The 144,179-nt window shown below is 45.0% G+C and overlaps 1 protein-coding gene across 4 annotated transcripts; it reads right to left on the reverse strand.

Annotated features, from left to right (window-relative positions):
* Positions 1-57,982: 57,982 nt before the first annotated feature.
* OGFRL1 (opioid growth factor receptor like 1) lies at positions 57,983-110,126 on the reverse strand. 4 transcript variants are annotated; one of them, XM_029595642.1, is made up of 8 exons: positions 109,621-110,126; positions 89,762-89,848; positions 89,441-89,522; positions 81,636-81,714; positions 81,466-81,532; positions 74,535-74,680; positions 60,320-60,550; positions 59,241-59,372 (listed from the first exon to the last, which is right to left on the reverse strand). In XM_029595642.1, exons 1-7 carry the CDS (start codon positions 109,993-109,995, stop codon positions 60,325-60,327), a joined length of 1,062 nt encoding a protein of 353 aa, XP_029451502.1. In that variant the 5' UTR covers positions 109,996-110,126; the 3' UTR covers positions 59,241-59,372; positions 60,320-60,324. The 4 variants fall into 4 exon arrangements, with proteins under 4 accessions (XP_029451500.1, XP_029451499.1, XP_029451503.1 ...); XM_029595640.1 differs by lacking the exon at positions 60,320-60,550 and having other exon boundaries at positions 57,983-59,372; positions 89,441-89,519; positions 109,621-110,116; XM_029595639.1 differs by lacking the exon at positions 60,320-60,550 and having other exon boundaries at positions 57,983-59,372; positions 109,621-110,116.
* Between the last annotated feature and the right edge of the window lie 34,053 nt (positions 110,127-144,179).

Below are 144,179 nucleotides of genomic sequence, written 5' to 3' on the forward strand. Positions count from 1 at the left end.
GCACACCGGAACACCTATGTTGCAGAGGCCGCCGGCGCGCGCAAAGCCCCGGGACGCGCGTAAGTCCCGGGGCTTTGCTTGGGGGGCGTGTCGGGGGCGTTCCAGGGGCGTGGGCGAGGCCTCCGAACCAGCCCCTGGGCCGGGGAATTGCGCGCCAGCAGCCCGCCGGCGCGCGCAGGTTACGCCTGCCTTGGGTAGGCGTAACTTTCTTAACAAAGGTGGAGGGGGGGTTTAGTTAGGGCTGGGGGGTGGGTTAGGTAGGGGAAGGGAGGGGAAGGTGAGGGGGGGCCGGAAAAAAAGTTCCCTCCGAGGCCGCTCTGATTTCAAAGCGGCCTCGGAGGGAATGGAGGCAGGCTGCTCGGCTCGGCGCGCGCAGGTTGCACAATTGTGCATCCCTCCTGCGCGCGCCGACCTTGGATTTTATAACATGCGCGCGGCAGCATGCGCATGTTATAAAATCGGGCGTAGATTTGTTCGTGCCGAGTTGCGCGAACAAATCTACGCCCACGCAAAACTTTAAAAACCTACCCCTCTATGTTTAAATATGTTTACTAATTTCAGAACAGAAGTACATGGGACAAGTGAATATATACAGCCATAGTACAACAGATGACGGGTACAAGGATTGACTCTTCCACTGTACCCAGAAATGTCCATGCACTACATCATCAATCTCCCTAGTCAGCTGACCGCCCCCCCCCCCCCTTTACCCTATATCACAATAAAACAACTATACAACAAAAACAACTCGAAGCTTAGCAATCATTCACAATCAGGCTTCTTGCCCGAGGGGATAGAGGTTGTAGGTATACATTCCAAATAAGTAGAAAAGTATTTCTTTTCCCATTCAAATCAATTTGTTCAAAACATATTTCTCATTAATACACATTAAATGGATTTGATTTTTCCAGTACATCAAATTCGGTGAATCTTTCCCCACCCAATACTGCAGGATAGATTTTTTTTTTTCAAGCAGCAATACCTTCCATAACCAAAGTCGGGTATATCTCTGCCTCCCGGGCTATCCCTTGCACATCATCAAAAAACAATACCCGCGCATCGAGCAGCAACTGTATGCCTGTAATCTGACCAATATGGAGGACTACAGATTTCTAAAAAGAAACAATTACTGGATACTCCCAAAACTGGTGTCCCAAAGTGCCAGGCATTTGGTTACATTTTTCACAAACTGCAGATGTAGCAATGTTCATATGGAAGGCTCGTGTTTGAGAATAAAATTTGTACTGAACCTCCCTCAGAGCAACATTACAGGTTACAGATTTTAAGCATTTGAAACAAAGAGCATATTGGGGCTCATTAAAATCTAAAACCATCTCATTCTTCCAATTAGACAGAATTAGTAAAATATTGATTATTTTCTAGCTCAAATTCATCAACAAGGGTCCGAAATGATTTAATGCCCCCTTTTTCATCTAAGAACTGTGCAATCGCGCACAGTCCTTTAGTGGCCCAAATCTTGAAGGTCACATTATAGACACCCGGTAGGAACTTCGTATTGCCAAGCAACAGTATTATTTATTTATATTTTGTTTATTTTTATATAACTATTTTCAAAAGGCCTGGCGATGCGCATAAAGCCCCGGGATGCATGTAAGACCCGGGGCTTTACAAAAGGGGTGGTCTGGGGGCGGGGCCAGAGGCCTCCGCACAGTTTTGAAATAAAAAATACAAACATCAAAGGTAAGGGGGAAAGGGCGGGGGAGGTAGGGGAAGGGAAGGGAAGGTGGGGTGGGGGGTAAGGAAGTTCCTTCCGAGGCCGCTCCGATTTCGTTAGTACTCATGCAGCTGCATTTTGGAGGAGTTGGAGGGGTCAGATGGTAGATACCAGAAGGCCTAATAACAGAGCATGGCAATAATATGTTTTCACAAAAATCAGTGCTTGTAGGATGGTTCTAAAATCCTGTGTGTGTAAAAAAGGTTTCAGTTTCTTCAAAACTTGAAGTTTAAAAAATCCATCGCTGATCAGCATATTAATAAATTTCTTTAGATTCAGCTCGCTATCTATAATCACTCCTAAGTTTCTAACTTCACTGACTATGGTATACTTAGGCTGAACATATTTTATGTCCAATATTCTCCTATCGTCAGTTTTACTGCTTATTAGAAATTGGGAAATATTACTTTTGAGCTTTAAGGAGGTGCAGAAATAGCTTCAAGATAGAATCAAAGAACTGGCCGAAAAGCCCTGTTGCAAATGCTTCGGAATCGCCACCAAAGAGTCGTATAAAAGGTAACCCAAGTTCAGGGATGAAAAAAGCTCCTGCTCAAACTCGAGGGGAGTATAAAAATTAGTCCCCAGTAACCAGTCTGCCACATGGCGTAGATTGCATGCCACCGCCAAACCAAGTCTCCCTTGATCCCACTTATGCATCAATTTGCCCCACGCTACCTAGGGCTTTTTATTTTTCTATGATAGTGTTGCACTATAGTGTTCCAACTAAGACACCTCCTGTATGGACATATAACAGGGAATAGTTTGGAACAAGTACAGCCACTTTGGGAGAAGAATCATTTAGAATAAATTAATCCTACCTGTCAGGGAAAGAAGAAAATCCCTCCAGGTCTGTAATAAAGTACTAGTATTTTCTGCTTTTCTGTACACTTTAACGCCTGCCCAAGCAACCTGGTAATTTCTGAGCGTAAAATGTGTGGCTTGGCTGCACATTTTACTTTCAGTATCCCGGGGATTAACTAATAGCCTCATCAACATGCATTTGCATGTGATGAGCACTATAAGTTTTCAGGGGGGTTGGTCATGTGTTTTCAACGTACTAAACCCAATTGCAGGTTAAACAGTGCGCTCCACTATGACACCTACATCTGTTTCCTGAGTAGTAACTCCTAACATGAAACCCCAAATCGTGTAATTACGAGTGATTTTTCCCTTATATGCATTACCTTGCACTGGTCCACATTCAATTTATCTGCCATTTGGATGTCCAGTCACCCAGTCTTGCATGGTCCTCCTACAATTTATCACAATCCGCTTGTGATTTAACTACTCTGAATAATTTTGTGTCATCTGCAAATTTGATCAAGTTACTCATTGTTCCCCTTTCTAGATCATTTATAAATATTTGGATCCCTACATAGAAAGTACACGCCAGCAGAATACTTCACCTCAGTCACACATGCAGAATATAGAGAGATCCTCACTAAATACAGAATAGGGAGGTCAAAACTATAAATAGAAACATGCAGACAAAGCTGAATTGGAAACCGCAACAAAGCCAGACAAGCAGTACACTAATGGAAAAAGAAAAATATCACCATTCTTCATAAAACATAGAATAAAAAACACAAAATATAAATTATAATACTAAAACCATACTAATAAAAAGAATATTTCAATACAGCTGATGAATAGAGAGCATCCAACTATCAAAAATTGAAAAAGTTTTAAAAATTTCCATAATACCTATAAAATATTTTAAAACAGCAGACACATGAAATACCATCCAATAATTCAAAAGAATAAAGGATTTAAAAAAAAATGTATCCTGCTCTCCATACCAGTCACACTGAGATTGTTGTGAATTAGTCAGAGCTGGTGACCTGCACAAACTTTCTTCTCTCTTTCATATACAGACACTCTAACACACATGTTCATTCTTATACACACATATGCTCACTCACAAACGGTCCCTGACACACATGCTGACTCACTGACTTGTTCACACACATACTCACTGCTTGCATACATGCTCTCATGCCCATATGCATACATGCTCACCGATTTTCACATATGCTCTCTCTCTCATTCTCACACACACACTCACTTGTTCACTGACTTGTTCACCTGCTGTCATGCTCACATATATGCTCACAGTTGTACATGCTCACTGACACACACACACACACACACACACACACACACTCTCTCACTCTTAGTCAAAACACACATTCACTGACTCAGGAGTTTTCTCTCTTTTCCCCTCTGAATAAATTTAAAAAGAAATTAGTTTTTATTTACATTGGTGGTCAGGGGGACCCAGACAGGGCCCCAAGATTAGGATTTGGATGGGCTGCCTGTTGCTGCTTCGTTTCCCTCCTTGGTTTGGGAAGGGGTGGGTTGGAAAACACTGATGAAAATATTTCTTTTTTGTTTTTCAATTACTTTTATGTTATGGGCCAGCGGCTGAGAGCTGCTACAACCAACACCAAAAAGTTTAGCACAGAGCAGGAGTCTCCCTGGAGGCTCTTCACTCACTCGGCTGTCTTTTTTTTTTTTTTACCGGCATGGCAGTGATGGCAGCAGTAACAGCAGCCTCACCCTACCTCATTATAGAACCACCCCTGAGACAGAGTACAACTTCAGAGACAGGTTGTCCTGGTCTGGCTACCCTCTCTTGCCATATTGCACTTCCACCCACTGGTTCTTCCCCTTGGACCACATCCTGGTTCTGTAGAATAAGGGGCCATTACAATAAAGCTTAGCGTGTACATTAAGACCGTTTTAGCATGGACTAAAAATAGAATGTGATGCAGTCATGGCATGTCATGCAGGCTAAACTGGTATAAAAAGCTACTAGTTTGTGCATGCTAAAATTAGTGAGTACTTGCACGTAAATGAATGGAAGTCATATGCAAATACGGCTTCAGTGCATGCATGGTAAATAGCATGGTATGCTCTCCTGCACCCTCCATTTCTTCTTGAATAACTCACCCAGTGCTTCCACATTAGCTAAATTACATAGGTTGTTAGTATTTAAATACATGTAATGAAAGAGAGGGTCGAAGGAAAGGTCATTTCAGAAGGCACAAATTTTCAGATTTGCTTTTAATAGCTAAATACAAATCATGATGGCATTGCGTTTAGGGATTAATTCATTTTTGGAAATGAACATATTTCATGTCTCCATATTTGAAAATATTTACATATTTTGGAAACCAAAATAATACAATCTGTTTTTTAGCCAGATACTCAATAAATATTCGCACAGCTCCGAATTGTTTCTGTGACATCTTTTTAGATTGCATGTTCTGTTTCTGTTCTTTTTTTTATACTAATAATATCATCATCCATTTTACATAAAACTCCTGAGAAAGAGTAATTCAGTAGCAGAGAGAAAAGAACTTGCTTAACGAGTATGAATGCTGAAGGCCTTGACCAAGATAAGTAATAGCGAAGGGAAACAAAGATGAAAATAAAAACATGGGAATGGAGTAGGAAAACAAAAAAGAACACAAACATCCTAAACACAATGCAGAAGCAGGGAATGAGAACTTAGTAGGAGAAAGAAACCTGTATTAGGAGACAGTAAGCAGATTAGGACCTTGTACCCTGTGTCCGCCACAGCAGTGCTGACCTCTGGGGCGGACAGAAGGACTTGGGCAATTTCCATTCTGGTTTTGGTGGGTTTCTAGATTTATAAAGCTATATGGAGGGGGACCTGGGTGCTGGATTAGGGGTGGATTTTAAAAGGAGCGCGTACATGAATGCGCCGATTTTATAACATGTGTGTGCGCATGTTATAAAATCGGATGGCCGCACGCACATGCACGCCAGATTTTAAAATCCACATGCGCATGAGCGGGTGGTGTGCGCCAGGGCGGCGAATGTTTGATAACTACACGTGGCGATGCAATTGAGCCTTCCCCAGTTCCCTATCCCCCTATCTAAACTCCCTCCCTCTTCCCCTCTCCTCCCCATCCCCTAAACCTTTCCCAGCAGCTTACTTTTTTTATTTTTTTTTATTTTACTACTTACTGCTCCACTGGAGCAGAAGTAGTTTGCCGGCACGCGGTTCCTCGGGACAGTGGATAATAGCTGCTGTCCCGGCTGGCCTCCAGATCACGCCCCCAGCCCTCCCCTTTTCAAGAGCTCGGCACTTGTGCACGTATCAGCACTTATGCGCATGGCCGGGCCCTTCTGAATATGCACGCGGCATGTGCAGGACCCTGCCACGCACGTGGGCATTTTTAAATTCTGCCTTTTGTGTTGATCTTGCAAGAATTAAATGAGGAAGAGAACAAGGCCTGAAATGGTCTACCAGTGGTGGTGATGGAGGACAGTAATTTAACAGATTTTGGGCATGTTTGGGACCAATATTATGGAGGGAAGTGGTAAGAAATGGGTTGAAGGTTCAGGAAAGATACATGGGAGATATGAACATAAGAAATTGCCATACTGGGTCAGACCAAAGGTCCATCAAGCCCAGAGGCCAAACCAGGCCACAAGAACCTGGCAATTATCCAAACACTAAGAAGATCCCAGGCTACTGATGCAATTAATAGCAGTGGCTATTCCCTAAGTAAACTTGATTAATAGCAGTTAATGGTCCTCTCCTCCAAGAACTTACCAAATCCTTGGTACTCAGCACTGATGACACTGTCTCCACATCCAACTTCTTTACTAATAGTTGATTAGATGACTTCAATTCATTTGTTAGCTCCATATCAATAAATAATAAGACAGAAGAAAGATATAATAAACTTGTGACTCCACTTCTTTAGCAAAGTCTCCATTTCTAATGGAAGCACTTTATTTACAATGATTTCTGGCAACAAACACAAGGAGTTGAATCGGTATAAAAATGGACTTTATTGAATCTTGCCCGACTCTGGCTGAGTTTCGCTCATCCGAGCTGCCTCAGGGGCTTGAGAGCCACTTGAATTGGCTCAGAGTAGCATGGATCTCTCATCATACTTTCGAGAAGCATCAGCAAAAACTAACTATACAAACTGTTGAATCTGTTTTTACCAATGGAATCTCCTTTTTAACCAGCCACTTTTAACACCACCGCTGTAAGCGCAATAGCGATTCAGTGCTGCTGCTGCTCCGAAATCTTCTGCTTCAGCTTCTTGAACATCCTGTGAGGGGTTTGTACTGCGCTCCTCTGCCTCGCTCACGGAAGGCGCACGCCGGTGACACTTCTCACAGAGGGCTCCGCTGCGGCCACTTCCGCCTACCCAGCAGCCCCCAACCCACCAGGCACCCGAGCATTCGATTTGCACAATGCGCAGGCACAGCTTAAAGGCTGGATAGACGAGTCAACGGGAGGCTAACCTCTAAATAGGAAAAACTTCCTTACTCCTTTCCCATAACTTAGGAGAAAAATAGCAAGCAGAAATTAGAGGGTACCTGTCAGCTTGAAGCTGAAACTATAAATCCACGAGGATAGGTGGTGTTTCGGGCTGATAAACAGCTAAACGACACCATCTGCCACTCACACATGGGGGAGCAAAACCCAAACCATTCTCAGTAGTTTCTATACTGAACTTCCCCAGTAATTTGGCACACTCCTATTAGTTAGGGAAACCAAAGGTTCCTACACATTGTTATCTGTTTATTTAATCTTCACTAGAAAGGGAATGGTGAATAAAATGGAAAATGTCATAATGCCTCTGTATCACTCCATGGTGAGACCGCACCTTGAATACTGTGTACAATTCTGGTCGCCGCATCTCAAAAAAGATATAGTTGCGATGGAGAAGGTACAGAGAAGGGAACCAAAATGATAAACGGAATGGAACAGCTCCCCTATGAGGAAAGACTAAAGAGGTTAGGACTTTTCAGCTTGGAGAAGAGCCGACTGAGGGGGGATATGATAGAGGTGTTTAAAATGAGAGTTCTAGAACGGGTAGATGTGAATCGTTTTTTTTACTCTTTCGGATAATAGAAAGACTAGGGGGCACTCCATTAAGTTAGCATGTGGCACATTTAAAACTAATCAGAGAAAGTTCTTTTTCACTCAACACACAATTAAACTCTGGAATTTGTTGCCAGAGAATGTGGTTAGTGTAGTTAGTATAGCTGTGTTTGAAAAAGGATTGGATAAGTTCTTGGACGAGAAGTCCATTACCTGCTATTAATTAAGTTGACTTAGATAATAACCACCACTATTACTAGCAACGGTAACATGGAATAGACTGTTTTTGGGTACTTGCCAGGTTCTTATGGCCTGGATTGGCCACTGTTGGAAACAGGATGCTGGGCTTGATGGACCCTTGGTCTGACCCAGTATGGCATGTTCTTATGTTCTTACTATACTACATCAATAATTAAACTCTCATTCAACTATATGCCCAAACTCTATAAACATTTATTCATGATCAACTAGAAATATAACACATTCTGAAAGATGAAAAGGAGGCAGGAACTGGAATAAATGCTCTTAAGGGTATCATAGATGTAACATGATGCTCTTAGAATACTTAGCTGAATCAATGTAAAAAATAATGCTTTCTTTGGGGTCTCAGAGACTGGAGCTGCAGGCTCCAGTGACCATGAGATGTTGCGATTTTGTGTCAGAATGAAGGCATTGATAGGTCACACAACAGAAATGCTCCTGGGTTTTATGAGCACCAACTTTAAGACGGGAAAGAATTAAGTTTGGGTTGTAGGTACAATCAATCTAAGCTAGATTTGTCCAATATGTGGCCTATGAATCAGGAACTACCTCACTTATGGTTCTAATGCTCCACTGAAAAAGAAATGTCATGGAAGACCAATTTGCCATGCACAGCCAACTGGTTCTAGCACCAACGGCTCTCAAAATGTATGAGCTATGCAGTGCCCAAACTCCAGAATTGTTCTTAGTCTTCTGGTGTCACAAGAACATAGGAGTTGAAGCACCACGCAGCTCATGCTCCAGGAGTCCCACAATGCCAGAAGCAGTCAGTTGTTACAGCTCTCACCAATCGGACATTTTGTTGTAGTGACTCTCCCGCTTCAGTGGCTGAGTGAAAAATTTCAATTAATAGAGTTTCAAATGTTCATAAGAGAGTCACTATCAGATGTTATCAAAGGACTGATTGAGAGAGGAAAAATGTGACTGCTCTTCTTCCTGCTGGGTCTTCTTTCAAAGAAATATGGGACAGATCCCACCCAGGCAGTCTCCCAGGGTTAGAGAGGGAAGACAGAGTCTTGACAGCAATAATTTAGATGAAAATCACAATATATTTATTTATTTATTTATTTTGTTTTATATACCGGCAACCGTTTGCACATCGTGCCGGTTTACAGATAACTTACAACCGAAGATATATAGGCAAAGCCTTTACAAGGAACAGTGTGTAACAAACAAGGTAACATAGTAAGTAACTAGAAAGGTAAAATAAATAACTAAGGGGAGGGAGGGGAGGGGGTAGACGAGACTAAGGAAGGGGAAGGGGGATGGAGTGGATACATAAGGAGAAGCTATGTACAGAGGTACAAGGGACAATTGATGTGTACACAGGTTATATACAAGATTGTGTAGGCGCAGAACAACAATAATTGAGGTAAGAAAGTGTATGCGGTTGTGCTGAGTAACATTTTTAGGTTTGTAGTTCCTTAGAGGGGGTGGGTGTTGGGTGTAGGTCCTGTGGGGGGGTGTAGGTGAGAGAAGGATTTCGGGTTAGGGTGTTAGTAGGAGATGATGATGATTGGGGGTATGCTTGGAGGAAGAGCCAGGTTTTGAGTTTCTTTTTGAAAGTGGGTGTGGAGGTTTCTGTGCATAGGTCAAGGGGCATGGAGTTCCAAAGGGAAGGGCCTGCGAGGGAGAGGGCCCTATTAGTGGTGGAGATGAGTCTTGTGGATTTTATGGAGGGGGGAATAAGGGTTCCACGGAGAGAGGAGCGGGTGGGTCTTGTGGAGGTACGAGGGAGGAAAGGTGGGTTTAGCCAGTTGTAATGTTCGTTAGTAATACTTTTGTGGATGAGGGTAAGGGTTTTGTAAATAATTCGTGAGTGGATAGGAAGCCAGTGGAGGTTGATGAGGGTGGGAGTGATGTGGTCTTTTTTATTGGCATTAGTAAGGATGCGTGCAGTAGCGTTTTGAAGGAGTTGTAGAGGTTTGATGTGGGTAGCAGGGAGACCAAGTAGGAGTGCATTACAGTAATCAATCTTTGAGAAAATTATAGATTGAAGTACTGTGCGGAAATCAGAGAAGTAGAGAAGGGGTTTGAGTTTTTTGAGGGTTTGTAGTTTGAAGTAGCAGCTGCTAAGGATAGATTTGATATATGGTTTGAGGGTTAGTTGGTTATCTAGAATAACCCCCAGGTTTCTTTTGTCAGAGAGAAAGTTAGGGGGGTGGAGGGTGGAGGGAAAGGGTATGGATTCATGTTTGGAGGCGATGAGGAGGAGTTCAGTTTTTTGCGGGTTAAGGGCAAGGTGCATGTCAGTGAGGAGTTGGTTTATGGAGGCGAGGGTGGTGTTCCATTTTTGGAGAGCAGTGAGTAGAGAGTTAGTGAAGGGTATGAGGATTTGCACGTCATCTGCGTAGATGAAGTGTGTAATACCAAGGTTGGAGAGGAGGTTTGTGAGGGGGAGCATATAAATGTTAAATAGGGTGGATGAAAGGGAGGATCCTTGGGGGACGCCACAGTCGAGATGAACAGGGGGGGATGTGAAGTTGTTGGTGAGAACTGTGTAAGTACGGTTTTGGAGAAAGGACTTTATCCAAGAAAGGGCGGTACCTGTGATCCCTATGCTGATGAGAGTGTTGATGAGGATGTTATGATTTACTGTATCGAATGCGGCGGAGATATCAAGCATGGCGATGAGGTAGGAGTTACCGGCATCCATGCCTTTGATGATAGTGTCTGTAAGGGAGAGGAGTAGGGATTCCGTACTGAGGTGTTTTCGGAAACCGTAGTGTGTTGGTAGGAGTATGTTGGATTGTTCTAGGTGGTCAGAGAGGCGGGAGTTAACTAGTTTTTCAATGATTTTGGAGAGGAAAGGGAGATTGGAAATGGGGCGGAGGTTAGATAGGTTGGAGGGATCGAGGGAGGGTTTTTTTAGGATGGGTTTAACCACGGCTTGTTTCAGGGAGATAGGAACCAGGCCGTGTTCTAGGGAACAATTCACGATTTTGGAGAGTGAGGTGGCTATTGTTTTTGGAATAGCGAGTAGGAGTTTAGTAGGGATAGTTTGAGGGGTGGGACGAGGGTCTCATCTTTTTTAATATGTTTTCTATTTCTAGGGTAGAAGAGGGATCAAAAGAAGAGAGAAAGGTGGGAATGTGTGGGGTGGGAGAGGTTATACTATTGGAGTTGGGGGTATTATTAGAGTTAGAGTGAAACTTGGCAGTGATGTTGGATATTTTGTTCTTGAAGAAGAGGGCAATTTCATTGCATCGTGTTTGTGAGGAGGGGATTTGGAGTGAGGGTACGTTGGGTTTGGTGAGATTAGAGACTAGGGTAAATAATGCCTTTGGATTGAATTGGAGGTGGTGAATTTTTTTGGCATAGTATTCTTTTTTAGTTTTTTGAATGGCGTTTCTATATGCATGCATGAGTTGGTAATAGATGGTTTTTGAGGCAGGAGTGGGATGTTTGCGCCAGTGTCTTTCTGCAGCTCTGAGCTGGGTTTTTTGGGTTTTCAGTGTATATAATATAATCACAGCTTATAGTCAGAGACAAAAAAAATCTTTATTTAAAACCACTATGATGTTTCACTGGCTGGCAAAAGAATAACTTAAATGCTATTTACTTAAACTGATAAACATAATCTTTTTTGTCATCTCCTATAGAGTCTCCCCAAATTATACTCAGAACCGGTTCTGTACAAGACACCTACCCAATCAAATAAGTAACTTAAAATTAAATAACTTACAATACAATATGCTATTTTTTTTTAAGTTTACTAAGTTTGAGCAATAAAATGTAATATTAAAGAATTTCATTTTTTTTTTTTGTTATATTTTTTTTCCAACATTCCCAGGATACTTGAAGAAAATTCCAAAGGTGTATAACCTTTCTTTTGTTTGTTTAAATGTCTTGGCTTTATAACTCTTTCTCTTGCTTTCCTTACTCTTTCTACTTCTGTTCTCTGTATTTGCAGTGTCCTATTAAGGACGTCCCTTATATGTGTGTACAATATCTCTGTGCTCTCTCTTTATCTCTGAGCTTCTCAGTTGCTATATATTTGTGTAGTTACTGCTGAAAGTGTCTAACACTTCATTGTAGCTGTTAGTATTGGTGCATGCACTTATCTGTTTTCAGTGGCTCTTCATCCCTATGCCATATCTGGTGTACATAGCTAGAGTCCTCATAGCTGGCAATCACAACTTGAGTGGCCATAGGGTATTCTCAGACGATGCAACATCTGAATGAAGCCACATTCTCTGGAATAGATGCTGTTAGAAGCCAAAAGTGTGTCTGGACTTTAAATAAAACAATGTATACACTGACTACACTGGCCCCGGTGATCTTCCAACAGGTGTGCTAAGTGTGGGCTGTGCAGTCTAGTTTAACTTGAATATGCTTTGTCGAAAAATAAAATGATCATTTATATTTCCCTATCTTTATTGTTACAGAGGCAATATATCTTCTTTCTTCCTCCGGAGGTATTTGTCACACACTCACGCTCCCAGAATTTTGCTTAATTTACACTCGCACACGCTGCAAGATGTCTTTAGAGGGATAATTATTCTTTCTCCTCCTTATTTGAGTGTGGAGATATTGTTTAGAAGCTGTGTTCCATTTTTAATTCAATTACAGCATGTTACCCTGTTCACTTGAGATTCTCTTTTCGCAATTATCCTGTGTTCTTTCATGAAACACAAGAGTTATTTTCCTATCACTCTCCCTTTTACTTTGGCTCTGAATGTCAAAGGGGAGAAAGCACCTCCAGCTTAACAGGGAAATAATTAATGCGAGTTAAAAAAACCCCAAGCATAATTCCCAGATAAATAGGCTCAGCCTGACAACAGTGTCTGTTAGGATTTTATCTCAAATCCTAGCCTTAATTTGTTCATACAGAAAAAAAAAAAAACTGTACAGAAATTAATTTCTTCTTAGTGGACATTTTCTGTCAAGGTATAAAATTATGGGTTTTTTTTCCCTCACAAACTTTTATCTCTCATTCATCTCAGCTAACTGGCTGAGAATCTAAATCCAAGGCCCAGCAAATATTCCCTCTGGGCCGGATTTTTGCGCGCACGGGTGTACATTTGTGCGCGCAACCTGGCGCACACAAATGTACGCCCGATTTTATAACGCGTGCGCAGTCACGCGCACACGTTATAAAATCAATGGTCGGTGCGCACAAGGGGGTGCACACTTGTGCACGCCGAGCCCTAGGGGAGCCCCGATGGCTTTCCCTGTTCCGTCCGAGGCCGCTCCGAAATCGGAGGGCCTCCGAGGGAACTTTCCTTCCACCCCTCCCCCCCAACTTCCCCTACCTAACCCGTCCCCCAGCCCTAACTAAACCCCCCCCAACCCTTTATTGCATAAGTTGCGCTTGCCTCTGGGCAGGTGTAGTTTGGGCGCGCTGGCTGAGTGACGGCGCACAATCCCCCGGCAAGGCCGCTGTGCCGGAGGCCTCGGTCCCACCCCCGATTCGGCCTGCCCAGCCCCCGCCCCCGCCCTTTCACAAAGCCCCGTGACATACGCGTGTCGCCGGGCCTATGCAAAATAGGCTTGGCGTGCGTAGGGCTTTTAAAATCTGCCCCTCTGTGTTTTGGTTTTGTTTTTTATTATTATTACTGAATACAGACACTTCAGGCAGTCTCTGAAGAGAAATGGGTGATGAAAGCACTTCTGCCTTCACTGTGTCCACTCTCACTGCCTGGATCCTGACTGACCCAACTGTCCTGTCAGCTTAGCAGGAAGCACTTGGGTTACCATGGATTCGGTACTCTGTCAGTTTCGGTTACCATGGATTCGGTACTCTGTCAGTTTCCAGCAGCTCCAAGGTTCCAGCAGGAGCTCGGACAACCCCAATCAGCTGACAACTTTTACTGAGAGCTGGGGATGGGAATCCTGAAACCCTATACTGTGTTAGCCAATTTTACCATAAATTTCAGTTTCAAAGCATTTTCTCAGCTGTTATTTTTGACAAAAAAAAAAGTGTTACCCTCCCCCCTTTATTTTAATCACTGGGTTACATAGCAATGGCAGTAAGGTCAAGGAAGGAGGGCAGTGACTGACAGACATTTTGCTGTGTGTGGAGTGAGAGGGGGTGGATAGCTGGCAGATTGAAGGCAGAGGGGGTAGACTAATGGTTGGGAGAGGGGCAGGCTAGCTGGCTGGGTGAAAGGTAGCTACAGGAGATGAGATAGGGGAATGGCCGGGAACATGTGTGTGTGTGTGTGAGAGAGGGCATGCAGGATTGGTGGGTGGAGGAGGTGAGAAAAAGAGAGGCTAAAAGGTGGTAGGAATGTGAGGGGGAGAAGGACCAGACTAGCAGCTAGTCAGGTTTTCAGGATATCCACAGAGAGTGTGCATGAGATAAATTTGCATATATTCATGTTCATTGGGGATATCCTGAAAGCTGGACAGGTTTGGGAAGCCCTATTTTACATCACCTGAACTCTCCCCCCCTTCCCAAAACAATATATTATACAGACACAAGCTAGGTTGGAAAAATATTTTTATAATACAATATAAAATTAATTGTATTTAATATTAAAACAATAACAAATGTATTTTTTGCATATCTTTCTGAAAATTGCTCACTGGTTGCATGAGTGAATAAAAATTTCAGAGTGGCCCTTCCCACAAAAAGTTGGAAAATGCTGGTCAAAGCCATCCAGAGAAGCAGAAGTCTGACCAAAGAAGCAGCTAAGAACCAAAATTGATTTTTTAAAAATTTTATTTAAACTTGCCAGACAATTTATTTAAACTTGCCAGATATAACATACAGCCATAAACTTAAAACAACACATGTGAGAACAAACTCGTGGGTATACTAAGTCCCTACAGTGGCAAATCCCCTCATGCATTATACAGCTTCCAATGTGACCTCCATATTTTATCATACAATTCCATCTGATCTTTCAATGTGTGTCAACTTTTCAATTAAAGTAATATCATGCACCTGTGCCCACCAATGTTCAGCAGTAGGAACTGACTTTCATTTAGTTGCTATTACAAATTTAGCTGCATGTAACATATGATGGATCAAGTTTTTCTTACATTTTTTAATCCCTTTATCATCCCACCAACCCAACATTCCTAACTCAGGAGTTAGATTAAATAGCATCTCCGCCACTTGCCCTGTCAATCGCTGTACGCATCTCTAAAAGGACTGTACCATTGGGCACTCGCACCCTACGTGCATGTACTGTCCCACTTGCCCACAGCCTCTCCAACAGAGAGAAGATGATGTAGAACAGAATTTGTGAAAGAAAAGCAGTTAACGATATAAACATAAAACTAGTTTAACCATAAGCTCAGCCCTATGGATGCACAGGGAAGACCTATTCACATTACGCCAAATCTTTCTCTATTCTGCAACCTCGAAATGGTGCTGTAAGTCTGTTTTCCACTGACTCTCAACCATCATTGAGGGCTTCCACTGGAAAAGCCCTATATAACACCAAGCTAGCTTTATGATACATTGGGCCCAGTAGCCGTTCAATTGGATTAGGGTCCACCCAGATCCACCCCTCAATCTTGCACTTCTCCAACTCCCTCACAATCTTGTTATAATATGATCATGTCTGCTCTAATACCGTCTGAAGATTGGCAAAGGATTTTAATTGCCCTTCCCTATATAGATGACTCAAATATCTCAGGTCTGTCTCCCACCATAGCTTAGCATCTGCACTAAAAGTATGGACCAAAAGCGCAGGATTAAACAAGGGGAAAATGGCGGTTGGGCTATTCCTTCCCATTCCCAGTCCAAGACCTTTGCACACAGACACCCACACCGTACAGACAATAAGAGGGCTTCTCCGAGTCGCCCTTCTCCCCCCCAGGAACAGCGGATACTGTAGTATAAGTCACCTGACATATGTCTCCCCAGTCAATTCAACCTCTAATGAGTACCAGGGAATTGTTCCATCTTTATGTAACCATGTAAACAAACTCATCAACCTGGCAGTCCAGCCTGCAGATTTGGAAAAACCATACCCCCTGTGCCGCCATAAAGTTTGTATCTTCACCCTTGGAGGTTTCCCTTTCAGAGAAACCATGAGAGTACCCCATTTACTGGACAGAAAAAAAACAAAAAACTATCTGGCAAGAAACAAGACATGTTGAAACAAATAAAGCAACCTCAGTATCCCATTCATTTTTATAATATTCACCCTCCCCGCCCAGGAAATATAGTGCCCCTTCCAATCCTACAGATCACTCTGAATCTTAGTAAACAGTAAAAACACTGGTGCATACCGGTGGTTTAACTTGTATAAATCACTTACTAAATTAGGGACACATATCTAGTTACTTAATGTACCGAGTTGCCTTTTGAAAGGGGTCCAGACATGCAGGAATATCTCTCAGGGTGCAGGTACCAATGGGAATTCTCTCTGAATTGTTGTAGTTAACACGATAACCCACCACCCATCCAAAAGCTGATAATATCTACAATAATCAAGGTCCTGACCTTTTGGGATTAGATAAAAATAGAAGGACATTGTCCACATATGGAGAAATATGCTTCCTGCCCCCCTCCCCTGCCCAGAACCCTGCAAAAAGAAATCTGTTTGTATCTGACTTGTTAGCTTCTTGATAGCAAGACCAAAAAGTAATGGCAACGGTGGACACCCTTGCCGCGTGCCCTTCTGAATAGGGAAAAACTCTGACAAGAATCCATTGGTGAGTACCCGAACACTAGGCCTCGCATAAATGCTCTCACCCATTGACAAAACTGGTCCAATATACCAGACTTCCCCAGCTCTGCAAATAAATATGACCACCCCAGTCTGTCAAAAGCTTTTTCAGTGTCCAGGATGATAATGAGTCCCAGAATTCTCTATTTTGGTGCCAACAAGATGACATCTAAAAGACGCCTGGTATTATTTATGGCAGAATGCCCTTTAACAAATCCTGTCTGATTCATCCCCACCAGATCCACTATATAGCTCTCCATTCGCAACTGCAGCACCTTAGCAAGGATCTTGATATCCACATTTAGGAGGGAAATGGGCCGGGACACTTCAGCCTCTAACTCATCCTGTCTCTGCTTAGGGTTCAATACTGCCAGTCTGTTCCAGAAAATGTTGATGAGATTCAAACATATTTCAGCGGGCCAACAACTTCCTGTGTGAAGAATTTATAAAACTATAGGATATCTGTCAGGGCCTGGACTTTTCCCACTGGGTAGTCCCTGCATTTGTATTTCTAATGTAGTTATAGGTGCCACCAGTCTATCCCTTTGCCTGTCAGTCAATTTAGGCAATTGCACCCAACCAAGGAACTTCCCAGTTTTCTCTTCCCCTGCTAGACCAGCCACCAAATACAACTGGACAAAGGAGGACTCAAATCTCTCAATCTCCTTAAGGGAGTGAGTAATAGTCCTATTTTCTTTTCTGATCTTTATCAGAGCCTTTTGAGCTCTTCACCTCAACCTATGTGCCTACATTGCCCCCACTTTATTATCATGCTCGTATATCGCAATGACCTCTCAACATCCTCTCGCAGTAGGCCCTTAAGGTCAGCCTGCTTCGGTGCAGCTCCCACTTCACTTCCATATATTCCATCCGCTTCAGTTGAACTCCTGCTGAGAAGTCCTGAAAAATATAAACTCTCTGCCCCATATATCTCTCAGTTCTTTTTGCTGCCTGCATGCCTCTACTGCACGGCACTTGTCTCCAAAAGTTTGTCTCCAAAAGTTTGCACCTGGATAATAAGCACCCGTGGTTTCCCATTCTCTTTTGGAGGTGGCACTAAAGCCACTAAGATCCAGTTTAATTCTGCCATTCCTAAAGGACGGGTTTAAGAGCGTCGGCAACAAAGTTCATAGAAATTTTACTGCGTCCGTAGCTTTAGCTCTTTTAAGGTAAACCACGACTCTCAGATTATTTCTCCTGCGTCTGTTCTCCAGATCATCTTGCTTTTCCTGCGTGTGTTTGTGCGCTCGTTCTAACACCTGCGAGCGCTGCTTCGTGGCAGTTGGGATGAGCTCTAATTCCTCCACGTGCTCGGTTACATTATCCAGAGGGGGGGGGGGAGGGGAGTTGTTTTGACCACAGTGGAGACCAGTTGGGTCACTTGATCAATGACCGATGCCAGTTTGGCGTTAATGCTAGCGTGAATTTTATTCCCAACTGGCTCATCGCTGTTTTCACTGCATCAGCAATAGCAGTAGGGAGAGTCGCATCCACCACATTCTCAGCGGATGCTTGCTTCTCACTGCAGGCTGCTTTCTGGCAGGTGCTCTTCACCCAGAGGTTCTGTTCCCTCCATATCATGGGCAGTGATTTCTTGGCAGCTTTTTCTGCCATACGAGGCGCCTACAAATATTCTAGGAACGGAGATAAGGCTAAGCAAAAAAAAAATACAGGGTTGGCAGCGGAGATTAATGTCTGCTCAGCTCAAACTTTTACAAAGAGTATGGGGGATAGAGTGGGGGAACATGCTGTAAATTCCAATAACCAGGACTAAGAGAGTAAGAAATGTGTTAGGACAGCAGGAAAAATGCTAGTGGCGACAGCAGAAATACTGATGGAACAATCAATATGCTAACAGCAAGGAACCCCTGGCTTATGGTGCAGAAGCCGAACCATTTTGGTAGCTCTTTCCTGAACTGCCTCTACAGCTAGGGGAGAGAAAGAGAGAGAGAAATACTGACAGAGGGCAGGGAGGAGAGAAAAAAAATTGATGGGAGGAAATAATAAATTGGTGGGGCATGGTCGGGACAGGGCAGAGGGCAAGGGGGAGGAGCTGCCATGGGCATCAAGCCCAAGGGAGCGTTATCAACAGAGCTAATTTTACATATAGGCATAAGGACACAAGGCCCTGCTCCAATGACTAGTGGCCAGTGACCCATGACCCAAATCACAGGCAGCAGAGAAAAGTCCTCTGCTTCTTGCACTAACCCCTACCCTCACAGGCAGCATACAAGGAATAGGTTGGAGGGGATAAGCCTGAAGCAAACAGAGCACAATGCACAGCAAAGAACCCTCTGCTTCTTAATCCATCCCTCCTCTCCTCTTCACGCCCCCTTTCCCCCCTCCTGTCTGCAGGTTAGAGAAATGGCAGGTGAGGCTAAAGGGTATAGTTTGGAATGCATATTTCTAATTTGTGATCATTTCATTCTGTATTTGGTGAGGGTCTATATTCTGTACATGTGACCTATGTGAAATATTCTGCTAGGTTCTATAGGGATCTGTAGTAGTTCAGTTTGTTCTGCTTTCTCACTAGAAGGTATAATTTGTGTTAGGACCAGGTAGAATATTTGCAGTGCTGCCTATTCATACAAGGTTTTTTGCTGTTTGAATTCTGGGAGTTGATCTTTTTGAGTGTGGCAGGTTTGCTATATATGTTCTAAGTGACTTTTTGCAGGATTTTGTGTTACTTCAAAGTGCCTGGAAATAAAAGGACTTTGTGTCACTGTTACTGAAGTGACAATATAATTTGAATGTTTTTCCTATGGTGGGTAGTAAGGGGAAACGTTCCAATTCAGCCCAGCCTGCCATTTCAGAGATTACTTTCAACTAGGGGGGTGTAGCCAAAACATCTTGTATGTTTTTTTTTTGTTTCATTTTGTTTTTAGTGCACACTAAAAATGAAACACAAAAAAAACCCCCCAATTCTGTACATCCCCACCTTCAACCAGTGTAGTTGAATTTTTTTTTTAAATTAATCAACTTATATTTTGGGGGATTTTTTTTTGCAGTCTGTCTCCAAAAATCATGGATGACACATTCATTTGAATCCGACATGATTTCTCTCTCATACACAAAAACAATGTTTAATATTTAAAAGTACAACGTCCGATGATATAATTTTACAGAATTGTTCTGGAAAGGGGTTGTGGTGGGAACATAATGATTGCTGAGTTTGAGTTTAATTTCCAATATCTCAGGGGGTGGGGGAGAGAGACACAGGGCAGAAGGCCATAGGGAAGAGGTCCCAAACCTGTCCTGGAGGGCCACAGTCAGTCGGGTTTTCTGGATACTACTGCGAATAAGCTTGTGTAGGTGGGGAAGGGATGGGGGCTGCCTCAGGGCCCTGTGCGAGCATGATGGTTCACAGGCCCTGGGCTGATTTAGTTTTATATTTTTGCAGCCATTGCTGCTGCCACTGCACGAAGATATACAGCACTGCAGCCCTACCTAGGAGAGAGGAGAGAAAGAAAGGGAGAACGAGGAGGGAGTTGCCACTGGGCCGGGGTGAAGTGGGAGCCAAAGAAGGGACCTCCTGGTAGGAAGAAGTTTGGGGAGGAACAGAGAGCTGGGGGGGGGGGGGGGGCTGCTGTTTCTAGGTAGATGAGTGATGGGGGAGAGAGAGAGCTGTTGCTGGGCAGGGGTTGAGGAGGCGAGAATGGGAAGGGTAAGAAAGGAGAGATACTGATGGAGAAGGAATGAAGGTGGATGGAAGGAGTGGGTGGGGAGAGAAAAGGGAATTAAAGTTATGGAGTGGGTGGGGGTGAAAGAGGAATGAAGGGTAAGTAGTTAGGGAGAAAGAGAGAGGGGAATACAGGACAAGGAGTGGAGGAGAGAAAAGGGATGCAAGGCACGGAGCGCAATGAGAGGGAGCGCGAGAGGATTGCAGGGGGAGGAGAACGCGAGAGGATTGCAGGGGGAGGAGAAGGGGAGAGAAAGGGGATACAGGGCACAATGGACTGGGGGAGAGAGATGCAGGGTAAGGAGTAGAGGGGAAGAGAAAGGGGAATGCTAGGAAAGGGGAAGAGGAAAAGAGATGCTGGGTGGTAGGGGAGAGAGAGGGAGTGCTTTACTGGAGCCGCCACCACCAGAGGGACACAACTGTGCACCTTTGCTGCTAAAGGAGAAAGCACTGTGTCAGAATAACAACTGTAAGTCCAGCGCAGGCTGGGGCATAATTCTGAATATCTGCCCCAGGTGCAGAAAAAGCTGGTCCTGGAAAAGTGGAGGGGGATGTGGATATTTGACAACAAAGAGACAAATTTATCGGCAAATCTTTTGTGGGTTTCAGCTAGTAAGCAAATAGTATTGGGCAGCTGCAAACTATTATTTATTTTTCCTAACTTGGAAAACAAAGTTAAAAATAAATTCATGGGTGCGTCAAGCCTCATTGCATGTACCCGATAAGAAGACAAATTTTGGATTAAATTAGGGGTAGGGAGGCCCAACCAATGCAATGACAGTGGGTGTAGTCAGAAGAGTGGAGAAGTAGCCTAGTGGTTAGAGCAGCAGCGCTATGAACCAGGAGACCAGAGTTCAAGTCCCACTGTTGGTCCTTGTGACCTTGGACAAGTCACTTTACCCTCTCTTGCCTCAGGTACAAACCTAGGCCTGGATTCATCATTCCTGCAAAAACAGGGGTGCGCCTGTGAAAGCTCACAGCCTGTGCACCGGCTGCCAGCTTTTGCACCAAATAGCGCCACCCTGAAAGGTGGTGCTATTGGGCATGCTACTGCCGACGATAATGTTAGTAATAATTTGCATTTTATCACGTGCGATAAGCCTTTGATAAATGACCCCTTAGACTGTAAGCCCTTTAGGGATAGGGAAATACCTACAGTACCTGAATGTAATCTGCTTTGAAGTGCTGAAAAAAGTGAGAAAAGCAGGAAAGTCAAGTCATGAAGAGCAGTTCTTTTATTCATGAACACTTGATATTCTACCTTTTCCCCAAAGTTGATCTCTAGGCGAGTTACAATAAATTTAAATGGACAGAGGCATTAGAACAGCTTACAGTCAAATCAGCAGTGGGATCCAACACAGGAAAATCCATTTGTGAATAGTTTCAAGATCAAATTACAGATAGCACAGTGCCTTGTCAGGAGTTTAGGAAATTGGGCTGAAGATGTGGGGTTTAGGGGAAGTCCCAGCTGAAAAGTGATGCCTTAGCTTTTTTTCTGAACTTAAGGTAGCATGGCTCCACTTTGCAGGCTTAGTGGTACTTTGTTCCAAATATCTGGTACCTAACAGATGAAACTAAGGAGCTTTGTGCAGGATAATCTGGCAGCAGTCAGGGAGGAGAGGAAAGAAGAACCATTTCAACTGACCAGAATTACCTTGAGGGCATGTAAGGGGAGAGAAGTTGAGAGTGGTATTCAGAGGCCTGTTTATTCAAGCATTTGAAGACAAAGCAATGATAAATGTTATCCTGCTTTCTATTGAGAGCCAGTGAAGATGATGTAGAATAAGCTTGTTTGTGCGCCCACCAAAATTTTCATTGGCAGTACTTAGAGCTAGACACACTTCAAACTGTTTGTGAAATGCCATTGCACAGGGAATTGCAGTAATTGATTCAGCTGGTGATTAATGCATGGATTACAGTAGCAAGATCATGTTAATCAAGGAAATTATGTAGTTGGTGGATCTGATACGTGGAGGAATTAACTACTTTCAAGTTGTGGGGTTCCACTGTGAGGTTTTGGTTGAGTTGAAACCCTAGCCCTTAGGATATAAGGTGGTTTACTAGATGCATGATTGGATGAAGGCTCCAAGAAACCATGAAGAAGTCAACACTGTGATGGATTTTGGGCTTGTTTGGGACAGATATGAAACAAAGGACGAGAGATTGGGAAGACCCAAGGAGGGAGTTGGTGTTGGGTTGCATTTGGAAATTGTATATGTCTATCTACCAAAAGAGGATGAATCTCAACTGGGCAGACTGGTGGGCCATGTTGGTTTTTTTCTCTCTATCATTTACTGTGTTCCTGCTGCTAGTGATCTAAAAATACTAACCTCTACTGGCAGTCTTTCAGGCAAATGACTCCATTATGGAATTCTTTCCCCCAGGAGGCTGCCAGCCAATGATTACATTTCTTTTAATTATGTTTTAATGATGCAATTAATGCACAATTATACAGAATACTAATAGACAACGTGAGCTAACAGCCCATGAAAAGCTTCCTCTTTTATAATGCTTGTAAGCAGAGGCTCCCATGCCGAGTTCTACAACTGCTCAGTTGGCTCTATATGAACCTTCATCACAACAATAAACTGATGAAAAAAATGCAGAGTACACTATATACTTAAATAGTACAAAAAATGAGAAAAGACAAAGGAAACTGATTAACTTAAAATGCTACATGTTTACCATCAGCTAGCCACTGTATTAAAGTAGCCGTATACCACAAAGTATGGATTTTGATACCTAGCTGGATTTTTACAAGCTGTGATGCATGTTTAAGACCAACAGAAGCATAATCCAAAGAATGATGTATTTGACGGGTTTTCAAAAATATATTTTTCCTTTCATATTGGTCTGTGATTCTGATGTATATGCATATTCAAGACTACATAGGTCTATTCTTCAGGTGTAACCAGAGAAGAAGCATAAATGGCCTCAGTACCTTGCCTAACATGCCAATTGCGCTCCTCTCAAAGGGACCTCTTGGATGTACCTCGAACTCCTTTCCAGAGGCTCTATGCCTGACTAAAGGGTTGAAAACTTTTAAAACCTTGTTGAAAACATAGCTGTTTAAACAGATATTATTAAACATTGGACCTCTGAATGAACCACTTCCTTATTGATACTTCTGATGGCTATGGATTTATTTTTGTGTATTGGTGACAGTTTGTAATTTATTTTTTATGCTTGTTTTATTTGTACATCGCCTAGTGTATCGTTTTCGGTGATTCCTAAATCTGAATAAAGATAAAGATGTGTATCATTTTTTAATAGATTTGCATAGATTAGTTCAATAATAGGTCTTACCACATGCAAAGAATCCTGGCCAGAGTATTGAAATCCATTCTTAGTCTTAGAAGAATAAGAAACAAATCAGTCATGCAGGACTCCTGGGGTCTGATTTACTAAGATTATTTTCCTATAGATACAGAATGGAAGAAAAAGTCTATGAATGAGGCCCTTGCTGCTGTTACTGTCATTCTTAGGAAGTCTACAAAGAATCTAAATTTCCTAAGGACCAATGCTAGAACCTTGCATTACAGCAGACTCTTCTCTGTGACTTTAGAATTTAAAGTTAATTTGTTCTTGTATTATTGATTCTTTCCAATTGTAGATAGAGTTTTAAAGCTCCCTTCCAAAATTTAGTGGATAGGGTTCTAAAATCCAATTCAGGTGTAATACGTTAAAGTCTCAAGTTTCATACATTTATCTTGATGTACTAGAATCACTTCTTATTTCTTATCCATTCTCCTCAAAGTCCATGAATGGAGATTTATTCCTTCAGGGTCTTCCACATGCCAATGGAGCTCTTGAGGTAAGAGACTCCCAAATTACTTTTAGATGTTAAACACCGAGTCACTGGATCCTTGGGAAGTCAGGCAAATTGTAAAAATTAAAACAGCTCCAAAATACAACCAAAATGGAGAAAGAAGGGTGGATAAGGCTTCCTTTACCCAAGATCAAAAGGGCAAAACCTGGAATCATTAAAGTTGGCACAAGACACCCTTTCTTCCTTTCCCGTTTCAGACCTCCTCCGATGACGCCTTTCCCCAACAGAAAATTCAACAAAACCAAGATTAAGAATAGACAATCTGGCCCCCTGTAAGGGGTGATCAAAAATCCACATTGCAAAATGGTGGCATGGGATGTTATATTCTATGGACTCCACCATTTCAGCCTCTCACATGAGGGAGCTAAAACCCAACCAACATACTACTTCTATCCCCCCAGCAAAAACGGTATAACCCTCTGTCTACACTAGTTAAGGAAAATAATGAAATCTTGTGTAGGCCCCTGCTTTAGTGTTGTAACAGAAATGGTGCAGGGAACATACTCAGCCCCATGGCTAAGTCATCACACAGTCTCACAACAGCTTCAGGATGTGGATTCTTTGAACTGGGATGGGAGAGTGGGAAGGCTATACCTCCAGGACCCAAAGCATAGGGGTGTAAACCTCTTTATAGGGTTTACTCTTGATACTCGTGAATGATTGCAGAAATTGACAGGCAGGACATTCTGGCTGGGTGTTCAAATAAAAATTATACTAAACTAAAGTAGTTTAGTATAATCAATTTCCACCAACAAAAGTTGTTTCCAATCACATCCAAGTCCCAGTTTGATGTTTTTTCTCACAACTCTCCTCTGTCTATGCATGTATCAGGGCTTGAATGCTGGTAAAGGGATAACCCTCAGGACAGGTGCGGTAGGTAGGCTGGATTCAGGAATAGGACAGGCTGGAGCAGGGACAGGACAGGAAGAAGTCTTCACCTGTACTGGCCACCTCCCCTTTGGATTGAGCCCTGGGGTTCTGGTGGCCAGCAGGACTTGGATGGTCTAACAGCAAGGACTTAAGGGCACCCAAAAATGCAAGGCTAACTACAGGAACACACACAGAACAAGGTACCCACAAGAGGCAGACAAACAATACAAACAAGCCAAGACAGGGACACACAGGACAGAGACAAAAAAGAAACGAGGCGGCCACAACTAAGGCCACAAACAAACAGAGACAATGGCTGTGAGCATGAGGGAGGCTTTTAAGAGTGTTGTCAACCTGCTTTATAAAGCCTACAAGACATAAGCCTGTGCAGCTCAGACTGCGGGCCACTGAGGGCTCCTGCTGGAAGGAGGGCTGCACAGCAGTCAGGATTCTCACAGAATGTGTCCCTCCGCACTGGCTCCTGGGATGTTCTTAATTTCAGGTTTGGAATACATGTCCCAGGTGGGTGGGGGTATCCTACGTGAAGAGGGATTCCTTCCCTAACAGTACTTGAGATCCAAGTGTAATTCCAGATCTCCAAAAACCACTCCTTGTCTTGTGTCCCAAGGTGAAGATGAAGACTCCAGTGGGGGTCTCTAGATGTCACAACTTCTTAAAACTGTATAGATTGATCTTTCTGATGGAAAGGTGCTGTGGCTAGGAAAAATCAGCACTTCTCCTTTCCCCTGGGCAGGTAGGGAGGCAGCAAAAATTTCCAACTCAAAAGAAAAAAATCTTCTCAAATTATAGCAACCAAAACTCCCTTGTGGCAAATCACTGCCTCTCCACAGAGGCGAGATTGGAACAGCAGCAAGGTCAGATTTAAGATTTTGGCAACCACAGTTTGAAGCTGTGCCAGAACATGGCCCTAAAACAAGGAAAAGCAGACTCTTTGGACTGTATATTTGGCACCATCAAAATTTAGCACCCTAGGTAGCTGCCCACATTACTCATGCCTAGATCCATGCCTGCACAGCAAGTCTTATCTATTCCTGTCCTCCCCAAAGCAGAACCTTTTCCCTCCATGAGCCAGGATCAGGGATTAATAAAGACAAAAATCTCAGGAAAATAAAATTCACATACTCAAAAACCTAAGGCAACCCTAGAAAGGGATGTGCTTCTCTTGGTCTCAAATGTCTCCGATTGTGGGGCCTAAAACTAGACAGAGGACACCCAAAAGAAACAGTTCCTGCCCCTTCAAAAGCTAAAACAAAAATGCCACAGCACTCTCTAGACCAGTGGTATTCACTTCCAGCACTTGAGGGCTAATGTGTCAGATTTTCAGGATCTCCCAAAAGAATATGCATGAGATAGATTTGTATGCACTTGCTTTCATTGCATGCAAATCTATCTCAGGCAGAGAACCGGAAACCCTGACCTGTTAGCAGCCCTCGAGAGCTAGGAGTTAATACCACTGCTCTAGACCAATGTTTCCAAGCCTTCTTCTGAAGGTACATCTAACCAGTCAGGTTTTCAGGATATCCATAATGAATACATGATCAATACAGATGAAACGTTTGGGCCAATGAGAACAAAAATAATTTTAGATTGATCCCCACAGTTGGTAAAACTAACAAATCTGAAATATCCTCTTCAAGATTCAAGCTGCCAGAAAGCAGAGCCTGAGCTTGATACCAGATCAATAGGAGGCAAGGCTATCAACTCAGCATTAGAAACTTCTGGGAAGCAGGAAGGTTCCATTGGGAGGGTGGAAAGGGGAATCCATTTCCAAACTGGGCAAATGGGGGGTGGGGGGGGGGGGGGGAGAAGCAGAGGATGGAGGTGGGTTCCATATTTTGGTGATCAGGAGGGGGGTCACAACTTTAGCTTAACCATGCAAGGTCCAGCTACTAAGTGTGGCACACAAGAACTATTGTGCTCTACATATTAATTTACTACATCACACTGGAGTGCATCCTTACAAGAAATCACTGACACCCTCGTCCTCATGGAGGGTAGGACTTCCCTAACCTGCCCAGGCCCAAACCCAGGGTTTCCTGTTCCCTGGGCCCAGGAGCTGAACAGGCTCCAGTAAGGTTCCTACCACTTAAAAGATTAAATTAAAAAATAAATGTGTCCAGAGGGATAAATCCAGACCAGCCAGAATGTGGCTGGAAAGGAAAATCCCTCCCAACTCTGGTCAGGACCACCAAACAGGGCTTGCTTGGCTCCTCTGACTGGGCCTGTAAAACAACAAAAGCTAAGCTCCTATCTACCTCTTAGTCCCTTTTGGTTTGCCCAAGTTTTTCTCCCAAGCTGTAGCAAGGGAGTGGTTATATATCCTACCTAGAGGGAGAGCCATTCCAGAGCCCGCAGAAGGAGGGACTGTATTTGAATGGATCCTCCCCTCTAAACCATTCTACACTAACTAGCTGAACGTAACACCCAGGGCTCACTGGCAGCGTGACCATAGGGTCTGCTACACAATATTTAATGAAGCAGGTTTCTCAGTCACATCTGTTTCTCCTTCTTCTCCCTCCTCTTTAATTTCAAGAGATGATCAGTCCAAGTGGCAATGAGTTGAGAAAGGGGGAAGGACATTCTGGAAGCTCTGCCTCATTGAAAGTAACAGTTCCATGAGATTACCTCACAGTTTATGGCGGGCCTGCATTATCGGTAATGGGAAAAGACAACAGCTGGATTTATAACTGTCTTTTCTTAAGTTTGTTAGTTGATTCAGTTCACATAGGACGCATAATTCCAGAGGGTTTACGCGCACCGGGCCTATTTTAAAAAGGCCCGGCGACGCGCATAAAGCCCCGGGACGCGTGTAAGTCCTGGAGCTTGCAAAAAGGGGCAGGGCAGTGTCAGGCTCCCGGCACAGCGGCCAAATTTGCCGCGCACAACTTTCTTCAGCCCCAGGGCTGAAGTAGGTTTTGTGATAAAAAAAAAAAAGAAAACGACAAAGGTAGGGGGGAACGGGGGAAGACAGCGCGGCTCAGTGCGGGCTCGGCACGCGCAAGGAGCACAATTGTGCACCCCCTTGCGCGCGCCGACTCCCGATTTTATAACTTGCGCTCGCAAGTTATAAAACCAGGCGTACATGTGCGCGCGCCAGGTAGCACATGCACATGTACGCGGTGTGCGCATGTTATAAAATCTACCTCATAGCTTTTATCATCTTTCTAGGTCTTGGTTGATGGCCTAATGTCTAGGCTTTCTAGGAAGGCAGGGGTTCATGGGGGCTGGTAGTCAAACCTCTGAATAGGGTAAAGGATCTGCAGATCCATTAAAGGGTAATGGGTGGGGGGAAGCAAGAGGGGCATTGGTGTATAAGGGAATGGGTGAGATATGGGGGGGGTGATGATATTTGGGAATTGTGTTGCTGGGCAGGATTGAGAATGGAATGTGATCTGGATGTCAGATATGGTTGTGGTACTCAAGGCTGTTGGGTAAGATTCCGAATATTTAAGAATATTATCGCTTAGAGATGCTACTCGTTATTTGATTAAAGATGGCTAAATTTCGGATAAATTCAATTAACATAAAGGGTTTGAATACTTACAAAAAAAGCGACTGATGCTTGCAGATTTGTTGGTGATGCATGTTTCTGTTGCATTTCTTCAAGAAACACATTTGAAAAAGTGGTTTAAATGTGATGTCTTCTACATGTCTCCCATATAGATATTTTGCGGCAGCCTCTAAAAAAGAAAAATACTCAAGGGGTAGGAATAATACATTTTCTTCAGAATTTGTTTGCCAATTTAAAAGAAGCTATGGAGAACCAGTAGGTTGCTTTATCATTGTACAAGTTGATGTGGGGGGAGATCTTTATACATTGGATAATTTATATGCAGTTAATTCGGATCAAGGTAATTTTTTGATCGGTTGACAAAATCTTTAGAGAGGTGGGTGGAAAGAAATTTGATTTTGGTGGGGGGGGAGGGGAAGGAGACTTTAATATTGCCAAACCCCCAGAATTAAATTATTCCACAGGAGGGAGCCAGGTTTCAAGAATGAACAGTTAAACTTAAATATCTTATTACTATGTGGAGCCTTATAGACATCTGGGCGTCAGCTGATATTACATTGAAATCATCGGCTCAGTGTGCTGTGGCGGTCAAAAAAGCAAACAACGATTAGGAATTATTAGGAAAGGAATGGCAAATAAAATGGAGGATGTCATAATGCCTCTGTACCGCTCAATGGTGAGACCATGCCTTGAATACTGAGTGCAGTTCTGGTCACCGCATCTCAAAAAAGATAGTTGCACTGGAGAAAGTACAGATAAAGGGCATGGAACGTCTCCCTACGATGAAAGGCTAAAGAGGTTAGGGCTGTTCAGATTGGAGAAGAGAGGGCTGAGGGAGTATATGATAGAGGTCTACAAAATCATGAAAGGACTGGAATGGGTAAATGTGAAATGGTTATTTATTCTTTTGGATAATACAAGGACTAGGGGATACTCCATTAACGGGCCGATACAGTAAACCACGCGGGAGAGCAGGCGAGCGCCCACTCTCCCGGCGTGCGTACAGGCCACTCAATTTATTTAATTTAAATTAGGGCCCGCGGTAAAAAGAGGCGCTAGGGACACTAATGCGTCCCTAGTGCCTCTTTTTTGACGGAAGCGCGGCTGTCAGCGAGTTTGACATCCAAAGCTCAATTTTGCCAGTGTCGGTTCTCAAACCCGCTGACAGCCACGAGTTCGGAAACCGGACGCTGGCAAAACTGAGCATCCTGTTTTCAACCCGCAAGCTGCTGGCCCATTTTAAGGGTTTTTTTTTTTATTTTAAACTTTTTTTTTAACTTTTGGGGCCTCCAACTTAATATTGCCATATTAAGTTGGAGCACAGAAAAGCAGTTTTTTTTTTTTTACTGCTTTTCTGTACACTTCCCCAGCGCCGGCAGAAATTAATGCCTACCTTTGGGTAGGCGCTAATTTCTTAAAGTACAATATGCGGCTTGGCTGCACATTTTACTTACTGTATCGTGCGGGAATGATTAATAGCCCCATCAACATGCATTTGCATGTTGTGGGCGCTATTAGTCTCGGGGGGGGGGGGGGGTTGGACGCGCGTTTTTGACGCGCTATTACCCCTTACTGAATAAGGGGTAAAGCTAGCGTTTTGAAAACGCGCGTCCAAATGCGGGTTAACAGTGCACTCCACCGGAGCGCACTGTACTGTATTGGCCTGTAAGTTAGCAAGTAGCACATTTAAATCAAAGTGGAGAAAATTCTCTCTCACTCACCACACATTTAAGCTCTGGAATTTGTTGCCAGAGGATGTGGTTAAGGCAGCTAGTGTAGCAGGTTGAAAAAAGGTTTGGATAATTTCCTGGAGAAATCCATATTCTGCTATTAATCAATAGGAAATAGCCACTGCTTGGTGCGGTATTAGTAGCATGGGATCTGTTTAATGTTGGGGTACTTCTTGGAATGGCCACTGTTGGAGACAGGATACTGGGCTTCATGGACTCTTGGTCTAACCCAGTATGGCATATCTTATGTTCATCCATGTTAAAGTGTCATAATTTTTAGTATGCTTTTAGTACTTCAACCTCTGTAAGTATATAATGTACTTGTTGGTTAGAGCTAGCACTTATTCTGTGTACTTTCAAAAAGAGTTTATTTTCATTCACTTTTTGCCATATAAACTCTTGGAAAGAGTCCAGTGCTATCAAACTTACATAATCAGAGTCCCAAGTACAGCTATTTATAGCACATAATGTAGCGTAGCCAACTCCAGTCCTAAAGAGACACAAACAGTCCTAATTTTCAACACATCCACATTGAATATGCATGAGATAGATTTGCAAGCACTGCCTCCACTGTATGCAAATCTATCTCATACATATTCAATGCAGATATCCTGCAAACCAGGCATTTGTGGCTCTTGGACTGGAGGTGGCCATCCCTGATATAATATATTTCACTAGAATGAGTTAGAGACTAGTATACCAGGGGTGGCCAACTCCAGTCCTTGAGCCACAAACAGGCCTGCTTTTCAGAATATCCATAATTAATATGCATGAAATAGATTTACATAAATCTAGGCAGCTCATGCAACTCTATTCAATGTATATTCATCGTGGATAGCCTGAAAACTAGGCCTGACTGTGGCTCTTGAGAACCAGAGTTGGTACTATACTATGAAAATATTTTATCTGAAAGAGATGACTAATTTTTATTTAATGTAAAGGTATATTTATTAAAAAAAAAAAAAAGTAGGACCAATAGATAAACTCTCTCTCTCTCGCAAAGACAGATATCTGCATAATTAGAATGAAAATTATACATTTATATGGATGATCTAAGGCAGTGATTCCACACCCTGTGCTGTGGGATCCCCAGCCAGTACAATTTTACAAATATCAACAAAGAATATGCATATGTTGATATGTATCTAGATTTTCAGAAAACTTTTGATAAAGTACCTCATGAGAGACTGTTGAGGAAATTAAAAAGCCATGGGATAGGAGGCAATTTTCTGTTATGGATTGAGAAGTGGTTAAAAGATAAAAACAACAGAGAAGAGTGCTAAATGGTTAATATTCTTAATGGAGAAATGTGAATAGTGGAGTGCCACAGGGATCTGTGGGAGGACTACTGCTTTTTAACATTTTCATACAGGACCTAGAGATGGGAACAATGAGTGAGTTGATCAAGTTTTCTGATGATTCGAAATTATTCAAAGTTGTTAAACCACAAGAGGAGATTGAGAAATTGCAAGAGGACCTTGCAAGACTGGGAAACTGGGCATCCAAATAGCAGATGATATTTAATTTGGACAAGTGCATGGAGGAACAGCAACCCAAATTATAGCCACCCAAAGCAAATGTTGCTTACTTGTAACAGGTGTTCTCACAGGACAGCAGAATGTTAGTCCTCACATATGAGTGACATCATCAGGATAGAGTCCAATCACGGAAAACTTCTGTCAAAGTTTCCAGAACTTTGACTGGCGCCTACTGGGCTTGCCCAGCATAGCACTAACCCTGCAGCCAGCAGGGGTCCCCCTTCAGTCTCATTTAAAAGCTACAGGCAGTGCCGAAAAATAAAATAATAAAATGTTATGAACCCAACACTGCGGGGCGGCGGGCGGGTTTCGTGAGGACTAACATCCTGCTGTTTTGTGAGAACACCTGTTAACAGGTAAGCAATATTTGCTTTCTCACAGGACAAGCAGGATGGTAGTCCTCACATAAGGGTGAGTACCGAGCTGAGGATGTCCGAACATGCACCAAATGTACCCAAAGGCATGCAACAGGCACAACAACTGGGGTGGAATTTGGTAGAGGGCATCCTGAACCCCACCGGGCAGGCGGAAGGGTGTTGGTACGTCACGTTGTAAAGAGTTTACGAAGGACAGACTGGCCGAAGATGGAATCTTGTCTTCCGGCTTTGTCCAAGCAATAGTGGGCTGCAAAGGTGTGGAGAGTGCAAAGGTGTGGAGAGAACTCCAGGTAGCAGCCCTGCAAATGTCAGGAAGCGGCACCGATTGCTGGTATACTACTGAAGTCAAACCACAAGCAACCGAGCTATGGCCAGCATTCAAACTAGTTATGTAGAAGTCCAACACAAATGCTGGTAATGAGTAATACAGTCCCAACACTTCACTCAGGTGTATAAATATATAGTTTCATTTATTCAAGAATTGGCAACTCCATTGTTATAATGCATAGTCTTTCATGCACACGGGGTCCCCCGACACGGTCCCGTGTTTCGCCAGCGGCTGCGTCGGGAGGGATGCCCATAAACTTAAACAGGAAATTCTAAAAATTAAATTACAAAGGACTGTATGAGAAATGGTAATGGTACAGAAACAATATAAATTAGTGCACGCATACATTTTACCTTTAGACGGAATTCTTAAGTTCCTGGCATGGAGTGCATTCAAGCAAGATTCCGAACCAACTTTAAAGCTGTCAAAACTCGCGCCAACCAGATTTTGCAAACCAATCAGAGGAGAGGAAAGGCCAACCAATCACAGATGGAGATGTGTCAGCTGCAACCTATCAAAATCATGTAAAATGAAACCATTCGATTTCTTTGTTAAGGCCCTTCGGTGTCACACAATCTAACCGATGTATCCACCTTTGTTCACAACGTGTCAATAAAATGTCAAAATCACCACCACGCAATGAGGGTATAACAGTTTCTAAAACAAAGAAAAATAAGTCAGATACTGTGTGAGAGTGTGCTAGCCAATGATCAACTAGAGGGGCCAAGTTTCGGGAATGTTTTATATTTGATCTATGTTCAATCACTCGGGTCCGAATCTGTCTTTTGGTTTTACCTACGTATAACATGTCACAGGGACAACGGATAATATATACTACGCCTACAGAGGCACAGTCCGAATCTTGACGCAGGGTATAACACCTTGTAGTAAGAGGTTCAGTAAATTGGGAGAGAGTGGTTGTGTGTTTACATACCGAACAGGTTCCACAGGGTCTGTGAGTGCCCATCTGTATGCCACTAGAGCGTGTCGATAGAAAATCTGAGTTAGTCAGAATGTCTCGGAGGTTTTTCCCTCTACGGAACGTGAACCTTAAAGAACTTTGAAACATATTGGAAAGTGCTAGGGAAGACCAATGTTTTTTAAGAATAATAGATATCGCATGGCTAGATGGTGAAAAAGGCAAAATACAGTTTAGGGAAGAATTATCATCTCTTCGTGATGGAAGAAATAACCAATCCCGGTTAACATATAGGGCTCTCTTATAGGCAGATCTTAAAACTTTATAAGGGTACCCTCTCAGCCTAAACCGGGAGAGCATCTCCTTAGCTTTTTCTACATAATCAGTCGTGGAGGAGCATAGTCTACGCAACCTCAGAAATTGTCCGGTGGGGATATTCTTTTTAAGATGTTTGGGGTGGCAACTGTCGAACTTTAATATTGTGTTACGATCAGTATCCTTGCGAAAAATAGAGGTAGAGAAACTGGAACCTGTATTAGATATTAGTACATCCAAAAAGGGTATCTCCGAATAGTGTAAACAGAAGCTGAACTGCATGTGAGACCCAGAAACTGAGGAATTGCCTATCGTATCGTGGACGGACGCCATTAACTCACAGAAACGTTTGACCCGAGCAGAACTCCACGCCTCCACTCTGATAGAGTATTGTCGGGTTAGGAGAATACCTCGAGGACTACGGGTACAAAAAGCCCCTAGATTACATATGGACAATCCGGCTTTCATCACACGCTGGAATCAGATTCTAAACAAGTGCTCTCTCGATCTCATGCTCTTGATCATCGAGACGACTAAAGAGGTTATCATTCCACTTAAAAGTGAAGTAGATACGAACATACAAGCCATCCGATCGAGTGCAGCATCGTTAGAGGAATTTGAGCAACAACATTCTGAATTTATTGAGAACTTAACTAAGTTTAAGAAAGAGCTCAAAGTTCAGAAATATAAAAAATTCCAACGCGATACTACTGATTACAAGTAGGGCTACGTTTATCAATGGATGAACCCCACAAAACCTCCAAAGAAGACTGTGGCTTTTGCCCAATCATCAGACGACTCATCTGGCGAAGAGTCCGCCCTTCCGCCACAACAAACTATTCAACCCATATCTGGATCCTCATCATCCTCATCTATTGCTGCTGCTTTTTTAGATCCAGCACCAGTTCCTCGCAACAATCGGGGTTCGAGAACACGAGGCCGTCCACCAATGAACTCGCGATCCACCCGCACCACACGACAGCAACAGGATCCTTGGCAGTAAACTCGGATATAGTCTTTAACCTTTCTTCCAGGACGTTATCACAAGATGAGTTAAATTTGCTTGCAAAAGGACTTTCTTTTGTGCCTACTGCTAAGGTTGATATCTTTGATGTTCAGGTTCATTTATATCGTTTCTTTAGATCTCTGAAATTGAAACTGTTCTTTTCAGATGTCCCTCCTGTGCAAGACGACTCTCTAGTTTCAGTAAAATCCAGATGGGTTCCCCCAGGTCCAGTAGACCCTATGATACTAGCTTTTGAGAAACTGGTTCAGAATGATATTAAATTATTGACTCAAGATCATCAATATATGCACTTCAACTTATCTAAACATGAAAGATCTCTGTTATGTTCTTTATCTGAAGACCCGTCTATTATCATTAAATCGGCAGATAAGGGTGGGGGTGTGGTAGTTTTGAATAGAGCGGATTATAAGACTGAGGTTCTTCGCCAGCTGCAGGATACGTCTTTCTATCTGCCCTTACCCTCAGACCCGACAGAAATATTGAAGTTAGAAATTGCTTCGATTGTACAGGATGCTGTCTCCCATCATTATATTACCAATCGGGAAGCCAATTTCCTCACCATTCAAAGCCCTGTTGTACCAGTGTTTTATATACTCCCGAAGATTCACAAGTCCCTTGTGAATCCACCAGGGCGCCCAATAGTATCAGGGATAGGCTCGGTTTTGGAGCCCCTCTCACAATTCGTGGACATTTTTTTAAGACCGTTTGTCCCAACGATTAAATCATATGTACGTGACTCCTCCCACCTTATCACTTTATTAGATAATGTTAATTTTCCCTCAACACCTTTTCTACTCATCACTTTGGATATTGTATCCCTTTATTCTAACATCCCTCAAACTGAAGCCCTTACAGTAATTGAGAACACTTTAAACTCCCGCACAGAACCATTTAGGGTCCCCACCTCGTTTCTAATGCAACTCACTACCGTGGCGTTGACGAAAAATTACTTCCGGTTTGATTCTTCCTTTTACCAACAGATCAAAGGGACTGCAATGGGTGCCACAATGGCACCCAGTTTAGCATGTTTGTTTGTAGCTCAATTCGAAGAGACGTTTATATACCCTTCAAACTGGTGGAATTTTGTACATTCATGGTACCGCTACATTGACGATATTTTGTTAATTTGGTTAGGGACTGAAATACAATTCTATTTATTTTTTGACTGGTTAAATCAATGTAACCCTCACATGCAGTTCAGCTTCTGTTTACACTATTCGGAGATACCCTTTTTGGATGTACTAATATCTAATACAGGTTCCAGTTTCTCTACCTCTATTTTTCGCAAGGATACTGATCGTAACACAATATTAAAGTTCGACAGTTGCCACCCCAAACATCTTAAAAAGAATATCCCCACCGGACAATTTCTGAGGTTGCGTAGACTATGCTCCTCCACGACTGATTATGTAGAAAAAGCTAAGGAGATGCTCTCCCGGTTTAGGCTGAGAGGGTACCCTTATAAAGTTTTAAGATCTGCCTATAAGAGAGCCCTATATGTTAACCGGGATTGGTTATTTCTTCCATCACGAAGAGATGATAATTCTTCCCTAAACTGTATTTTGCCTTTTTCACCATCTAGCCATGCGATATCTATTATTCTTAAAAAACATTGGTCTTCCCTAGCACTTTCCAATATGTTTCAAAGTTCTTTAAGGTTCACGTTCCGTAGAGGGAAAAACCTCCGAGACATTCTGACTAACTCAGATTTTCTATCGACACGCTCTAGTGGCATACAGATGGGCACTCACAGACCCTGTGGAACCTGTTCGGTATGTAAACACACAACCACTCTCTCCCAATTTACTGAACCTCTTACTACAAGGTGTTATACCCTGCGTCAAGATTCGGACTGTGCCTCTGTAGGCGTAGTATATATTATCCGTTGTCCCTGTGACATGTTATACGTAGGTAAAACCAAAAGACAGATTCGGACCCGAGTGATTGAACATAGATCAAATATAAAACATTCCCGAAACTTGGCCCCTCTAGTTGATCATTGGCTAGCACACTCTCACACAGTATCTGACTTATTTTTCTTTGTTTTAGAAACTGTTATACCCTCATTGCGTGGTGGTGATTTTGACATTTTATTGACACGTTGTGAACAAAGGTGGATACATCGGTTAGATTGTGTGACACCGAAGGGCCTTAACAAAGAAATCGAATGGTTTCATTTTACATGATTTTGATAGGTTGCAGCTGACACATCTCCATCTGTGATTGGTTGGCCTTTCCTCTCCTCTGATTGGTTTGCAAAATCTGGTTGGCGCGAGTTTTGACAGCTTTAAAGTTGGTTCGGAATCTTGCTTGAATGCACTCCATGCCAGGAACTTAAGAATTCCGTCTAAAGGTAAAATGTATGCGTGCACTAATTTATATTGTTTCTGTACCATTACCATTTCTCATACAGTCCTTTGTAATTTAATTTTTAGAATTTCCTGTTTAAGTTTATGGGCATCCCTCCCGACGCAGCCGCTGGCGAAACACGGGACCGTGTCGGGGGACCCCGTGTGCATGAAAGACTATGCATTATAACAATGGAGTTGCCAATTCTTGAATAAATGAAACTATATATTTATACACCTGAGTGAAGTGTTGGGACTGTATTACTCATTACCAGCATTTGTGTTGGACTTCTACATACTACTGAAGTCGCCATGGCCCTCACAGAGTGTGCTTTAACACGGTCTTGAAATGGAATGCCTGCTTGCTGATAGCAGAAGGATATGCAGTCCGCCAACCAGGAGGAGAGAGTCTGCTTACCCACAGGCTTCCCCAACTTGTTAGGGTGGAAAGAGGCAAACAATTGAGTCTTTTCCCTGTGGGCAGCTGTACGGTTTAGGTAGAATGCTAGAGCCCGTTTACAGTCAAGGGTATGCAGAGCCTGTTCTCCTGGATTGGCATGGGGCCTGGGAAAAAAGGTAGGTAGAATGATGGATTGAATGAGATGAAAATCCGAGAGTCCCTTAGGTAAGAGTTTAGGGTGAGTGCGGCGTACCGCCCGGTCCTACAGAAGTTTAGTGTAAGGCGGATAGGTAACTAGGGCCTCACTTTCCATGTGAGATATCAAAGTTCACAAGTGAAGAGGCTTGAATGGTGGTTTCATGAGCCGACCCAAAACCAGATTAAGGTCCCAAGAAGGGGCCGGAGGACGTAGTGGAGGCTTGATGTGGAGCAAGCCCTTCAAAAAATGTTACAAGGGGTTGTACTGATATAGGGATATCCCCGACACCTTTATGGAAGGCGGCTACTGCACTGACATGCATTCTGATGGAAGAAGACTTAAGACCTGTCTCTGATAGATGCCAGAGATAGTCCAGAAACTTCGGGATTGGACTGGAAAAGGGGTCAAGGAACTGAGAAGAGCACCATAACGTGAACCTTTTCCATTTGTAAGAGTAAGATTTTCTTGTGGAAGGCTTCCGTGAAGCAATCAAGACACAGGAAACTGGTTCAGAAAGGTTAAGTGGCTGAAGGATTAACCTTTCAACATCCATGCTGTCAGGGACAAGGCTTGAACATTGGGATGGCGTAGGCACCCATCGTTTTGAGTGATCAGAAGCGGGTCCTTTCCCAAGGGAATATGCCTGCGGATGGAGAGATCCTGAAGTATTGGAAACCACACTTGGCGTGGCCAGTGAGGTGCTATCAGGATCATGATTCCCTTGTCCTGACGTAACTTCACGAGAGTCTTTGAGAGAAGAGGAAGTGGAGGGAATGCATAGAGCAGACCGGTTGCCCATGAGAGAGAGAATGCATCTCTGGGTTGAGAGTGTTTGCTGTGAATGAGAGAGTAGTTCTCCACTTTGCGGTTTTGTGGGGTCGCAAAGGAGGTCTATCCGAGGATATCCCCATTCTTGAAAGATGGAGTTCGCTACCAAGGGGTTGAGAGACTACTTGTGCGGTTGAAAGACGCGACTCAGCTTGTCTGTCAGCACATTGTCCACTCCCGGCAAGTAGGTGGCCCTGAGATACATCGAATAGGAGAGAGCTTTCGCCCAAATCTGTGCAGCTTCCTGACAGAAAGAAGGAGCCTGTGCCTCCCTGCTTGTTGATGTACCACATGGCCACCTGGTTGTTTGTCTGAATCAGGATGACTTGATTTGAGAGGCGATCCTGAAATGCCCTGAGAGCATATCTGATTGCTTGAAGTTCCAGGAAATTTATTTGGTGTTTGGCTTCCGCTGGAGACCAAGATCTTTGTGTCTGCAGATTGGCCACGTGGGCTCCCCATCAGAGGTTGGAAGCATCAGTGGTGAGAGTGATTTGAGGGTCTGGAGCCTGGAAGGGCAAGCCCTGGAGAAGATTGATCTGATTTTTCCACCAGGTGAGAGACAGACTGAGTGAGTTGGTGACGTGGACAACGGTCGACAGGGGCTGAATGGATTGAGTCCATTGAGACCTTAGAGTCCAGTGCATGAGTCTCATGGCAAAGCGGGCCATTGGTGTGACATGGACTGAGGACGCCATATGTCCCAGGACGACGAGAAATTGGCATGCAGTCGCAGAGTGCTGAGACTGCAACTGGTGAGCAAGAGACACGAGAGTTAGTGCTTGTTATCGAGGCAGGAAAGCCTTTGCCTGGAAGGTGTCCAAGTCTGCCCCAATGAACGACAAGGTTTGAGATGGGACTTAGTAGGATTTGTCGTAGTTGACAAGAAATTCTAATGAAATTAGAGTGCGTAAGGTTAGATTGAGGGACGACAGAGAAGCTTGCTGAGTGGGAGCCCTGATTAACCAATCGTCCAGGTAGGGGTAGACGTGAACACCTTGGGTTCTGAGGAAGGCTGCGACGATTACGAGGCATTTTGTAAAGACTCGTGGCGCAGATGCTAGACTGAATGGAAGCACTCGATATTGATAATGTTTGGGGCCTACTAGAAACCTCAGGTATTTGCGATGAGATGGGAGTTATCGCAATATGAGTGTATGCATCCTGGAGGTCCAGAGAGCAGAGCCAGTCTCTTCTTTGTAGAAGAGGAAGAAGCGAGCCCAAGGTGACCATCTTGAACCTTTCTCGCTGGAGGTACTTGTTGAAGGCCCGTAGGTCTAGAATAGGATGAACGCCTCCCGATTTTTGGGGGATTAGAAAGTACTGGGAATAGAACCCTAGGTCGTGCTGAGAGTATGGTACAGGTTCTATTGCTTTTGACTGGAGAAGGAGGGAGACCTCTTGATCCAGAAGAATGGAGTGATCGGATGTTCTCCACATTGGTAGAGGTGGGGAGTCCGGAGGCACGGAGAGAAAGTTCAGATGGTAACCCTGAGCAATTATTGCCAGTACCCATTGGTCTGAGGTGATTGAGTGCCATATGTTGTGGAAGTGGCACAATCGACCTCCCACTGGTATGTGAGGCAGTGGAATCTGGCTGCTGCTCTCTAGGTGGAATTCAAAAACCTGAAGCAGGCCTGGTTGAGGAGCTGCTTGTGGCTTTTGTTTACGTGTTTGACGAGACTGCGGTTTTTGATAAGGTCTCGTGGCACGGGATCTGGTTGGTGGCGGATAGGACTTCTTCGGGTGGAAGAAGGACTTCTTAGAGTCCTTCCTGAAGGGCTGTTTTGAAGAGAAGTCGGAAGGCATCAGAGAGAGCTGTATTAGGGTCTCATGACGGTCCTTTAGTTCCACCACTGTCCGTTGAATCTGTTCGCCAAACAGATTATCTCAGACACAAGGCAGGTCAGATAACCTGTCTTGTACTTCCAGGCGAAGGTAAGAAGACTTGAGCCAGGCCCCCTTCTCACCGAAATAGCAGCTGCAGATACTCTAGCAGAAGTAACAAAGATGTCATAAGATGTTCTGATCTCATGTTTTCCTGCCTCAAAACCCTTGTTTACTAGGATTTGTAATTGTTCTTGAAATTGCTGAGGCAGGGAGTCTGAGAAGTCCTGTATCTGCTTAAAAATGACCCTATTATATTGGGTCATAAAAAGCTGATAGGCGGCAATCCGGGAGATGAGCATGGACCCTTGGAAGACTCGGCGACTGATGGCATCTAGGAACTTCTGTTCCTTGCCAGGTGGAACAGAAGAGTGAGGCTTTGACCTTTTTGCTCTCTTCTGTGCAGACTCCACCACTACAGAGTGGTGATCTAACTGTGATTTCTGAAAGCCTGGAGCTGACTGCACCAAATAGGTAGTGTCAGCTTTCCTGTGGACTGGAGGAATGGAGCCAGGATGTTCCCAGTTCTTCTTCAGGAGATCCAGAAGAACCTGGTGGATAGGGATAGAGGTAATTACTTTAGGGGCATCCAGGAATTGGAGCAACTCCATTATCTGGTGCCTACCATCTTGTTCAGTCTGTAATTGGAAGGGAACCAATTCAGACATTTCCTTCACAAAATTTATAAAGGAGAGGTCCTCTGGAGGAGAATGCTTCCTACTTTCAGTGGTTGAAGGTGGTGAAGGTAAATCATCAGTGTCTGGAGAGGAATCAGTCCAGGTATCATAAGGATCAGCACCTGTCCCTCTAGGAACTAGAGGAGGACGGGATGGTTGGATACCTGAAGGTCCTGGTCTAGGCTCCGAAGGAATTAAAGGAATTATCGGAGGCACCGATGAAGGCATCGAAGGCACCAGCACAGCCTTCGAGGGCATCGATGGATGGCTCGGTGGCACCGATGGACGTATCGGCACTGATGGTCGGATCGGTGGAGAGGGACATGTCGGCATCGATGGCTGTGGCAGAACTCCAGATGGAGGGATGCGGAACAGTGTTTCTCCTCCCGATGACACTGTAAGTGGAGGGGGCACTGGAGCCATCGGAGACCCGGGATCCATCGGTGGAAAAGCGGCCATGAGTGCTTACATCCTGGAGAGCAGCGGTGCCAGCGCTGCCAGAATTGGGTCGATGATCGGTTCCGCAATCAGTACCGGTGTCAGTGCCAGAGGAACCTGAAGTCGTTGCATCGCCTTGTCGATGGCCTCCTGAACCATCCAGTCCAGTTCTTCACAGAGACCTGGAGCAAGCAGCCTCGGCTCCAGAACTGAAGAGGAAGGTAGAGGCATAGCCGGAGGGACCATCATTAAAGGTAGAGTCGCGGCTCCCGATCCCCTGTTGCAGAAACGGTCGGTGCCTTTTCTGGACAGGGTTTCTTCGACAGTGGCTCAGACGATGGCGAGGTTGATGATTTCGCTCCCTCAATGGTCCGAGACTTACGGTGTCGATGGCGATGTTTGTCCCTGCGATCCTCTCAGTCCTGAGGGGGAGTAGAGGGTGTCGATGGCCAAGAAGTCATCGATGCCGGGCGATCACCGGCCGGTGGTCGATGCTGGCGTGAAGTTGATGGTGCCGACTCTGGCGACGTCGATGCAATGGATGGAGTCGGGGTTTGAGCATGGAAGAGAAGTTCCATCTTTTCCATTCTGGCCTTGCGACCTTTTGGTGTCATTGGGGCACATTTGGTGCAGGTCAAGATATCGTGCTCACGTCCTAGACACATTACACAGACTTTATGGGGGTCTGTGATAGACATGGTGCGGGTACAGTCCGGGCACAGACGGAACTCCGACGCTATGGAAAAAATCGAGCCACGGTACGGTCGACGGCCAATAGGCCACAAGAGCCAAACTAGATGGTAATAGACGGAAAACGGGTAAAAAATTACCGGCAAATTAACTTTTAGTAATTCTGTGAGGAAAATTCCTGTCAGGAATCTCTGCAGAGCTCTTTTACCGCAAGGCTACTGCTGCACAGAAAAAGGAAGACTGAAGGGGGACCCCTGCTGGCTGCAGGGTTAGTGCCATGCTGGGCATGCCCAGTAGGGACCAGTCAAAGTTCTGGAAACTTTGACAGAAGTTTTCCGTGATTGGGCTCCATCCTGATGATGTCACCCATATGTGAGGACTACCATCCTGCTTGTCCTGTGAGAATGCATGGTTCCACTTTGGAAGTCACCATCCAGGAAAAGGATCTAGGCATCATCGTGGATAATATGCTGAAATCCTCTGTTCAATGTTCAGCAGTAGCTAAGAAAGCAAATAGAATGCTAGGAATTATTAGCTGTTGAGAGCGGCCTTGAAAGGCCTTGCATTCTGTTATACATCGGTGGTTTAGTGTGCCCATTGGCCTCAGCCCGACCCAGACCTTCCGGACCGAGCCAAGGGTTGACGGTGGCTCCGCATGACTGACGGTCTACCCTCCGCCAGGCCGGCAAGCTCCCATGGCCAAACATCCGAGGATGTTGGAAGGTGAATGGTCCTCCGACCATTCCGGGCACTTTCGGACCTGTTGCGAGCAGCATGGAGCAGCAGGCCTGGCCTTGACATGAAGACATAACTGTGGATTGATGCGACGGCATCCAGACGAGACTCTTGACATCCACAAAGGCAACACGAGACATGGACATTGGTACTGTCTCTCAGGGCGCCCTACTCAGGCCACCCGTGGGACTGAGTCGCGGACCACCCTGTCCGTTACGTGCCCTACACAGCCCTTGCAGACTGGTCACGGACCACGACGGGAGCGGGACAGCACAGGAACACAGACATCAGGACTAGACAACTCAGGAGCACAGGACAACCGTCCACTGGCAGGCAGTCCACCAAGGAATACTGCATCTGAGGGACCCCCGGCCTACCGGTACCAGAAGGCTCGAGAGCGAAAACGAGGCAAGGCGTAGGAAGGAACATCAAGGAAGGCAGGAACACCAGGACGTAGAGGATGAAGATACCTGGACGAGGGCCTCAGGCACAAAGACATGACATGGAAGAACAAGACGACATCATGATGAGGAGCTCCACGAGAAGAAGACTTTACACGGACTCTGGCAGGCAGGAGCCTCCAGAGTGAAGAGACGACGATGCAAGGCCTGGAGAACTGACGGAGCAGCTCTTTATAGGGCTGATACAGGAAATAGTCCCAAGGTGGGGCCCAGACACTTCCTGTGTCTGGCCCTTTAAATGCAGAGAGAAGACGTGGCCACGCACCTAGGGAAAGAGCAGGAGCTGTGCAGGACCGCGGACAGCGGCCTACACCGACGTAGTCGCGTAGGAGCGTGAATAGAGGCAGGACTGAGCCTGAGCGCAGGTTCCAACATCAGCAGCAGCTCCAGCCACTGCAGGAGGCCCCGGGGGCGGCTCCTGCCACTACTCGAGCCCGGGGCTGCGGCCTGAACGCCGCGAAGAGGCAAATGACGTCAGGGGCACTCCCAGCCCCGAAGAAGGCCGCGGCTCCAACCACAGAGCGGAGGAGAGATGCAGGCGGCCTCCAGGCCACGTGGGCAGGCCGACGGCGGCGTCCTGCCGCGTCGGCGAAGACAGGCAGCGAGGGTAAGTGGCCTGCTCGCGGGGGAACCCGCGGGCAGCGCTGATTCATAACAGTAGCAAAGAAATGGAGAATAAAACAGAGCATATCATACACTGTGCCAACTAGGAATTTATCCTGAGTGAGCAGTCTATAAGGATGAATAAATAATGCTTCTGTATTGCTCCATGGTGCAACCACACCTTGAGTATTGTTTCCAGTTCTGATCACTTATCTTAAAAAAAAATAAAATAAAATAAAAAAATTAATAATTAAAAAAAAAAAAAAAATTAAAAAAATAAATAAATAAATAAATATATATATATATATATATATATATATATATATATATATATATATATACACATATACATATATGAGTTAGAAATGGTATAGAAAAGGGCAACCAAAATGATAAAAGGAGATGGAATGATTCCACTGTAAGGAAAGGCTAAAGAGGTTAGGGCTCTTCAGTTTGGAGATGAGAAAATTTAGGGGAGATATGATAGAAGTCTATAAAATAAGCAGAGTGGAAATGAGTAAATGTTAATCATTTGTTTACTCTTTCAAAAAGTATAAAGACTAGAGGGCATTCAATTAAGTTACTAGGTGATATATTTAAGACAAATAGAAAATATTGTTTTACTCAACGCATAATTAAACTCTGGAATTCATTGTTAGACTGATGTTGTGAAAGCTGTTAGTGTAGCTGGATTTAAACAGGGTTTAGACATGTTTCTGGAATAAAAGTCCATAAACCATTAAGGTGGACTTGGGAAAATCCACTGCTTATCCCTGGGATAGGTAGCATCAAATCTATAGACCTTTGGGGATCTTGCCAGATATTTGTGACCTGGATTGGCCACTGTTGGAAACAATATTTGCCACACTGGGTCAGACGAAAGGTCCATCAAGATGCCAGGTATCTTCACTTGCCACCTTCTATGTTCTTATGAAATTTGCATGTAAATTTCTCTCATATATATATATTCATTAAAGATATCCTGAAAACCCACAAGATAAATTAGTATCTAATAGAACCAGGGCATCCAAATCTCTCATATGCATATTATTTATGGATATCCTGAAAACCCAACCTGTTTGTGGCACTTAAGGACTAGAATTACCCATCCTTAGAGTAAGGTAACCTTAAAGAGGTTCCTTATCTCAGTGGTTCCCAGCCAGCCAGGTTTTCACGATAACAACAATGAATATGTATGAGATAAATTTTCATGCAGTAGAGGCAGTGCATACAAATCTCTCTCATGCATATTCATTGTGGATATTCTGAAAATCCAAACTATTTGTGGCACTTGTGGACAAGAGTTGCCTACCCCTGCCTTTACTCTTAGCAATTTCACAAAGGGATGGCTTAGGCCAGGATATAGCTATATCTTACTCATGAGATCATGCAACCAAAAAAAAGACATATTGCCTTCTAACCCTGTCATTAGTTCACACAGCAAACAATCTCTAATGTGATTACAAACTTTTCTTTTCCTCTATTTTGTCTGAATGTTGTCAAGATGCAAAAATATACTTAATCATAATCACTCAGTGATACTGGCCCTCTTGGAAGAGAATCTAAGACTTCGAAAGACAAGATGACCTTCAACTTTGGGCAGTATGATACACAATCAGTCATTATTTCTTCCCTCTGGGTGTGTATTTTCTAGTGCAGAGTACACAAAGAAAGATTTTTAGTTACAGTTGATTTTTTTTTTTTTTGAATACTATAATGCTATTAAAAAAATTTTTGTATCTTAAAGAAACTTCATACTATAATATGAAGAACCCGATATTTCAAAGCACAGCAATTGCTTGTACATAGTTAGGCATAATACTGCCATACAGATACAGTAGTATAAAATATTATAGTAACTTACAATCCAGAAACTGGTTACAAATTCTACCACATACATGGTATTGTTACTGCCATGCAGAGTGCTCTGACAAACTTTACAGTGTAGAAGTCTATACGTGTATGCACAGAGACAGCAGAACAGGGTCATCTGCACATTTTACATAACTGATATGAAAAGAATCACAATTTTTGTTTACTTTCATCATTACAATATGGCAATAAAAACACACAGACTGTGCCAAGTCTCATCAGTTCTCCTGCCTATGAGGCTTATACCTGCTTGCAAGATGCCAGGTATCTTCACTTGCCACCTTCAAATCCCACCTCACAACAAACAATGTTCCAGAGGAACATTGCAATAAATACTGTATTCTTTATCACCACAAAAAACCCCCTACAAAACAAAAGCATACCTTCCCCATTACCTCAACTGTCCCATCCTCCTGCACATTTCTCTTCTCTATTAGTAATATAAACTCTTCAGAACAAGGAACTGTTTTACCCATTGTACCTGTATGGCTTGTAATGGGTATTAAATTCTGCTTATATTGGATAATTTATATTATATTTCATAATGTTGTGCATACTATAAAATACTAATTAAAAAAAAAAAACCAAACTACTTTTTTTTTTAATATAACAAAGTACAACCCCATAATCTCCAACTGAATTGCACAGATCAGAAAGGAATAAAATGGAAAGACAGGAAATAACTTTGAGACAATCAGTACATTCTGAATATAAAAAAAATATATAAATAAAAATGAATACATACTTTCTGTGACTAACCCACATAGCCCATCTCTCTCTCTGAGTTGCCTACACTATTACTACATATTTACAAAGTGCTGGTAGACCTACGTAGCACAGTACGAATATACAGAAGAGACAGTTCAGATCCATGGAGATTACAATCTAATCAAGCTGCTCAGACAAGACATGACAGGTTCAGGAAGCGTATGGCACACAGTAAACATGGTTAAAATGAATCAGGAAAGACATGGCACACAGTAAACATGGCACACAGTAAACATGGTTAAAATGAATCAGGAAAGACAAAGATAAATATTTGACATTTCAACAAGCGACCTATGTGGTCTCAAAGGCTCATGTACTACATCATCCTTATTTTTGCAGTGGTGTCCCTAGAAGATATATTTTGGGGCGGTAAAGCTGATACATCTCCACCCATCATCATGCCCACCCCCATGTGGCATTGCCATGAATGTTGCCAGGGATTCAGTAAGAAACTATGGGGCACAGAACAAGCAGTCAGTCCGATGATCCCTTTCATCAATGCTTCCTTCTATCCCATTTGTCCATCCTCCCCCATCCTCCAAAGGGTGATGCCCATGATTTTTTTAGTCCAACAAAAATGTCATAACCTACAAAGCTAGAGGAATTACCTGACTGATATCCATTTAAGTTGTAAAATTAACATGTAAGTTCATTTTGGAATGATCCTCACATCTCTTCAAGGACTATGTACGTACCACGAGTGCACCCACAAGCACTAAGTGACACGAATCAGCCTGATGAATACAAAGTCACTGTGAGCTGCATTTTCTTACAGATCTACTTATGACTACCCACGTTTATTTGCAAACATGTAAACCATTTTCTGAAGCAGGGACCTCTGAGGCCTTGAAAGCTAATCCATGCATCTAATTTTTCCCAGAACAGATACAGCAAAACACTTTGATCCACTAATTCAGACTCAAATTGAGCTCTCTTAAAACAGATTAGACATGCCTTTTAAAGGTGTCCTTCAAGGCCAGTTAGAGTCTTCTGGGTCAGTGGTTCTCAAGCTGGTCCTACAGTACTTCCTAGCCAGTCTGGTTTTCAGGATTCCCATAAACAAATATGCATGACATAGATTTGAAAGCAATGAAAGGAGTGTATATAAATTTATTTATTCATTCAAACAATTTATATTCCACCCACTTCAACAACGTTGTTCAGAATGGATCACAATTTTAAAGACATTAATACTGACATGCAACAAGACTCACATCGTACATAACTTCACAAATTTTAATCATCAAATCTCATGCAAATTCAGTGAGAGTATCCTGAAAACCAGACTGGCTAAAGATTACTCCAGGACCAGCTTGGGAAACATCTTTCTGAGTGGTAGGAAGAGGAAATAAATCAGTCATGCTGAACACACCCAGCTCTGTTTTGCATGACGAGGGGAGTACTTTTGTGATTATGATGAAAGAACCATAAAGACCCTTAATGCTAGCAGCAAAGTGGCACAAAGTGTAAAATGGAGATTGTAGGGACACTGCAAGAAACACTCTGTGAACTATAAAACTCTTACAGAGCAAAACTGCTACAACTTATTAACCACACAGAGTAACTCCTACATATTAAAATCAAATAACCTTAAACCATACATGTTTCCTAGAGGCAATCCTAGGCAAGGTTTAGAATACAGAAAGTTATATGTATTAAAATAATTTCTGAATTACTTCATTCAAAATTAGTTTGCTGTCTTTTTAAATTCTCCCCAACATGAAGGTTATAGCATACACCTTTACACTTAGGGGAGGATTTTAAAAGGGTTACGTGTGTAATATACGCGATTAACCCTTTTAAACCCCTCCTGCATGCGCTGAGCCTATTTTGCATAGGCTCGGCAACGCGTGCAAGCCCCGGGACACGTGTATGTCCCGGGGCTTGAAAAAAGGGGTGGGACATGGGCGGGGCATGGCCAGAGGCCTCCAAAGGCCCACTCGGCCGGCGCGCACAACCTACGCTTGCCCGGAGGTAGGCGCAACTTAAATAATAAAGATGGGGGGAGGATTTAGGTAGGGCGGGGGGGGGGGGGGCGAAAGGAGAGTTCCCTCCGAGGCGTGCCGGCCCCGGATTTTATAACATGTGCACGGCTGCGAGCGCATGTTATAAAATCGGGCATAGATTTGTGCGCGTCGGGTTGCGCGCACAAATCTACGCCCGTGCGTAGGTTCGAAAATCTGGCCCTTAGTGTGGAAATAATTTCATTTTGGCAAAAGAACTGTCAAGCTAAAAATAAATTAAGATTATCAGATATCAGAAGATATAATAATTTTAGTAAGTCATCAGGAAAAAAAAAAAAAGGTTGATTCAGAGACCAAAGTTGACCCCCAAATTTGGGGCTGGACAAACATTGTTTTCACTGCAGTAGCACTGGGCACAATCACAGTGGGATTTTTTTTTTTTTGTCTTTTCCCTAATTTACATGTAGAGAGAGATGACAAGCGATCAGAAGGCTGGATTCAATGGGCCGATGCTTATTCTTTCCATTTTACTATCTTTACCAAACTATTTGTAATTTAAAAACTATAAAATCTGTTCATTTTGTCATCGCAGCTCAAGTTTTAAAATGAACTTGCTACCCAAGAGCTGGCCCCATAGCTTATACCATAGGAAGCACGGCAAGGTACAATATTATGGAAGGCCCAGAGGGGACGCGTTCAGGCCCATGAAGAAAGGGAAGTCTGCTACCACTGCGGAGGTGGCCCTTGCCAACCAGAGAGCAGTGCTTTTGGGGGTTCCTCAGAGGAGGTGCCCCACTTGCCTGAAGGATGGCAAGGATGATATATATAGTGTATTAGTGTTTCCTCCCCCCCCCCCCCTTTCATCCTGATTGTGAGCCCCTCTCTCCAGAACAACATGCTGGGTGACTGCGGGGAATCCTTGCCATCCCCCCTCAAGGCTGCTGCTGCTGGCTCAAGCTCCTTCTGCCTTTCAACCCCTCCTCTTCCAGCCAAAGGCTTGAGCCTCCTCTAGCTCTCCTCTTGCTCACTTGTCATGTGACGCTGCTGCTTTCAGCCTTTGTTTTGATTGTGCGGCAGTGCGGAACCAGGAGGAAAAACAAAAATGCCATGGAACTGTGCGCATTCGTTCTGCTTGGGTAAGAGCAGCTTTAAATTGCTTGCAGCTGCCTCTGTTGCTGACCCCTCAGGTATACGGCTGAGACTCATGCACTGCCAGGTGGCTTCTGGGCATGGGCCCAATGGACTTGGCCCTAACGACACCTCTGCTAGATACCAGTACACAGCTGTCTTACCTGCTAGTTCTGGTGTTTAGGGTACTCATAATGAATATGATGAAACATTTACATAAGATTGGAGATCCAGTATACGGAAGGATTAAAGTACTGCTCTAATCCTAGGCAGTGCCAGTCCTAGAGAGGAGTAGCCACCTAGCTAGTGGTTATAGTAGTTGGCTGAGAACCATGGACGCTAAGGTTCAAACCCTGCAACTCCCACTGATGCTCTTTGTGATCTTGGACTGCTTCAGGTACAAAATCTGATTGTAACCCCTCTGAGATAGTCAGGTACATTAAGTAGTTCCCTAACTCACCTTGAGCACAAAAATATGGAAAGTTGAATAATGAAATCTAACCCACATTGGATTTAGGGTTGCTGTTTAGTAGACTGCTCATAGACTGGGATTTGTCTGCAACAAAAATCAGATGAACTATGCACTCTAATTTGCTGGAAATGTTAGTTAACATCATGCAACAGATGTAGGAATGTTGCAGTTCTAACCATAAGCAAGCAATACTCCCATTTGATGAGAGTTTGTACAGAAAAATACCCATGACATCCCCAAAAATTTTGAAACTCACACAGCTTTTTTTTTTTAAAGGAGGAATTTTTGACATTGTGTTAAAAACAAAAGTACATCCCTAATTATTACATCACTGTACCATAAAAGCCCTGGGGTAAGGACTTTGAGAAAACTGTAAAGAATGAAGTTGTGATTACCTGTGACATTCCCATTCCAATAGCTAAAGCTTGATGCAAGAAAACCAGAGAGTGTGGTAAAGGAGAAAAGCACAAGAACAGCACTGCTGCTAGAACTGTCAGTACCAAGCAACTATGCCTTGGCTTGTATGAAGAGAGAAGATCCTCAAGTATCAAATGATACAATCAGCAACCAAGGAAATATGTCAGAAAGATACAAAAATAGTCCCATGGGTGTTGACTGCAAGCAGTCTCATTAAAGATAAGTTCCAGACGCATTTTAGACATGCTGCCTATGGATAGACTACCTCAGACTGAAGGCGTTAGTCTTCTTGGCATAATGCAAGTATCAAAGATGACATTAGCTGACTTAAGAGTGGTTTGAGATCGTATTCAATATACCCCAGCTTATGAGCGAGGTTCATTCCTGTCAAAATCAACCCATTTAGAGACATCCTGAGAAAAGTGTTATTTCGCAATTGAGAGAGCAGTGATGAGACTGCCTGAAGACAGCTCTGAGGGGAATGAGACAGTATTCTATTAAAGTGCAGCTATGGGGAATAATTACCTGTTTTTTTTTTCTATGAAGCACATTTGAAGGAAGAGGGGTTTTGTTTTGGTTTTTGGTTAGGGTTAATGCTGCTTCAGCTTTGCTATGAAAACCTGTGAACCTTGATTCAACCCATGCTTTAATATTTGTGTTCACCCTGACTGCTGAGGAACTCCAGAAATACCCAAGAAATGTTTTGATTGTTTGAAGATCCATTTAGAGCGAGTCCTTTCTTGAGGCAAGGTGTATAGATGTTCTAAGGCATGGTAGTAGAGATAAAGAAGAAACAGGGGTGCGGGTCAGAGGGGTCATCAAGGGGATAAACTGTGGAAAAAGTTGTCTCCAGCCAGCAGGGTACAATACAGTACATGCCTCAAAGGTCTGGTCCACTACACCTAACGCCTGACCATTTTTGTTTGTTGAACCTACAAAGACTGCCCAGCTCAAAAAACAGGTATCAGACAATTTTTCATTTTGTGTGCTCAGAGGTTTTGCAATTGTAACGAGTTAGGATACAGTATAATGAAGTATGTACTGTTTTCAGATCAACCCTAATTCACTACCTTAAGCGCAATACAAAGCAGCCGATATCCTAACCTTCATAACAAGGGTATGTACTATTACATCACTAAATGACTGCATAGGTTATGACTTGGGATTTAAAATAAACTCCTTCCCCCTCCCCCACAATATAAAATATTTGCTGTGTACTTTTATATTTCATTAAGAACTAGACTCTAACGATGTGTTCTTTCATGAGAAAAAAAAAAGACATTTTATTGACTCCTTAATTAAGCACAGCACTTCTGGCACTTGACTGTAGCAAATAAAGGCTTTAAAACCACTTTTCCTACAGCTTATTGAATGGTTACCATTTCCCTGTCATCTGGCCATTGTTAAGTTTCTCCTGATCTCTTTCTTTTTCCTTTCCCTATACTTTGCCCCAGAGAGATAGCACCATGACAACTGCTGACAAAATTTGCCCCAGAGAACCTATTTGCCCATAGTACAGCAGGCATGCTGCCCATTCTGGTGGCAGAAACATTAGAACCAGTTCCCCACGAGCAGTGGGGCCACGGTTTCTACTCGAGGTATTTCCTCATCCTGAAGAGGAATGGTGGCTTGCGCCCCATTCTCGACCTCAGGGCATTGAACCGTTTTCTCATAAGAAAAATTCAAGATGGTCTCTCTGGGCACGCTGATCCCGCTTCTCCAAAGAAGACTGGCTTTGCTCCCTAGACTTGAAGGAGGCTTATGCCCATATTGCAATTGTCCCCAACCACAGGAAGTACCTCCGCTTTCTGGTGGGGATGGCACATTTTCAATACAAAGTGCTCCCTTTGGGTTGGCTTCAGCCCCACACGTCTTCACGAAATGCTTGGTGGTGGTGGCTGCCTAACTCAGGTGTCGCTCGTATTTTGCTATGTTACGAGACTGAAGGGGGACCTCGCGTGGACTTGCGGATAGCAGCAGGCTGGGCATGCCCAGTCAGCCAGTCAGTTTCCCATGCCAGGCTCCATCTGATGATGTCAGCCACATGTGAGGACTAACATCCTGCTATCCTAGGAGAACACCTGTTACAGGTAAGCAATTCTGCTGTCCACAAACTCAGTTCATTGTGTTCTTTTTCTTGAACTCAACAAATCTTGTCCTGATAAACTTGCATGTGATACTTCCTGGATTAATAAATTTGGTATAAGTAGTTTTGGCCATTGACAAAATAGTACAAGTAAATAGATAAAGGTTTAAGTCAATCTATACCTATTGATCCATTGCAGTTATATACTAATTATAAATGGATTGCTTCCAGCACCAGGTCCCAATGCTTTATTTTCACTGAAATAACATTAATTTAAAATGTCTGTGCTTTTTACAGTACTAAATATTAGAGATGTGAATCGGAACTGAAATCCGAACCGATTCTGGTTCCGATTCACATCTCTACTAAATATTACTAAAGATTTACTATTTTTATCTGAAGAGGAAAGCCACTGCTATTACTAGCAACGGTAACATGGAATAGACTTAGTTTTTGGGTACTTGCCAGGTTCTTATGGCCTGGATTGGCCACTGTTGGAAACAGAATGCTGGGCTTGATGGACCCTTGGTCTGACCCAGTGTGGCATGTTCTTATGTAAAGTGCTAAGGCATGCCTATAGGACATTGCATGGACACTGTTTTGAGTCCCTGGTATTCTTCCTACTGATGTCACCTCGCCAGACCTCACAGTTGTCAGCACATCAATGTGTGCCTGTTGGGAGATGATAAGCCATCTGCAAATTGAAACAAATATTCACGCCGATACAGTACAGTGTGCTCTGGCGGAGCGCACTGCTAACCCGCAGTTGGATGCGCATTTTTGATGCGCTAGCTTTACCCCTTATTCAGTAAGGGGTAATAGCGTTGAAAACGCGCGTCCAAACCCCCCCCCCCCCCAGAAACTAATAGTGCCCGCAACATGCAAATGCAAGTTGATGGCCCTATTAGTCAACTTCAGAAAGCAAAATGTGCAGCCAAGCCCCACATTTTACTTTCAGAAATTAGCGCCTACCCAAAAGTAGGCGTTCACTTTCCCAGAGCAGAGAGAAATTTACAGAAAAGCAGTAATAACTGCTTTTCTGTACACCCTCCGACTTAATATCATGGCGATATTAAGTCGGAGGTCCCAAAAGTAAAAAATAAAAAAATTTAAAAATCACCTCTTGGGTTGAAAACCGGACGCTCAACCTGATGGGTGGCCGTACCCAATGGACATGGGGAAGTGGTCTCTGGGTGCCTGCTGAAATTCAGACAGTAGCCCTGGCGAACAATGGAGAGGACCCAACGGTCCAAAGTGATCGCCTACTAACGGTGGGTGAAGCAGAGAAGCCTGTTATCAACCGGGGAATCAGCTGCTATGGGAACCGGCGTTTGGCTCATGCCCCCTCGCTGCAAGTCAAAAACCGGCAGACGGGGTCTGCCGACCACAGCCTCTAGGGCTGGGCCGAGGCAGGCGAGTACGGGCAGCATTTCCTTGACTAGTATAAGGGGCTTGCTATAGCCTGGCCTGGAGGATTTTCTAGTAGCAGAAGGGCCTTCTAAGGGGCTGGCGGAAAGTTGCTGAAGTCTCATGCTGATCTTTCAGCTGCGCCGTGACCTCTTTTACCTTATCCCCAAAGAGGTTCTCTCCTGTGCAGGGGAGGTCTGTGAGCCTATCCTGAACCTCCGGGCAGAGGTCAGAGGTCTGGAGCCAAGCTAGTCGTCTGGTGCCCACTCCACTGGTGGCTAGGCGGGCAGTGGTTTCAAAGACATCATAGGTAGACCTGACCTCGTGTCTGCCCGCCTCGAGTCCCAGTGAAGCAATGGTTGCAGGGGACTCCTGCTGTTGCTGGGGGAGGCCCTCTGCAAACTCCTGGACTTGTTTCCATAGGTTGCGGTCGTATTGGGTCATGTATTGCTGGTAGGCCGCAATACGGGCCACCAGCATAGCTTCCTGGAACATTTTCCTCCCTACATCATCGAGATCCCTATGTTCACACCCCAGAGGGGCAGAAGTGTGTGTCCAGGAGCACCTGGCTTTCGTAAGCGCGGACTCCACTACCTCAGACTGGTGGGGTAAGTGCCACTTTCAAAACCTACTGCCTGTTGAACCAGGTAGGTCGCATCAGCTTTCCTATTCACTGGGGCTACCGACACTGGGTGTTCTCACATATGGAGGAGGAGCTCTTTAAAGATGTTGTGAACTGGCCCTGCCACAACCTCTTTTGGAGCATCAAACTGGAGGACCTCCAGCATCGTATGACGGGAGTCCTCCTGCGACAGGAGCTGGAAGGGAATGGCTTCTACTATGGCCTTCACACAGCTGGCAAAAGACAGGTCTTCGGGCAGAGATTGGCGCCACTCCTCTGGAGCTGGAAGGCTCCGAGAGGGGGTCGTCAGAGAACTCAAGAGGACGCATCAGAGGAGTCATTGTTCCACAGGTCATAGAAACCCTCCTCTTCACTAGAATCCGGGCACAGAGGGCGGGGACCAGGAGGAATGGAATGCCTAGACCCCGCGGGGGCACTGGCAGCATCGATGGACCCCCAGGCATCAAGGGGGGCAGAAACCCCCCGAAAATCTCAGCAAAATGCGAGGCTATTGCACCGCGGAAAAGAAGAGACTGAAGGGGGACCTCGCGAGGATGCGCGGATAGCGGCAGGATGGGCATGCCCAGTCGCCAAAGTTTCTAAAAACTTTGACAAAAGTTTTCTGTGCCAGGCTCCATCTGATGATGTCACCCACATGTGAGGACTACCATCCTGCTTGTCCTAGGAGAAAGAATCATATTCATGATTTCTTGACTGAAAAGCAACTGACATCCCAAACATAGTCATGTAGTTCTTGTATATATTTGTCCTTCTCACATTCAGAAATCACAATCAAAAGCTATCAATCAGAACAATAAGAACTATTATAACTATTTTATATACACATATAAAAGCTCGCACACAGAAAAAAAAAAGAGGCTTCTCTAACTCTGGAACTTCAGCCAAAGTGGCAAGTTAGACTGACATTTTATTTTTGGGTGAGATAATTCCTTTTTTTTTTTTTTTTTTTTTACTGGACAGCTAGCTAAAGATTTTTGCATGGTCTGAGCAGTACTTAGTATAATTGAGAATTTGCAAAAAAGTGTGTTATTCTCAGAAATTCTCTTTTGTTGTCAATCACTCCACAGAATACTTGTGTGTGCTTCAACATAACATTGTTCTTATTGGACAAATCAGTTTCAACTTACATTTTCAGGAACCAGTTATGACTGAAGTCTGAGGACTTCCTGTATTTAAAATGTTTAGCTATTTTTTGCATACCTAGAGTTGTTTGTATACTGGTCCCTAAGGTTGCTTATACCCTGTTGATGTCACAATGCTAACCTGTCTCAGTCAGCCAGGGGCACTTTCCACACCATATACAGTACTGCTTTATCTTACTGGAAAATAAAGACAAAACATCGAAAACACCTTCCGTGCAGAATATTTGCATTTAATTCCCAGGTTAAATATCCATTCCCCTGGCTCAGCCAGGGCTGGAGATGCTACAAAGGCAAAATTCACAGACCCTAGTGGAGAGAGTTCCAATCATTGTACAATGGCAAACACCTAGCAGCTAAAGACAAAGACTCATGACAGCAGAGCTCCAGAAGGTGGTCTGGTGTATGGTCCCCAGCCATGGGCTTTTGCTGCAATGACTGGACTAAATGAGTTGAGAGGAGAAGGACAAGGGGAAAACCCCCCAAGTAGTTGCAAATGATGGCTCATGTCACTGTAGCCTAATAAGAGACTGGTGCCAATGAAATCTGAAGTTCTAAAGAGCAAAAGGCAACAGCTAGGAAAAAAAAATAAATATTGAAACATTTAGACTTTATGAAATGTGCTTATTTTGTATTACATCAGAAGCATACACTTAACTTATTTGAATTACTTGCCTTTCCAAACCCATGTTTAAGACATGTTATAATTCAGGTAGCAAAATGACAACCCAACCAAGGTCACAGGCAGCGTCAGTCAGAAAGATAGGATTTAAACCCTGGTTTCCCTGGTTCTCAGCCACTCCTCTAACCACTAAGCCACTATTCCACTCATTCTTATGTAAGCCAGCTAACAGCCTACCCACTTGTTTACTGCACATTGCCGACTGAATATTCTGATGAACCCAAAGCAGCCGTGCTCACGTCTGAAAATTTAAAATAACCATACAAAACAACTGATTATACACTTATAAACCTGATTCTCTACACGAGAAGCAAGTTTTGTTTAGTCCCATGAAGTTTATGATGGAACTTACTGAACATCAAACGCCAAAACCAAATTGTTCAGTGCCTTCCAGCAATCACATGGTTATGTACGAATAAGCATGGATTAACTAAAATAATTTGCAATGCTCCAAAATGCAAACACATCAAATCCATATAAAAAATAGTTTACCCAATAAAATATTCTGTTTAGAAGCACTGCTGTCTCAAGGCCTACATTTTTTCTCCCATTCTGTGCCTCTGAAAAGATGCCTGAAGAATGAAACAGTGAGCTCTTGAATGCTCCTGTTCTATAGCCGGGGTGGAAATGGGATTAGAAAATGTAAAGGGTAAATATTCAAAGGGTTTGTCCTTGTAACTTCTGCCCTAACAAAATGTGCCTGGGTACCAAGAAGCCGCGCTGGGGGCATTCTCAGGGCATGGTTTCACTTTGTCCTAGCAGCACCAACATTTAGTGCTTCTTGGACAAAGTTAGCCAGATATGTCTGGTAGAAGAAATAGCTGTTCTCAAATAACCTGGATCGGTTTATCTGAATATCCAGGTAAATTTACGCAGATAACATTTACCAGGGACCCATGAAATTCTTCCATTACTTTTTTCTCACCTTTTCACTCTTTTTGTGTTGCTGCTATTTTGCTTAGATTTTTTTTCTCATTTTCCTCTTTTTTTTGTTTATATTTGTATACATTTTTCTGAATTTGAGGTACCAGGAGCCAAGTTGTAGATGCTCGAGTGACCCGACTCCTGGGATTTTTCCATCCCTGAACTGCAGCATTTTTTCTGTTGGTCTAACGAAAATGTTATCAGCCTAAAAAGATTCTAGACCTAATAGAAACAAGAATCACAATACATCAATGGATTTAAGAAAGTGTGTTTCACCTGCAGTTTCCCTCCCCACCAGCCTTGTTTTCACTATTGTTCAGTGCTACAGATATGCCCAAGCTCAAACTTAAAAGCAATAGAGCTTTACAAGATTTCAGACACACTAAAGAAAGCACTTCAGGAAATCAAAGCCCATGATTAAGAAATGAAGACTTAAAATTGGAGGACTATGTTTTAGAGAGTTCGGATGAGTTGACTAATGACTTGGAAGAACCAAAGCACAGAATACCTCATTATTGTGCTCAGCCTCTGGAAATAGCTGGGAACAAAAGCACAAGACAGGTATCTAAAAGATAAAGTGAGGTGGAATCTTTAATTTATAACAAATGCCGATATACTGCAATTGCTGAACAAGTTAACTACCATATATGTATGAAAATGCACAGCTATAAATATTTATTGAAATGTAAATTAAAATATAATAAGCACTACATGTACAATATCAAGTTCATATTTCGAGTGTTGACATTTGAAAACTACTATAGCACAACAATGTCAGGATATATTGGACCATGTCTTGCAGTACTTATTTTATTTTTATTTAACGCTTTTCTATACCGACGTTCGTTTGCACATCTTATTGGTTTACAGTAAAACAGAGGCATGAAAGGAAATTACATCTTAACCAATTTACTTACTGTAAATATTCAATAGTAGTTTGGCCAGGAAGTTTTTCTGTCACCTTAAAGCAATAGGTTACTTAAACAACCATCATTCAAGGTTTCAGACTAACCTAACTTCATTTCAAGAAATGTGATGGGTGAAGAGGGTTGAGAGCTAAACACACGTACAGTATTTAGGCTGAATCACTCCAGATATAAATTTAGCTGACATGTTCTTATACTCATCCATTATTCAAACAGATCCTCATTAAAAGACAGCATTAGATAATTGGATTCATTTGGTTAAAAAAAGAAAATAAAAAGGGCAGTCTTAAAATGTGATTTGGTCCCATCTTTATTCTACTCCGGTAACGGCAGCTCAGCCGTCTCTCTGCTGGTTTTCAGATTTGACGATAAACTATGTGCAGACTGCTCATTACCTTCATCAGAAGGCTCTTGTTCCACAGTTGCTGGGTTTTCACACCCTCCAGTCAGATTTTCCTTTTCTTTAGAAGGTGAAGGAGAAGGGCTTTTCCTTCTCGCTGGGGGATCATCCCCATCTTCGGCCTCACAACTCGGATTTTTGTTTTCACTTTTTTCTCCGTTGGTGCCGTTCTCGTCCGTGTCGCCACCAGATGCATTTCCAGCCTGGCTGCAGAGTTCTCCTCCCTTTGCTTCAGCCGTTTTACAGTCTGCGCTTCCGAGAGTGGGTGTGCAATTGGCATCCTTCAAATTTTTCTGCATTTGTACCGGACTGTGGCGGACACATGAAGGAGAGACTGGTTTTTTACTCACATTACTTTCTTCGGGCTTTATTTTCTTTGGGGGACCCCAGATAAAATACTCGGGAGGTTGATAATGTCGCTGGGCAAATCGCAGGAGCTTCCTCCTTTCCCTCCGTTCCTTAATCGTGTACACAAAATATTCCAAAGCGCTCTGCTTAATGTTTGGTATTGTGTTTTCTACCAGAGCCTCCTCAAGGAAATGTTTTACCAGAGGTGGTTTGAAACCCTCATATCCAAGCTCACCGAGACTTTTTAATATGCGGGTTATTCTTAGATAGTTGTGTTGGGACCTGAAACAGAATGATAAAATAAAAAAATAAAATCAGTGAATAGGATCACAGCCCCAATTTTTCACAACCCTACTCTGCCTTTGAAAGGTTTTCATCATAGAATATCCGGGGAATCCTGTCCTTTAGATAAACCTATGGTCTGCAAAACACCACCATGAACTCCAATGTTTCAAACTGAAGACCAAGAATTGGAAACGTAGCAGAACACCAAAACAAAAACTTGATGTAAGACTTTGAATTCCACCCAATAATGGAAATAGGAAATTCCCTGGATAGAATCCTAAGAATATAAGAAGTGCTATGCTGGGTCAGACTAAGGTCCATGAGGTCCAACATTTAGTCTCAACAGTGGACAGTTCAGGTCACAACTACCTGGCAGATTCTCAATTGCCGATCTATTTCTTACAGGGATAAGCACTGGCTATCCCAAGACTATCTGGCTAATAACTGTTTTATGGACTTTTTCTTCAATTTAATTCTCCGTGCTGACCTGTGCTATAACTCTGCTGCCTCTTGCTGTGATCTGGCTGCATGATTCTGCATAACTGAAGAAAGCTGTTCTGCTCTCAACAGGTTTGCTTTGCCACTGATTGAATTGCCTAGACTTTCTGCTTGTGTGTTTCCCTGCTGAGCTCACCCCTCCCTCTCTAATGATGTCTGGAGCAGCTAAATTACCTGTGCTGACACTAGAACCACCATCTAACTGTTGTGATCTGTGCTGTAACTTTGCTGTGTCCAGTCCTTTCATTTAAAAATAAATACTTAAGTCTGAATTCTTACCCAGAGCTTCTTTAATTAGTACTCATAATACACTTAAAATAACCTTTCCATCAAAGAATTAAGTTATTCCTGTAAGCAAACTATCTACCTTTAATAAAGTCACTCCATCTGGTTTGCACATTCTTCTTAAGCAAATGAGCTCTTCCTCCTTTTCTCTTGAACCTTACCTTTTTCATATATTCGAAATCCTGAGATGGGGGTTGCTTTCACTTCTTGCTGAAATCATTAATTCCAGTCTAGTTCTTGGTATCTTCCCTTGTTGAATTAAAATTGCTGCTGTTAGGCTAGAAATGCTATGGCCAGCTAAATGGGTTGTTTCCGTGCTCTCTCGGAGCTGCTGGATCCAGCACAAGGCTGCATGGGCTACGTACCCTCCACAAATAAGAGGCTGCAGAGCCCTGGAATTTATAAAAAGGCCCTTTTCAGAATGGATTGAATCTTCCTATTCCAAGAATCCTTTTAAAGCCATTCCTCCCCTCTACAGGAAATGTTGCCTTGTGCATCACTGCTGAGACCAAAGTGTCAATCTGTGGAATTCTAAGGACACTGTTTTTCTCCTCCAGGGATGGGAGGTAAATCCCCCAGAAGGGACTATCCCATTCTGAGAGCACACTGTGCTTCAGGACAATGTGTAACCGGATTGCCTCAGGAGGTTTCCTAATTCCCTGGAGAATGGGGTCCCCCCTCTCTGAAATCTTTTGACCTGGGGTTTGTCATCCTCAAAGTGGATAATACATTAGAAATGAGGACTGAAAGCTACTCTTTCTAGAATGACTGGGATATTATTGATTCCTCTTCCTCTGAAAAGATATTGCCTTGTTCCCGAGAGACTTCTGGGTGGAGTTCTCTCCTGACCAGAAACCTTCCCTGCAATCTTGTGTAAGCATGCTCAACGCGGGGGTGGGAGGATGGAGTTTCAGCAGATGAGAGAGAGATCTTGGATTATTGGTCCTTTGGGTGATAACTGCATTCTGTGCATTCTGGAGCCTCAAGAATTCTGGGAAAAAGAACCCCTTGTTAGGGTCCTATATGCCCAGGCTGCCTATTCTGAGGGGGCTGGCCCCCCTTACTGGGCATCTTAAAACCTGAGATCTCCTTGCCATGGTATCCAAAGGAGGGGCAAAGGGAATTTGCCCACCTAAGGGCAAGGGGCTTCCCTCTCCTAAAGTGGGCTGGTCTGGTTCAATCAAAAAAAAAAAATCTACCCTGGCTTGCTCTTCCTTAGTTGAAAAGGGGGGGGGGGGGGGTGCCATTCTTCTCCTGGGAGCCCAGGTCTGGATTGCCCTCACAAATGGGGCAAAAGGACTCTACTACATTTGGAACTTACTTTATCCAACAGGCTACGGGAGAGGCAGTTTGCTACTGCAGTGGTGCTGTGCATGCCCCACGGTGGTACTAGCTGCTTTCTGTGGTGGCATCTCTACTGCCACTGTATCACACCTGCAGCCTGTGGTGCTGGGGCCTCAGAGACAAAAACAAATTCCTCTTTTTTTTTTTTTTAAGATACTGGAACAAAAAAAGGCAGCTCGCTCTTCTGGTTCACCTAGTAAGCATAGGAACCATCTCCTTTAGGAATCCACAGATCCCTCAGAGTACTAGGATTACCCTAAGGCAGGGGTGGGCAAGTCCGGTCCTCGAGGGCTGCAAACCAGTCGGGTTTTCAGGATACCCCTAATGAATATGCATGAAATAGATTTGCATACAACTGAGGCAGTGTGTATGCAGGTCTCTCTCATGCATATTCATTAAGGATATCCTGAAAACCCGACTGGTTTGCAGCCCTCGCGGACCGGAATTGCCCACCCCTGCCCTAAGGGGAACTCAACCAGGAAACCCTTGGGAAAATCAGCCCTTAAGGACTGTTGTTCCAGGAGCAGAGAAGCTCAACCAGGCCTGAGCCATACCTAGGCTCTAGGAGCTACCAGTCCTCATGTGTCTGTAGTTGCCAGACAGACTGAGGTACCTGTGTAGGACTACACCTCTCTTACAAGCTGATGCAATACAGTGCGCTCAGCCGCGCACACTGGTTAACCCGTGGTTGGACATGTGTTTTGGGTAAACGTCCACCTCCTCTAATACGATAAGGGGGATTAGAGTGTCCAACGTCCCCCCTACCCGCAAAGCTAATAGCGCTCATCACATAAAAATGCACGTTGATGAGGATATTAGCTATTCTCCCCCAATTAAAAAAAAAATATATATATATATTATATACATACATATATACATATATGTATCTTTTCCTAACTGGATAACAGCCGATCTCTCCTGGGCACCCGCTGCCAAGGAGGAACTAGAGGCGCACAATTTCCCCTAGCATCTCCCTTTTACCTCGGCAGCCGATTTAAATATAAAATTGGTGCACCCCGGAGAGGTCGATTGGCGCACATTGGGAAAGCAGGCGCTCAATCATGAGTGCTCGTTTTTCCCACACCGATATTGTATTGGCCTGTTATAGTCCAGAGTAGGATCATAAGAAGGGTGTGTCCTCTGTCTCCATCAGCAGTAGAGAGAGAAATCCCATATGTAAGGACTGGTCTAGCAGGAAGAAACGGAAAACTGGGTTGACCAGTGTTTCTCAAACCAGTCCAGTTTTCAGGATATTCACGATGAATATGGATGAGATAGATTTGCATGCAATGGAAGCAGTACCAGCCTTGCTTTTCTTAAATGAAATCAAAGCACTACACAAAGCTGCCACAAAACTCTATTCAAATTAGAGTCTTCTGCTTCTGGCTCATACATTATTTCCAAGTGGCTAAATCTTTCAGTTCTGTTTACCCAATGCATCCTAATTCATTTGGAACCAACAGACAATACGAAATTAACAGAGGTTTGCGGATAGTGATAACATCAGAGGTCACCAAATAAACCAGACTATACAGGGGAGAGAGCCAGTATCAAATGTTTCTAACAGATCTTGGGCAGATAATATAATGTAAAGGAAACAAAAGTCAAAAAAGGACAGGAAAGAGATAACAGGCTGAAGATGACAATCTGTTCCTTTGAATCATTCATACAGATGACAACCAACTGAACAGAGAACTTTACAGGACACAAAGGTCCAACTTCTTGGGAAGTTCCTGGGCTAGTGTAGCTGAATTCGTGGAAAGAAAATGAACAGGTAAAAATGTCTTCTTCCATTTCATCCTGCTGCACCAGTCCAATCCATAAAAGGGGAAAGTACCAAAGCCCAAAAAATTACGAAGTAAAAGCCACTTTAAAAAACACGAACTCTATAAGCTGCTTCCTCTCTCTTAAAGACATCCAGTCTGCAATGTGTTGCAAATGAACACAAGGATGACCTTACAAGGAAAATTCCAATGCAACTGCTACCACCTTTTGCCCAAGACAACAAGTATGCACTAATAGAACAAGCATGAAGCATCTCAGGAGCCTAACAGCACCTCCCCTGCTTTTTGCCCTTACCAACCACAACGTTATATTTATTGACAATGTAAATTCCATGTTTATAATGTTATTATGTTATAACGTTTATAATGTTATGTTATAATGTGATTTATCTATTTTCTCCTTACCCAGTTCTACTTTATTAGTTTGCATTATGTTCCGTTTTATGTACTGCACAGTTTCCATTTTATATTATGCTTCTACACCTGTTACATGTAAACCGATGAGATGTCCTTCGAACATCGGTATTAAAAAAGCCATAAATAAATAAAAACAAACAAACAGCACTTGAGTAAGAATTCAGAAGAGACTAAGATGATGATCTACCTAGGCCAAGAAGTCTTACCTCTACAAGGTCAAAACATAAACCGCCTGTCTGTCTTACAAAAAAAAAAGTTAGATCTCTCCAAATAACTAATGAGTACTAAGAATCTTGAAAATTACTGCCTTGACACTTTTCCTTTGAAAAACTGACACAGAAAGAATGATCTAAAGAAAAGCTGACATCACTTTCAGAAAGAAGGCATAGGCCAAACAGACACAAAACATTTCTCTCCAGTACAGAGCCTGAAGCTCAAATATTGTAAGCTGAACAGATTGCTAAGGGAACATTGCTTCTAATTTAAGAATCATAAGTGATACCCATTTCAGAGGCTAAAAGGAAAGCTTACCAATGTCCTCTGAACCAGACTGAAGTCCTACTGAGGGACCAGAGGCCAAAAGGGAGGTTATAGCTTTTTAACTACACAAAGAAAAATGGGGGACATACAATAGGAAACCACTGAAATAGGACATAACTGTGATTTGAATTTAGAGAAATCAAGGCCCAAACCCTTATCCAAGCCTCTCTCAAGGAAGCTAAAAATACACAGGAAACCAGAAGTATGGAGAAACTGACCAATTCTTGCAGAATGACAAGGATACACCAAACTTGAAAATACCCCAAAAAGTATTCTCTTGTGGGCCTACGGTAGGGTGGAAAACATTGAATAGCAGCATTTTTTCTTCAAGCTTGACCTTTTGAGAGTCACATTGTGAGTTAAACAGAAAATAAAATTTGCCATCGTTATCAAGCACTGTCCCAAAAGGCTCTGTGCATCTGGTAGATGCCAGGGAAAGAGGATCTGAGCCATATCTGATTTGCAAACCAGGTTTCCCAACGTCAAAACAGAGCCACCAGAACCAAACAATCGTTCATCTTTGAGATCCTTCGACAAATCTACCGATCAGAGACCAAAGAGGTAACACAGAAAGAAAATCCCCTCTTGGTCAAGGCTGAACAAGAGCACTTGACAAACTCTGGCATTACTGCAAACTGCCATTAGATCCACGTGAGATCTGCCCACCTGAGCACTATCCCGCTGAAAAATCTCTTGGCTTAGTTTCCAATTGCCTGGATCCAGAATGTTCCTGCTCAGAAGATCAGCCTGTCCATTCTCCTGACCTATAATGTAAGCCTCTGACAAAAGCTGCAGATTCAAATCTACAAAATCCTTACCAGCCAAGGAAAAGAAGGTGGTTCTCCTCAGACACACCTAGTACTGCTGGCTTCATTTTTGTATAGTACTCTGACTTCTGTCACCTTGAATAAGAGGACAAAAAACAGGCACGGGACTAATCTTATTACCTTGGGTTTTCAACCAGTTGATGGAACAAACTCTTTTCTTTGGAGATCAGAATTCTTGAACCAACTGTTCCCAATAATGCGCTCTTCAATCTGACACCCATCTGCCATGATTAGAATCCAGGATTGGGGGGAACAAATTCATACCCCATAACAGACTCTGAGGCAACAACCAATAAGGCTGTCCCTTACCATTTCAGGCAAAAAAATGACCATAGAGACAGGAGAGAGAATTGAAAGGGCATCATGTGGACCTTGGCTCATGAAACTAGATCCAAAATGGTTGTCCCGAAACAGAGGATTTGATGATATCATCAAGCTCTTGGAAATTCTATAATAGCGAGGCTTCACACTTGCCACACTGATATGTCCAACCTAAGGCATATCTGACCTAACACCTTGTCAAAGAAGGCTCCCAGATTGAGTTTTGCAGAAATTGAAAGGACAAAAGCTTCCCTTTATAAAGCTGGATTACCAAGCTAAAGTCTTCTGTTGAATACCTTGAGAAAGCACAGTTGCTTACCTGTAAATAGGTGTTCTCCTAAGACAGCAGGATGTTAGTCCTCACATGCGGGTGACATCATCTGATGGAGCCCGGCACAGAAAAGTTTTGTCAAAGTTTCTAGAAGCTTTGACCAGCACACTGAGCATGCCCAGCATTCTGCTATCCGCGCATCCATGCGAGGTCCCCCTTCAGTCTTGTAATATAGATGAAAAATACAAGCAAAAAAAATAAAACAAACCGAAAGGAGAACCCAACTCGGTGAGGCAGCAGGCGGGATTCCTGAGGATTAACATCCTGCTGTCCTATGAGAACATCTGTTACAAGTAAGCACCTGCACTTTCTTCTAGGACAAGCATGATGGTAGTCCTCACATATGTGTGAGTACCAAGCTCCAGACTGGCCCAAAAAACAAGAAGGGAGTCGGTCTAGCAAAGCTGTGAGGGATGTAAACACAGAGAAGCCGAAGGTCCTCAAAAGTATTTATTGGTAAACAACAATTCCGTGAATGCCCAACAACTGCGGCACCATGGGCCGAAAAGGGACTGTCTAGTTCTCATAGAAGGAAAAGTTGGGTTCAGGACTGAAACAGGTTGCGGAGGATGGATTGACCAAAGGCACTGTCCTGATGCCCGTTCTTGTCCAAACAGTAATGAGCCGCAAACTTGTGAAGAGAACTCCAGGTTGCAGCCCGGCAAATCTCAGCAACGGGGACTGTGCGCAGATGAGCTACCAATGCCGCCATGGCCAGCACACAGTGACCTTTCACTCTGCCGGCAAGTAGAAGGCCTGCCTGCTGAGAGCAAAAGGCAAAGCAATCCGCCAACCCATTCGACAGGGTCTGCTTACCCAGTCTGTTGGAATCAAAAGATTTGAAGAACTGGGTGGATTGTCTGTGGCTGGCTGTACGATCCAGAAAGAAAGCCAAGGCCCTTCTGCAGTCCAAGGTATGAAGGGGTCACTCCCCCGAGTTGGAATGAGGCCTGGGGAAGAAAGTGGGTAACACAATAGACTGATTAAGGTGGAAATCTGATACCACCTTGGGTAGGAACTTCGGATGCGTATGCAACACCACACGATCATGGAAGAACTTTGTGTATGGTGGGTAGGTCACCAAAGCTTGAAGCTCACTGATCCTACAAGCAGAAGTAATCATCACCAGGAACAAAACTTTCCAGGTGAGGAACTTCAGATTGCAAGACCACAGTGGCTCAAAAGGAGGTCGCATGAGCCGTGACAGGACAATGTTGAGGTCCCAGGCTGTGACAGGATGATGAAGAGTGGGCTTCAGCTGGAGGAGGCCCCGCATGAACAGGCCTACCAAAGGTTGCGTGGAAACCGGTGTGCCAGCGACACCCCGATGGTACGTACTGAAAGCACTCAGGTGGACCCTGACTGAGCTGGTCTGAAGTCCAGACTCTGAGAAGTGAAACAGCTAGTCCAACAGCTGAGGGAAGGGGCAGGAGAAGGGATCCAAGCCATGCCTTGCACACCAGATGGAAAATCTTTTCCACTTCAAGCTATAGGACTTTCTGTTGGAGGCTTTTGGGACACCACCAGTACCTGGGAGATGCAGACAGAGAGTGCCAGAGGCTGAAAGACTATGCGCTCAATATCCAAGCTGTCAGGGCCAATGCCAGGAGGTTAGGATGGCACAGGGTGCCCTGATTCTGAAAGATGAGATCAGGTGCCATCCCCAGCCGTATGAGGGCCCGCACCGACAAGTCCTGCAGAAGCGGGAATCAGACTTGACGTGGCCAAAAGGGCGCCACCAGGATCATGGTCAAACTGTCCTGTTGAAGCTTCAGCAATGTCTTCAGCAGGAGCGGCAGAGGGGGATACGTGTATAGCAGGCCTCTTCCCTAGTGGAGGGAGAATGCATCACAGGCCAGATGTCCGTTCCCCAAAAACAGGGAGCAGAACTTGTTCACTTTGTAGTTGTGAGGTGAGGCAAAATGGTCCATATCTGGTGTGCCTCAGTGGCGAAACAGCTCGGCCACCACCTCTGGGTGGAGGGACCACTCGTGAGGCTGAAAAGAGCGGCTTAAGCGATCCGCCAGGACATTCAGATAACCTGGCAGGTACGTGGCACGCAGACATCCCCTGTGAGAGGACCCAAGTTCACATTTGCACCGCCTCCAGACACTGCAGGAATGAGCCCGTACCTCCCTGCTTGTTGATATACCACAATCGCAACTTGGTTGCACATCCGAATCAGGACTTCTTTGGATGATGACTGGTCCCTGAACGCCCACAAGGCATACCGGATTGCACAAAGCTCCAAGACGTTTGCCTCCGAAGCCCACTGTCAGATAATCCAGAGATCTTGCATGTGGATACCGTTCACATGGGCTCCCCAGCCCTGAGGGAAAGCATCGGTAGTGAGAATCGCCTGGGGCAGAGAGGGTTGGAAGGGAAGTCCTTTTTCCAGGTTGGAAAGATCTTTTCACCAGGATAGAGACACTGGCAGAGGGTCCGTGATTGCAACAGGAGCCTCGAGATCCTGTGAAGCTTGTCGCCACTAGGACCACAAGGTCCACTGGGCCCTCGTCATGCAGAGGCAAGCCAGAGGGGTCACATGGACAGAGGCCACCATGTGGCCCAGCAGAGGGAGAAAGTGGGCTGGTACCCTCCGGCTGCTCCGGATAAGGTCAGCCAGCAAGGCAAGGGCGACTGCTCGGTCCCTGGGCAAAATATGCCCAGGGTCCAGTTTGGAGCCTATGAAATCCAGCTGAGGAGGCGGGCAGAAATGAGACTTGGGGAAGTTAATAACAAACCCCAAAGCCTGCAGCATCTACACCGTCAGGGCCAGAGCATGGAAGGCTCCTGAGCGGGAGTCACTCTTGAGTAACCAGTCATGCAGGTAGGGGAACACGTACCCCAAGCTACACCTGAGGAAAGCAGCCAACACTGCTAAGCATTTGGTAAAAACGTGGGGGGGCCATTGCCAGCCCGAAGGACATCACTTTGTATTGGTAATGTGCTTTCCCCACCACGAAGCGGAGGTACTTCTGGTGACTGGGGAAGATAGCAATGTGCACATAAGCCTCTGAGATCGAGGGAGCAAAGCAAGTCTCCTTCTCTGAGGAGCGGGAGCAGCATGCCCAGAAAGACAATCTTGAACTTTTCTCTGACAAGGAACTTGCTCAATGCCCGGAGGTCGAGAATGGGGCGCAAGCCACCATTCTTTTTCAGAATGAGGAAATACCTTGAATAGAACCCTCGGTCCTGCTAAAGGCGAGGGACCGGTTCCACTGCGCCCGCCACAAGAGTTCCGTCTGAAGTATGACCTGATGGGCGGTCAAACCCCACGATAGACATGGGGGAGAGGTCTCCGGGAGCCGACAAATTTAGACAGTACCCCTGTCTGATGATATTAAGGACCCATTGGTCCGACGTGATCTCTTCTCAGCGATGGGTGAAGATCAAAGCCTGCCTCCGACCGAGGGATCTGACATCAGGGGTACTGTCAACTGACCTTCACTCCCTCGCCGCCAGTCAAATGTCTGTAGCCGGGGCTTGCTGGGGCACTGAGGCCTAGGCACTTGCTGCTGGCGAGGGTGGCCCCTGGAGCTGGTGAAAGGCATGCAAGCCTGGAGGCTGAAGGATAATATTTCCTCTGCCTGTAGAAGGGCTTCCGGAATCCTGACCTAGAGGACTTCCTGGCCAAAGATGGGTGTAAGAAGTGCTAGTGGAAAGTTGTTGAAGGGTGTCATGATGGTCTTTCAACTGTGCTACCGCATCCCAGACTTTTTCACCTGTGCAGGGGAGATCAGCTAGCCTATCCTGATCTCCGGCCAGAGGTCAGAGGCTCTGATCCATGCCATTCACCTGGCACAGATGCCAACCGCAGTTACGCAGGCCGCCATCTTGAATACATCATAGGTGCTTCCTGGCCTCAAGACCCAGCAGGACAATGGTCGAGAGGGCCTCCTGTTGTTGAGGTAGGTCCTCTGCGAAGTCCTGGACCCGTTTCCAGAGACTGCGATTATATTGGGTCATATAAAGCTGGTAGGCGGCGATGCAGGCCACCAGCATGGCATCTTGGGAGACTTTCCTGCCTAGGGCATCTAGCTCCCTGTGCTCACATCCCGAAGGGGCGGAGGCATGGATGCAGGAACGCCGGGCCTTTTTCAAGGTGGACTCCATGACCACCGACTGGTGGGGGAGGTGCCGCTTCTCAAACCCCACGGCCTGCTGCACCAAGTAGGTAGCATCAGCCTATTGACAGGGGAGATAGAAATGGGGTGCTCCCACATGCAGAGGAAGAGGTCCTTGAAAATGTCATGGATAGGAACCGCCATGATCTCCTTAGGAGCATCGGTGAACTGGAGAACCTCCAGCATCTTATGTGGCGCGTCCTCTTCAGTGAGCAGTTGAAAGGGGTTGGCCTCAGCCATGGCCCTGACAAATCCTACAAAGGACAGGTCCTCGGGGGGGGGGGGGGGGGGGGGGGGGGAGTCATCACTCCAAGGGTCGTAAGGCCCTTTCTCCTCACTAGGACCAGTGTGTGCCATGGGCGAGGTCCGTGAGGGGCATCAGCACTGGGTTCTGATGGCTTTGGAGGCCTCGAGGGCACAATGGGAATCAAATGATTCCCCCGGCATCAAGGGGACCGAAGGCCGCGGGAAGCCCCTAGGACCTGGCAAGGGCTCAGGGAACCGTGGTCTGGGAAACATGGTACCAGCAGTCTCTTCCTCCTCTGAGGACCTGAGAATCGGGAGCGCTCAGGTGGAGGGCATCTGTGGCCGCTGGGGAACAGAAGGTCCCTCGGGCTGCGTCGGAAGGGCACCCAGGAAGATGCCCAAATGCTCCAGCAAGGATGCTAGCATTGATGGCAAAGGCTCAGGCACCGGTGTGGGGGCCGGTGGCACTGGCAGCTCAATGCTCTGGAGAGCCTTAAGCATCACGAACTGCACCCTGTGGTCCAATTCCTCCTGAAAGTTCAGAGTGGCCAGGACTGAGAGAGGGGGACAAGGTATCACTGGCTCTATCGTGGGTCTCAGAGGTGGCACAGTGCCTGGCACCGATGGCTGTGGGGAATGCCTCGGACTACCAAGGGCATCGAAGGATGGGACCTCCAATGGACAGTGTTGCTTCGGTGGCGGCCCGGAGGCTGCTGCTGTGGAACCAGAGCCATGCATCAACGGTGACCAGTGGCAATGCTTACAGGACCTCCCTCGATGCTTGGCCCAGTCTTTCCCTGGCGCTGAGGAAGTGGAAGATCCCGATGTCTGGGAGAGTGGGGAAATCACCGAGGATCTATCACCTTCCCTGCGATACTTGGAGGTACTGGCGAGAGGAACAGCCAGGGGAAGTGTATCAAGGAGCTCCCCGCAACCTCTCAGCATCAATGGAGCTGATGCAGGAGTGGAAGTAGACTTAGGGGCCCCAATAAGTTTCTCCATCTTGTCGAGGCGCACCAGACGACCTTTGGGAGTCATCTGATCACAGAGATGACACCCACGGACATCGTGCGAGGCCGCCAGCCTGAGGATACAAACCTCATGCGGATCAGTGATAGACATGATCCACGGTAGGCAGGGGTGGGCAAGTCCGGTCCTCTAGGGCTGCAAAACCAGTCGGGTTTTCAGGATACCCCTAATGAATATGCATGAAACAGATTTGTATACAACTGAGGCAATGTGTATGCAGGTCTCTCATGCATATTCATTAAGGATATCCTGAAAACCCGACTGGTTTGCGGCCCTCGAGGACCGGAATTGCCCACCCATGACGGTAGGGATGTGCATCGTTTTTTTGATGGATGAAAATATTGTATGATATTTTCTAATCAGTCATGTATTGGGGGTCCCCAAATATGATAGAAAAACCCCACGAAATTTGCGTGGATTTTCTTATCGTTTTGGGGGGGGGGAAGAAAGGGCTCACTGGAACCCCCCCCAAACACACCCCGACCCTTTAGATCTAATTATTTATAATCCCCCACCCTTGCGACCCCCACCAAACTTTCCTAAAGTACCTGGTGGTCCAGCAGGGGTCCCAGGAGCACTCTCCCGCTCTCGGGCAGTCGGCTGCCAGTAAACAAAATGGCGCCGATGGCCCTTTGCGCTTGCCATGTGACAGGGGCTATCAGTGCCATTGCCCGGCCCCTATCACATGGTAGGAGCGCTGGCCTTCATTGCTCCTATCATGTGACAGGGGCTGGCCAATGGCACATGGTAAGCGCAAAGGGCCACTGGCGCCATTTTGTTTACTGGCAGCCGACGGTCCGAGAGCGGGAGATTGCTCCTGGGACCCCTGCTGGACCACCAGGTACTTTAGGAAAGTTTTTTTGTGTTTTTTTTTTTGGGGGGGGGGGGCGGGAGGGTGGTGGATTGTAAATAATTAGATTTAAAGGCTCAGGGTGGGGGGGGGTTGGCTCAGGACAGCCGGAAAAAAAAACGACCGGACCACGGGAAACGTAATTTCCTGCGGGTCCACGATTCCGAAACCGGAACAGATTCCGGCACCCATTTCACATCTCTAGTCCATGGGCACTGGGGACACCAACGAAAGCGGTCGACACCATTATCAAAAGACCCAGCATGTGGTTATTGACTGGCAGACACCTTGAGGCAAGAAGTCGGGAATCGACCGCAAAAGATTGTAGAAAGGGGAAAAAAGACCTACCACCAAGGAGGCACCAACCGGAGGGTCCATCAGAAGTGCTTCTTATGACCAACAGAGGACTCCTAGGTTTGTTTAGCCCCGGATGCAGAGATTACAGAAACATCAGCTGATGCTGGGAAATTATTTGAAATATTTAGTGGGAGACAGATAATTAAAAACTTACGACTTTGTTTTTGTCTCTGAACAGAGCATTTTAATTGCAAGAAAAAATACTTAAAAAATATCTTCCTTCATTCTTTCTTCACTATTTTCCCTGGATGGATGATTGAGTAGACCGGGCAACCACCTGAAAGGTGTTACGCATCCCGTCCGTGCACAGGCCTGCTCACCTTCATGGTTCCACAGCAGGTCCCGGGTCGACCTCCCTAGCGGCAGCTGCAAGCGCTTCCAGGTCCCGACGTCGGTCGCCGGGCCTTCCACTGTGCACCAGGGCTCACGCTGGAGCTCGGCGTCCTCAGCTGTGTTGGCCATGCCACTACACGCGCGGACCGCCCAGCCTTTTGTAGGGCCAAGGACGGGTCCTAGCTCCACAATGCACCCTGATTGATTCCCTGTTATAAGGAAGTCATTGCCTGCACTTCCTTGCCTTGGCAATCGGGTCAGCGTTTGTGCTAGATTGGCACTGCGTTCGTTTCTTGCTCTAATCTTGTATCAAGTCTAGTTCCCGGATCCTTCTGTTCCTACCTCCTAGTACTCCAGAGGTACTACCTGGGGAGATGAACAGGAACAGAAGGAAACTGGACTGTTTCACTGGTACTGACCTCAGCTTGTTCCTTGACCTGTCTGCCTGCTTTCTGACTCCAGTCTGTTCCTCGACCTGCCTGCCTGCGACCTCGTCTGACCTCCGGTACCTGACCTCTACTTTGTTGACCATTCCTCGGACTGACTCCTGGACTCTGACCTCTGCCTGCTTGACCTCGTCTCTAGATTCTGGCTCTGTTCCTAGCCTTATCATCGCCTATGCTCTTCTGGCCTCCATGTTACATCTGACCTCCAGTCTCGAACTTGACTGCACTCCCCTTCTGCCTGTGGGCACGCCAGACTTTCATTCTCCCAGAAGACCCTGCGAGGCCCACCTAATTCCAAGCAGCCTGGGTCCCTACGGGCTCCTCCTGGGGGGACCTCAGGCTTCCAGTGGTGAAGCTCTTCCTAGCCTCTGTCTCCTCCAGTGCTCCGCCCCCTGGTCCCTACCAGGGAGCAGTTCTCCACTGCCTCAGGACAAGGGTCCACCCCAGAGCGCAACAAAAGGTGGTCTTACATTGGTTTCCCGGCTTGCTGACACCCTTATGGTAGAATGATTTATTCAAATTATTATAGCTTTGCACTTTTTCATTATTGTCGTCTCTTATCCTGTTATTGTTTGGTTACATTTTACATGCTTAACATTAGAATCATTCACTAATATCACCTGCTATGATAGTTATGGTAAGATACACATATACCATAAGCATGGAAAAGTAATCCTTCAGAATTTAGCTTTGAAGATATCATTGGCCTTTCTTAATATTTCTACTTTTACCATCACATGTTTGGTATCCGTACCCTCGCAGAAAAGTAGTACTTACCATAAGTGATTTTAAATAGCATGCTCTGTTCCATCTGTTGGTATGGGGACAAAACCCACTTGTACGGACTGGATTGTTGTAAGCTGGATGAAATAGAAACTCTCTTACCTGGGCCTAATACTTCAACCATATACTTTTAAAACACACAAACCAATTTATAACATTGTTTTAAAGTAAAAGCTTCCATATTGAAAACCCAAAGATACAATCCTAATTCTCTCCCTCAGCGTCTAATATTCTGCTTTTCACACTTTTTCAAAGCAGATTACATTCAGGTACTGTCTGTATTTCCCTATCCCCTGGTTTGTAGCTCTAACCACCAGGCTACTCCTCCACTCCCAGAATTGCACAAAGTGCAGTTATGCAGGACTGGGGGAAGGTCACAAACCAGAAAATGAAAAGGATAGAAAAAGCAAAAAGTAAGGAAGTATAATTTAAATGGTACATTCTGGAGAGTGACAAAATATATATCTTTTGAACAAGGATGCTTCTGCATGCATCATCTACGCTCTAAGATGACAGTTCAGAGAAAAAACGCACACAGGATTCTATACCTGGCATGCACTCCCCCTCCAAATTGGAAACAAATATGCTATCGAAAGACAATGACGGGGGAAAAGGCATTTCAGAGCTGCACTGGTACTTACTCATTCAAATGCTGATACCTCTCTTGCCAATTGGCAGCTCTGGTTACATTTCCTGTTTTATTCATCAGTTTTATGCCAAAAAATTCTAGCATCATTTTGTAAGCCAAAAGCAACCTCCTGATTGCTTCCTTAGTTTTTTTGAATTCCTAATAAGAAAACGGAAAATAGAAAATTTAGGCTATGGCCAACCCCACCCCCAAATATCTATTACCAATGGGAAAGCATGTCTCAGTCAAACTGCAAAAAACCCCACCAAAAATGCCAAAATGTGAGTAATTACCAAAATGGTCCAAAAGCAACCCACATTATTCAATTAAGAAAATAATTTCTATATTTTCAAAAATTGTGTCATAAGATAAAACATCTTAAAACATTTTTGAAAGAAGAAAGTGGTCGTTTCATATAATGTAATATATAGGTACCATCCAGGTTACCCGCTTTTTGTTATAATCATAAACATACCACCATCCCCCGTTATTTTTATATACAGATCAAATAAGACTCAAAAATGTTGAACACAAAATTAGAACCGTGAAAAATATGAAAACACTGTCCCAAAATACCATAGTTTCTTCCACACAAGGTTAGACACGCAGCTCTATGTGAGTAATGGGAGACATTCGGGTTATTTGGGGAGCTCAGACCCCTGATGAAGGGCTGAATCCGAAACGTGGCCAGTTTGGGGAAGAGGAAGCGCTACCAAGTAATTTCAAAGCGTCAAGGAGATTCAAGAAACAGCACTGATGTGCAGCTAAGTAATATTAAAGGCGGTGAAAGGCGGCATCCTGCCTAATCCCCCTTTGAATAGTAAACTCCGAATTTTCCCCATTTACCTAAATACTAGCCTGAGAGAGATGATATAACACTTGAACCCAATCCACAAAATAATTCCCCAATCCCATTTTCCATAAAATCTTAAAGAGAAAAGGCCAGTGCACCCTGTCAAACGCCTTTTCAGCATCTATTGCCAATAAAACCAAGGGAATATTCTGATGCTTAGTCCACCACATTAAATTAGTGATCCTCCTCACAGTGTCGGCAGCTAGTCTGCCAGGAACAAAGCCTGACTGATCTCCACGTATTAATGGCACAACATGACCTAGGCACACGGCCAGTATCTTTGCCATAAGAACATAAGAAATTGCCATGCTGGGTCAGACCATCAAGCCCAGCATCCTGTTTCCAACAGAGGCCAAACCAGGCCACAAGAACCTGGCAAATACCCAAACACTAAGAAGAACCCTTGCTACTGATGCCAGTAATAGCAGAGGCCATTCCCTAAGTCAACTTGATTAATAGCAGTTAATGGTCTTCTCCAAGAACTTATCCAAACCTTTTTTAAACCCAGCTGTGCTACTTGCTAACTTCATGGAGTGCCCCCCCCCCCCCCAGTCCTTCTATTATCAGAAAATGTAAATAACCGATTTTTAGGTCCATATTAATTAGGGAAATGGGTCTATAGGAGCCGCAGAGGATGGTATCTCTTCCTCCTTTTGGCAAGACCATAATGCCTGCCATATTTGCCCCCAAGCCAATTCGCCCTCACCCATCAAAAAATTAAACATATCAACTATTGGACCTATGATAGCTGGTTTGAAGGTGTTGTAAAATTTGGATGAAAGCCCAACGAGTCCCGGTTCTTTTCCAGACCTGAGGTCTGAAATCACCACAATTACCTCTTCTGCTTCTATCATTCTATTTAAAAGATCCCTCAGTTCCCCAGATAAACAAGGAAGTTTTATATCTTTCAGGAAAGCATTTATGAGTTTCCTGAATATAAATGTCTTGGGCATATAAATCTGCATAAAATTGAACAAATGTTTGTGAGATCAAATGATTCTCATATAGATACTTTCCCTCTATAGATTTTAACCTTCAGAATATGATTTTGCATTGGAAAGCTAAGCTAGTGGGGGCTCTCTGATTACCACCAGCTATCTCATCTATTTCATAACACACTCTTTAGAGGGGGCATGGATAATCCACAACTCACAGCTTGGGAACGTCAAGGGCTTACTACCTTTGGACAGGCTCTTACAGGCACCACTGAGCGTGCATATGAGGCTCTGACCTTGCCAGGCCCTCTGGAAATCGGACAAGTACTTGCCTATGCCCAGATCCTCCACTTCTTATCTACCCTGATACATGCTAATAAGGTACCCGACCAAAACACTCTGAGTCCTTTTGCGAGCACTCTGGCAGAATGAAGGGCATTCTCTCCAAGATTTATAAATTACTGAATAACCTTTCTCCTTACTCGGCTACTCACATAAAGGCATGGAATAGGGATCTGGGGGATGAAATTGAGCAGGGAGAATGGGACATAATATTTTTTCAATTATCCAAAGTGTCGATTGCTGCCAACATAGGTGGCACTTGACTCCAAAGAAACTTCATAGAATGATTTCTACAATTTCAAATGTATGTTGGCGAGGGTGCGGTCACATAGCCACTTATATTCATATATGGTGGCAATGTCCGAAGGCACTTTTATTCTGGAAAGGGGTCTCTGATTGGCTAAACACGGTGGTACCTGGCATACGGGATTTGAATCCTAAATGTGTCCTCCTACATGCTCCTATCGAAGGCTATCCTAACTATACCAGTAGATTCTTCACACAAGTCTTTATAGCAGCTAAGGCTGAATTAGCTAAGGCTTGGAAATCACCAGACATACCATCTATGGCTGTGGCCCTTCATAGATTACACAGTCAATACCACTTGTCTTACCTTACAGCCGTGAAACATGATACCATGAAGGCCTTTCAGGCTATTTCGCAACCCATGGTATATTGGTTACATACTCAGAACATGTCACCCCCGGAGGCGGGTATATAGATCACGGACTCGGGGTATACATTTACTGACATGCTGATTAGCTGTTTGAATAACCATTGACAAAAATCACAGAGCCGAATAAGACCGTTCAAAGTACTTTATTTCATATATAAGAGTCTTGGAAAGGTGGGGAGGGGGGATGGGGTGTTATGTATATTAAAATGGAGGAAATTATGTACATATATTGGCATATACCACATTACGCAGTGTAGCGATGTACTCAAGAACTATGTCACTACAATATATGGGGAATTAGTGTATTGGCCATATATTTCATTTGCTTACTTTTTCTGTACGGGATCTGAACCTATGTATGAATATAATTGACTCAGTTCTTTTTACTCTGTTGTACTATCGCTATGTTTAATACAGTATATGTATTACAAATTAAAAAAAAAAAATGAATATGATTTTGCATATCCCTTGATTTCAATCTATGAGCCAGGATTTTTCCCACCTTATTGCCAAATTCAAAAAAATTTTGATTTACTCTATCCTACTGCATGGCTATCTCCGCCAAGTCTAAGTTACGAAGATCTTGTTTCGCTGATTCAAGCAAGGCTAAAGTAGACCCCTCTCTATGCCTAAGCTCGTTTAGCTGTTTTATGCATTAAAGAAACTCTCAACTTAACATTCTCTTTCTTCAAGATGCAGATCTAGAAATAAACTGACCCTTCAAAACTGCCTTCAGGCCCTCCCCGTTATGATTAATAGCTAAATATTCTTCAATGGCAGATAAAATTTCCACTACAAATGATTTGAAGATCAATATCTCTTTGTTTAGTCTCCAAAATGTTTTATCCACACAATCCCTCCCAAACTGGAGCTCCATCCAGACTGGGGCATGGTCGGACCAAGTGATATTGCCAATCCCAGATCCTAATGAGCGACCCACCAGAAGCTTATCTAATAAGATGAAATCCACCCTGGAATATGAGGAGTGCACTTTAGAATAAAAGGGAATAATCTTTCTCTGTCAGATGCTGTAGCCTTCATATATCCACCAAGTTCCAGTCAGTAAGTAAAGATTTGAGCTTAGCCCTCTGAGCTCTACTCACCCCACTAGAATTATCCAAAAAGAGTATCTGGACATAGTCTCCCCCAATAATCAAATGAACTTCCGCCCAACCAGCTAGAGTTCTGGACAAAGAGACAACCCCCCCCCCCCTGTGAAACATTGGGGGGCGTATATATTAACAAGGAGTGAGAAGTTCCCTTTGGATATTTACCTTTAGAATGAGAAATCTTCCTAAGAGCTACCTTCATATTTACCACTAATTGTTTGGAGAATAGAATCACTACTCCCCCATATTTATTATTTTTTGTGGCCAGGGCAAAGAATTGAATCGGGCAGGCTCATCTGCATAAGTCTTTCATACCATACTTTTAAGTGCTTCTCTTGACAGAAGATCACATTGGCCTTCATATTCCCAGCTTCTTTCACCATGAACTCTCTCTTTAAGGGGGCATTTAGACCTTTAACATTCAGTGACACTATTTTTAAAAACTTACCATCAGAAAAACTTTCTCTCCTCCCTTACCAGAGAATTAAACTGACCAGTCACCCCTTCCTCCCTGTCAGACTGAACTATGCAACCCCAGCATGACTCTATAGGCCTAGCCCATCTCTTCCAACCCATAAGCTGCCTGCCTAACCCCCCCCCCACACCTATAATGAGAGGACCCCATCATCATACCCCTGACTCCCCAAATAACAGTAAGAAAACTCACCAGCCCCTAATTCAGATAACTATACAAGAAAACATTGAGGAAAACACAGAACAGTAGCATCAGCTCTTATAGTCCTCATGATCAATATCCCCCCATTTAAATATCACGTCTTCACCAATGCCCACCAATAAACCATTTAGCAATGGATTAGTGATTAAGCAGCCAACAAGGCGATACCAAACCCACAGTCCCCGTAGTCTCCTTAACCACTCGCTGTTCTAGGTGACGAAGGACTCCTCGACTGATGCCTTAAATCTTCTCCCGGAACCTGGGATCCACTGTCATTGCGGTTGCTCAATTCTTCTTTTCTGTTGAAAATTATGGTCCACTTGCTGTTCTTTGGTTATGGAAACAGTGAGCCCCGCTGCGCAAGAACATCGCGGCAGCTGCTATGAACTTCACCCTGGCTGATTTGCCTTGAAAAGTAAAAAAAAAAAAAAAAGTCCAAAAGGAAATAACCACCTATAGCTAATAGCTTCTCTCTTCAGCACTGTAATTATGCTCTTAAATTTTCTTCTTTTACGGGTAATGATGGGTGATAGATCCTGAAAGATTTCCACCTTTTGGTCCCGCCATTGAATAGACCCCAGATTTCTGGTTAGTTGTGCAACCCTTTCTTTGACCGTGAAGTTATGAAAACAGGCTATTATATCACATGGCATGTTCTGGCGTTGAGCCCCAAGCGCTCTATGTGCCCTTTCTATCTTAATTGTGGACACTGGCTCTGAGGACTCCTCTGCTCCTAAAATCGTGGCACAAATACTACGCACTGTCTCAAAACAGTCCCCAAATTCATCTGTTTCCTGTACTCCTTGAAACCTGAGATTTGCTCTCCTAAACCTGTTTTCCAGGTCCTCAAGTTTCTCCTCCAGGTCATTTGTGGTTTTTGTGACATTTGCCAACGCTTCCAGACATCCAGAGAGATCAGCAGCCTGGTCATCAAGAGGAGTTTCGGATCAGAGTCTCTGGCCCAACTCTGATGTCTCCCCGCAGTTCATTAACTATAGCTCCAAATTCATTTTTTATACCAGCCATATCTTGCTGGACCTCAGCAAACCAATGCGCAAACTCTGCTCTTGTCGGCAAACATGAGCAATCCCTGCTTGCAGCAGTGCAGATACCAACTTCAGTAGCAGCTGGCTCACAGTCTGCCACGATCTCCTCGCGGCCATCTTCCTCCACTTCCACCAACCCAGACGCATGGTGCACCTCCCAGTCCATAAAGAAGAAGTGCTTTAAATCAGGTCCTACTTTCTTCTGCGACATCGCCAGCTTTTGTAGCAACACGAACGCTGTCTTCGGGGGTTTGCAAGGAGCTTAGTGCGCATCGATGGCTAAAGATTGCAGAATTGGGTGTGGGACACCAGATTCAAGTTGCCATCTCCTATCGTGACATCACTTTTTCCCCAAAGTAGATGGATGGGATCAGAGTCAGAGAAAAGATCTCTCTCCTAGCTACAGGGCAATTTTAAAGAGAAAAGTACAAAAAAAAAAAAAAAAGACTGAGGCGGTAGCTTCTGTGGTAATGGTGTGAGAGAATGAAAAAGCAGCATGTCTGTCTTCATTTCAGTTAATGGCAAATGTATGACATCCGGGTTTTCCCTCCCGACAGGTGGTAACTCTTTCCTAAAGACCACTAATTCGCATAGGGGATCTCCAAGTGGACCCCCACCAGCTCCACGTGGATCCGTTTATCCAGAGAATGAGCACATGTGCCTCCTCACTCCTATGCACCTGCACCAGTGTCACCTCTGCTCTTGGTCCCATCCATACTACAATGCTACTTACTGACTGCTTGCTTCTCATTTTTCTCCTCAGTTCTTGCTTGCCTCTTGTACAGTGAACTCCACTAGCATACTCCTAGCTCCATACACTTCCTCCATTCCTTTTTCCTTTCAGTTTGTTCTGCTCCAGCCCTGGATGCAAAAGCTCTATTCTCCTTCCTAATCTGCTATTTTTGGTTATGCACAGGCTGCAGTGCCATTATCAGTTATCACCAGACCTCCCAAATGATCATTCTCCTGCTGATTGGGCTGGCATTACTGTCACGTAACCCTGGTAGTTCTGATCTGCCCAATGGCATGTAAACATAAAAACAAAAAAAATAAGGCAGAGGAAGTCACAAAAACAGAACCTCAAGTAATCATTGGTGTTCTGTTCACCAAGGCCTCCAACGTACAAAAATGTAGAGATGTGCAAGAAATTACGCACAACTAAATCTCTGAGGAATACCATCAAATATCCCAACCAGCCCATGATGGGGGAAAAGCCTTTACTGAAAGGAAAGATCGTAGAATCATATCATCACGCACACGTCAGAACTGCACAGATCTCACAGGATTTATATAAAAGTTCATATTACCTCAATCTCGTAAGCAGTTAACTCTTTAGCGTAGAAGTTCAAGCCTTGTTCTCTAAGGGGGAACAGCCTATGAAAAATCAGAACAAAGGATGATTTGCGGGAGTTTGCTCAGATGAACTGCAATGCTTTAAAATGAGAACATTTTTTTAAAACATTCTAATTTAACCCACCACTGGATGTAGGTGTGATTATGTTCCAGCTTGTCATAGTCACCCTTCCATTTATTTAGAATTTCTTCAATGTAAACACCTGTACAAAGAGCAACACCAACAATTTACAAAAATCACATCCAAGTGTAAACATAAGTAAAACATTAAAACGTTATCTAAATATTTCCTTTCAAAATGAAGAGGACATGCATACAGTTATCATATCTTAATTTTGGTCTAAGCTAATAGCAAGATATACAATAAAATCGACAATTTGTAAAGCTTAGTAGCAATTTCACCAGGCAAGACGACGCCTCATAGTGAAAAAGTATAATATAACAAAATAGGAACTACTCTTGAGCAAAAGTGTAATTAATAAGCACCTGTTATCCATCATACATTTTTAGTATATTAGGACAAGATGGGACATTTTTATTTTGGCTTCACTGATTACTCAAAATTAAATGTTGCAAAGAAATACAGATCCTCAGGAACAGATGGTTTTATGCTAGATTAGAAAAAGCAACAAAAGCATAAATAAATTGTGTATCTTAAAAAAAAAAATAATAATAATTTTCCCCTTTTAAATATGGGGTGGGGAGAGGGGAGTTACTGGTAAGGATTTAGATGTAATATCTTTGCCCTTTTCACAACGCTAAAATACATTAGTTGATCCTGTGAACACAAGGCTCTCCGTATCTGGGAAAATAAATTACGAAGGTGAAACAAAACTGTTTGTGTATTGATCTGTACTGGGACAGCTGCTTTTTAACATTTTTATAAATGACTTAGAGATGGGAACGAGGGAGTTCATCAGATTTGCCAATGATACAAAGTTATTCAAAGTTGTTAAAATCACAAGAAGATTGTGAAAAATTGCAGGACCACCTTGCGAGACTGGGCATGCAAATGGCAGATGGCATTTTATGTGGACAAGTTCAAAGCGATGCAGCAGGAAAAGAGCAATCTGAACTATAGCTACACAATGCATGTTTCCACACTGGGAATGCCACTGCCATGAAAATGATTCAGGCGTCGTCACAGATAATATGTTGAAATCCTCTCCTCAGTGTGCAGTGGCAGCCAAGAAAGCAACTAGAATGCTAGGAATTATTAGGAAAGAAATGGAGAATAAAACAGAGCCTATCATAATGCCTCTGTATCGCACCTGGAGTATTGTGTGGAATTCTGGTCATCACAACTCAAAAAACAGATCTGGCAGAATTACAAGAGGTACAGAGAAGAGTGACCAAAATGATAAAGGGGATGGAATGATTCCTCTATGGGGAAATGCCAATGAGGTTAAGGCTCTTCATCTTGGAGAAGAGACAGTTGAAAGAAGATATGACAGAAGTCTATAAAATAATGAATGGAGTGGAACAGGTAAATGCAAAACAGTTGTTTACTCTTTCAAAATGTACAAAACCTAGGGGGACACACAATGAATTTACTAGGCGGTACATTTAATACAAATAAGAGAAAGCAGAGTTGTTCACCTGTAACAGGTGTTCTTAGAGGACAGCAGGATGTCAGCTCTCACACATGGGTGACATCATCAGATGCAGCCCGGCACGGAACTTTGATCGCAAAGATTCTAGAGCTTTTTCACATGCTCTATTGAGCATGTGCAGTTGTAGTCATCTTTCTGCCCACTTAGGCAGAGCCTTTCAGTCCACGATATAGATAATGCATGGAGAAACCAACTCCCAGGGGAGGTGGGAAGGAAATTGTAAAGCCTGACATCTTGAAGTCCTCTGAGAATATCTGTTACAGGTAAGTAACCATCTTTCTTAAGAGGACAAACAGGATGGTAGTCCTCACACATGGGTAATTCCCAAGCTACAGGCTGTCCAAAACAGGGAAACCCCCACAGTGCTGAAGGCACCACCTTTCTCCCTTTTGTATGACAGGCAGCCAACCCATAAGCCCTTGGAGCGGGAAAAAAAAAGTTGGGTTCTACACCTCAAAGAGACCCATAGGACAGACAGACAAAACCTTGATGTGCAGCAGAGGTGCCTAAAGCAGGGGAGTGATGTTATCTCAGGGCAAGAAGCTCACTTTGCCTCACAAAAATTAATACAAGCAGCATTTCTGACAGCTAACCCTGATAAGCACCAGTAGGCCTAGATCCTCCTGGGTACAGGAAAGGGCACAAATTACCAACCAAGAGAGAGAGCTCTTGGACAAAGACCATACAATTTCCTGTTGGTGTCACAAGACAACCAAAAATCTGGGGCTAGAGAGCCCTCCAGAAAGAAAACTGTGATTCACTAGTATCTAAAGATGAAGAACAGAATATATTTGCATAATTGCACTTAATGATTTGCTGTCGGGACTAATGCGCATAAAACCTAAGCAAATGCTTGGAAGAAGTGGCAAAAAGCAAAAGGGTCTGCGGCAGATCCCATCTGCCGAACTACAAGAAAAGATCTGACAGGCCCCTGTAGGTGAGATGGCATGGAACCAAGAGTGCCAAGGAATGGAAGGGCTACCCCTCCAACGGGATTGCCACTCCAAGACTCCAAGCACAGATAGTGAGCTGCAACTGAAGCTCATCCAGTCTTGGCACTTCCTCCCATCCAGCAGAATAAACCCTGGTCAAAAGGAAAGCACCTTGGCCAATCAAGCGAAGCACGAAAAATCAAAGGCAGTACTAACTAGAATCTGGCCAAAAACAAGGAAAGTATGGTGTCCCTTTCCTTGAAGATATACAATAAGATATTTCCATTCACACCATAGCTTTTGCCTTGTCATTCCAACTGGAAGTCAGAAGAAGTGATGAATACAAGGAGCAGACCGTAGGACTGCAGGAAAAAGAAGCTGCTAGACTGTAGAAATCAATATTGGTCAACAGCCCAACAAATACTATCCCCTATAGATCCCAGCATTGAGTTGCCACCAAGGCTGATCTCTTAGTCGACAGGAACATCGTAAACAGAGTGAACCTCCCGAGGAAGAAATCTGAAACCTATTTATGAATATTCTGTAAACCCGCCCTGTACATTGGATGTGGAAGAGGTATGTATTTAAGCAGTTTTATAAATCACATACTACAAATGTGCTCATAAATTTCTCAAGAGCTAAGAAACTCACTGACTTTATACACAGTCACTAATTACAATCCAACAAGGCACAGGTATGGATACCTACCCTTCATTGCCATCTCAACCTATGTGCATCTACTTGAGTGTATATTATCAGCCCAAACATTCAAGGTATGTAAAGGTTTGAACAAGACCATTTCCTTATTTTCTTTGTTGCTATGGTTTGTGCTATTCTGTGATGCATAAAATAGTTTACATTTGAAACATTAAAAATAACAGCCATGTTTTGTCTGATCACTCATGTTTACTTAAAATGCTACATATCTTACAAATTCTGCCAGGAGGTATGTAAACGTATGAGCACAACTGTACATACTGAGAAATAAAAACAGAGATGCTGCATAAGCCAGCCCCTGTAGAAACAAACTTCATTACCAACCTGGAAACCCCCAAGGGTATCAAATCAGATTCATTCTGACCAGAACAGACTGCTCACCAATCTGGCATTGGTGTCAAAAACCTATTGTCAAGATAACTCATACTCTTCAGTAACCTTGCGGCACACCAAATGGAACAACATCTGCATGGACAAAGACTGCCTTTCTACCTGTGAACACTCCCACTGACAGGGATTTTTTTTTTTTTTTAAAGCATTTCTTGTCTATCACTCCAACGATCATGGCAAGTTACAAAACAATATGCACAATGGTTATTATACAAGACACAAGATCAAAAGAAAGTACATAAACATGGACACCTGAAAGACGAAGTGACAACCCTCAAGTGACTGCAACAAACATGTGGGACCTCTTTTGCGAGATCCTCCATCCCCTAATCCATGCAGCCATGGATATGGCGAGTTGTGTGAACATAAAAAAGTCATTCGGGATGCAGAGAGGCTAGAACCCACCCAAATGTGCCACAGAGTGGTAAAAGTGGTCACAAAGTGCAAATATGCATGTTGCCCCCAGCAGGTGGAGTATCAAAGAGGGGACTCCCTCCATGCATGAGAAAGTCATATCTGCTGCTGGGGAATGGATTCCCAAAACAGGGAGTCAGAGTATGGGATAGTTTGCTGCCCGCCATGAGGCAACTTTGCTGCACAGGATAGTCACTGCAAAGTAAACACGCCTGCCTGGCAGGCTCTTGGAGCCAACAAAGAACACAGAGTGGTTGCCAGTGAGTAGCAAAGCCCACCCAGAGAATGAGGAGTGAGAACCACCCCTTCCCGGAGCAGAAAACAAGGCCAAGAGAGAACCAATTAAAGTTGCCCCTCGAAAGCCAATAGTCATATCACCATTTTACAAAAGGGAGGGCGAGCATAGCATGAACCAGGTTGCCCCGATCCCGGAAACCCTGCTTACTCTCCATACAGGGGTGGAGCACAATCACCGACCCATGAGGTTCTTTTGGTGGCTGCCTAGTTGGACAGGAAGGCCACCACAGTGACCAAGCATAGTAACTCCAGTGAAACGGTCCAGTCGACACCTGCTACCTTTCCCCCACAAATCCCCCTAGCTCTCCTAAATGAACCTGCAAGGACTTGTAATGATTCATGGGACTCTGGGCTCCAGCCTGAGCAACTACCGGTAACCTGCCAGGGATTAGACCCTGTAGACTTCCACAAGAAGGGAATCCAGAGCATAAAGCAAAACAGGAGGAAGCCTGTATAGGCTTACCCCTTCCCCATGTGGGGAATAAACCCAACGATACCATTCTGGTATCCACCCCGAAAGAGCGCATTCTCTGCAAAGGCATTCCAGTGCACCAGTAACTGTGGTGCAAAAACACATGGGGTAGATTTTAAAAGCCCTGCGCGCCTATTTCGCATAGGCCGCATGTGCGCGCAAAGCCCCGGGGTTTCGTAAAAGGGGCAGGAGGGGGCGTGTCCGGGGCGAGCCAGGAGGGTGGTCCCGAGTCCCCCGGCACTGCGGCCTGTGCCAGGGGATGCCGAGGCGGCGTGCGCAAGTTACGCCTGCCTCAATCAGGCGTAACTTGCACAACAAAGATAGGGGGAGGGATTTAGGTAGGGCTGGGGGGACTCGGAGGGAACGGAGGCAGGCTGCACGGCTCGGCGTGTGCAGGCTGCCGATTTTGTGCGAATCTTATAAAATCCGGCGTACTTTAAGATCTACCTCTATGTCTTCCGAGAGGAAACACCAGCTGGCACAGAATTAATGGTTTCGTGCCTGCACTTAATCTGCGCCCTGCAACTGCATTGTCTTGCACCCACTGAGCAGCACTCCTTTGCGCTGATGGTGGCGAGCAAGCAGCCAGGAGCACTTCGTAACCGCGTGCCTTTGCTTGGAAAAGCAGAGCAGAGTCCCCAAGTTTATAGGTGCCGATGGACTCCATACCAAAGTGCAGAGTCTGAAAATAGCCCCTGGGGTTCTGCATCTCAACCATGGCACAGCACACGTATTTTAGAGATGTGCATTCGTTTATCACGAATTAGGTAATTTCAACAAAATTGCCTAATTCATAGTGGTTCGGGGGACCTGAACCACGAAACGGATTTTCCCCGAACTTCGGGGAAAATTCGTTTTTCGGGTTTGTGAGGGGGGGGGGGGGCACATTTATTAAAAATAAAAAACACCCCAACCCTTCAATTTTACTTTCTTACAACCCCCCCATCATCCCGATCCCTTTCCAAGACTTACTAAAAGCCCTGGTGGTCCAGCGGGGTCCTGCGAGCAATCTCTCCCTCTGGGCCGTCAGGCTGTTGGGCCTGCTACGAATCAAAATGGCACCGATGGCCCTTTGCCCTTACAATGTCACAGGGGCTACCGGTGCCATTGGTCGGCCCCTGTCACATGATAGGAGCAATGGTTGGCCGGCGCCATCTTGTGCTCCTACCATGTGACAGGGGCTGACCAATGGCACTGGTAGCCCCTGTGACATCGTAAGGGCAAAGGGCCATCGGCGCCATTTTGAATACTGGCAGGCCTGACAGCCCGACGGGAGAGATCGCTCACGGGACCCTACTGGACCACCAGGGCTTTTAGTAAGTCTTGGGGTGGGATCAGGATGGTGGGGGGTTGTAAGAAAGTATAATTGAAGGGTTTTTTTCCAGATTCTTTTTTTTCCCCCGATTCGTTTTTTGTTTTTTCGATTCGTTTTCTGACTCGTTTTCCCAATCCAATTTTCGACGAAGCGCCCAAACCAAAATACGTCCCGATATGAAAAAACGAAGCTCATCTCTAATGTATTTAGGGTCAAGATATGTATCATATTGCACACCTGATGTTTTTATTAAATAAAGTTTAATAAAAAAAATGATTATTTTTACTATAAATTACAATAATAAATGATGACCGCTGTTTTAGAGAGGGGAAGTACTTGGCTAATCCATGTCTCAGTAGGCAAATCACGTAATTGGTGTTTAAAAAAACATTTTTTTTAAAACCTAGTATTTAAGATAGAGAATTATACTATTTATATTCCTGATACAAATTCACTGTCAGGTCTATCCAGTACCGAGCGGTAGGAAGAGCTGCGTTAGTGCCCGGCGCACCCGCGGTTGCCGCACGCACAGTGCAGCTCACCTACCGCTCGATCCTGAACAATAATTTTATGCAAATGTAAACCGCGTCTAAGAAGGGTCCGTGAAGTGTTAGGCCCGCGCAACCCATTTTACTGGATAGAGCGCCTATACAGTATCCTGGGTGTGCGGGCCTAACGCTTCACGCCACGCTGGTATCTGTCATTTCAAATGTCATTTGAAATGACAGATACCAGGAAGTCGGGACTGCCAGTCCCCCTCCCCTCCTCCCGAAGCAGGGCGCGAAAAGCAGCCTTGCTCCGGGAGGAGGGGAGAAGGGACTGGCAGTACGAAGCGGCGAAGCGACTTACTTTTTGCAGCCCCGATCGGAACTCTCCTGCCTTCCGCTGCGTGACTTACGTTCTTCCCGATGGCCGGACAGCTGCAAAAAAAATAAGTCGCGCAGCGGGAGGCAGGAGAGTTCTGATCGGGGCTGCAAAAAGTAAGTTGCTTCGCCGCTTCACACCGTCAGTGTCTCTTCTTCCCTCCTCCCGGAGGGCGCGAAAAGCAGCCTTGCTCCGGGAGGAGGGAAGAAGAGACACTGACAGTGTGAAGCAGCGAAGCGACTTACTTTTTGCTTTTACGTTTTTTCGCTCTTTTTTTTTGCTTCGGGAGGAGGGGAGAGGACTGGGGCTGCCCCGGAGACCAGCACCCATGATCGCGGCCGGGGCAGGTGAGCGGGGGCTGGGGGAAAGCTTGCCGCCTACCCATACCCCTGCCTCTACCGCAGGGGTAAGGGTAGGCGGTAAGTTAGCAGGTTAAACGTGCGACAAAACGGCAGGGAAAGATAGCGATAGTCGGGGCGCGGGTTACGGGATGCTAGGGAATAGCTAATTCACTCGTTTGCATGCAATATACATGCCGCGTGCGGAAGGGGTTGGCCGGGGATTTTAGGACGCGGTAGGAGCAGGTTAAAGGGGATTCGGGATCGCAGGAAGGGATAACGCGGCCGGAAAGTGAGTAGAATGTGGCTTAGGAGCAGGGTAAACGCGGCCGCACTTTACAGGATAGACCTGTGTGTAAACATTTACTAGATTTGACTACCCTAGCACTTACTGCACAAATATGTTTCCTACACAATACACCATTATTTCATTTTAAGCCCTGATAATTACTCTTCCCCTCCTGCAAAAAAAAAAACAAAAAACAAAAACCAAAAAACCCCCAACAAAACAAACACGCGCTATTACCTCCCCGCCCCCCATTTCTGATTTTAGCAACATACAAGTTCAGATACTTGCCATCAGGTTTCAAAGGAATTTTGTTCAAATAAAATCTCAGATTCCACAGCTCATTCTGACATCGAGGATCTTTAAAGTTCTGCTGGAATTAAAACAAAACAAAAATTCCACACAATAATGAGATCAATTTATGGTTTCCAACTTAAAAACTTGGTAATTATTAATTCCTTTATTTGCCTCATATTCAATGAAGTTTTCTCCCCATACACAAAGAGAAAAAAAATAATTCCCACAGAACAGGGGTTCGCTATGTAATAAGCTTCACTGCCAGGCACACATTAATTTACTCAGATTATTTCAAAAGGTAAGAAATGCTCTCACCGGGTACCGATGTCGATACTTGTACAAGTCTCTTGCTGCATAAAAGCTTCTCTTTGGTCTGAGGATCTGCTCAGTTGCGCCACTGCTCTGAAATGCAAACAAAATGCATCAACCGTCGCATCTCCTGCAGCTCCATTCGTCACTCAACTATTCGACTTCGTGACACTACTTATACCCGGTTTCAGCTTAGCTCCTAGGTCTCTTTCTATTCTAATATTTTAACTTCTGATACTTTTATACCTGGACAGGTAACACCACACAATGAACCAGGCCCACGCTACTCTGCAAGTTTTGGAAAATTTGCCTGGGGCAGCTGAAAGAGCAATTTTCTATAGGGATGGTCTTCCTGAAGCCCTCCTAATAAGGAAGTATATACGGATTTTAGGAGGTACACCTGCCGTGCTTTTCTATTCTTCCAGAGTAAGTGGTATCTCCCGATACTGCGAGCTTCTAAAGAGAAAAACTGAAATTACTATAAAGGAGAATGCCCCTATTTTTTTTTTTTTTTTTGCTGCTTTGCCTCTTGACATATCCTAGTTATCACAGATGCAGAGTAAAAATTTCTGTGACAGATTAAGTACAGACACAAACTGTAGCCCAAGGATCCAATAACATGTACAGATTAGAACAGGAATATGACAGTTCTTATAAATGTCTAAGTGGTTAAACATGACCTGTGTCATTTATTTAGATTTTTCAAATAGGTAGCTCAAGGCATGTTGCGTTCAGATAGATACACTAGCAGTTGTAACTGTGTAAACGTATTTCATATTCCCAGTGGTACACCAAACAATAATATTTTCCCAGAATTATTCCAAATGTAGTTCAGTAAATACTTGAATTCTCAGTAAGAATATTGGACTATAAATTAACTTGATGCACAGAAATGCATATAAAAGTTTATTGTTGATGGATACGAAAAAATCAAAACTGTTTGAACAGCTTGCATACTTATTAAACAGCATGAATTTTAGGGTCTTTTGTTTTCAGTTTTTATTTTATTTTTCCTGGCAATTTCAGTGTTTATTATAACAAAAATGGGAAAAAAAATCAGTAGGGAAAAAAAAAAAAAAAGGACTAATTTCCTTTTTTTTTTTTTTAACCTTTTTTGTTTGTTATAAACACACACTGATAAATTCCAAAGAAAAATAAAAACTGAAAAAAGGTCCCTCATTATCCTGCCAAGGCAGCATTCACAGTTCCTGGAGTGTGTGGGGAGGAGTCAGTCACTGTGAAGAGCGACTCATGGTGGCTGGATTTAGCCCCACGATTCAGAGTTCCAGGAAGAGCTCTGATGCACGGCTCCTGGCCTTAGGACTCGTGCTGCAACAAGCAAGCTAGGAACAGTGAGAGGATACATAAGGAAAAAAAAAAAAGCCCTGCTTTGCCTGACTATCCACAGACTGATTACTGGCTCTGACCCTTGCACTGGCTGACCACGCTTCCTTGAATCTGGCCTTGATCGTTGCCAAGTACTCAGACTCTCTTCTGGCCTCCTCGGGCATTCTTCGCAGAATGATGAATCCAGCGAAAAAGGGGGCGGGCCTGCGAAAGGCCGGAGTCGCTTGCACCACGGTGGTGGCGTTTTGGCCAGCCACGGCACGGCCGACTGCAGCCTTTTGCACAAACAGCGCCACCGTAAAAGGTGGTGCTATTCGCCGCACTGCTGCTGGCGATAATGTCCCTCACATTATCGCCAGCAGCGGTGCTGCGGCCAACTCCTCCCGTGCCCCTCCAGCTTATTTGCATCCTATCGCACATGAAAAGCCCCTTTTCGCATGCGATAAGGCCCTAACACACGCGATAAACATTTAGGGGCGGATTTTCAGAGCCCTGCTCGCGTAAATCCGCCCAAAACCGGGCGGATTTACGCGAGCAGGGCCCTGCGCGCCGGGAAGCCTATTTTACATAGGCCTCCCGGCGCGCGCAGAGCCCCGGGACTCGCGTAAGTCCCGGGGTTCTCGGAGGGGGCGTGTCGGGGGCGTGTCGGGGGGCGGGCCCGGTCGTCGCGGCGTTCCGGGGGCGTGTCGGCAGCGTTTTGGGGGCGGGTACGGGGGCGTAGCTACGGCCCGGGGGCGTGGCCGCGCCCTCCGTACCCGCCCCCAGGTCGCGGCCCGGCGCGCAGCAGGCCCGCTGGCGCGCGGGGATTTACGTCTCCCTCCGGGAGGCGTAAATCCCCCGACAAAGGTAAGGGGGGGGTGTAGACAGGGCCGGGGGGGTGGGTTAGGTAGGGGAAGGGAGGGTAAGGTGAGGGGAGGGCAAAGGAAAGTTCCCTCCGAGGCCGCTCCGATTTCGGAGCGGCCTTGGAGGGAACGGGGGGAGGCAGCGCGGCTCGGCGCGCGCAGGCTATACAAAATCGATAGCCTTGCGCGCGCCGATCCAGGATTTTAGTGGATACGCGCGGCTCCGCGCGTATCTACTAAAATCCAGCGTACTTTTGCTTGAGTCTGATGCGCAAGCAAAAGTAGGCTGATCGCGCTTCTTTTAAAATCTACCCCTTAGAAAGTAACCCTCTAAATTTGATATAGTATACATTTATATACTAATGTAGGAAGATCGGTATAAAAAAATAAAAAATAAATAAATAAATACATTTACTGCAACTACAAAACTAGTATATTTTAACTTGGCAGGTTAGTAGAAATGAGAAAATGTGCAGAAGGTTCTCTTTTATATCATCGGTTGAGATTTTTTTTTTTTGTCAAATAACTTTCATTCTAGGGTCATCACAACTGCCATCAAATATTTTGTTTCTGACTGATGGGAAACTACCCTCACCACTGATGCAATTCCACCAATGCTGCTGTGGCCTATCTGTTGCCTTTCTCCAGCAACCAGCACCACTCATATTAAACAGAGCAACAAAGTGCTGCCAGAAAGTCAAAAGTTGAGTGTCTGAGAGGGAGTAGTCTGATCTTACAGGAGGAGAAATGAGAAATAGGGAGAGAGCACACTAAACAGGTCTGAGGGAAGATTAGAAAAGGCTGTGGATGACACCCCAAAAGGGAAAGGGAAATTATTCTGAATGGTGAGAGAGTAAAGACTGAAGAGGAAAAATATTAAGAGATGGCAAGAAAAAAGGATAAGACTGGGAGTGAGGAGACGAGAAACCATAGCAAGTAAAAAAAACAAAACAAAGCTGAAAATAGTGGTGAGAACACAGTAACAAGAGCAAAAGATACTGGGTCAAACCAAAGATCCACCAAGACCAGTATCCTGTTACCAACAGTGGCTGATCCAGGTTGCAAGTAGCTGGCAGAATCCCAAAATATTGATAGATCCCATGTTGCTTATTCCAGGGATAAGCTGTGGATTTCCCCAAGTCCACCTTAATAGTAGTTTATGGGCTTTCCCCTCCAAGAACTTGTCCAAATCTATTTTTAACCCAGTTACAGTAACAGATTTTACCATATCCTCCAGTAATGAATGCCAGAGCTTAATTATTTGTTGAGTAAAATAAATGTATTCCTATTTGTTTTAAATATACACCTAGAAAATTGATTACCTGTACCATAGTCTTTGTAGATTTTGAAAGAGTAAACAACCAATTCATGTTTATCTACTCCACTCCATCATTTTACAGACCTCTATCATACCACCCTCAGCTGTTTCTTCTCCAAGCTGAAGAATCCTAAACTCTTTTGCCTTTCCTCACAGGGAAGTCAATTTCATCCCAGTTATCATTTTGGTCACCCTTCTCTTCACTTTTTCTAATTCTACTATATCGCTTGAGATGCGATGACCAGAACTACACATACTACTCAAGGTTGTGGTCACGCCATGAAGCGATACAGAAGGTATGATGATATTCTCTATTATATTCTCCATTCCTTTCCTAATAATTTTGAGCATTCTATCTGCTTTCTTGGTTGCCACCGCACATAGGGGTAGATTTTAAAAGCCCTGCGCGCGTAAATCCTGCATAGGCCGCCGGCGTGCGCAAAGCCTCGGGACACGCGTAAGTCCCGGGGCTTGCTAAAATGGGTGGTCCAGGGGTGTGTCTGCAGTCCGGGGCGGTCCAGGGGCGTAGCTGAGTGCCCCGACACAGCGGCCTGTGTTGGAGCCTGGCCAGCCGGCAGGCGTAACTCCATCAAACAAGGTAGGTGGGGGGTACAAAAAAAAAAAAAGAGTTCCCTCCGAGGCCACTCTGATTTCGGAGCGGCCTCGGAGGGAACGGAGGCAGGCTGCGCGGCTCAGTGTGCGCAGGCTGCCGATTTTGCACAGCCTTGCGCGCGCCAACCCCGGATTTTAAAAGATACATGTGTATCTTTTAAAATCCGGCGTACTTTTTTTTTTTTTTTTAAATCTGCCCCATTAAGCAGATGATTTCAACATATCAATGACGCCTAGTTCCCTTTCCAGGGTGAGATTTCCAATGAGGAATCTTGCATTGTGTAAATATAATTTGGGTTGCTCTTCCCTACATGTATGACTTTGTACTTCTCCATATTAAATTCCATATGTCATTTGGATGCAGAGTCTCCCAGTCTCGCAAGGTCCTCTTGCAATTTCTCATAAACCTCTTTTGATTTAACAACTTTGAATAATTTTGTGCATCTGCAAATTTGATCACCTCATTCACGGTTCCTATTTTCAGGTCATTTATAAATATGTTAAAAAGCAGTTGTCCCAGTATATATCCATGGGGCACCTCACAGTTCACCTTTCTCCATTTGGAAAATTAAGCATTTAGCCCTATCCTGTTTTCTATCTTTTAAACGGTTCCCAATCCACAATGAGACATTGCCTCCTATAACATGACTTTTTCATTTCCTCTCATGAGACTTTGTCAAGCCCTTTCTGAAAATCCAAATACATTATATCAACTGGCTCATCTTTATCCACGTTTAATCACGCCTTCAAAAAAACATAGCAGATCGGTGCGGCAAGATTTCCCTTGGCTAAATCCCATTAAACTATCGATATGTTCAGTCATTTTATTCTTTAGAATAATTTCAACCATTTTTGCCAACACCGAAGTCAGACTCACTGGTCTGTAATTTCTTGATCACACATGGAACCCTTTTTAAAAAATTTGCCACCCTCCAATTTTCAGAAATCATAGTTGATTTTGATGGTTTACAAAACTACTAATAGTAGGTCTGCAATTTCATTTTTCAGTTCTTTCAGCACTCTGGGATGTATACAATCCAGCCCAGGTGATTTGCTATTCTTTAATTTGTCAATTTGCCCCATTACATCTTCCAGATTCACTGAGATTTGTTTCAGTTCCTCTGAATATCATTTCTGACATGGATATCATAAGAAAAATAAGAACATAAGAAAATGCCATATTGGGTCAGACCAAGGGTCCATCAAGCCCAGTATCCTGTTTCCAACAGTGGCCAATCCAGGCCATAAGAACCTGGCAAGTACCCAAAAACTAAGTCTATTCCATGTTACCATTGCTAATGGCAGTGGCTATTCTCTAAGTGAACTTAATAGCAGGTAATGGACTTCTCCTCCAAGAACTTATCCAATCCTTTTTTAAACACAGCTATACTAACTGCACGAACCACATTCTCTGGCAACAAATTCCAGAGTTTAATTGTGCGTTGAGTAAAAAAGAACTTTCTCCGATTACTCTTAAATGTGCCCCATGCTAACTTCATGGAGTGCCCCCTAGTCTTTCTATTATCCGAAAGAGTAAATAACCGATTCACATCTACCCGTTCTAGACCTCTCATGATTTTAAACACCTCTATCATATCCCCCCCCTCAGTCGTCTCTTCTCCAAGCTGAAAAGTCCTAACCTCTTTAGTCTTTCCTCATAGGGGAGTTGTTCCATTCCCCTTATTTTGGTAGCCCTTCTCTGTACCTTCTCCATCGCAATTATATCTTTTTTGAGATGCGGCGACCAGAATTGTACACAGTATTCAAGGTGCGGTCTCACCATGGAACGATACAGAGGCATTATGACATTTTCCGTTTTATTCACCATTCCTTTTCTAATAATTCCCAACATTCTGTTTGCTTTTTTGACTGCCGCAGCACACTGCACCGACGATTTCAATGTGTTATCCACTATGACACCTAGATCTCTTTCTTGGGTTGTAGCACCTAATATGGAACCCAACATTGTGTAATTATACCATGGGTTATTTTTCCCTATATGCATCACCTTGCACTTATCCACATTAAATTTCATCTGCCATTTGGATGCCCAATTTTCCAGTCTCACAAGGTCTTCCTGCAATTTATCAAAATCTGCTTGTGATTTAACTACTCTGAACAATTTTGTGTCATCTGCAAATTTCATTATCTCACTCGTCGTATTTCTTTCCAGATCATTTATAAATATATTGAACAGTAAGGGTCCCAATACAGATCCCTGAGGCACTCCACTGTCCACTCCCACTGAGAAAATTGCCCATTTAATCCTACTCTCTGTTTCCTGTCTTTTAGCCAGTTTGCAATCCACGAAAGGACATCGCCACCTATCCCATGACTTTTTACTTTTCCTAGAAGCCTCTCATGAGGAACTTTGTCAAACGCCTTCTGAAAATCCAAGTATACTATATCTACCGGTTCACCTTTATCCACATGTTTATTAACTCCTTCAAAAAAGTGAAGCAGATTTGTGAGGCAAGACTTGCCCTGGGTAAAGCCATGCTGACTTTGTTCCATTAAACCATGGCTTCTATATGTTCTGTGATTTTGATGTTCAGAACACTTTCCACTATTTTTCCTGGCACTGAAGTCTAGCTAACCGGTCTGTAGTTTCCCGGATCGCCCCTGGAGCCCTTTTTAAATATTGGGGTTACATTTGCTATCCTCCAGTCTTCAGGTACAATGGATGATTTTAATGATAAGTTACAAATTTTTACTAATAGGTCTGAAATTTCATTTTTTAGTTCCTTCAGAACTCTGGGGTGTATACCATCCGGTCCAGGTGATTTACTACTCTTCAGTTTGTCAATCAGCCCTACCACATCTTCTAGATTCACTGTGATTTGATTCAGTCCATCTGAATCATTACCCATGAAAACCTTCTCCATTACGGGTACCTCCCCAACACCCTCTTCAGTAAACACCGAAGCAAAGAAATCATTTAATCTTTCTGCAATGGCCTTATCTTCTCTAAGTGCCCCTTTAACCCCTCGATCATCTAACGGTCCAACTGGCTCCCTCACAGGCTTTCTGCTTCGGATATATTTAAAAAAGTTTTTACTGTGAGTTTTTGCCTCTACCGCCAACTTCTTTTCAAATTCTCTCTTAGCCTGTCTTATCAATGTCTTACATTTAACTTGCCAATGTTTATGCTTTATCCTATTTTCTTCTGTTGGATCCTTCTTCCAATTTTTGAATGAAGATCTTTTGGCTAAAATAGCTTCTTTCACCTCCTCTTTTAACCATGCCGGTAATCGTTTTGCCTTCTTTCCACCTTTCTTAATGTGTGGAATACATCTGGACTGCGCTTCTAGAATGGTATTTTTTAACAATGACCACGCCTCTTGGACATTTTTTACTTTTGTAGCTGCTCCTTTCAGTTTTTTTCTAACAATTGTTCTCATTTTATCAAAGTTTCCCTTTTGGAAGTTTAGCACGAGAGCCTTGGATTTGCACACTGTTCCTTTTCCAGTCATTAAATCAAATTTGAACATATTATGATCACTATTGCCAAGCGGCCCCACCACTGTTACCTCTCTCACCAAGTCCTGTGCTCCACTGAGAATTAGATATAAAATTGCTCCCTCTCTCGTCTGTTCCTGAACCAATTGCTCCCTAAAGCTATCATTTATTTCATCCAGGAACGTTATCTCTCTAGCGTGACCTGATGATACATTTACCCAGTCTATATTGGGGTAATTGAAGTCTCCCATTATTACTGCAATACCAATTTGGTTAGCTTCCCTAATTTCTCTTAGCATTTCACTGTCCATCTCACCATCTTGACCAGATGGACGGTAGTATACCCCTATCACTGTAGTCTTCCCTGACACACAAGGGATTTCTACCCATAAAGATTCAATTTTGTATTTAGTCTCATTCAGGATGTTTATCCTATTGGACTCTATGCCATCCTGGACATAAAGCGCCACACCTCCTCCCGAGTGCTCCTCTCTGTCATTGCGATATAATTTGTACCCCAGTATAGCACTGTCCCATTGGTTATCCTCTTTCCACCATGTCTCTGAGATGCCAATTAAGTCTATGTCATCATTTACTGCTATACATTCTAATTCTCCCATCTTACTTCTTAGACTTCTGGAATTAGCATACAAACATTTCAAAGTTTGTTTTTTGTTTGTATTTTTATTCTGCTTTTTAATTGATAGGGATAAGTTAGAATTTTTTAGCTCAGGTGAGTTTTTAGTTACAGGCACTTGGACTACTTTTCTAATTATTGGAACCTCACTGTCGGGATGCCCTAATTCTAATGCCTTAACATCTTCCTCAGTAAAAGCAGAAGCAAAGAATTAATTTCATCTCTCCATTATACTCTTTGGGCCAAATTTTAAAAGGTGCGCGCGGGCGTAGATTTGTTCGCGAAACCCGGAGCGAATAAATCTACGCCCGCTTTTATAACATGCGCTCGCTGCATGTTATAAAATCCAGGGTCAGCGCGCGCAAGGGGGTGCACAATTGTGCAACTTGCGCTCGCCGAGCCACACAGCCGTCCTCTGTTCCCTCCAAGGCCGCTCCGAAATCGAGCAGCCTTGGAGGGAACTTTCCTTCCGCCTCCCCCCACCTTCCCCTACCTAACCCACCCCCCAGCCCTACCTAGAACCCCTTTACCTTTGTCCGGTAAGTTGCGCCTGCCTCCCGGCAGGCATAGCTTACACACGCCGGCCAATATCCGACCCGCGATCCCGGGCACAGCGGCAAATGGCTGCTGTGCCTGGAGGCTCTGGCCACGGCTACGCCCGCCCTGAACCACCCATGCCCCGCCCCTTTTTGCAAGCCCTGGGACATACGTGTGTCCCGGGGCTTGCGCGCGCAGGGGTTTTTTTGTTTTTGTTTTTTAAGGGTTAGGCGCGTAACTTACGCGCGTAACCCTTTGAAAATCTACCCCACTGTGCACGTTTTACTCCTCTATCATTTAATGATTCAATTGATTCTCAAAAAGGCTTTCTGCTTCAAATGTATCTGAAAATGTTTTTATTATAAGTTTTCACTTCCATAGCAAGCTTCTTTACAAATTCTCTGAGTTCTGCCTCTGCAGCATATTTAAATGTATGTTTATATATTCGTTTCTTTATTATGCTGCTGCCTGCATCAATTTATGTCATAGCTTTGCTTAGGTTCTCTTTATATTGTAGACCTAACCCTCCTTATTGGTTATTGTTTAAATATTGCTGAGCTTCTGATTGGATCTGTACCTGTTTGCTCTTCCTCTATCTACATAATCTTGCTTCTTCCTATTGGTCTTTTGTTCCTTGGAATCCCCAGGAGACCCTACCTCCTGCTGACAGTTCAGTTTGGACTGGCTCTAGATCTAGAGGCTCCCCTGGATTCTCTGCAGGTTCTTAGAAGCAGCAGTAGCAGGGAAAGGAAGCAAGGTGAGAAGAGTGCTGCTTCTATCTGCTGGCAGTCACAATTTTCTCTAGGGCTTCAGCAGTCTGTCTTTGACGGAGCTCTCAGAGTTCCTCATCACAGCTGAATCAGTTCTGCAGTCTTGTGCAGCTATCTTCAATGCTATACCATTTGCAGTGAGGGTCAAACTGTTTATCATTCAATAAGGGGTAGATTTTGAAAGATGCGTGCGCGTCCAGTTCTCGGCATGCACACACCAATTTTTTTTAATGTGTGCGCTTGTTATAAATCGGATGGCCGAGCGCACACGTGCGTCAGATTTTACAATCCGCGTGCGCATGTGCGGACGGCGCACAGAAGGGGGTTGAACTTTTGCACATTCCGCGCAGCAACGCAATCAGGCCTTCCCCAGTTCCCTACCCCCCTACCTAAACTCCCTCCCTCTTCCCCTCTCCTTTCCTCTCCTCCCCACCCCCTAAACCCTACCGATCTATGTTTGGTTTTGTTTTTTTATTTCGCAACAAGTTGTGCACGCCGGCCAGCTGCTGGCTTGCAAGTCACCAGAACAGCATACAATGGCGCTGTCCCTTCCCGCCCCCTTGAAGAGGCCCGGCACTTGTGTGTGTACCGGGGTTTTTGCGTGTGGCCATCCCCTTTCAAAATTGGTGCAAGGCCTAGGTTTTATGCATGCAGGCCTTTTAAAATCCAGCCTTAAATGTTTTGGTATTAAGATCCAAGTTCTCTCTGACTTTAGAAGCTTAAAGCAAGGAAAGATGTTTAACTCTCTGTATGTGGGCTCTTAAGCTAGGACAATCAGGAACTGAGGACAGAACAGTGAAAAGAGCAGGAAATTAAAGTTCTTAATCAAGGATTACTGGAGGACTGGTTGTATACACTTCCCTTCAGAGTTAAGAATAGATAGTGTGTAATTGCTTGTCTGTATCCAGAGACATTTCTGCTGTACAAGTCCATTGCTCAGCCTGGGAGCACTTTCATATCCCCTTTCCCACCTGTGATTACATCAGTAGCTTACAGAGCAGTGCTGAGGCTATAACCTGATACTGCCACCTTAAAGCATGGACAGATCTGATCCAATAGGAAACAGAGTAGTGCTTCTCTTGAGCATCTAGACAGAGAGAACTGCTGTTACTCTGTACCTCCCAAAGGTACCTGCTTTGCTTATTATGCAATAAAAAATTTATATTTGTTTCTACTAAATTTGGTATGGTATCCTTGTGTTCAAGCGTCTTAAGCGTGTTTGGCGCATAACAGGTTTTAACAAATTACGTATTTTAAAGAAGCTAAAACCTCTTTTACATTTCAGTGATTTTAGAATTGTTTTACAATCCCTTATTTTTTCAAAGCTTGATTATTGCAATGCGCTTTTATTAGGCTTGTCATGATCATCAACTAGACCACTTCAGTTGCAGCAAAATGCAGCAGCCAGAATTCTAACTGGGTCTAAAAAATTTGACATTACCCCAATTTTAAAATGTACTCCATTGGCTCCCCGTTTCATTTAGAGTACAATATAAAGCGCTGTGCTTAATTTATAAATCCTTGAACAATAAGAATATTGAATGGTTAAATGCATCATTACACATTCATGTTCCACAAAAAAAATCTTCGATCAGGGAATAAGGCCTCTTAACAATTCCATCACTAAAAATGGCGCGACTCAAAGTACGAGAGAGATCTTTACCATTAGGAGGACCGAAACTATGGAACTCTATGCCAATGGAATTAAGATTAGAAACCAGTTTTTCATCTTTTAAAAAGAATCTCAAAACATGGCTGTTTAAGCAAGCATTTGAAGATACAAAAGAGAGTAATATTTAATTTTGCAGGCAGGCGTTTGGAGAAGTGAATGAGAATATCTTTAAATGGACTGTAATGATTATTACTGGACTTTATTGAGCCTTTTATCATAGTGTTTTATGTTTTAGATGTTATTTATTTTTATGTTAAAGGTGTAAACATTGATGTATTTTATGCTGTATTTAAATTTTGTACTATTTTATCTTGCAAACCAATGTGATTGATCCAAAACACCGGTATATAAAACCAAATAAATAAATGAGTGCAAGTCAGAACACCTAACACTTTCAGACACTGGATTAAAGCCAGAGAAAATGAGAATATAAGGAATTGCACTGGACAAGGTTCTTTGAATGGCCCATGGACAAAGATTGAGCAGCTGGTTTGTGGAGTTCCTGATGTTGTATCGTTTAGTTTTTCGAGACGATACTATCTCATAGAAAGGAAGGCCTACGAGGAAAGTATTTCCTGTACAGACTCTCTTCTTTATTTCTGTCTTTATTTCAGTAACTATGTCTTGATTAATCTATGTAATACTTATTGTGATGTTGTGCGATTACCGATATTCACTTTGATATTGTTTTTCTTTGCTGATGTTAAACCATATTTTTATTATATTTAGTAAACTGAGTTTTGCTTTTACAAGATTGTGTGTGCATTCTATGATTCAATGTACCACCACTCAGCCCACCTTTTACAACATATGTTCTATTGTTTCATTGTACATGTAGCCTACAGAAGCTATCTTAAGATTCCTGTGGTACCAAGACAATAACATAAGCTACAAGATCTTTGAGTACAGGATGCATATGCATGTTTTTGGCAACAGTCCATCACCTGCAGTAGCTATCTATGAACTCAGGATGACAGCACAAGAAAGAGGAAGAATATGGCACAGATGCCAAACAAATTGTAGAAAGAGTCTTCTATGTCGATGATATATTAAAGTTTGTTCCTACAGAAGCAGCTATCAATTTATTAATGTTAGCTGAGCCAATTTGAGGCTCCATAAAATAACTTTTAACAGTACCAAGGTAATGAAAGCATTCCCTTCACAAGACCTTGTGAAAGACTTCAGGAACTTAGATCCAGGAGTTGACACATCACCACTCTAGTGTAGTCTTGGACTGAGTTGGGATCTGAAAAAAAAAAAGAGACTTATTTTCCAAGTCTCAAGTGAGAAACCATACACCTGCATTGGCATTCTGTCTACAGTCAACAGCTTATATGACCCACTTCCGTATGTGGATCCGGTCACCATACAAAGGAGGAGAACTTTTATCAGAAGCAAAGAGTAAGATGCCCCGCTGCCTCTGGAGAACAGAGATTGGGAAATGTGGAAGGATTCCCTCAGATCTTGAACAGCTCCAAATTCCACATATGTATACCTCTGTATCTAATTACAAAGAACTTTGTGTCTTTTCAGATGCCTCCGTAAAGGCCATAGCCTATGTGAAGATGACAAATGCAGAAGGCAGGTCCCACGTAGGATTTATCCTGGATAAGGCTAAATTAGCTCCTCAGCCTAGCCACACCATACCATGCTTCAAATTATGTGGAGCAGTACTGGCAGTGGAGATAATACTAAGTGAAATGAGCAGACAGCCAGACTTGATCAAGTTCTCCACAAACAGCAAGGTAGATCTGGGCTCCAAACTGGGTTGAGAGCATCAGAAAATCAACGAGACCAGAGCAATGGCATTATGTACCCACTGATCAGAACACGGTAGACCATGCCATAAGATCAGACTAAGAAGCTCATTTGATGCAGACAACATGGCTAAGTGGATCTGATTTCTTTTTAAGGAGCAACAAGTTCCCAACTGGAAATCACTCAAGCTCTGAATTGGATGCTAAAATCCATCCTCAGGAAACCACACGTGCTATTAACATCATTCTTAGAGGCAAGTTGGAAGCACACAAATTTGACCATTTCAAAAAAATGATCAGCGCTGAGAAGAGCTATGGCACACCTCATCCATATTATGCTTTCCTTTCAGCAGACGCTAAATAGTACAGCAGATGCATGTCACCACTGGCATTTCTGCACAAGGCTTACACATTTGATGAACTCTCGTATTCAAAGAATGCTGTTCTGTGTTGCATACAGCAGGAGGTTCATGCCAAAGAAATCAAGTGCATCATCAAGACAGAACTCCCCAAGATAGTTTTCTTTGGAAGTTGAACCCTTTCATTGATAAAAATGGCTAAGACATTCATCAGCCTAGTCAATGACGAATGGGTGGTCAGTCTTTCGTACATGTTCCGATCTTTCCAGGTATTGGACTAGGAGTCTGCCGATGTTAAGATGGAGAAGAAGGTGTGAGTCTTCAGAGTCCTTATGTTCATCTGGAGATGGTAGCAATATGGTTTGGTTCGGGTGAAATTGAGAAACCACTTTCGGTAGAAAGGAGGGGACAGTGCGCAGCTGTATGGCTCTTGATGTGAACCTAAGGAATGGTTCCCGACAGGATAGCGCTTGAAGTTCAGAGATGCGACGAGCTGAACATATTGCCACCAAGAAGGCTGTTTTCAAGGTAGGAGCCATAATGACAGGCGCGTGTTGGTCTGAAGGAAGTTCCCGCTAGAAGGTCTAGTACTCAATTGAGATTCCATAGGGGCACCGGCCACTTTAGGGTTGGTCAAATTTGTTTGACCCCTTTCAGGAAGCAAGAGACATCTGGATGGGTTGATAGTCTGATGCACTCCACTTTGGCTCTGAAGCAGGCCAGGGCAGCAACTTGAATCTTGAGAGAATTGAGGGACAGCCCTTTCGTCAAGCCGTCCTGCAGGAATTCCAGGATCATGGGGATTTTGACTGTTCGCGGAAGGAGCCCGCAGTCCTCGCACCAGGCTTCGAATACTCTCCAGATCCGTATGTAAGCCAGAGATGTGGAGAATTTGCACGCTCGAAGTAGGATGTCAATCACTGCCTTGGAGTTGCCGTTCTTCTTCAGGCGAGTCCTCTCAAGGGCCAGACCGTAAGAGAGAATAGAATCGGATCTTCGTGGAGGATCGGACCCTGTCGGAGAAGGTCCCTGTGTGGAGGTAGGCACAGAGGGTTCCCCGCAAGTAATCTTCGCATGTCTGCTTACCATGGTCTTCTTGGCCAGTCCAGGGCCACTAAGAGGACTAGTCCCTCGGACTGTGGTTCTCGTCTGCGGCTGAAGAACTTGGGAAATCACCTCAGGAACTCTCGACTGAGGGAGGGACCATTAGGTATCACCACAGGAGAGCGGGGCTCGTCTTCTTAAGGTAAATTTTCTTCTTGTTGTATTTTGTAATTGGTAACACTATTCTATGTGGGATAGTGTCCGCATCTGCTTAGGAGACGGAGAAATACTGAAGAGCTAAGCTACCTGCACGTCAACTTTGAAATCTGACTCAGTCTCCCATCTATCAGGAGAGCACAATACCCATTGGTCCTGAATCCATCTGGCTACACGCTTGGAAATAAATGTTTTATTATTAAGATAAGAGTTCTCTCTGACTTTGGAAGCTTAAAGGAAGAAAGAGGTTTAATTCTCTGTGTAGGCTCCTAAGCTAGGATGATCAGGAGCTGAAAACAGAATACTTTGCCTTCCTTATCAAAGCTGTGCATCTAACTTGCCAATGCTTATGCTGCTTCCTGTTTTTTTTTTCAATCAGATCCCTTTTCCATTTTTCGAAAGATGTTCTTTTGTCTATGATAACCTCTCTTACTTCACCTCTTAATGCTGGCAGTGGTTTGGCCTTCCTTCTGCCTTTTTTAATGGTGTTGAATACATATGATCAGAACTTCTAAGATGGTAAACAAGGTCCATGCTGGATGTAAACTCAACCTTTGCAGCAGCTCCTTTCAGTTTTTTCCTAACCATTTTCCTCATTTTATCAGTTTCCCTTTTGAGAGTTTTTCCTTAGCATTCTCCCTCCTGTTATTAAGTCACATTGATCATGTTATGATGCTCAGTGCCAAACGGCTCCAACACTCAGGCCAATACAGTACAGTGTGCTCCGGTGGAGTGCACTGTTAACCGGCATTTGGACGTGCGTCCAACCCCTCCGAGACTAATAGCGCCCGCAACATGCAAATGCATGTTGATGGCCCTATTAGTCATTCCTGCGCGATACAGTAAGTAAAATGTGCAGCCAAGCTTTTCTGTGCACCCTTCGACTTAATACCATGGCGATATTAAGTCAGAGGCCCCAAAAGTTAAAAAAAAGTTTAAAAAAAAAAGTTTAAAAACGGGCCTGTGGATCGAAAACAGGACGCTCAATTTTGCTGGTGTCCGGTTTCCAAACCCCGTGGCTGTCAGCGGGTTTGAGAACCGACGCCAGCAAAATTGAGCGTCGGCTGTCAAAATCGCTGACAGCTGCCGCTTCTGTCAAAAAAGAGGCGCTAGGGATGCGCTAGTGTCCCTAGCGCCTCTTTTTACTGTGGGCCCTAATTTAAATAAATTAAGTTACCGAATCGTATGCACAGGAGAGTGGCCTGTGCGCTCTCCCGCATGGTTTACTGTATTGGCCCGACTGTTAGGTCTTGCACCAAATCCTGTGTTCCACTAAGGACTAGGTCTAAAATAGTTCCTTTTCTTGTTAGTTCCTATATCAGCTGAGCTATAAAATAGTAATTTATTTAATCTAGAAACTTTACCTCCTTAGCATGTACTGATGTGAAATTTCTCCAGTCAACACTGGGATAACTAAAATAATCATTTATTACTGTTGCTAATTGTCAGGTCGATACTGTAACGTGCGGTTGAAGATTTCCCGTCTGTAACGTGCTAGGAGCGCACAATTCGGACGCGCAAGACGATCCAGCGATACAGTCTCCAGTTTCACGCGTCCTTAGCGCTTCTTAAAACAGACGCATAACCCTTTCCGCACGCAGCATGTATATGATATATAAATGAACGAATTAGCTGTATAATGAAGGAATTAGCTATTCCCCTCCGATACTGTGACGCGCGCTCCGACTATCGCTTTTTTTCCCTGCCGATTTGCCGCGCGTTTAACCTGTTAGTTTACCGCCTACCCCTACCCCTGCGTTAGAGGCAGGAGTAAGGGTAAGCGGCAAACTTTCCCCCAGCCCCCGCTCACCGGCCCTGGCCGCGTCCATGGGTGCCGGTCTCCGGGGTAGCCCCAGTCCTCTCCCTCCTCCCGAAGCAAAAAAAAAAAGCGAAAAAAAAAATCCAATGTGGCCCCACTTCGGCAGCTCCCTTTCGGCAGCCCCCCTTCGGCGGAGACGGCAGTGTAAAGCGAGACGGACCACGGCGCAAGGAGAGAGAAGACACAACTTACTCCAGCCAGCCCTCCTCCAGACATCGGCGACGACCGCGGCTCCTGCCTCCAGCTGTCAGACAGACGCATCGCACGTGGGAAAGCGACCCCTATGCGTGCAATTGGCTGCTCAAGACGTGACGTCACATGCCGTGACGCCAAACGTCGTGACGTCACGTCTTGAGCAGCCAATTGCATGCATAGGGGCCGCTTTCCCACGTGCGATGCGTCTGTCTGACAGCTGGAGGCTGGAGCCGCGGTCGTCGCCGATGTCCGGAGGGGGGGGGGGCTGCAAAAGTAAGTCGCTTCGTCGCTTTAAACTGCCCCCCCCCCTCCTCCCGGAGCAAGGCTGCTTTTCGCGCCCTGCTTCTGGAGGAGAGGAGAAGGGACTACCGTACCAGGCCCGAGCCTAGGATTGCCCGTCTCTCCCCTCGCTCTCTTGCTACTTCTTCGGTTTTTTTGCTTCGGGAGGAGGGGACAGGACTGGGGCTGCACCGGAGACCGGACACGGCCAGGGCAGGTGAGCGGGGGCTGGGGGAAAGTTTGCCGAGCATCGGAGAACATAACTGTCCACTTCCTGCTACCTGTCATTTCAAATGTCATTTGAAATGACAGATACCAGCGTGGCCGTGAAGCGTTAGGCCCGCAAACCCAGGATACTGTATAGGTGCTCTATACAGTAAAATGGGTTGCGCAGGCCTAACGCTTGCCTAACGCTTCGCAGCCGCAGCATGCATTTGCATGCAATTTGAAGAGAGTATCGAGCGGTAAGTGAAGAGAACTGTGCGTGCGGGGAACGAGGGTGCGCCTGACACTGCCGCACTGTTTCTACCACGGCCTTAGAGTATCGATCTGTGTGTTAGCGTCCCTGATTTTTGTTAGTATGTCATTTTTGGCTGATCATTCTGGCCAGGTGGACAGCAGTACACCTCAACTTCTAGTCTAGTCCCCTTCTCAAACAGAATTTTTATTCATAAAAGATTCTATGGTCATTTTGTTTCCTGCAGAACTTTTATCCTGTTTGACTCAATGCTCTCTTTAACATATAGCACCACCCTTCATCAATTTGATCCATCTTATTGTGATATAATTTGTACCATGGTATCACAGTATCCCATTGGTTATGCTCCTCCCACCAAGTCTCTGACAATTATATCTACCTATTCATTCAGTGCTATACATTCTAAACTCGCCCATTTTATTTTTTGGATTTCTATGCAGACATTTTAAAATGTGTTTTTTTTGTTTGTAACAACCTGATAGAGTTAACAGCTGATAGAGATAAGTTGGCATCTTTCAACTGTCTGTTCTTAAAGGCACCTGGGCTATACTAGCATTTATTGCATCCTATAGGGATGCCCTAACACAGGGGTCAGGAACCTATGGCTCGGGAGCCAGATATGGCTCTTTTGATGGCTGCATCTAGCTCGCAGACAAATCTTTAATAAAAAAGTAAAAACCTAACAAAATCCCCCCCCCCCCCAAGACCTGTCAAAAGTCCCTAGTGGTCCAGCGGGGGTCCAGGAGCGATCTCCTGGACTTGAGCTGTCGGCTGCCAGTAGTCAAAATGGCGCAGACGGCCCTTTGCCCTCACTATGTCACTGGGGTCGACCAATGGCGGCGGTAGCCCCTGTGACATAGTAAGGGCAAAGGGCCGTCGGCTGCCAGTAATCAAAATGGAATCGACGGCCCTTTGCCCTTACTATGTCACAGGGGCTACCGCCACCATTGGTCGACCCCAGTGTCATAGTGAGGGCAAAGGGCCGTCTGCGCCATTTTGACTACTGGCAGCCGACAGCCTAAGTCCAGGAGATCGCTCCCAGACCCCCGCTGGACCACCAGGGACTTTTGGCAGGTCTTGGGGGGGGTCAGGAGGGTGAGGGTTGTAGTAAATTAATTTTGGAGGTTTTGGGGGGCGTCAGGAGGGTGGGGGGTTGTAGTAAATTAATTTTGGAGGTCTTGGGGGCGTCAGGAGGGTGGGGGGGTTTGTTAGATTTTTACTTTTTTATTAAAGATTTGTCTGCGAGCCCTGGACCCCCGCTGGATCACCAGGGACTTTTGGCAGGTCCTGGGGGGGGGGGGGTTAGGAGGATGGGGGGTTGTAGTAAATTAATTTGGCAGGCCTTGGGGGCATCAGGAGAGTAGGGGGTTGTAGTTAGTATGGCTCTCACGGAATTACATTTTAAAATATGTGGCATTCATGGCTCTCTCAGCCAAAAAGGTTCCCGACCCCTGCACATCTCTGTTTTGTTAGTATCAAAGATACATCATTCTGAACCACAAGATTCTGAGCATCAGATAGAGACCCACACGGTCCATCCAGTCTGCCCAGCAAAGTGTTTAGGGTAGTAACTGCAGCTCCATGTGCATTATCCCCATGCCCTCAATTTAGTATTGTAACTGCTGTTGCTTGCAGTTTACCCTAATGCAGAACTATTGCATCTAAGTTACTAAATGTTACCTTGTTTCTTTATTTCCACACTCTAGCCACTAGGGATCGTATACTTATCCCACTGCTTTTTGAACTTCATTACCATTCTCTTCACCACCTCTTCTGGGAGCATATTCCATGCATCCACCAACTTTTCTGTGAAGAAATATCTCCTGATGTTGCGTCTGAGTCTACCACCTTGGACATGTTATAAAACTGCATAGGGGTAGACTCAGGAGCAACATCAGGAAGTATATCATTACAAAAAAAAAAGTGGTGGATGTATGGAATACCCTCCTAGAAATTAATAATAATAAAAGAACACAGAAGCAAATTTGCGTCAGGTATTTTTACAGGAAGTCTGTATTCAATGTGTATTACAGATCATCACTAAAATATAAAATACATCATAAAATATAGTACATACATAATGCAAATATTGCAGTATACAGAAAATCAGGCCATAAAACATACCAATAGGCTGCCGAAAAAACCATAAGACTAGGTAAGTTCAGCTCTGAGGCAAGCATTTGATCTCGTCACACCTGTTACCTGCAGAGAAGTGGGGTAAGAGCCTTACGTCATCACTGGACTACGCGACGTCCGATTATGTTTATGAACGCCGGCTTCCCTTACAAAGGGTTAACGAACAGCTGCCGCGCTGGTGCACACAGGAAAACAGCTTATGCGATGTACACAGCCTTGAGTGCTCGCGGAGAGAGGGACAAAATCAAATCAATGGCTCCGGCACACCAGTGGCCCGTCCCCAGCCTGCAGGGTCAAGCGAGAAAGGCACGTGCACCCGAGCCCACACGCGCGCGCGCCTCCCCCACGTGCAGCACCTGAACCCACGCATGGTCCTCCTCCCACGTACCTGCTCCGCCGCTTCTTCTGCGCCTTCCTCCGGCGCCTTTTCCATCTCCTCTCCTGGGACGGCAGCTACCGCCGCTGCGTCTTCCTCTTCCTGGCGGCTGCCATTTAGAGGGGGCTCTCCCTGCCCCTGGTTGTTTCCGTCATCCGGCTCTTCTTGCCTCTGGTGGTGCTCCTCCTCCTCCTCCTCCTCCTCCTCCTCCACCTCGGGCTCTCCCTGCCTCGGTCCATCCGCTGCCGCCTCAGTCTCTCCCTGCTTGCGGTCCCCCTCTCCCTCCTCCGCCTCGGGCTCCCCACCCGAGTCCGTTTCCCAGGTGGAGTCGCACTCCTCCACGGTGGTGGGCTCCTTCGGGCTGGTGCCGCTGAGCAGGTTTCCCATCGGAGCGCAGGCTAAGACCGAGCCAGAGGCCGTTGCCGACGCATGGGACTGGCGGAACAGCCGGAGGCCGCAGCTGGAGAGAGAGCCGCGAAGCACCGGAGGCGGAGCTACGGATGGCCCCACCCCTCTGGAGGGAGCACTGGCCCGCACCGCCGCTGCTGTGTGCAACTTGATGTCCTTGGGCCGAGGCGGAGTCATGCGGCGCTGTAATTAGACGCTGCGTCTGGCCTTCCCAGCATCATTAATGAAAATGCAAGGGAGGACTGTTGGGATGCTGGAGAAAACTGCAATCTTAGAACCTTATTCAACAGAGTTTTTTTTCTTTGGCACAGCCTCGAAAAATGTTTTGTTTTTTTTTTCTTAAATAAGATCCTTAGTAAGTTGTGATACCTTTTAAAAGGCCAAACAACATTGCAGTATATGAGCTTGCCAGATGGTCTTTTTAAATAGTTTCACGATCTTTTATTTTCTATTATGCAGTTTTCTATGGGGATGCTGTTTGAATCAAGTGTTGAGGCAGCCTAACAGGCCGATACAGTACGGACGCATAAGAAAAAGTGCGGCAGTGCCGGGCGCCCGCATGTTTGACATGTACACATTTTGGTTCACAACGATTCAGTATTCAAATTAGACGCTAATCCAAGCGGCGGCAAACAAGCGTCCAAAACGCGCATATGAAGCGGTAGGCGTTCGCAATCCATTTTACTGTATTGAGCGGTATACAGTGCCTATACAGTATCCATGGTGCGCTGGTACCTGTCATTTCAAATGTCATTTCAAATGTCATTCCACCAGGTAAGTGGATGGTTCTTTTCTACAGACCCCGCATGGACACCGGGGCCGTTGCCCTGAGTATCCGGACGTCCTCTTGTTCGGAGGCCACCCCCAACCTTCCACGTCCGGGCGCCTGGCCAGACGTCCAAGGTTGGGGCTTCCGTTCACGGACGTTCCCGCCTCTATCCGGGCATCCATGATCGGAGGCCCCGCTGCCTTCCCACGTCCATGGCCGCTGCCTTGAGCGCCCGGCCGGAAATCCAAGGTCGTGGCTTCCATTCATGGACGTTCCTGCCTCTATCCAGGCGTCCATGATCGGAGGCCACACTGCCTTCCAACATCCATGGCCGCTGCCTTGAGCGCCTGGCCAGATGTCCAAGGTTGGGGCTTCTGTTCATGGACGTTCCCGCCTCTATCTGGGCATCCATGATCGGAGGCCCCGCTGCCTTCCCACGTCCATGGCCGCTGCCTTGAGCGCCTGGCCAGACGTCCAAGGTTGGGGCTTCCGTTCACGGACGTTCCCGCCTCTATCCGGGCATCCATGATCGGAGGCCCCGCTGCCTTCCAACGTCCAAGGCTGCTGCCTTGAGCGCCCGGCCAGATGTCCAAGGTCGCGGCTTCCGTTCATGGAAATTCCTGCCTCTATCTGGGCGTCCATGATCGGAGGCCACACTGCCTTCCAACATCCATGGCCGCTGCCTTGAGCGCCTGGCCAGATGTCCAAGGTTGGGGCTTCTGTTCATGGACGTTCCCGCCTCTATCTGGGCATCCATGATCGGAGGCCCCGCTGCCTTCCCACGTCCATGGCCGCTGCCTTGAGCGCCCGGCCAGACGTCCAAGGTTGGGGCTTCCGTTCACGGACATTCCCGCCTCTATCTGGGCGTCCATGATCGGAGGCCCCGCTGCCTTCCAAAGTCCATGGCCGCTGCCTTGAGCGCCCGGCCAGACGTCCAAGGTCGCGGCTTCCGTTCATGGAAGTTCCCGCCTCTATCTGGGCGTCCATGATCGGAGGCCCCACTGCCTTCCAACGTCCATGGCCGCTGCCTTGAGCGCCCGGCCAGACGTCCAAGGTCGGGGCTTCCGTTCATGGACCTTCCCGCCTCTATCCGGGCATCCATGATCGGAGGCCCCGCTGCCTTCCAATGTCCATGGCCGCTGCCTTGAGCGCCCGGCCGGAAATCCAAGGTCGTGGCTTCCATTCATGGACGTTCCTGCCTCTATCCAGGCGTCCATGATCGGAGGCCCCACTGCCTTCCAACGTCCATGGCCGCTGCCTTGAGCGCCCGGCCGGACATCCAAGGTCACGGCTTCCATTCATGGACGTTCCTGCCTCTATCCAGGCATCCATGATCGCTTGCCGAGCGTTTCAAGCATTTCTCATTCTGCTTCTCAACCGAATGAAAAAGATTGCCAGAGCCAATATATGCATGTCCATGACGCTGTCCGGTCCGAAGCTGACTGAACACCATACTAACGCCAGGGTCAGGGTAGGCGGTAAATATTGAGGATAAAGACGCGGTAAATAAGCTGGTTAAAAACGCGATAATTTGGGCGCACGTTACTGTATTGGGGGGAATAGCTAATCCGATCATTAACATATATACATGCGGCGGGCGGAAATGGATACGCGTCTTTTTCGGCAAGCGCTAAGGACGCGTAAAAGCCGATACTGAATCGCGGGTCCATCTTACGCGCTCAAAACGTGCGTCCAAAGCGGGTTAAAAAACGGGCAACCGCGGCCGTGCTTTACTATATCGGCCTGTGAGTTAAACTGCTGTGATTCAGAGCAGGACGAGAACTGAATAACTATAGACTAGAAAAGGAATCGACATCCCCGGTCTATCGGCCAACCTGCACAATGACAACACTTGCAAGCATTTTCAAAATTTGCTAGCTGGCCTCAAAGAGTTTGGAAGTGCGTGTAGGCGGAGACATCTTTCCAGTGGCAGTATTTATTTAAGGAGGATGAAAATGTCAGGTATGCTTTCATTGGGGATGCTTTCCCTCCCCCTAGCTGAGGCTAGGTTTCAGCAGTAGGGGAGAGGTAGGCTTTCACAGAGGTGGAGCCACTCTTTCCTTAAAACAGGATTAGGGTAGGTGGGGAGAGAGAGTAAAAGCTACACCTTTGGTCTTCTAGGGATACTCTGTTGAGCAAATTGATGAAGAGCTGAGAATTTTAAACTGGTGGAGAATTTTAAATGGCTGAGGTGGTGTCTGGTAAGAGAGAGGCAGCCTGGTATGTGGGAGTGATTAGTGAGAGGTTAACTGTATGAGGTAACAGGTGGGAAAGAGATTGGTTGAGGTTTTGACTGGTGAGAGAGAGGCAGCTTGGTATGTGGGGGATGTGACTGAGGTAACTGTATTCGGTGACAAGTGGGAAAGAGACAGGTTAGCATGGAGACTAGTGAGAAAGGCATCTAAAAAATATATGGTTGCACTGGAAAAAGTGTAGAGAAGGGCGACCAAATGATAAGAGGCATGGAATGGCTGTCCTAAGGCTAAGGAAGTTAGGACTGTTCAGTTTGGAGAAGAGATGACTGAGGGCGGATATGATAGACGTCTACAAAATCATGAAAGGACTTGAAAAAGTTAATGTAAATCGGTTATTTACTCTCTCAGATAATAGAAGGACTAGGGGGCACTACATGAAGTTTACAAGTAGCTCATTTAAAACAAATCAAAAATTCTTTTTCACTCAGCGCATAGTTAAGCTATGGAATTTATTGCCAGAGAATGTGGATATAGCGGTTAGTGAAACTGGGTTTAAAAAATGTTTGGATAAGTTCCTAGAGGAAAAATCCATAAACTGCTATTAATTAATAAACAATATTAGCTTGAGATTTATTTAATGTTTGGGTACTTGCCAGGTACTTGGATTGGCCACTGTTGGAAACAGGATACTGGGCATGATGGACCCTTGGTCTGACCCAGTATGGCAATTCTTATGTTCTTATGTTATGTTCTTAAATAGCCAGACGACATCAACAGCATTGGAGAAAAAAAAAGTGAACTTAAAAGACGGCTGGAACAGGAAGTTAAAAAGAAGATAGACTTTTCTTTCTATAGAACAAACAAATATAAAAGAGTGCCGGGAGTGATGCAGCAGTTTCAAGAGAGAGATCTTTCTCACAGGTCAAGCAGGATGGTAGTCCTCACATATGGGTGACATCACAGGATGGAGCCCTGTATGGAAAACTTTTCTGTCAAAGTTTCTACAAAGCTTTGACTGACACCGGCACACTGAGTGCAGTGAGCATGCTCAGCCTGCAATTATCCCTGTGAACCACAGGTGTCTCCCTCAGTCTTCTTTTTTCCGCTGTGCAGTAAGCATAGTGGTTAGGAGCTCTGTGAGAAATTCTAACACTTTTTCCTAACGGAAACACTTAAACCTTTTCTTCATAAACACTTTTCCCTGCACGGGTCTCCCTTCGCGTACGTTTATTTGACGCTCGGTGAGTACTATGCCCTGTTTTTTCGTTCTCTTCCTGTCACCTCCCTGGCCTGTCAACCGACTGTGGCCTTCCCTCTCCCTATGTTTTCAGTTAGCCACACATAGCCTGCGAGTGTCCCTCTGTGACACTCTGCCTGGTTATTAGCGCTAGTGGGACAGGGACTTCCACGGTTTCCGTTGCCACCAGGGCCCCTGTCAATTTCATGTCCTTCGATTTCCTCGGTACCCTCGCGCAGTTGATGCCCCCATCGCTACTTCGATACCCCCTTCAGACCGTCCTGGATTCTTAGATGCCATTGGTACCCCTCCCCCCCTCCGCGATACACTGATGCCATCAGTCCCTGTATCATTTCTATCAGTGCCATCCATGTTTTTCATCCTTGGCACTGATTTTCCTTGGGTTTCATCGGTGCCATCATCACCTGGATGGATGGCGTCGGTGCCATCCATGCCTGGGTCGATACCATCGTCGCCCAGGGCACTTCCATCAATGCCAGGGTCATTTCCATCGATGCCATTGTCCATGGCATCGATGCCAGGATCGATTCCACCGGTGGCATCAATGCCAAAGTGGATTCCATCAATGCCAATGTCAATTCCATCGATGGCATCCATGCAACATCAATTCCATCGGTGCCCATGTCGGTGCCATAGATGCCCATGTCGGTGGCATTGATGACAACGATGCCATTGGTGCCAGAGTCGATCCAATCGATACCGTCGACTTCCGTGGCCATGCCGTCGATGCTCATGGCCATGCCACCGATGCCGTCAGCGCCCGTCTCCATACATTGATGCCCTCGAAGCCCACGTCGCTTCCATCGGTGTCTTCGACGTTCCTATCGATGCGGTCATCGACTCTGTCGATGCTGGTATCATTTTTCCGATGCCAACGATGTTTTTTCGATTATTCGATGACACATCATTTTCATAGATACCTACGCCGATGCCGTCAGTGTTTCCGTTACTGTCATCGTTGCTGCCCGGATCATTGACGTTTTTTCATATATATTTTTGACGATACCCTCGAGGCCGCTTCGGCCGCCATCGACACCGGCAATACCGACATAGCACCTCCACGTAATGCCCTCACCTAAACACAGTGCTCCATGCTTTGGGTTCTTATTAAAGCTCCGTATTAGCCTACGACACTACATAGTGCCAGGAGCAGTGCAGGCATGCTGACAGTCCATCATCATTTGCCATCCAAGACAGCGAGGGCATCCATCTCTGTGCTGGGGAAAGACCGTTCCGAGCACCGTGGCATGCATCGTCACTGACACGGTGACCGTCCGCCACCGACACCATCCAGCACATCGGTGCTATCCTTCTCAGTGCTGGAGAATGCCCGGGCCGAGCAACATCACCACTGTTCTGCACAGTGCTGGCAGTCCTTGGTGCTCCAGAAACACCGGAATGAGTTCCGAAGAATTCTGTACTGGCGTCATGAGACATCGAGCCGCTGCGATGAGGGCCAGGTTCACGAGCCAGAGATGGCTTCCCTGTTCCAGAGGCGTGCCCCACCGACATTGATGCGGGATTGTGGCCCTCCACAAAATTACTGTGGTAGCGCCAGCCACGCTCAGTCTGTCTCCTCTATACCTGCGCCAACATACCAGGCATCAGAGTTGAGACGGGCGTCTACTCCCTCGATGACTCCTGAAATCCACGGAGCCAGCAATCTTCACCGGCTCGTCCTTCGGCGATCCATGTCGGATGGTAAGTACCCGCTTCTGCGGCATTCCCATTGAGATGTGTTCTCTAATTCAGGCCACATGGTTTGAAAAGTTCTAGGTCATGTACCTTCCAAGAACGATATTAGTGTTCTCCAAGAACCGTATTAGTGTCACACATAGCTATGTCAGCCACAATACCAAGAGAACCTCTCTATCATTTCTTTGGGATTGCATCAGGACATCCTCCCATTTTCAGCAACGGGGCTCTGTACTGATTAATACTCTGGCTTCTGGTTCCTAATTCAGAACCAAAGTTCCAGATGCATTCGCTGATCTGCTAAACACGAGATCCAGCAAATACTACCTCAGGTGCAAGTCCACCTCGAAGCCTGACGACAGGTCTCGATGTCTCCTTGTACAGCACACAGAAATGCGGGTAAGACTTTACCGCTCACGCTCCCGTGGGAGCTTACATGATATCCAGATTACATCAGCCCCTCCAGTTGACCACCTCCTGGTCTCCCAACTGGCCGGATATCAGAGCGGTCACCCCACTTTGTACCAAGGTTCCCGGTACACCCCCCAGATGCTACAAAGCGCAGAAGTGTATGGGGGGGGGGGGGGGTTGGGGAATTTTAATTACACTATTCTTTCTTTCAACAGAAAGTAGTTACTCTCCACCCATCCTGGACCTCAGAAATACCAACTTTCTTCAGCAGGCACAGGTAAAATGGTATCTCTCGTCACCATGCTTCCATATTGCAGTAAGTACATTACCTCTAATTTTTCTATGAGCTTCATGGTGAGTCAACAATATTACAATCCCAAGCTCTGTCGGTTGCACCAGCTTCGGCCACTGGGGTATTTCATTGAATCACTATCTGTGATTGCTGTTTCTCTACGGAGCGCAACATCATTCACACTTTCCTTGCATGGACACCTGCATAATCACAGTCAGTCTACGCAAGGAGCTCTAACTTCTACATGGCTCACTGTACATTACTACCTGGGATTACTGTCACTGCCATAAATCCCTTATACAACACTTCTGGACACCATAGTCACAATGATCTTCCTGTCCAGCATCCGTGCAGACATTCTAATAAATTCTTACATGTCCCTGCATGCATATTCCATAACCTCAGCCCCTCAATTCTTCATTGTCGGGCCATGGGGTTTTTTCACTATGCACTTTCTGCTAGATCCAAAACTGCTATGAGTTAGATTCAGTGAAATTCCATTATCAGTGGGTCTAAGCTGTTCAACCGCTTTCATCCCTCATCCATATTGCAGATCTAGAACCAAAACCTAGTCTGATTCTACTCATGTTCGCATTTTCTCAGGGTTGTAAAGTTTGGCCTAAAATCTTCTCAACCCAATATGCGTCTATTCCACTCCAGGCACAGTTTCACATGAACTTCCTGGAGCTCGTAGCCATGAGTTATACCCTTATGCCTTCTAATAATGCCTCTGCAACAAATCTTTGTGCATACAGACAGACAGCATAGGGACAATGTGCTTTCCAACACACAAGCACGCACAACCTCTTCGCTGCTCTGCAAGGAAGCTGCACAGCTCTACCTTTGGCCCTTGCTCACTCCATGCATCCTTGGGCCACTTATCTAAGAGACTTACCGAACGCACTAGCAGACCTTCTCCATATAGGTTTCCATCCTCTCGAATGGTCTCGGACTACATGTGTAGTGGGGAAAATCTTCTAGCGCTGAGGTCAACCAAACTTGCCCTCTATGTCTGAATCAAACCATATGGTGCACAGATTCTACTCCCTACACATGTTTCCATTGCGTTCCCATAGACGCCTTTCTTCCATCAAGGGCCTCTTACATGTGTCTCTTCCGCTGCCTCTCATAGCCAGCACTCTTCTAATGCTGAACCGGGATGGGGTTCACTGTTCCTCAGACCCAAGTCCTGGCCGAGACCAGTATGCTTCCCACACTTCTCAATCTATCACACCAGTAACCAATTCGCCTTCTCACCAGTCAGTCACAAATCATAGACTCATTGATGTTCTCAGGTACTGGTAGCACCACAAAACTTTCCACACATAAATGCTACCATTCAAAATGGCATGATTTACCACATGACGCATACAAAAGGGTATTACCCTTTTTCTTTTTTCTACACCACTCTTTTCTCTTCCTCCCTCGGATTCTGCTCCCCAGAAATCCTCCACATAGGTATACCTCTTTTCCAATTGGTGTATCGTTTGGGAGTGGGGATACCCGATTAACGGTAAACCCCTTCTGAGTCAGTTTACCATGGATTATCAACTGATCAAGCCGCCTCTGTTTTCACTAGTCATGTAATGGATCCTATATTTCGTGCTTATAAGTCTCATGTTCTCCGTTCGAGCCTTTCCATTCCTCTCATTTCACAGTATGGCATGGGAAAATTTTTTCCCTCATAAATGTCATTTCTACCAACAGGGTCAGTGAGTTACACACCTTGTTACATACTCATCCGACCCTGCGTTCCTCCGTGCCTGAGTGGTTTTACGTATTCAACTTCATATCCTTCTTAAAGTAGACGTTGCATCTCACCTTACTCAGGATACTCTGCCCATTTTTCCCAACACCTCTCTCTCACCAAAGCGAGAGGGTTTTTCCATTCCTTGGACAGTAATAGTGCACTTGCATTCTATCTAGATCGCACTACACTCAATAGGAATTCCACCTAACTCTTTCCTTCTGTGGCAAAAGTCAACCTATTCCTCCTAATTGACGGTCTGTATCTCTTTTCCTACCAACAAGCAGGCATTTCACTACAACACTGTGTGTAACCACACTCTGTTGCGTCTGTCCCAGCCTCAATAGCTTCCCCTCGGCCACTGCTGCTTGTACATATTTATCAGGCTGCAACCTGGAGCTCTCTCCATCCCTTCGCAGCCCATTATTGCTTAGATACGACTAGCCGGCATGCTCCATGTTTGGCCAGTCCGTCTACTCTTATTCTTTTCGGTTTAACTGCCCAACATCCTTCCACCAACCCGTTAAGGGTTTCAGGATGCTCTCCGTTCCAAATTCCACCCCCGTGATTGCACCTTTCGCACGTCTTGGGTGCATTTTGTGCACTCTCGGGCATCCTCAGCTCGGTACTCACCCGTATGTGAGGACTACCATCCTGCTTGTCCTGTGAGAAAGCAAATGTTGCTTAACTGTAACAGGTGTTCTCACAGGACAGCAGGATGTTAGTCCTCACGAAACCCACCCGCCACCTTGCGGAGTTGGGTCTCTATACGTTTTCACTTTTATTTTAGTTTCACTTGTGCTTTTAGCTATAAGATGAGACTGAGGGAGATACCTGTGGTTCACAGGGATAATTGCAGGCTGAGCATGCTCAGTGCACTCAGTGTGCCAGTGTCAGTCAAAGCTTTGTAGAAACTTTGACAGAAAAGTTTTCCGTACAGGGCTCCATCCTGTGATGTCACCCATATGTGAGGACTAACATCCTGCTGTCCTGTGAGAACACCTGTTACAGGTAAGCAACACTTGCTTTATCTGTGTTCACCTCTCAGAAATAAGAATGAATGTAGTTCACTTACTGGATGGGTGTTCAAAATAAAGTTTACTGTGCTTGATTGCAAAAGAATTAAGATGCATAAATGAGGCAGTGTCCAGTTACATCCAATTTATTCAGCCATATGAGAGTACAGATTTAAGGTGTCTCTACTTCTGTGGAAGTGATCCTTAATACTGGGGCTTGGAACTTTGTTTATAATCCATGGGGTTGAATGAATATTTGTCCCAAGGTGGCTGGGGTAACCCAGCTGTGATGAATGTCCCCTTCCCCACAGTACCTAAGGTCCAAATGGTACTCCCAAACTCCACCCTGGCTGTGTCCTGCCTCCCTGTGGTGGAAACTCCATTTGGGGGCTTCCAGATGTTTTTCAGTCCTCTTCACACAGGAATGGTGGACCGTCCAGGAGGAAAAGTCTCTAAATGGAAACAGTTCTTAAAGATTCCAGCTCTGGGTTAGGATGGGGGCAGAAAAATCTCCCTTCCCAATGCAGGAAAACAGAAATAGACTTGGGGAAATAAAACAATGTTCTCTTTTCCCTTCTCTTGACCTGGGCAAAGAGGTAAACAGCTCCTTCTGACACTCCTGGAGATAGGGAGTTTCAACCTCCTAGAAGGCACAGGTTTCAGAACACAAAGTTTCACACAAATTAGCCAAAAGGACCAAAAATCTCTCTCTGTCTCTCTTCCCTCCAGTCTTTAACCAAAGACCTGGCAGGGTAGTGTCTCTCCCCTCATTATCTAGGCAGGGGGCCTAAACTTGAAGAACCCACCAAAACCACTCCTTTTGCCTCCAAAACGGAATCCACATTGCCCCACACTACCCTGTGCAAACCCCCCATTTGTGCCTCAGGCTTCTCCAGAAGCAACTCCCCGGTCTGAGAGGATGTGCTCCAGCAACCCATGTTGTCTGAAGATATGTTGAAAAAAGAGACGAGCCAATTCTGGTGCAGACAGAAATCCAGGAAGTGATGTGGACTGAGTCATCTTGGAGAACTGGTCCACCACTACACAAATAGAAGTACAACCATTAGAGAGAGGTAGGTCTGTGACAAAGTCCATTGCCACATGGGTCCAGGGTGTCTTGGAAGCTGGCATTAGCTCTAATATCTCCCAAGAGCAAGCATAGGAACTCTTATGAATAGCACAGTTGGACAGGATTTCACATAGCACTCTACATCTCGCTTTACTTGAGGGCTACCAGTAGTGGTGAAGAAGCAGTTCCAAAGTCCTGGTGACTTTTGGGTGGCCTGCTAGGTGGGAATCATGGGCCCATTTCAGCACTTTATCTTGCAGGTGTTTTAGAACCACTGTCTTCCCTGGTGGGATTGGTACTGCCACTGTGACCATGATTCTAGTCAGATCGATGATGTGACGAGGAGGTTCCTGGAAGTCTGGTTTCAAAGGATCAAAAAAGAGCATCAGTCTGTTGGTTTTTCTCTGTCGGCCGGTACCTGGGCTGAAAAGCCTTTACTTACTCCAGGTCCATACGCAGAACATACCGAGAGACAGTGTAACCCAGGAAGGGCAGTTCATCATGACTGATGGTGCACTTTTCAAGTTTGGCATATAAGTGGCTCTCCTGGAGCCCCCGCAATACTTGTTTTACGTGCTGGTAGTGCAGTGCCAGGGTGTGAGAAAAGATGAGGATGTCATCCAGACAGACTACAACATGAAAATACAGAAGGTCCTTGAAGATCTCGTTCACCATATTTTGGAAGACAGCAGGGGCATTTCACAGGCCAAATGGCATGACCTGATACTTGTGATGACCCTCATGGGTGTTAAATGCCATTTTCAATTGGTCTCTCTCCCGTATTTGAATAAGATTATAGGCTCCTCTTAGGAAAATTTGTGCTTCACACAGGTGGTTGAACAGTTCCATGATAAGGGGTAATGATGAGTATCTGTTCTTCCTGGTTATGACATTGAGACCTCTATAATCTGTGCATGGCCAGAGATTCTTTCTTCTTTCTTGCCCTCAAAGAAGAATCCTGCCCCTGCAGGAGATGAAGGGCAGATGACACTCCGCTCCAGGTTTTCCTGAATGTAGGTGGACATGGCTGTGGTTTTGGGGATTGAGAGTGGATAGACCCTGCCCCCAGGGGGCATTGTACCTGGGAGCAGGTCAATTGGGTAGTCGTAAGACTTGTGGGGCAGCAAAGTCTCTGCTTGCTGCTTACTGAAAACATCCACAAACTCCAAGTATGGAGCAGGAAGGCCTGGAAGGTCCGAGATCTGGGACTGGGCTAGGGCTACCAGAAGCAAAACCCAGTAGAGGTACCATTCTTGACAGGAGATCCCCCAACAAGCAATCTGTAGGGCTTCCCAATCAATAGATGGGTTATGAAGCATGAGCCTGGCAAACCCATGCAAGGTTGACTGCTTTGGACAGGACATAAAAGGAAATTCTCTCCTGGTGCAGGAGTCCTGTCTGGAGCATAAGAGGAATGGTAGCTATAGATAAGCGGCCAGGGAGAGGTTCGCCATATATGGAATAGATGGTCAATGCTTTGTCCAAGATCACTGTAGGAAGGTTGTGTTTGCAGACCAAAGCTGCATCTATAAAGTTGCCTGCAGGTCCGGATTCTAAAAAGGCCTCGGTTTGCACTAGTTCGCCTACTGGTTTGCACTAATTCGCCTACTGTTTGCACTAGTTCGCCTACTCTTCCAAGAAACCGAGGTGCAAACCGAGGCCTTTTTGGAATCGGACCTGGAGGCAACTTTATAGATTCAGCTTTGGTCTGCTAACACAACCTTCCTACAGTGATCTTGGACAAAGCATTGACCATGTATTCCATATATGGAGAACCTCTCCCTGGCCGCTTATCGATGGCTACCATTCCTCTTATGCTCCAAACAAGACTCCTGCACCGGGAGAGTATCTCCTTTTATGCCCTGTCCAAAGCAGTCAATCTTGGCTGACTTAGGGCTGCCTTTCTGACCAACCCATAGGCACTGAAGTTTCTTGCCTTTTCTGGGCAATGGCTGGGAAAATGCCCCTGGGCTGTGCAATAGAGGCAGAAGTTGAGTCGCCAATGTCTCTGCTTCTTTTTGTAGGGATAGGATCTCCCAAGTTGCATGAGTTCTTCTGAGGAAGTGATGGCTGGCATGTCTGTCGTGATGACCAGAGGCTGCTGGAACTTGGGTATCAGTCTGAAATGCCAATGGTACACCTCCCTTTCACGGGCTTCCTCCCCAAACCAGAGATTCACATATATCGCCAGGGGTAATGAGGTCCTCTAATGTGGGTGGCAAATCCTGATCCATCAGCTCATCTTTTATGCACTCTGCAAGGCCCTGCCAAAAGATGGTGGTCAGGCTGCCTTTTTCTCTAACGGAGATCTGAAGTCAGGGTGCGGAATTAAATGGTATAGTCGGTCATGGTGTGACTATACTGCTTGATGTGGAGCAGCTCCATAGCTGTGGATGAGGCCCGCAGCTACAGAGCTGGTTGAGGAAGTTATCCAGGTTTCTCATTAAGGGATCGTCCCACTACCAGAGTAGTGATATCCAGGACTGCCAGTAGAGACAACATGAAAGTCACTTTGGTATGATCCAAAGGAAAACTGGTGGTCTGCAATTCAAAATGTATTCTGCACTAGTTGATGAAACTTCGTCAGCCCTTGGGGTCACCCTCATTCATTGGCAGCAGCTTGAGATGAGGCATGGGTCCCACTGGCCAAATCGGGGCTGCTGGGAGAGGTTCCCAGTGTAGGTGCTGGGGCATGAACTTGCATGGACTCCATTCAGGCCGCCAGGCCTCGAAGAATGAGGTCATGTTGTTGAGCAGGTCTCGCGGTTGCTGGACCTGAAGGACCAACCGGAAATAGCCTGATCTAGGGATGAGTTCACCAAACTTATGGCTTCAACAAACTCTCATGGATAAGGGCCCTAGGGCTATGGCACAGTTAGCGCAGCCTAGCAGGCGAACCTGCTAGGCCCATGCCGACAGCTGGTGGACTCACCCTTACTGGAACAGGAGCTGGAGTTCACCTGTACGAAACTCATTCCTTGCAGGTTGAGCCCTTGGGTTCCAGGGATTGGCAGGGCTTAGACTGAAGTCCCAAAGGAGCAATCAGGTGACGTCAAGATACAGGCAGTTGTCAGAGCAGCAGCAAGCAGACAAGATCCAGGTCCAAACCAAAGCTCAGGGCAGGCAGCAATCCAGGAGTGAAGTCAAAATACAAAGCAGAGGTCAGAACTGGAGAATCAGACTAAGACAGGTAAAGACAAGACACTGAGGAACAAAACAAGGCAAGAGAAGACTCCAAGGACCAAGATAAAGCAGGTGGATAGGCCAAGGCAACAGAGGCAAGACAAGGACAGTAACAGGACAAGGCAAAGCAAGATAGCAGGACCATGAAGCAAGGTACAAAGAACTAGCAACATGGACTGCATGCAAGGCAGGAGGACCTGTTGCTGAGGTGTCGAAGGGGAGTGCAACTGGGCCTTAAGTACCCAGCCATGCTGAAGTCATCAACCAGCATCATCTTAGTTTTACTGCCATGGGACCTTTAACTCAGAGACTGTGGTGTGCGTGCCTAAGGCCAGCACAGGCATGAGAGGGAGAGGCATCATGGCAGTGTTCCTGCCACTGAAAAAGCATGCAGCGTTGCAGGGTTATCCCATGACCAACCCATCATTTATAAATCTCCTTTTTATTGGGAGTCAGTGTAAAGCGTGTAAGACAGAGTTATATGATCACTGAGCCTAATACCTGCAATAAGTTTATCTGCTCCATTTTGGACTTTTTGGAGGTATTTCAGCATGTATACTTGCAGTCTAACATACAATAAATTACAGAAGTCCAATGGGGATATGACTAGTGACTGACTTACAGTCTTGAAATCTTTTACTGATAGAAATGATTTGAGGGATTGTAGTATATGAATTTTATTGAAAGCATGCATCACTACACTTTTTATTTGATCCTTTAATTATAGGTTAGATTCTAGCTGCATTCTAAGGATCCATACTGAGATGATATATTTGCGGGCGGATTTTAAATGCCCTGCTCGCGTAAATCCGCCTGGATTTACGCGAGCAGGGCCCTCGCACGCCGGCGCGCGCAGAGCCCCGGGACGCGTGTAAGTCCCGGGTTTTTTTTAAGGGGGCGTGTCGGGGGCGGGGCCGAATGACGCAGCGTTTCGGGGGCGGGACCGGGGGCGTGGCGCCGGCCCGGGGGCGTGGTCGAGGCCTCCAGACCCGCCCCCGGGTCAGATGACGGCGCGCCAGCAGTCCGCTGGCGCGCGTAGATTTACATCTGCTTCTAGCAGGCGTAAATCGAGGGACAAAGGTAAGCGGGGGGTTTAGATAGGGCCGGGGGGGGGTGGGTTAGGTAGGGGAAGGTGAGGGGAGGGTGAAAGAAAGTTCCCTCCGAGGCCGCTCCGATTTTGGAGCGGCCTCGGAGGGAACGGAGGCAGGCTGCGCGGCTCGGCACACGCAGGCTGCCCAAAATCAGCAGCCTTGCGCACGCCGATCCAGGATTTTATAAGATACGTGCGGCTATGCGCGTATCTTATAAAATCCAGCGTACTTTTGTTTGCACCTGCTGCGCGAACAAAAGTACGCGATTGCGCTCTTTTTTAAAATCTACCCCTTAGTGTGTAGTCATAAAATTTTTTTTTTTATAATATATATTTTATTGAAGTTTTCAAACTTTTACATTATATAACATCTTTACAAACCAACATAACAAGATATAGGGTTGGATAATAATTCCTTCCCTTTCCTCTCTTTTTATAATTTTATACAAAACTCTTGGAAATATGTACTTTTGACAACCTTGCTAGAGGCTCAATGAAATCATTAGGGAAAAACTAAACCTTTACTAATCAAACAAGAAAACACAATAGTACCCCAAAATTATTTTTATACTTCTTCGGATAGTGGGGAAGAGGTGGTTATTTTCCTCTGTTCTACAAATAATTTTAATTGGTCTGGTGAAAAAAATATATAGACATCTTGTTCTTTCCTTACTACATATTTGCAGGGAAATCTCAAACTATATGTGTAACCTAAATCTAAGACATCCTGTCGATGAATCAGAAATTGTTTTCTCCTAAGCTGTGTGATGAATGAGAGGTCTGGAAATATCTTAACAGGATTCTCATAAAAAACAATGGGATATATTGAAAAATATTTTTTCATGACCTTATTCAGGTCTAAAAAACTTATAAAGGATACTAACAAAATACCCCTATCTATTATAGGATTATTTGAATCTTCCAAAAAGTTTGTTAAGTTTCCTTGAAAAGGTAACTCCATAACATTTATATTCGAGTTTTTCTTGGGTAGAAAATAGCAATAGCTTATATCCGGAATTTCATGTTCAGGAAATAATAAAATTTCCAAGAAAAATCTCTTCCAAGTTTCTATGGGAATTTCCCCTACAACTCTAGGGAAATTGAGTATACATAAGTTTAAACGTTTGGAGTTATTCTCGAATACTTCAATGCGCCTAGATAAGAACTCTCTATCCTTCACTAACGCTGATTGAAATTCAATATTCCTCACACTTGATTCTTCCAATTTCTTAATTCTATCTTCAGTTATCTTTACTTGACTTTGTATCAATGATATATCTTGTTGGTTTTTCCCTGAAATAGTATCAATCTTTCTCTCCAGGCCTTTAATATTATTCGACATTGATACCATCAAGTCCCACACTAAGTCCAAAGTAACCACTGGAGGTCGTGTCGTTATCTCTAGGGTCCCATCGGTGACTTGCACTTTCTCTCTTTCATTCACAGTCCCAGGGATGTCACCCCCCTTATGTTCTTGAGCTGTGGCTTCTCCAAACCCATCGAGAGAGTCTAATTGGGCAGATATTTCCCCTGTTGATAACTCATTCCCCCTTTGCATTGGTGGTTTATCTAGGTTTGGGCTCAGCGAAGCCTCCTCCTGATATCCCTGTCTCTTTCCCTCGAGACATGTATCAGCGGGATCCTTGGTCGCCGGGGTATTGGGTACAGAAGCAGTCATAAATCGAACTATCTCCTGTTGGATAGGAGAAGTAAGAGAAGTCGAGGGAAAAACCCTGACTTTTCCCTTCCTTTTTGGCGGCATCTCACAAAGCTTATTTTATAACAGGCAATTGTTTTATGACTGATATTGTGTATTTTTCTCACTTCTATGGCAGACTGTTGTGAGTTGTGAGAAGTCTTCCGTCCTCCCGTCCTGCTCCGGACTAAGCCGGAACAAGCCGGCGTGCCCCTTAGGGCGCGCGGCTTGGCGGTGCGCCGGTGGCAGCGGGGCGCCGCCCTTATGCCGATTTTATGGGCGCGTAGGCTCCTTCGACTGACGTCAGGAGCGTCGGGGGGCGGGGTTAGGTCGCGTCTCTGGTTGCAGGCAAAGTTTTCAGAGTTGAGCACAGCTGAACCCGCTCTGGAACAAGATGATATCTCTGACTCCCAGGCACTTCCTCACCTCACACTCAGCCGCAACGAGGGTGTCCTGTGCGCCGATTTTATGGGCGCGTAGGCTCCTTCGACTGACGTCAGGAGCGTCGGGGGGCGGGGTTAGGTCGCGTCTCTGGTTGCAGGCAAAGTTTTCAGAGTTGAGCACAGCTGAACCCGCTCTGGAACAAGATGATATCTCTGACTCCCAGGCACTTCCTCACCTCACACTCAGCCGCAACGAGGGTGTCCTGTGCGCCGATTTTATGGGCGCGTAGGCTCCTTCGACTGACGTCAGGAGCGTCGGGGGGCGGGGTTAGGTCGCGTCTCTGGTTGCAGGCAAAGTTTTCAGAGTTGAGCACAGCTGAACCCGCTCTGGAACAAGATGATATCTCTGACTCCCAGGCACTTCCTCACCTCACACTCAGCCGCAACGAGGGTGTCCTGTGCGCCGATTTTATGGGCGCGTAGGCTCCTTCGACTGACGTCAGGAGCGTCGGGGGGCGGGGTTAGGTCGCGTCTCTGGTTGCAGGCAAAGTTTTCAGAGTTGAGCACAGCTGAACCCGCTCTGGAACAAGATGATATCTCTGACTCCCAGGCACTTCCTCACCTCACACTCAGCCGCCTGTAGTCATAAAATTTGAGGGAAGTAGGGGAATACTGAATGGTTGCTTTACTAAGGATTATTAAATTGGTCTTATTAATATTGAGAGCTAGTTTACTGTTGTACATCCATTTCTGGATGGATTTCAGACAATTACTTTCAAGGTCACTTGCATCTGCTATAGATGTGGTAAAAGGGACAAAAAATTGAATGTCATAAGAACATAAGAAATTTACATACTGGGTCAGACCAAGGGTCCAATCAAGCCCAGCATCCTGTTTCCAACAGAGGTCAAACCAGGCCACAAGAACCTGGCAATTACCCAAACACTAAGAAGATCCTATGCTACTGATGCAATTAATAGCAGTGGCTATTCCCTAAATAAACTTGATTAATAGCATTTAATGGACTTCTCCCTCAAGAATTTATCTAAACCTTTTTTGAACCCAGCTACACTAACTGCACTAAGCACATCCTCTGGCAACAAATTCCAGAGCTTTATTGTGCGTTGAGTGAAAAAGAATGTTCTCCGATTAGTCTTAAATGTGCTACTTGCTAACTTCATGGAATGCCCCCTAGTCATTCTATTATCAGAAAGTGTAAATAACCGATTCACATCTACTCGTTCAAGACCTCTCATGATCTTAAAGACCTCTATCATATCCCTCCTCAGCCGTCTCTTCTCCAAGCTGAACAGCCCTAACTTCTTCAGCCTTTCCTCATAGAGGAGCTGTTCCATCCCCTTTACCATTTTGGTTGCCCTTCTCTGTACGTTCTCCATCGCAATTATATATTTTTTGAGATGCGGCGACCAGAATTGTACACATAATTCAAGGCGCGGTCTCACCATGGAGCAATATAGAGGCATTATGACATTTTCCGTTTTATTAACCATTCCCTTCCTAATAATTCCTAACATTCTGTTTGCTTTTTTGACTGCTGCAGCACACTGAGCCAACGATTTTAAAGTATTATCCACTATGATGCCTAGATCTTTTTCCTGGGTGGTAGCTCCTAATATGGAATCTAACATCGTGTAACTACAGCATAAAGTCTGTAGCCATTCCAAGATTGGTGAGTTAGCTACAAACTGGATGCAGATAAACATTAGGATGGATAGCACTGAGTCCTGAGGGACTCCTGTCTTGATCGGATGCCAATCTGAGTTTTTGGTCCCTATTTTTACTTGGAAGAAACAGTTTGTAAGAAAAGATTTGAACCAGTTTAACACACAGCTAGAGATAATTTCTTTCAACCTAGTAGCTGGTGATTTATATCATATTTGAATGCAGCTGAGATTTCCAATTCTTATTCAAACTCAAAACAAACAGGGAAACATAAATAAAAAATATTCCAACATACAGTCCTGCAAATGTCAAGTGATTATTAGTAAATCTATTCCCCGAGGAAACAGCAAGCCAGTCAGTGTGCCCTGCGTTGCACAGGCCACACGGTGTATTAAATCATATACCAGGGAATAGAATACCAAAAATAATGTTTGAAAGAATTTATTTTTTAATTCAAATCAACAACCAAGTAGCCATGTTCTATGTGAAAAAGCAAGGGGGTATAGAGTCGTGGCGTCTTGGCCACAAGGTGATAAACATACGGGAATGGGCATGCAAAAACCAAGCTGTCTTGCAAGCAACCTTCTTTCATTGCTGCCTGACCCTGACCGCTGTCTGTTACTGGACATTCTCGAATGCAGCCTGCCACTGATCTCAGCCTGTCTCAGGATATGCTTAGTCTATATCCACTCTGACCCTGCTACATCGAAGGATCTCCGTCATCCACAGAGGCCCTTTCCTAAGACCTGCTCAACCTGAGGGGATCAAGGGCTGGTAAAGGCGAAACTCCAGTTGGGCCTCTGCCTCATCTACATCCGCCTGCCATCAGTGGGGACTTGCAGGTTGCGCCAACTCCACCTCGGTCTAAGGGTCCATTCCTGCAACAAACAGCATGTATATTATATTTACATGCACTGCTGTGCTGTCAACCAGAAAAACCTGCATAAAAGCCAAAAAGACACTGGGAACCGATAGGGTATTAGGACTATTGTAACACATTTTGGGTGTGGACTTGTTCCTCAGAAAGCCATGAGCAAACTAAATTAGAATATAATAACACCCTCATTCCAAAACAGCACTAACTGCTAGCACACTAACTGCTAGCACACTAACAGTTACAACCCTATGAAAATGTGACCCTGCAAACATTACACCAGGCCCTAAAACACCAATATACCTCCTATTAGAAAAAGAAAACAAACCAAGCGTCTATAGATTCCTATAAACAAATGACACATTAGCAGAATACTTAACTTTAATTACACATGCAGAACACAAACAGACCCTCACCAAATACAGAATAAAGTTACCATACAGTATAAAAGGAAAAGTGCAGACATAAACTGAACTAGAAACTGCAACAAGTATAAAAAGGAAAATGTCATAATGCCTCTGTATCATTCCATGGTGAGACCGCACCTTGAATACTGTGTACAATTCTGGTCGCCGCATCTCAAAAAAGATATAGTTGCGATGGAGAAGGTACAGAAAAGGGCAACCAAAATGATAAAGGGGATGGAACAGCTCCCCTACGAGGAAAGACTAAAGAGGTTGGGACTGTTCAGCTTGGAGAAGAGACGGCTGAGGGGGGATATGATAGAGGTCTTTAAAATCATGAGATGTCTAGAAAGGGTAAATGTGAATTGGTTATTTACTCTTTCGGATAATAGAAGGCTAGGGGCCACGCCATGAAATTAGCATGTGGCACATTTAAAACTAATTGGAAAATGTTCTTTTTCACTCAATGCACAATTAAACTCTGGAATTTGTTGCCAGGGGATGTGATTAGTGCAGGTAGTGTAGCCAGATTTAAAAAATGTTTGGATAAGTTCTTGGAGAAGTCCATTACCTGCTGTTATTCAAGTTGACAGAAAATAGTCACTGCTATTACCAGCATCAGTAGCATGGGATATACTTAGTTTTTGGGTACCTGCCAGGTACTTGGGACTGGGATTAGCCACTAGGGATGTGAATCGTTTTTTGACGATTTAAAATATCGTCCGATATATTTTAAATCGTCAAAAATCGTTAGGGCCACGATACAATACCAATTCCCCCGATTTATCGTCAAAAAATCGTAAATCGAGGGAAGGGGGAGGGCAGGAAAACGGCGGCGGCGGTCCAGAACCCCCGCTGAATGACCTCCTGCAGTCGATCTCCTGCCGGCGCCATTTTCCGTACGGAAAACGATTCGCGGCAGGAGATCATTTTCCGGACCCCCGCTGGACCCCCAGGGTCTTTTGGCCAGCTTGGGGGGGCCTCCTGACCCCCACAAGACTTGCCAAAAGTCCAGCGGGGGTCCGGAACGACCTCCTGCAGTCGAATCGTGTTGGTCTATGGCCACCGCCATTTTGCGCCGCCATTTTGAAAAATGGCGCCGGCTGAAGACAACACTATTCAATTGCAGGAGGCCATTCCGGACCGCTGCCGTTCCGGACCGCCGCTGGACCCCCAGGTAATTTAAGGGGGGTTCGGGAGGGTGGGGGATTTAATTTAAAGGGTCGGGGGTGGGTTTTAGGGGGTTTTAGTGTGCCGGCTCACGATTTTCACGATTTTCACGATACTTTAAACACACAAACGGCAACAATACGATTCCCTCCCCCTCCCAGCCGAAATCGATCGTTAAGACGATCGACGACACGATTCACATCTCTATTAGCCACTGTTGGAAACAGGATGCTGGGCTTGATGGACCCTTGGTCTGACCCAGTATGATATGTTCTTATGTCTGATTAATCAATTTACTAGGAACATATATACTGAATATACAAAGATAATTAAAGCCTTCTCTACCTCTATTAAATCTCTGCAAGTATCTGAGCATCAGTCCAACTCCCCCAGGTCCCAACACAAAAAGTTCAGATTTGTGATAATTAAATCTTATAACAATAACTGTTGTTTTAATGTAATAACTTTTCATTGCATCCTCTGTTCTTCACCCTTATCTTCAGGGAAAATTCAGTTGATTTAGAGAGGTCATAATAATAATAAGCCTTGATTCTCTCAATAAATTCAAATCCTTCAGGAGTGAATTTGTCAAGCAGTGACAGCCCTGTTTTTAATGTATAGCCATTTGTACCAGCAATTTAATTGGTGCCCGACATTTGAGGAATAAAATAACATTAAATTATAATGAAATAAATAGTAGAATAGTTTTTTATTGAAATTTAGAAACAAATATTTGTTTCAGTTTGTACTAGTCTTGGGACAGATTTTCTCAATAACATTTACATTTCATATGGGGCTAATTGCCTAATCCAGAACAAATTAAGCTCTGTTAACATCCACCATTGTCCTCCAGTGTATCCTAGATTTATGAATATTGTTTGATGGAAAACCGCTTCTGGGAGGCAAAAGAAATACCAATTTGGAAGCATTTTTTGGACAAGCCTTCTGATTTCATTTCTTGGACTATAAGGTTTCTCTATAGCACTGTCTGATAGATTTTAAAAGGCCTACGCACGTCAAAGCCGAGAGATTCATGTGTGTCTCCAACCAGCGCATGCCACACGGATTTTAAAAAGCGTATTTCTTGGTATGCGCACAAATACAAAAGACCAAAAAATGGGCAGGGCATGGGCGAAGTCTGGGCGGACATAGGCAGTTTGAATCCGAAAGTAAAAATGCGTGCATAAGTACTTACGTGCACAAGCGCGCGCCAAGGTCCCCTATTATTTAACTTTACTAAGTAGAAAAACAAAAAAAGCTAGCCTACTCAGCAGGGTTTCAAGGGTTGGGGCCAGTGGAGTAGCCACAGGTGAGCCTGGGTGGGCAGTTGCCCACCCAATTTGGACCCAGGCCTACCCAACCAGACCCGGAAGAGGAGTGCCGGAACTGCAAGGCCATCACTGGATCCCATCCCCATGATAGCTAAGAGGAGGACCCAGGCTTGGCGTGACTGGGTGTGCATTCTGTGCATTTGCATGGCCATGGAGCGGCACACCTGGGGAGGTAGCGAGCTAGCAGGAGAGGCCACGGGCTGCTGGCTGGGTAGGCTCCGCTGGCGGCCCACGGCCTCTTCTGCTGTTGTATGGCCCATCAAGCTTCCTGCTTGGGGAGAGGGGGAGGGAGCGGCAGCGCTGCGCACAGCTTCTGCTCCATCCCCCCCTCCAAGTAGGAAGATCAATGGGCCATATGGCCCGAAGATAGCACGAGGCAAGAAGCAGCAGGAGAGGCCCACTGATCTTCCTGCTTGGCGGGGGGGGGGAGTGGAAGGTGTGTGCAGGCTTGAATGTATGTATGTGTGGGTGAAAATAGGGGCTTGAATGTGTGTATGGGGGTGAGAATGGGAGCCTGGATGGGTGAGAATGGGAGCTTGAATGTGTGTGTGTGGGTGAGAATGGGAGCTTGAATGTGTGTATGTGTGGGTAAGAATGGGAGCCTAGGTGTGTGGGTGGGTGAGAATGGGAGCTTGAGTGTGTATATATGTGGATGAGAATGGGAGCCTGGGTGTGGGTGTGTGTGTGAGAATGGGAGCTTGAATGTGTGTGTGGGTGAGAATGGGAGCCTGGGTTTGTGTGTGGGTAAGAATGGGAGCCTGGGTATGTGTGTGTGGGTGAGAATGGGAGCTTGTATGTGTGGGTGAGAATGGGAACCTGGGTGTGCATAAGAATGGGAGCTGGGGGGGAGGAATGAAAGAGTGAGAACTTGTGTGTGTATGTAAAGAATGTGAGCTTGTTGGGGGGGGAGGAGAGAATATGAGAGTGAGCGCATGAATATGTGAGGGAGTCTGTGAAAGAAAGTGTGTGTGTGTGTGTGTGTGTGTGTGTGTGTGTGTGAGAGAGAGAGGAAGGGAAGAAGACAGTAGTAGAAGAGAGACACTGAAAAGGAATTGAAAAATGAGCGACAAGGGAAAAATGGGAAAAAGAGACCAGCTTGTTCTGTTACTCCAGTAGGTGATGTATTAATGTTCTAGGGCCTGGTGTAGTATTTGCATTACTGCTTTTTTATAAGGTTGCTGTATTTGAATCCTGAGAGTAAGTACTATGACTGTATGATATGGCAAGGTTCTAGATGTCTCTTTGCTGGAGTTTGTGTTACTTCACAAAATAGCAGTGGAGGGATATTTTTTGCTGAGGAGACACCAGAATATGAACATTTTTTTTTCATGTTAGTTGTAATGTGAATTGTCCTAGCTCTACTCTACACCTATTCTGATGATTAATGCTATTTTATTGTAGTTCTGATTACTTCTGACTTTCTGCAAAGAGGATTAATGAAAGAATACATTAATTTTTGTTTTCTTACATGATTGATTGGATCTGATTATTTTGTTTGTTTTTTACATGATATACTTGTGCATTTATAAACTGCAATAAATATACAATAAAAATACAGATTAATAATGCTGGTAAGTGCTTGAAATAATTGAGGTAAAATATTTTAAAGTTTCATGCATGATGCATAATGGCTGTTGCAAACTATTTAGAAAGCCATTGTAGGGTGCAGTATATGGCATTATTTAACAATAAGAATACAACTAGTAGGTCTTAGAACTGCATGCCTACAGCCCACTCATGTTAACCTTGTACCCACCCAAAAAAATCAGTTCTGGCTAAGCCACTGGTCGGGGCAGCTAGGGTAAAAGAAAGTTTAGTTAGCTGGGGGTAAGAAAGTCTTATCATTTAACTGGGCAAACTGGGAAAAGACTGGGGAAATGGGTATTGTCGTTGGCGCGTGTTTCTTACAAAATCCCCCCACTTACGCAGTAGACATGGCATTTGTGTGCACCATATAAAATTGTGCGCCCATGTACGTGTGTCCTGCCGATTTTATAACATGAGCGCATATATCAGTGGTTCTCAACCTTTCTAATGCCGTGACCCCGTAATACAGTTCCTCATGTTGCGGCGACCCCTCGCCCCGCCCTTGCGGGGCGAGGGCGGGGCGAGGGTGGGGCGAGGGTGGGGCTTTGGTCATATGGGGGCGGGGTTATGGATGGGGTTGGATTTTAGTGCATACTTATTTATTATGACATTTATAAACAGAACCACCATTCCTCATAAAACAATAAAATTAAGAAACATAAAGCATCAGTTATAATAGTAAAACCATACTAATAAAAGAATATTTTAAAATTACTGATAAATAGAATTTCTATTAATTAAAATCATATACATTTTTATAATTTCCCAAACACCAATAAAATATTTCAAAACAGCACATATATCAAATAACACCCAATAATTAAAACTAATAAGGATTTTAAAAAGCCCCTGCTGTCCATACATGGGAGCTCTTGATTTCCAGTCACCCTGATATTGTCAAGGATTAGGAGGTTATCCTCTCTCTCTCACACATACTCACATGTCCATTCTCTCTCACACATACACTGTCACATACATACACATTCATGCTCTTATACCCACCATAACCTCTCGCTCTCACAGACACTGATACACTCTCAGGGTGCAAGACACTCCCCCCCCCCCCCCCCCCCACTCACACACACTCTTACTCCCCTGGATTTTCTCATACACACTCATGCTCTCACTCTTACTGGCTCCCTCACAACCTCAGAGCCTCTCAGATAAAACTCTATGCAGCAGAAATAATGCTGAATGTTGAGAATTGTGTTATGCCCACTAATCTGGAAAATGCACTAATTTCTACATGAGTCATAATGAATCAGTCCTCAGCTGCAGGCTTCAATTGATTATCCTGGCTCCCTTTAATTTAATGTTTGCCAAATACAGTTCATGTGTAACAGCAATCCTAATTCTCCACCAGATCAAGCTGATTTCACATCCCACTTCATACTTTGTCACCTCCAGCTGAGTCAAACAATTAATCTAATTACTGCCACTGCTGCCACGTGGCTATTGGGGGGGCGCTGATTGCTGCTATTGGCGCTGAAGCCCATTCTGCTGCCTCCTCTGTGCAGGCCCCCTGGGTTTCCACTTCCTCCATGTTGATCTCGTACATTGTGAGATCCGCCATAGAGAAAGTGCTACTCTTGCACATTCCCAAAGATTACATGTACCAATCAGTAAAAAGTAATTTTTTTTTTTTTACATCTGCTTCCCTTTATTTTTTTGCCATTTCCTTTTATATTGCCTTTTTTTCTGTTTCTTTTCTCTCCACCTGTCTTCTTCCCTCAAACACACAGTCAGGTTCTCATTCTCACATGCATTTCTCTCACACACACACAGGATCTCACTGTCACATGCTCTTTCTGTCATGCAATCATTCATACACACAGTCTCTCACTGGCACAGGCTGTCTGAGTCTCACACACAGGCTCTCTCACACCCCCACATGCTGCCTTGCTCAAGCACAGGCTCTCACTGTCACATGCTGTCTCTTTCACACACACAGAGGCTCTCACATGCTGTCTCTGCAAACACACACAGTCTCTCAATTCACTCTCACACACAATCTCTCAACTCATCTCATACTCGCACACACCTCTCTCTCACCTCTGGGCCTCTTCTTTACGGGTTGCCACAGGATGGGCTCTGCAGCAGCCCTAGTCTTCCTGCCCCGCTGCTCCTCTTCTGCACGCGGCTGACGCGCCTCCTCCTTCCTGCCCGTGCGGCTCCGGCAACATTTGTCTTCCGGGGCAGGGCGGGCAGGAAGTACCGTATTTTTCGCTCCATAAGACGCACCTAGGATTCAGAGGGGGAAAATTTAAAAAAAAAAAAAAATTGTGCTAAACCGGCTCTGCGTCTGGGCGTCTTATGGAGCAAATTAGGGGAGTGCATAGCTTTTTTTTTCTCCCCATTTTGTTTTTGGGTCTGGGGAGGGTCATTTTGGTCCACTCCCCAGATCAGAAAACTTTTTTCTCTGGGAACCCCTCCCCCCCCCCAAAAAAAACCCCATCCCACACTTTAAATTAACAACCCCCACCCTCCTGACTCCCCCAAGACCTGCCGACTTAATTTACCACAACCCCCCACCCTCCTGACCCCCCAAGACCTGCCGACTTAATTTACCGCAACCCCCCACCCTCCTGACCCCCCCAAGACCTGCCAAACGTCCCTGGTGGTCCAGTGGGGGTCCAGGAGCGGTCCGGGAACGATCTCCTGGGCATGGGCCGTCGGCTGCCAGTAATCAAAATGGCGCCGACGGCCCTTTGCCCTCACTATGTCACTGAGACCGACCAATAGCAGCGGTCGGTCCCAGTGACATAGTGAGGGCAAAGGGCCGTCGGCGCCATTTTGATTACTGGCAGCCGACGGCCCACGCCCAGGAGATCGTTCCCGGACCGCTTCTGGACCCCCAGGGACGTTTGGCAGGTCTTGGGGGGGGGGGGGTCAGGAGGGTGGGGGGTTGCGGTAAATTAAGTCGGCAGGTCTTGGGGGGGTCAGGGGGGGGGGGGGTTGCGGTAAACTAAGTCGGCAGGTCTTGGGGGAGTCAGCAGGGGGGGGGGTTGTTAGATTTTTGTTTGCTTTTTATTTTATATTCGCTCCATAAGACGCACATACATTTTCTCCCCACTTTTGGGGGAAAAAAAGTGCGTCTTATGGAGCGAAAAATACGGTAAGTAGGAGGAGCACCGCGACGCGCTCCCTTTTGGGGTTGGAGGAGGCAGGTCTCCAGCTTCGCCCCGCCTCCCCGCAGCAGCCGCGGCGCCGCGGACCGGCAAAAAACCCCAACGGCCCGGTACTGGTCTGCGGACCGGGCCGTTGGGGTCGGTCCGCAGACCAGTTTTGGTCGAACGACCTGTGTTTTGGTCGTTCGACCCCCACCGGGGTCGCGACGCACAGGTTGAGAACCGCTGGCATATATGCTCATATATTATAAAATGGATGCGTCCATGTGACGCCCCGGCAAACACACACACATGTGCGTCTGCGTGCCAGAATGAAAGTTACTGTCTAAGTGCCCCGGGGGCTTAGGAAGCTTCCCGGAGAGGATTAAAGTGAGGCCCAGAGGAAGAAGCAGCCTCCTGCTGCTAGCAGCGCAGAGCCACGATTAAAATTGAAAGTGGCAGGGAGCTGCACATTGGGGAATCCTGGAGCAAGCAGCAGACAGGCTGTCAGCGATGCTTTGGGGATTCCCCTTGTTGTGATTTTTGTGGATCCAGTGGAAGAAACTAACAGTCTCACCTAGAAATGGAGACCGAGCGGAGACCATTGAGCAGTCCACGACCGGAGTCGAACAATCAACCAGGACAAGCAGTAGTCAGTCTGACAGAGCATTGGTGTGGGCAGCAAAGAATCCAAGTCCAAATTCTAGCAAGGCGTTGAGGCAGGCAGCACACTATCCAAATACAGAATCCAGCAAGGGGTGGAGGGCAGGCAAAAAGCAATCCAAATCCAGAATTCAACAAGGGGTTGAGGCAGGCAGCAAATAATCCAAATCACGAATCCAGCAAGGAGTTGAGGCCACAAAAGAAAGTCAAAGGACAGAATAGAGCCATGAAGGATTTTTTTCTCCAAGAAAATTAATGAAGTTGGTTACAATCCAAAATTCTCTTCAATATTGCAAAAAATCTTACCTCTTCAACTGGTCAGATAGTCCGGCTCGAAACGTGCCATCCACAGATTCGCTTTCCATTTTCTTCAAATTGAAAATTGAAAACATTTGCTCTTCTTTTACAGATGTTCCAGATTGGTACTCTCAATCCCCCATTCCTCCTACCTCCCAGTGGAGTAATTTTGATACCGTTTCTTCTTCTGAAGTTGAAACTTTAATCTCTAAATCGAACTACACTCTCTGTCCTAACATGCTTTGCTCTGCCGCTTTGTTCAAATCTTCTTGGAATGTTATTTCACCCATTTTTGCCAAACTCATCAAACTTTCCTTATCTGAAGGCCTTGTTTTACCTTCATTCAAGCATTCAGTTGTATGGCCTTTTCTAAAAAAAACATTCTTTTGATCATCTGATCCCAATAATTATCATCCAATTTAATCTCTCCCATTTTTTACCAACATTTTAGTATCTGTGGTCTTCACGCAATTGAATGATTTTGTTGAAAAAGCTGAACTCCTCGATCCTCACCAATTTGGCTTTTGCCGTATGTTAAGTACAGAACTCCTTCTTCTCTTTCTTACAGACATGCTTAGACATGGCTTAGATTCTATACAGCAGTTTCTTCTAGTTTCCCTCAATATATCTGCTGCTTTTCATACGATCGATCATGGCATACCACTATATAGACTCCAGGAATTTGGCATATCAGGTTTGGTGTTAAAATGGTTTCGTTCTTTCCTTTCTGATCGTACTCAAATCATTAAACTAAAAATGCCACCTCTTCAGTTTCTCATGTTACCACTGGTGTCCCACAAGGATCATCTCTTTTCTCTACTCTCTTTAATCTCTATCTTGCTCCCATTTGCAAATTGCTTGCTGCATTGACTGATTCATACAAGTTATACACAGATGACATACAATTTGTCTTACAAATACATTCTTCTTGGGCTGATACTCTTGAGCACCTTAACATCTGCTTTTCCGCCATTAACAAATGGTTGAAAATCACAAACTGTCCTTAAACATGATGAAAACTGAGTTTCTCGCTATCCACAGCCTCCATTCATCTATCAGTTTCAATTCCATATCTCTCTTTTGCCACAATTTCACTATCCAACATTAGGTCAAAAGTCTTGGAGTCATTCTAGATCACACTCTATCTTTCTGGTCCCACATTAAACACATCATTACTCAAGGGTTCTATCGTCTTCGTGTTTTGTCAGGTCTTTAAAAACTCCTCCATGCATGGGATTTTCATACAGTACCACAAGCCTCACTCTTCCCTATAGTCGACTATTGCAACTCGCTTTATCTTGGATTACCCAATATTGCCATTAAGCCTTTTCAGCTATTACTCAATGCTGCTGTCCGCCTTCTCGCTGGTTTAAGACATTCTGATCATATCACCTCCACTCTGATCGAATAACACTGACTTTCCATCCCTGAGAGGATAAAATACAAGATGGCAATGACAATTTTTAAATTGCTGAATGATGAATCCACTGTTTGAGCTAATGCCATGCTTCGCTTTTATCAACCCACAAGGTCCCAGCGCTCGTCACAATATGGTCTTCTTGATGTACCATCTCCAAGGCTCGCCAGACTCCATATCACATGTGAATGCACTTTCTCTATAGCAGGCCCTACTCTCTGGAATTCTTTTCCCTTCGAAATCAGGCAATCAGACTCCATCAAGAATTTCAGAAAGTTAATTAAAACCTATCTTTTTAATTATGCTTATTTTTAATACTGATTTTATTTCTGATTGTTTATATTGCTTTTTGGAAGTCATGTTTTTAGTATTGGTTTATTTGGTTTTATGCTGACCTTGCAATATTTTATGATTTTTTTTTTGTTTTTATTCATTTAAGTTTTTTTCTGTTTTTACATTTTATTATGTATGTTGCTTTGTATATCGCTTAGTCCTCTTTTGTGTTAGGCGATTCATAAATTAATAAAATCTAAATCTAACACACACAAGAGGAACTCGCAAGGCAGAACCAAGGAGCAGAGGGAAACACAGGGAGGACAATTTACAGAATCCAATAGAATAGCAAAGCACATACTCACAGCCTATTGCTGAGGAGAAGAACTGCAGAGAAGATGCCGCTTACATGTCAACTGCCTCTGATCTCCTCTGCATGGGAAGGAGGGGCTAAAATGGAGCACGCCTCATGTTGTGCTCCTCTCTCCACGCCACGGGACTGCTATAGGCAGGTGTTGGTTCCGTCTGTGCTAGACTGCTTCGCCCCATGTGCCTCAGCTTATTCACGGCTCCTCTCGCATCCCTAGGTAAAATGGCTGCCGCCGCATCTACAAGCTGACCTCTCCGGCGTCCCCGGAATGGCTATGGTGCTGCCTCCCGCCATGCTCCTCCCAAGGACCTTCTAGGGTGCACGTGCACACGCCACCCACGCCTTTATTCCAGCTATGGTGCGAACTTTGGGGGCGTTCCCCTCTACTGACGTCACGCCATCCGGGTATATAGCCTGTACTATGTTGCTAGCTTGTCGAGCTAGCAAAGGATTGGTTTCGGCCGGTTCTAAGCTACTCTGCCGCTTCCATGCTGCCACTGGAAGCTCTTTCTCTCTGCCCTTTGGGGTATTGCTAACCTGGGTACCCGCTCCTCGGATCCCTCTGCTTTAATTCAGGTGCCTCACAGGGATCAGGTACTCGCTCCTCGAGGGCCTGCTTTCCCTGCCTTGGTGCCGCTACCAAATTTCTTTAACCTGGTGGAATCACATGCCAACAACAACCATCTAGTGAGTAATCTAACTCTCAGTCTATCTCATCCACAGTACTACCTTGCTGGGAAACCTGCACCGGAATCCCCCTATACCATCAGGGTGAGAAGGGTCCTCTCTGCCGAGGGTCCTGAGACTGCTACTTCCAGACTACCTCACTACTGCCACCTCTAGTGGTACACTACAAGCTGTTTAATAAAAGAACTGAACTCTGTGTTTGTGCGTCTGCGTTTAGCCAGTACTGCGGCGCCTCACAGGGCTCCTCCCCATGGGCGAGGTCATCTGCCTCAGTACACAGGAATCCACCCAAACACCGCTTAACCATAACAGATTGCTAACTCCATGGATTCGGCTCAGCTCACCGCATTGCAGGCCATTCCAGGCTTAGCCCAGAGAATCTCCAAACAACAGAGTGCGCTGGAGAGTTTGACTACAGCATTCAACTTGCTGCACACACAGATGAATTTACCCACCACCACAGGTAAAGAAGCTACATCGCCTGAAGTGACGGTCAAGACTATTGTTCCTCTATCTGCTCCTACATGCTTCTCGGGGGAGGTTTGGAGATGCAGAGGTTTTATTAATCAGTGTTGCATGCACTTCTCCCTGCAACCTAGTCATTTCTTCACAGCTTATGCCAAGACCATCTATATCTTGTCTTATCTGGATGGAAGAGTGTTGACTTGGGCCTCTTCGCTGTGGGAGCGAAGAGGCCCAAGTGTCATGTAGAGTAGAGGATCCTACTCTACATGACACTGAAGGATTCCTCGAGCTATTCAAATCAGTTTTTGATGGCCCTGCCCGGTATACCACTGCAGGATCTTCTTTGGTTCACTGAAGCAAGGTAATAAACCCTTGGCTGACTGCGCTATCGAATTCAATAATTAAACTTGTTTCAAGAGGTGAAAAATCTGAAAAGTTATCCATTTGCCAACAAAATAAAAATATAAATCTGATTCTAGAAGTGCCTTTGAGATCATTGTTCTATTTTTATTTATTTCACAGTGAAAATACTTTGGGTGTTCAAACTATTTCCATAACATCTTTTAAAGCAGAGAACCCAATGGCCTTACCATCTGGCTACTTACATGACAGTGCCCGAAATAGTTTTGTGCCCAAGGGTGTTTACATTAAACTCTCTAGGATAAAATGCTTAATGGCAGACATACAGCTGTTTTATGTCACTGAAATAGTTCTTTTTTTAAACTTATGCAATTATTCTATTGTATTCTATTATCCTTAATGATTTTATTTTTGAGAGCTTTGCTAGTGTGAATTAGTCAAATATACCACAGTCTTTAAGCTAGAGTGTGGTCTGGTGCAGTAATGAAATATGGGACTCGTTATTAAATAAGCTGGGAAACGATAAAGTTTCCCAGATAATTTTACTCAGAGATTAAGTGGAATATACCTGAATTGCTGAATATACTTGGATAAAGACTTAGTCAGACTTACCTAGATAACTTTTTCTGGATAGTGCTGAATATCGGTGCTATCTGGTTAAAGTTATACCATATCACTGCCTCTCTTTTAATCTGGCTAAATTTTGTGCAGGTAAAAATGTGACTGTCATCTCAGAACAACACAGGAGCTCCCAGCCAATCCCGACACCAAGGAGTATGATGTTAAATGTAAATATTCCCCTGTGATAACTTGGACATAATGCTTTATATCAATTTGTTGAATGAATTTAGGGATATGTGTAGAAAAGTAAAAGGTAATTATTATTATAAGTATAAATACCACCAACAATCAGCCTCTAGAATTGTTTTCCACTATTAAGGAACTGACTATAAAACTGTTGCGCAGGAAGTGGACCCTTGGGCTGAGGTGGGGTTGATGCTACCCGTAGGAAGGATCCTATGGGTACCCACTTTCGACAGGCGGAGTGGGCTGATGAACAGAGGCCGGCTGGCGCTTCACCAATACCAGCCCTCGTTCCCTGCGGGTTGAGCCTTTGGGTACCGGGGCTGGCTGGGCTTAGGTGGGCCTCCGTATGTCATTGTCGATGGAAAGGTAGAGAGGTCAGCCCAGAGGCAGCAACAGCAAAGCTGGAAAATCTGTACTGGACGAGGCGGAGTCCCAGAGACCTGGGCGTCAATAGAACCAAAGTCAGATAGGGGGCGCCCGAGCAAGAACAGGCCGAAGCCTGAATAGGCCAAGTCCAGAACGTAGACTGAAGAGGCATCATAGAGCAAGCTGGAGTCAGGGCTGGTAGCAATCAAGGAGCGGTGGTAATCAAGACCGAGGTCTGAGCGAGGAGAAGATCAAAGGCGTAGTCAGGTAAGGCAGCGGTCTGAGCTTGGAGAGGATTGGTAGCGTGGTCAGGCTATGCAGAGGTCTGGGCTTGGAGAGAATCCATAGCATAGTCAGGCAATGCAAAGGTCCGGGTTTGGAGAGGGTCAGTAGCGTAGTCAGGCAATGCAGAGGTCATGTCCGTGTAGTCAATCCGAAAAAGGGCTAGGAATCAGGAATGCAGGAACAAAGGACAACAGGAACTGGAACCTGCAGGTATCAGGAACCAGGAAGGCAGGAGAATCACCAAGAGGCAACAAAGTACACGACCAGCATGGAGACCTGTTGCAAAGGTGACTATCGAGAGCCGAGCCCGGCCTTAAGTACCAGAGTTTCGGCGACGTCATCATCCAGGGCCGCGGCCAAGTTTCTGCCGCGGACCCTTCATAAGTGACAGTGATATGTGCGCGTGCCTAGGGAGGGGCGCGGCGCTGAATAGTGGAATCTCTTCTCTGGCCATGCGGAGAGACCCATTACGGAGCGCAGAGGCCTGTAGCTGAAGCTGGAGTACTGGTGTGGCCCGAGGACGGAGCTGGCAGCCTACCGCCACCAGAGACAAGGAACTAGATGCTGGATTTGGCAAAGAGAGGTGAGGGGGCCGAGCCATGGCTGGCACATGCAACAGTCCCTTCCCCCCCCCCTTACGCCCCCCCCTTGGAGGTCTGGTTTTGCCCGGATGGGCACGATGAAATTGAAGGAGGAGATTTTTATCCAGGATGTTACGGGCTGGTTCCCAAGAATTCTCTTCGGGGCCGTAACCCTCCCAGAAAAGGAGGTATTCACACTGGCGGCCCCTATGGCAAACATCTAGGACTTCATGGACCTTCTAGGTAATGTCGGATTCTGCAACCAGTGAGATGGTTCAGAAACTTTTCGTGAAGGCCAAGATAGAACCACTGGCTTCAGAAGTGATACGTGGAACGTATTATGGATTCCCAAAGTTGGTGGCAGCTGAAGCTGGTATGTAACTGGTCCAACACGACGAATGATTGGAAAGGGTCTGATGTACCTCGGTGCAAACTTTTGGGAAGGTATCTTAAGCCGAATGTACCGTGTGCTTAACCAGACTTTCTGGCTAGGAAGAAACTCAGGAGCAGAGCTTTGATGGATGTCCACGGACTTCTTGGCCCGGGATGCGGCATGGCGTAAGTGAAGATTCATCTGATTCCAGAGTGCCTTGAGGGCATCTGCAGTAGCTTGCACGGCAGGAGAGGATACA

Source organism: Rhinatrema bivittatum, chromosome 3, assembly GCF_901001135.1.
Source record: "Rhinatrema bivittatum chromosome 3, aRhiBiv1.1, whole genome shotgun sequence".
Classification (NCBI taxonomy): domain Eukaryota; kingdom Metazoa; phylum Chordata; class Amphibia; order Gymnophiona; family Rhinatrematidae; genus Rhinatrema; species Rhinatrema bivittatum.

Coding starts and splice junctions, on each gene's coding strand:
- OGFRL1 (XM_029595639.1), bottom strand. CDS start 109,995: ATGGGAAACCTGCTCAGCGGCACCAGCCCGAAGGAGCCCACCACCGTG. Junction 81,533..81,635: donor AATCACACCTACATCCAGTG/GTGGGTTAAATT, acceptor GATTTTTCATAG/GCTGTTCCCCCTTAGAGAAC. Junction 59,373..74,534: donor AGGTATCAGCATTTGAATGA/GTAAGTACCAGT, acceptor ATTCTGTTTCAG/GTCCCAACACAACTATCTAA.